At 34.5% G+C, this 121,689-nt stretch overlaps 9 protein-coding genes, 1 long non-coding RNA gene and 1 pseudogene across 11 annotated transcripts; 9 read left to right on the forward strand and 2 right to left on the reverse strand.

Moving 5' to 3' along the window:
* Nucleotides 1-8,794: 8,794 nt before the first annotated feature.
* LOC132924728 (general transcription factor II-I repeat domain-containing protein 2A-like) lies at nucleotides 8,795-10,603 on the forward strand. Its single transcript, XM_060989173.1, has one exon. The coding sequence runs from the start codon at nucleotides 8,795-8,797 to the stop codon at nucleotides 10,601-10,603; it is 1,809 nt and encodes a 602-aa protein (XP_060845156.1).
* A 3,516-nt stretch (nucleotides 10,604-14,119) lies between these two features.
* LOC132924729 (uncharacterized) lies at nucleotides 14,120-15,163 on the reverse strand. Its single transcript, XM_060989174.1, is given in 3 exon segments — nucleotides 14,120-14,533; nucleotides 14,535-14,659; nucleotides 14,662-15,163. Coding segments are annotated over 3 exon segments (1,041 nt in total).
* Nucleotides 15,164-22,642: 7,479 nt separating this feature from the next.
* LOC132924730 (uncharacterized) lies at nucleotides 22,643-24,778 on the forward strand. The gene has a single exon (XM_060989175.1). The coding sequence runs from the start codon at nucleotides 22,682-22,684 to the stop codon at nucleotides 24,776-24,778; it is 2,097 nt and encodes a 698-aa protein (XP_060845158.1). The 5' UTR covers nucleotides 22,643-22,681.
* Nucleotides 24,779-24,921: 143 nt separating this feature from the next.
* On the forward strand, nucleotides 24,922-28,154 carry LOC132927204 (uncharacterized). Its single transcript, XM_060991689.1, has 8 exons — nucleotides 24,922-25,326; nucleotides 25,483-25,680; nucleotides 25,752-25,811; nucleotides 26,145-26,321; nucleotides 26,421-26,582; nucleotides 26,667-26,911; nucleotides 27,029-27,188; nucleotides 27,925-28,154. The coding sequence occupies exons 1-8, from the start codon at nucleotides 25,146-25,148 to the stop codon at nucleotides 28,062-28,064; spliced, it is 1,323 nt and encodes a 440-aa protein (XP_060847672.1). The 5' UTR covers nucleotides 24,922-25,145; the 3' UTR covers nucleotides 28,065-28,154.
* A 1,426-nt stretch (nucleotides 28,155-29,580) lies between these two features.
* Nucleotides 29,581-31,324, forward strand: LOC132924731 (uncharacterized). Its single transcript, XM_060989176.1, has 3 exons — nucleotides 29,581-29,757; nucleotides 29,894-30,030; nucleotides 31,209-31,324. Exons 1-3 carry the CDS (start codon nucleotides 29,591-29,593, stop codon nucleotides 31,322-31,324), a joined length of 420 nt encoding a protein of 139 aa, XP_060845159.1. The 5' UTR covers nucleotides 29,581-29,590.
* Nucleotides 31,325-31,340: 16 nt separating this feature from the next.
* On the forward strand, nucleotides 31,341-31,823 carry LOC132924732 (SCAN domain-containing protein 3-like). Its single transcript, XM_060989177.1, has one exon. The coding sequence runs from the start codon at nucleotides 31,341-31,343 to the stop codon at nucleotides 31,821-31,823; it is 483 nt and encodes a 160-aa protein (XP_060845160.1).
* A 3,042-nt stretch (nucleotides 31,824-34,865) lies between these two features.
* Nucleotides 34,866-36,027, forward strand: LOC132927205 (uncharacterized). The gene is made up of 4 exons (XR_009661670.1): nucleotides 34,866-35,147; nucleotides 35,260-35,476; nucleotides 35,543-35,794; nucleotides 35,862-36,027. It is a non-coding gene; the product is annotated as an uncharacterized LOC132927205 (long non-coding RNA).
* A 2,335-nt stretch (nucleotides 36,028-38,362) lies between these two features.
* Nucleotides 38,363-40,461, forward strand: LOC132924733 (uncharacterized). The gene is made up of 3 exons (XM_060989179.1): nucleotides 38,363-38,435; nucleotides 38,572-39,453; nucleotides 39,524-40,461. Exons 1-3 carry the CDS (start codon nucleotides 38,363-38,365, stop codon nucleotides 40,459-40,461), a joined length of 1,893 nt encoding a protein of 630 aa, XP_060845162.1.
* Nucleotides 40,462-45,754: 5,293 nt separating this feature from the next.
* LOC132926999 (X-ray repair cross-complementing protein 5-like) lies at nucleotides 45,755-63,856 on the reverse strand. 2 transcript variants are annotated; one of them, XM_060991441.1, is made up of 15 exons: nucleotides 63,453-63,856; nucleotides 60,105-60,218; nucleotides 59,807-60,042; nucleotides 57,820-57,942; nucleotides 55,913-55,976; nucleotides 54,856-54,990; nucleotides 54,139-54,322; nucleotides 53,928-54,058; nucleotides 52,963-53,100; nucleotides 52,685-52,824; nucleotides 52,400-52,621; nucleotides 52,181-52,323; nucleotides 51,786-51,995; nucleotides 50,603-50,733; nucleotides 45,755-46,195 (listed from the first exon to the last, which is right to left on the reverse strand). In XM_060991441.1, the coding sequence occupies exons 1-15, from the start codon at nucleotides 63,471-63,473 to the stop codon at nucleotides 46,178-46,180; spliced, it is 2,010 nt and encodes a 669-aa protein (XP_060847424.1). In that variant the 5' UTR covers nucleotides 63,474-63,856; the 3' UTR covers nucleotides 45,755-46,177. The 2 variants fall into 2 exon arrangements, with proteins under 2 accessions (XP_060847424.1, XP_060847425.1); XM_060991442.1 differs by lacking the exon at nucleotides 57,820-57,942.
* A 6,346-nt stretch (nucleotides 63,857-70,202) lies between these two features.
* LOC132924325 (52 kDa repressor of the inhibitor of the protein kinase-like) lies at nucleotides 70,203-70,805 on the forward strand (annotated as a pseudogene).
* A 10,537-nt stretch (nucleotides 70,806-81,342) lies between these two features.
* Nucleotides 81,343-84,816, forward strand: LOC132924734 (zinc finger MYM-type protein 1-like). Its single transcript, XM_060989180.1, has 6 exons — nucleotides 81,343-81,492; nucleotides 81,646-81,732; nucleotides 82,424-83,486; nucleotides 83,601-84,129; nucleotides 84,297-84,517; nucleotides 84,578-84,816. The coding sequence occupies exons 1-6, from the start codon at nucleotides 81,343-81,345 to the stop codon at nucleotides 84,814-84,816; spliced, it is 2,289 nt and encodes a 762-aa protein (XP_060845163.1).
* Nucleotides 84,817-121,689: the final 36,873 nt, after the last annotated feature.

Below are 121,689 nucleotides of genomic sequence, written 5' to 3' on the forward strand. Positions count from 1 at the left end.
ATGAAAATTGAAATTTTCGAAAAATGAAAATTCTCGTTTACGAAGTGTTTTACGGGAAAACCGTTAGAGATAGGACGAAAGTTGTACGACATAAAAGTGATCCCCATAACCAGCTTCATAAGTTGTATGCTTTTGATTTTTCGAAAAACCGTTATTAAGGATTTTTAAACGTCGTACTTAGGTCGAACGATTTTTGAAAACCCGAAATTTGAAATAACGAGTTTTTGGAAAAATGAAAAACTGATCCTGGTTTGGCGCTACAAGTAGATCATTTTAACTTTTGTGATAAATTGTCGTTGGACGACCAGGTAACCTTGGAAACGCGAATGAAAATTGAAAATTTCGAAAAATGAAAATTCTCGTTTACGAAGTGTTTACGGGAAAACCGTTGAGAGATAGGACGAAAGTTGTGAAACATAAAAGTGATCCCTATAACCAGCTTCATAAGTTGTATGCTTTTGATTTTTCGAAAAACCGTTATTAAGGATTTTTAAACGTCGTACTTAGGTCGAACGATTTTTGAAAAACCAAATTTTGAAATAACGAGTTTTTGGAAAAATGAAAAACTGATTCTGGTTTGGAATTACAAGTAGAATATTTTAACTTCTGTGATAAATTGTCGTTGGACGACCAAGTGACCTAGGAAACGCGAATGAAATTTGAAAATTTCAAAAAATGAAAATTCTCGTTTACGAAGTGTTTTACGGGAAAACCGTTGAGAGATAGGACGAAAGTTGTGAAACATAAAAGTGATCCCTATAACCAGCTTCATAAGTTGTATGCTTTTGATTTTTCGAAAAACCGTTATTAAGGATTTTTAAACGTCGTACTTAGGTCGAACGATTTTTGAAAACCCAAATTTTGAAATAACGAGTTTTTGGAAAAATGAAAAACTGATTCTGGTTTGGAATTACAAGTAGAATATTTTAACTTCTGTGATAAATTGTCGTTGGACGACCAAGTGACCTAGGAAACGCGAATGAAATTTGAAAATTTCGAAAAATGAAAATTCTCGTTTACGAAGTGTTTTACGGGAAAACCGTTGAGACATAGGACGAAAGTTGTGAAACATAAAAGTGATCCCCATAACCAGCTTCATAAGTTGTATTCTTTTGATTTTTCGAAAAACCGTTATTAAGGATTTTTAAACGTCGTACTTAGGTCGAACGATTTTTGAAAACCCAAATTTTGAAATAACGAGTTTTTGGAAAAATGAAAAACTGATTCTGGTTTGGAATTACAAGTAGTATATTTTAACTTCTGTGATAAATTGTCGTTGGACGACCAAGTGACCTAGGAAACGCGAATGAAATTTGAAAATTTCGAAAAATGAAAATTCTCGTTTACGAAGTGTTTTACGGGAAAACCGTTGAGAGATAGGACGAAAGTTGTGAAACATAAAAGTGATCCCTATAACCAGCTTCATAAGTTGTATGCTTTTGATTTTTCGAAAAACCGTTATTAAGGATTTTTAAACGTCGTACTTAGGTCGAACGAATTTTGAAAACCCAAATTTTGAAATAACGAGTTTTTGGAAAAATGAAAAACTGATTCTGGTTTGGAATTACAAGTAGAATATTTTAACTTCTGTGATAAATTGTCGTTGGACGACCAAGTGACCTAGGAAACGCGAATGAAATTTGAAAATTTCGAAAAATGAAAATTCTCGTTTACGAAGTGTTTTACGGGAAAACCGTTGAGACATAGGACGAAAGTTGTGAAACATAAAAGTGATCCCCATAACTAGCTTCATAAGTTGTATTCTTTTGATTTTTCGAAAAACCGTTATTAAGGATTTTTAAACGTCGTACTTAGGTCGAACGATTTTTGAAAACCCAAATTTTGAAATAACGAGTTTTTGGAAAAATGAAAAACTGATTCTGGTTTGGAATTACAAGTAGTATATTTTAACTTCTGTGATAAATTGTCGTTGGACGACCAGGTGACCTAGGAAACGCGAATGAAATTTGAAAATTTCGAAAAATGAAAATTCTCGTTTACGAAGTGTTTTACGGGAAAACCGTGAGAGATAGGACGAAAGTTGTGAGACATAAAAGTGATTCCCATAACCAGCTTCATAAGTTGTATGCTTTTGATTTTTCGAAAAACCGTTATTAAGGATTTTTAAACGTCGTACTTAGGTCGAACGATTTTTGAAAACCCGAAATTTGAAATAACGAGTTTTTGGAAAAATGAAAAACTGATCCTGGTTTGGCGCTACAAGTAGATCATTTTAACTTTTGTGATAAATTGTCGTTGGACGACCAGGTAACCTTGGAAACGCGAATGAAAATTGAAAATTTCGAAAAATGAAAATTCTCGTTTACGAAGTGTTTTACGGGAAAACCGTGAGAGATAGGACGAAAGTTGTGAGACATAAAAGTGATTCCCATAACCAGCTTCATAAGTTGTATGCTTTTGATTTTTCGAAAAACCGTTATTAAGGATTTTTAAACGTCGTACTTAGGTCGAACGATTTTTGAAAACCCGAAATTTGAAATAACGAGTTTTTGGAAAAATGAAAAACTGATCCTGGTTTGGCGCTACAAGTAGATCATTTTAACTTTTGTGATAAATTGTCGTTGGACGACCAGGTAACCTTGGAAACGCGAATGAAAATTGAAAATTTCGAAAAATGAAAATTCTCGTTTACGAAGTGTTTACGGGAAAACCGTTGAGAGATAGGACGAAAGTTGTGAAACATAAAAGTGATCCCTATAACCAGCTTCATAAGTTGTATGCTTTTGATTTTTCGAAAAACCGTTATTAAGGATTTTTAAACGTCGTACTTAGGTCGAACGATTTTTGAAAACCCAAATTTTGAAATAACGAGTTTTTGGAAAAATGAAAAACTGATTCTGGTTTGGAATTACAAGTAGAATATTTTAACTTCTGTGATAAATTGTCGTTGGACGACCAAGTGACCTAGGAAACGCGAATGAAATTTGAAAATTTCGAAAAATGAAAATTCTCGTTTACGAAGTGTTTTACGTGAAAACCGTTGAGACATAGGACGAAAGTTGTGAAACATAAAAGTGATCCCCATAACCAGCTTCATAAGTTGTATTCTTTTGATTTTTCGAAAAACCGTTATTAAGGATTTTTAAACGTCGTACTTAGGTCGAACGATTTTTGAAAACCCAAATTTTGAAATAACGAGTTTTTGGAAAAATGAAAAACTGATTCTGGTTTGGAATTACAAGTAGAATATTTTAACTTCTGTGATAAATTGTCGTTGGACGACCAAGTGACCTAGGAAACGCGAATGAAATTTGAAAATTTCGAAAAATGAAAATTCTCGTTTACGAAGTGTTTTACGTGAAAACCGTTGAGACATAGGACGAAAGTTGTGAAACATAAAAGTGATCCCCATAACCAGCTTCATAAGTTGTATTCTTTTGATTTTTCGAAAAACCGTTATTAAGGATTTTTAAACGTCGTACTTAGGTCGAACGATTTTTGAAAACCCAAAATTTGAAATAACGAGTTTTTGGAAAAATGAAAAACTGATCCTGGTTTGGCGCTACAAGTAGATCATTTTAACTTTTGTGATAAATTGTCGTTGGACGACCAGGTAACCTAGGAAACGTGAATGAAAATTGAAAATTTCGAAAAATGAAAATTCTCGTTTACGAAGTGTTTACGGGAAAACCGTTGAGAGATAGGACGAAAGTTGTGAAACATAAAAGTGATTCCCATAACCAGCTTCATAAGTTGTATGCTTTTGATTTTTCGAAAAAACGTTATTAAGGATTTTTAAACGTCGTACTTAGGTCGAACGATTTTTGAAAACCCGAAATTTGAAATAACGAGTTTTTGGAAAAATGAAAAACTGATCCTGGTTTGGCGCTACAAGTAGATCATTTTAACTTTTGTGATAAATTGTCGTTGGACGACCAGGTAACCTAGGAAACGTGAATGAAAATTGAAAATTTCGAAAAATGAAAATTCTCGTTTACGAAGTGTTTACGGGAAAACCGTTGAGAGATAGGACGAAAGTTGTGAAACATAAAAGTGATCCCTATAACCAGCTTCATAAGTTGTATGCTTTTGACTTTTCGAAAAACCGTTATTAAGGATTTTTAAACGTCGTACTTAGGTCGAACGATTTTTGAAAACCCAAATTTTGAAATAACGAGTTTTTGGAAAAATGAAAAACTGATTCTGGTTTGGCGCTACAAGTAGATCATTTTAACTTTTGTGATAAATTGTCGTTGGACGACCAGGTAACCTAGGAAACGTGAATGAAAATTGAAAATTTCGAAAAATGAAAATTCTCGTTTACGAAGTGTTTACGGGAAAACCGTTGAGAGATAGGACGAAAGTTGTGAAACATAAAAGTGATCCCTATAACCAGCTTCATAAGTTGTATGCTTTTGATTTTTCGAAAAACCGTTATTAAGGATTTTTAAACGTCGTACTTAGGTCGAACGATTTTTGAAAACCCAAATTTTGAAATAACGAGTTTTTGGAAAAATGAAAAACTGATTCTGGTTTGGAATTACAAGTAGAATATTTTAACTTCTGTGATAAATTGTCGTTGGACGACCAAGTGACCTAGGAAACGCGAATGAAATTTGAAAATTTCGAAAAATGAAAATTCTCGTTTACGAAGTGTTTTACGGGAAAACCGTTGAGACATAGGACGAAAGTTGTGAAACATAAAAGTGATCCCCATAACCAGCTTCATAAGTTGTATTCTTTTGATTTTTCGAAAAACCGTTATTAAGGATTTTTAAACGTCGTACTTAGGTCGAACGATTTTTGAGAACCCAAAATTTGAAATAACGATATTTTGGAAAAATGAAAAACTGATTCTGGTTTGGAATTACAAGTAGAACATTTTAACTTCTGTGATAAATAGTCGTTGGACGACCAGGTGACCTAGGAAACGCGAATGAAAATTGATAATTTCGAAAAATGAAAATTCTCGTTTACGAAGTGTTTTACGGGAAAACCGTGAGAGATAGGACGAAAGTTGTGAGACATAAAAGTGATTCCCATAACCAGCTTCATAAGTTGTATGCTTTTGATTTTTCGAAAAAACGTTATTAAGGATTTTTAAACGTCGTACTTAGGTCGAACGATTTTTGAAAACCCGAAATTTGAAATAACGAGTTTTTGGAAAAATGAAAAACTGATCCTGGTTTGGCGCTACAAGTAGATCATTTTAACTTTTGTGATAAATTGTCGTTGGACGACCAGGTAACCTAGGAAACGTGAATGAAAATTGAAAATTTCGAAAAATGAAAATTCTCGTTTACGAAGTGTTTACGGGAAAACCGTTGAGAGATAGGACGAAAGTTGTGAAACATAAAAGTGATCCCTATAACCAGCTTCATAAGTTGTATGCTTTTGATTTTTCGAAAAACCGTTATTAAGGATTTTTAAACGTCGTACTTAGGTCGAACGATTTTTGAAAACCCAAATTTTGAAATAACGAGTTTTTGGAAAAATGAAAAACTGATTCTGGTTTGGAATTACAAGTAGAACATTTTAACTTCTGTGATAAATTGTCGTTGGACGACCAGGTGACCTAGGAAACGCGAATGAAAATTGAAATTTTCGAAAAATGAAAATTCTCGTTTACGAAGTGTTTTACGGGAAAACCGTTAGAGATAGGACGAAAGTTGTACGACATAAAAGTGATCCCCATAACCAGCTTCATAAGTTGTATGCTTTTGATTTTTCGAAAAACCGTTATTAAGGATTTTTAAACGTCGTACTTAGGTCGAACGATTTTTGAAAACCCGAAATTTGAAATAACGAGTTTTTGGAAAAATGAAAAACTGATCCTGGTTTGGCGCTACAAGTAGATCATTTTAACTTTTGTGATAAATTGTCGTTGGACGACCAGGTGACCTAGGAAACGCGAATGAAAATTGAAAATTTCGAAAAATGAAAATTCTCGTTTACGAAGTGTTTTACGGGAAAACCGTTGAGAGATAGGACGAAAGTTGTGACACATAAAAGTGATCCCCATAACCAGCTTCATAAGTTGTAAGCTTTTGATTTTTCGAAAAACCGTTATTAAGGATTTTTAAACGTCGTACTTAGGTCGAACGATTTTTGAAAACCCGAAATTTGAAATAACGAGTTTTTGGAAAAATGAAAAACTGATCCTGGTTTGGCGCTACAAGTGGATCATTTTAACTTTTGTGATAAATTGTCGTTGGACGACCAGGTAACCTAGGAAACGCGAATGAAAATTGAAAATTTCGAAAAATGAAAATTCTCGTTTACGAAGTGTTTACGGGAAAACCGTTGAGAGATAGGACGAAAGTTGTGACACATAAACGTGATCCCTATAACCAGCTTCATAAGTTGTATGCTTTTGATTTTTCGAAAAACCGTTATTAAGGATTTTTAAACGTCGTACTTAGGTCGAACGATTTTTGAAAACCCAAAATTTGAAATAACGAGTTTTTGGAAAAATGAAAAACTGATTCTGGTTTGGAATTACATGTAGAACATTTTAACTTCTGTGATAATTTGTCGTTGGACGACCAGGTGACCTAGGAAACGCGAATGAAAATTGAAAATTTCGAAAAATGAAAATTCTCGTTTACGAAGTGTTTTACGGGAAAACCATTGAGAGATAGGACGAAAGTTGTGAGACATTAAAGTGATCCCCATAACCAACTTCATAAGTTGTATGCTTTTGATTTTTCGAAACACCGTTATTAAGGATTTTTAAACGTCGTACTTAGGTCGAAAGATTTTTGAAAACCCGAAATTTGAAATAACGAGTTTTTGGAAAAATGAAAAACTGATTCTGGTTTGGAATTACAAGTAGAACATTTTAACTTCTGTGATAATTTGTCGTTGAACGACCAGGTGACCTAGGAAACGCGAATGAAAATTGAAAATTTCGAAAAATGAAAATTCTCGTTTACGAAGTGTTTTACGGGAAAACCGTGAGAGATAGGACGAAAGTTGTGAGACATAAAAGTGATCCATTAAAATGAAAATAAAGCATACAACTTATGAAGCTGGTTATGGGGATCACTTTTATGTGTCACAACTTTCGTCCTATCTCTCAACGGTTTTCCCGTAAAACACTTCGTAAACGAGAATTTTCATTTTTCGAAATTTTCAGTTTTCATTCGCGTTTCCTAGGTCACCTGGTCGTCCAACGACAATTTATCACAGATGTTAAAATGTTCTACTTGTAGCTCCAAACCAGGATCAGTTTTTCATTTTTCCAAAAACTCGTTATTTCAAATTTTGGGTTTTCAAAAATCGTTTGACCTAAGTACGACGTTTAAAAATCCTTAATAACGGTTTTTCGAAAAATCAAAAACATACAACTTATGAAGCTGGTTATGGGGATCACGTCATTACTGTCCTTGGACTAAAGGACTTTGGTCTTTTTTATGTGAAAAAGTACCAAAAAATATGACATGGAAGACATGGAATCATATTATAATATTTTAAAAATAACTAAAGTCTTTTTAAAAGCAGACGGGAAACCTAAAACCTCAGGATATTTCAAATGGATGAATGTTGTAAAACCTCTTTATGAACAAATGAAAATTGAAGAAAAACAATTAAACGAGGAAATATTAAAAATTAATAACGCAAAAATTAAAACTCCAAATTCCCGATTAAATTTAAAACAATTTGATAACTTTTTATTTAGTTCAAGCGCTAAACGAAGAAACGTTATTGGTGATTCGAACATAAGAAATGCTTCATTTGATTTTTCTTCTCCTACGAATAGTTCTAAAATTACAGAACCTCCAACAGGTCAGCTATTTAAATTTAGTTTATCGCCAACTACTAAGAAAGGTTCTGGTTTATATAAAGATGTAATACCTCAAACACAATTAGTGTACTATGATGATCCGAATGAATTAGTTACTAGATTTAATCTTATAACATCATCTCAAATTGCTGGTAATACTGGTGTAAATAATGAAATCATATCTATTTTAGAAGAATTACGTGAAAGGAATATAATAGTATAATGTCTACATTAGAGTGTATAGCTAATGAGCTACATCGACCTGCAAGAAAAATATTTCCTAAACGTAGTGTAATAACATGATTTAAGGATGATCTTTGGCAAGCTGATTTAATGGACATGCAATCTCATTCCAATCAAAATCTTGGTTTTAAATACATTTTAGTTGTTATAGAATCTATAAGGCCCGCGATGCTATTAACTGTGGCCCACGTAAGGTTTTACGGAAATCATATATTTTCTTTAAATGCTACCATTGTAAAAAAAGATATTATAAAAGAAAAATACAAAATGCATAATAAAAATATTTATAGGTATATACGAATATATATACTTATAGGTATAAAATATAATATACAAAAACAGTTTAATAATTATTAATTATATTAAAATATTATAACGAACAACTGTTTTGCAAAGATTACGGCATCCAACTGATCCAACTAGTTTTGACTGATAACAATTGTTTTGTTTTGACTGACGGAATAGAGCAAGTTCTATCAGTGATTATATAAAACGATATAAAAACAATTATATAATCGAATAAATTCAAGTTCGAAAAACATTATATAATCTGTGGTTCTATTTCAATAACACACGATTAGTCATGACTAGAATTTACTTAAGACCAAAAGTGTTTTGTGTTGACTATTACTTATCAGTGTGCGGGTTTTATATGTGTTCTATTTTTAATTAGTCATAATAAACTGTCAATTGTCCGTCGCGTCGTCAGCCGCTACGCGCCAGTGTGCTTTGACGTGTTGTTTGTTACGTATCTTAGTTAATTAGTTCATTCTTTGTCTTGATTCCTTAAACTTCAATACAATTATGAGTGTAAAACGTAAAATTGACATTGAGAACAGGAGTTATAAAGAAAGTTGGGAAAGTGATTACTTGATTGCTAACAATAATGGAAAGTTGCAGTGTTTAGTGTGCATGAATATTGTTTCTGTGCCTAAAGAATATAATGTGAGAAGACACTACACAACAATGCAAGAAAAGAAGTATGCTACGTATACAAATGAAAGTCGGCGTGCGTTAGTTGCAGATTTGAAGAAAAAGCTTAAACAGCAAACTGGTATGTTTAGTAAAATATTGCGATCTCAAACGCATTCTTTGCATGCATCTTATGCCGTGTCGCTTGAGCTGGCAAAGGCAAAAAAACCTTTCACTGATGCCAATTTAATTAAAAAATGTGCCGTTGAAATGGCCAAAGCTTTTGAAGATTCCAAAATGGCGGAGAAATTTGAATCAGTGCAACTTTCACATCAAACCATACAAAGAAGGGTTGTTGCTATGGGTGAGCAAGTAGAAAACTCTATGCTTAGCCTGGTTAAAAAAAGTTCGTATTTCTCACTTTGTCTGGATGAAAGCACTGATCAATCAGATGTTAGTCAGCTGTTGATATTCGTGCGCACTACTTTTGAAGATTTTACTAGTAAAGAGGAGCTATTTGATATTTGTCCTCTTTATGGAACAACAAAAGGAAAAGACGTCTATGAGGCTCTGAAGAAAACAGTTGACAGAATTGGAGGCTTTAATAAATGTTCAGCCATAGCAACAGACGGGGCCCCATCAATGACTGGTAAAAAAACTGGATTAGTGGGTCTGCTTCGAGAGAATGGTGTTACTTGTCCGACAATACATTGTATTATACATCAGGGAGCTTTATGTGGAAAATCAGTCAAGCAGGATCAAGTTTTTCAGACCGTGATTAAAATTATAAATATGATTAGAGGTGGAAATCGATCCCTTTTACACAGGCAACTTAGGCAGTTTTTAGTGGACACAGAGGCTGAGTATGGAGACTTGCTAATGTACAACCATGTAAGGTGGCTGAGTGCAGGAAAGTGCATGGAACGATTTTTTGCCATAAGAAAGGAAATCCCTCCATTTCTTAATAAATACGTTTCATCCGATACAACTGAACTGGAAGAGAAGTTTCAGGATCCAGAATTCTTAAGACAGTTAGCTTTTATAACAGATCTGACTAATCACCTTAACAGTTTAAACTTGAGTCTTCAAGGAAGAAACCAGACGGTTTCAGATTTGGTCGGAATAATAAACGGATTCCGGAATAAGCTAAACGTGTTTAAACATGCTTTGGAAAAGAACAACCTAACACACTTCCCTAGCTGCCTGAAACTAGCAGAAGAACCCAACAGTGAGAAAAATATTGACTTTTCATGCTGCAGTTCACAAATTCAACAAGTTATTAATGAATTCAATACACGATTTAAAGATATTGAAAGTCTCAAAAACAGTGTACTGCTTTATAATAATCCTCTTGGAGCATCCATTGAAGATCAATCACCTGACTTACAACTTGAGTTATGTGACCTTCAAGCTGACATGTTCCTAATCACCAGACAAGAAAAGGGACCTGAATTTTTTAAATTGCTGTCTAAGGAGAAATTCCCAAACCTGCGAGATTTTGGACTGAAAATGACATCAATGTTCGGAAGCACATTTATATGTGAAAGTGCCTTTTCCTACATGAAATACATTAAAAACCCCAACAGAAGCAACCTTACCGATTCTTCCTTACGTCATCTCATGAGACTGTCTACAACTGAACTGGCAGTGGACATTTCTTCATTGGTGGATGAAGCCGACCGACCACAGTCTTCACATTAGATATATTTTCATTATTATTACAATGTTTGTCTTAGTTCTTTAAAAAACTACCTCTACATTTTCTGTAAGTATAAAAAATTTAGATGTTGAGCAATAAAAGAAATAATACTACTTTTTTGTTTTAATTATTTTTATACCTCTCATTATTTTGTTGTTACTTTAACAAAATTAGTGTATGGCCCGCAACCAGATCACAGGTTTAAGTTTTGGCCCTTGAGGCCTTGCAAGTTGGACACCCCTGTTATAGATACATACACAAAATATGTATGGGTAGAATCATTGAAAAATAAAACAGGAAAAGAATGTACAAAAGGTATGTTTAATATATTAAAACAAGTTAATCCAAAATTATTACAAACAGATAATAGTACAGAATTTTATAATAATCAATTTCAAGATTTAATGAAAAAATATAAAATTAAACATTACAGTTCGTATAGCGTTATCAAGTGTTCAATTGGTGAACGTGTTAAACGAACACTTAAAAATAATATATATATAAACATTTTACTGCAACAGGTACATGGAATTGGTATAATACAATAACAAAAATTATTTATAATTATAATCATACAAAACATAGAACAATTAAGTGTACACCGTATGAAGCTTGAATGAATACAAGTAAAATTAAATCAAATGTACAAATAGATAATAAAACATTTTATAAACCAAAACTTAAAATTAATGATAAAGTAAGAATATCAAAATACAAACATATATTTAGTAAAGGATATACACCGAATTGGACAACGGAAATTTTTACAATAACAAAAGTTTTACATACAAACCCGATAACTTATCAACTAATATAATTCTAGGAGGTTTTTATGAACAAGAAATTAAATTAACTGATTTCCCGAACACCTTTTTAATTGAGCGTATTATAAAAAAAGATTAAATGCTTGTTAAATGGATGGGTTTCGATTCAAGTCATAATTCGTGGATATCGTCAGCAGATATTTTAAAATAAAGATTTTTTTAATGTATGTAATTTATTTATTTATTTATTATTATTATTATTTTTTAATTTTATAATGTCCATACGCTAGTGTCTTAATCCCATCATTCATTATATAACGTTTATCATCGTTAGCACTTAATACAAGTTTATTCATTGTTTTAGAATGGACGATATGTTTATTCGATTGAATAAAATTCATGTTTCTACATGTTTGTTTATCATCAACATTTTTATGGTTTATATATGCATTTAATATTTCTTTATAATGTCTAAATTGCATATGTTTTTCAATTACATATTTTTTCACACCTTTAGATTTTTTTACCTCAATGTCGTCCACAGTTCTGTAAGCGTATAATTTCGGTCTTAATGAAACAAATTCTTTTAAAATTTTTCCTCCCATTTCATCTTTGAAATAACCAGGCTGATTTTTATAAATTTCACTAAAACAATAATGATCGATAAGATAATTTGATGTATCAAAAAACGGTGATAAATCATATCTTATATCATTAAAAAAATTGTGTGTTCGAATAGCATATACCATAGAATCTGTATCCGAGTATAAAGAATTTATTTTGTTACCATATTTTTTTTTCATTACATTATAATGAAAATCATACATAAATGTTTTTGAAACATCTAAAATTGCGAATCCTACATAAATTGCTTTATCAAATTTAATAGTTTCCTTATGTTGATGAATAGCCATAAGATTTTCAGAGTATATAGTTCTATCTTTAAAGTTAGTTTTCATCATTAATTTACTTGCTTTTCTAGTTGACGAAACCAACTTTAAAGAAATTTTAGCACGCACATTTTCCATACATTTACCAAAAACACTATTAATTAATAACTTCCAAAAATTTTTTTCAAAGTTGTTTTTAGCTTTTACTCTCATATTTGTACAGAGTTCAATATATGGGGCCATCCATTTACTCTGTGAAAATCGGATAGCTCGATGAATTTTTTTTAATTTAAGTCCATTAGCAATTGCTTGTTTTAAATTTTTATAGTGTATAATATAATTTTTTTTCGGTGATAACGTAGTAATTAATTTTTTAACTTTTGAATTTGGAGGACATTCGTTTAAAGGTAAAAATGGAAAATCATTATGTTTTTTATGTAAATATTTAGGGTATATAACCAACTTTTGAATCGTTTGTAATTTTTGTAACATCTATATCCAAGTCATCAACCCATTCAAAATCTTTAAAAGGTAGTTCAGTTAACATCGACTTTCCATATAAATTCACGCAATCGAGATACGTTAACCATGTAATTGGTTTATTCGGATTATAGTTCAAACCTTTAATGTTTGGTATGTTTGCTTTAGCATATCTTTTAGTTGATTGAGTTATTCCACCTCGGATCGAATTTTCGAAATACAAAAGCATGTTTAAGTCTTTAAATCTTTCTAATTTAACCTTAATATATTTAAGCATACAATCAAAGCAAATTCTGGAGCAGTCATATAATGAGCAGGATCTAGTTTAAGAGTAGATAAACATAAATCTCTAAAATTTTCAAATACATCCGTTAATATACTTACATCAGTTTTCAAGTAAAGGTCGCTATATTCACCCAAAGTTTTTAAATCAAAAACTCTCCATATTTTTTTAGCATGAGAATAATCATCATCATTAATTTCTTCATCTTTTAAAGAGTTATAAAATACAGATTTCGGAGGCAAACGAGTTTCATTTAATTTACTCCAACTATCAATATATTCATAAGGAAAAACCCCTTTTCGTGTGACTAAATCTAATTTTTTATTAGAAAATATTTTTAGAGTTTCTCTAAACCTTGATTTATCTTCAGACAAATTTTCTGCAAGTTCGCTTAATGAGGAGGCCATAAAACGGAATGTGTCAACAAACTTTATACTAAATCTGGGAGCAATTTCTTTGCTAAAGGATATATATTTTTCTGATGAATTCGGAATAACATGGATATCATTATTATCACAACCAAGTTCTCGAATTATAAAGTGATTATCGTAGGATAAGTTATGAAAAAAAATTGGAACAAATGATGGATTAGTTATTACAAAATTACATTTAAGACAAAGGCATTGTCTATATTTACCAGTAAAATGACAGTGATCTCTAACCTTTAATAAATTATTTTTTTTAAAAGATAATAAACATTTTTCATAAACCTCCGCTCTCTGAAATTGTTTTTCTTCCTTTTCAGTCAATGTAGTCATTGGTATATTAATTTCATATACATCATTTATCTTTTTTCCAATATCGATCATATTTTCCATAAACTTTTTTGCTGCATCTTTACCTCTATACATTATTATCTTTGTTGGAATTTTAAATTGATGCAATAGCTTTTCTGTTTTACTGTCATAGTCAACTTTTACATAAAACGCATAATTCATAATTTCATGTAAATGAGTAATATGGGTTTTAGAAACCTTAGATTTTTTACTACTTTTATTCAACTCTATAGTCTGTTTAGGGTTTAAAATACATTCAAAGTCAGCATAAATAACAAACGGTATTCTATTGGTTTTTTTATAACTTTTAAAATATATGAATTCATCATCTTTTTCCTTCTTCAAACATTATTGGTCTTCCTAATTCATTCTTATCACACATTTGCTTATGTTTAATCAATCCTTCTTCACCCCAAAGTTTACTTTTACACGGTTTATTCCCGAAAGTTGTAAAACATCTCTTACAAATAATTAACTTAGAACAATTTTTAGTTTTCTGACTTCTAATAAATCTTGAGAAATCTTTAATATAACAATAATGTGATGTTTTATCGTTATTGTATAAAAATAGATCAAAATGATTTTTTCTTTCTATTTTACTTATACATAAAGGAAAAATATTACGTTTATTATTTAAACTATAAATATTAACTGAAACATTGTTTAGACGTTCAAATTTTTTTATTTGTTTTATTGGTGTCGGAAAATCAATACATTTAAAATTGAATCCACTTTTTTTTTTCTAGAATATTGAAATACGTTTGGTTAAACCGTGATTTATTCGAACGTTTATCATATTTGCTAAGTATAGAATATTTAAAACAATATTCATCTTTATTTCTAACATTTATAATGGCTTTTTTTTTTTTATAAACATAGGTAAATCAATATATGAACTTCCTTTCAAAGGGTTTACTAAATTAATTCTTAATTGTAACCCATCTATTGATACAAGTGACCAACCTGAACCTTTTGCAATAAATTCTGATTCCTCAGTTAATATTTTATTAAACATTCTGTTCAATAAAATAGTAAAATCAGATGAACTACATGCTAAAATGTTTGAAGTTTTAAAAGCCATATCCTGAATATCATGGGTTACTGGACGTTCGTAAACAGTGTCAACATGTATATTAAATTTTATCGATGTATTTAGACATGATTTTTTCAACTTAGAAATTAGCTTATCTGAAATATAACTAAAAAATGATTTATAGTCTGTATATTTCTTGCTGTTCTTGATGATGAAATTTTTTGAACATTTTTTAAATCTCTCGATTTCAATCAGTCCGGTTCCCGACGTATTCATACGCTGATATTTTGTGATTACTTTTCTTTTCATAGTAAGGCTATAATAAAAAAAAAACATTTTTTTTTTCTCTTTAAATATATATGAATATTTTATTTTTATTAAATAAAAAAAATCATTGAGTAAAATAAATAATATCTAATGTTTCAAGTAATATAAATTTAATTAATAAAATCAATAGGTTCTGTTAGTGCTTTCATGTCGCGTAACAATACATAAAATTTATTGCATAGGTTATGAGTTGAATTATCTCTTTCAAAACTTGTATACGAATAAAGGGCATAATAATTTTTCACAAGCTGTTGTGTTTCCTTTAATTTTTTTATTCTTTCTTTTAAATTTTTTTTCTTTTTCTGTGTCAAATGAGTATGTTTTTGCTAAAAATTTTTCATGTTTTAACATTTTAATGTCTCTTTTAATTAAAATTAGCGCAGTTTTTTTTTCTCTCTGATCTAGTATTTCTTGTTTTTCGTTGTTATCTATTTCATTTTTTAGTCTTTTGATTTCGTTTTTGATATGATCAAATAATGGATGTGCATAATCCATTTCTAAATCCATTTTTTCTATAAAAAAATATTTTTTTGTATTATCATATATTTTATCTAAAAAAATATGAAAACTTTTTTTTTAAATATATTTTACCAAACCAACTATTGACTCGAATAAAACTTAGTTTTTAAATAGTTTCATATGTTATTCCACATTTCCACACCGTTGTAGCCACCGAATTATCGGATTCGGGTCGGTTATAAATGTTAACGAATCGTCTAAGCGACACACAAAACGAGTGTAATGTGGAACTATAAAAGTCACTGGCAGTGTTGAGTCATATCTAGATAAATTTATCTAGATAAATTATCTAGATGAAAATTAAGTATCTTCATCTTATCTAGATGAAAAAATAAATTAGTATCTAATTGGTATCTAAGATTTAAATTATGAAAATCTACATAAATATCTAGATCTTGTGTAATGCATGTGTATTTTTTTCAATAATTGTTTACTCATTTAGCCATTTTACATAAAATATTATGATATTATTATCTACAAGAGTACAAAATAATAATAACATTTGGGTGCTGTTTACTTGTAATAATTTTATTCTATCGTGTTACCATAGTAATTTTTAGATTACAATATTGAATGTTCGATAAGACGAAAACGAATTAAAAATAGCAATAATGTACCCACCCGCCAAACGACCGACCATAACGGTTGTTTATCAATACAAGATATAAATATAACAATATAACACCATGTACCCGACACCTGTCCTGTCTATTGGTAAATAATATGAAATATACTAAAAATAGTTCTCGCACAGCATAGGCATAATAATAATAATGTATATCATATTATTTGTATACATTACTATATTATAATATTTTGTACAATAATTTAATTTTATCAGATAGTAAATAGTCACTACTGCGACTGCCTGCAGACTGCAGAGTAATTTTATTGTTAATTACAACTTCGTATACTCGTGTCGTGTACTTTCTTCATTTCTTGTTTACTGCAAATATTATCAATATGGATAGATTTTTAAGTACAACGTCCAACAAAAGAGTTTGTCTGGAAAAAGTTGATGACCCACCTGCTGTTGACGTTTCGGCACCATTGTCAGAATTTAAATTTCAATATTTATTCGATACGTTTTATAAACTGGTGTCAATAAATGGTGATAAAATCAAAGCTTCTTGTCAAAATTGTCATAAAGTCATTACTGCATATAAAACTTCAAGTGGCAACTTATTAAGTCATATTAAGGTAAGTTTTCATAATATATCTTCTTTAAAAATAATTTTTCACTTTTTTTGTTAAATGAGTAGGTACGTCATTAAAAACAAAAAGAACATCCACATTTTGTATATTAATCAAATTGGATTTATACAATTAAAGTTTTGAAATATGTTTGGTTTATTTTTAGATTAGTTAAGATTTGCTCAATTTTTTTTATACTTATTTTAATGTCTTTTAATATTGATATTTTAGTTTTTGGTTTGAATATTATATAAAAAGTATAAACCAGTTTTCTTAAACTAGAAATATATGTATGTATGTATTTTATACGTATATTCATGACACAAAATAATCCTTCCTGGTTTGCTTTCCTTTATCAACTACTAAACAATGAATCCAATAACATGTCAAGCATTAATAAAAAATTAACTATTGTAAGATAAAAATTTAGATGAAAAAGTTTTATCTACATATTTATCTAGATAAAAATTGAATATTCTATCTTCATATTAATCTAGATATTAATTTAGCTAGTAATCTAATATTTACCTAGATGTTATTTTTGCTATCTGAACTCAACACTGGTCACTGGAGCTTTGCCATCTGTACGCTAGATTCATTGATTCATACAACCGACCACATCTACAGAAGGTCATTTTCTATGAAAATTTTACGAATATATGAACTATTTACAAAAACAATACTTGTCTTATTTCATATCAATAGTTGACGAGTTAAGATTGAAAATTAATGTTAACCAAATGTATTACATGCTATTTATTATGAATGGACAGTATTTTTTTGAAAAACCAAATAAAAAAATAAAAACATAATTATAATATTTAATATTTATTTTATTGTTGATACAAATAGTACTCATTATTCTGTGATTAACTTAAATTTCCGCTTTTTCAAAAAACTTTTTATCTTCATCTTTATAATTATTTATATTAAAACAGTTTCATATCATTAGCAATGATTTTTTTTTGTTTAGGTTCAGTGTATACCTAATATTCTTTATTTTTTGTTAAAGTAAAAAAATTAATTCAGAATGTTGATATATTTATTTTTTTATTTTATAAAAATAACAATTAATAATAGTTTAATCAATAATAACATTAAAATAAAACTAAATTAAATATAGTTAATTGAATAACCAGTGATTTGAAATCGGACGATTATTATAATTTAATATAGAAACAAATTCGCAATTACCATTTTTTAGATCGTCTAGTTGATCATACAAATTTGATAAATTTTTGCGTATGCGTCTATCGCATTGTAAACCAATATAATTAGTATAATTGTACTCGCTTAAAATGTTATTTTTTTCATCTCTTAAATTTATTATTTCTACTAGGTTCGGTATTTTTTTTTTTATATGCCTGACGAATATTTTTATTTATTATTCTAATCTTTTCTTTTTTAATTTCTTCCTCTCTATTTGAAAATTCATCATTTTGCTGTCTTTGATTTAATTTTTCCTCGATTAATGTGTTGACATATTTGATTTGAGATTCCATTGTATTATTCTTTAATTTATAAGTATTTATATTAAATATAAACATAATATATAATATTTATTTAAATATTATTTTTTTATTGTTAAGTATAGATTAGAACTATTACTAGTAAAAAAAAATGGTTAAAATGTTTAATTTATTTCATTAATAGACAATATTTAAATAAAATAGACAGATAGAAAAAAATTTAAAAAAATAAAAAAAACTTGTATTAGATCATTTTTAATATTCTTTTAATGGTTATAATATTATCGATATTTCTTTTATCCTTAATAATAATAATAAAAAAACCAAGTTCATATCACAGTTTAAGAACGAAAATATTGAATTTTATCATATTATTATCGTTTATTTTGTTTTAAATAAAATGTTACCTGACGTATAATATAGGCTACATTACTGAAGCGTTATTATGATAAAAGTTGGTATTATATTCAACTATTTATTTATTTTTTTAAAAATAAATTTTAGATTCATTATAAATAATTTTATATAATAGAATAAAAACTGAAATAATAACAATACGTACTTACATTTAAATTTCTGTAGATGTTTGAAAAAAAATGTTGGTGTTCTGCGTACACTTGTGTTCACAATAAAACTGAATGTTTTTAAAAAAATGTTTCCTTATTATATAGTACTCAATTTTCCATCTATTTAAAAATCTTATAATCAATTGTGTTAATAGAAAGTATACTATTTTTTTTTATGATATTCATATTATGTTTACAGAGTCGGAGGTTATATTTTAATACGATATCCGCATTTCTGTAATTAAGAACCTGTTATTATTGCTAAATGCTAAAATATATTAAATAGGTAAAAAAAACTCTGGGTTTAAAGATTATATCATATAACGATAGTGACGAGGTCGTAGTCGTATAATAAACTTTAAATAAAAACATTGACCAACACGTTTTGAAAATACTGTCAATTCTCAGAACTAATATTAATTTGAAATATTTGTACATTATTTACTAAAAAATATGAAATCTGTATATCTGCAAATAAGAACCTGTTATTATTGTTAAATGTCAAAATATATTAAATAGGTAAAAAAACCTGGGTTTAAAGATTATATAGTGACGAGGTCGTAGTCGTACAATGAACTTTAAATAAAAACAGTCGAACACGTTTCGAAAATACTGGCAATTCTCAGAACTATTATTAATTTGAGTTATTTACATATTATATATTAAACTATGAAATCTGCTTATCTGTAAATAAGAAAAGGTTATTATTGATTAATGTATTAAATAGGTAAAAAAAAAAAGAAATCTGGTTTTGAAGAATGTAATAACGAGGGTGAGGTCGTATAATGAACTCAGACTACTTGTGACCAGGGAGAGAACACATATATAAGGAAGCCTTTTGATATAACTTTTTCAGTCTACTTCAACGAGTCTACAGCAACCCAGATAGCATTTTCGTAATGTTAATATTTTAATAATATCATATCTTCATTAAAAAAATAATATTATAATATAAATAATTATAAATTATCAAATAATGATTTTGTTAAATAATATTAAGAAAATAATAATAGTGTAACGTTATAATGAGAATAATAAAATAATATTCTGAATATGATATCATAACGTTATAATAAATGAATTGTTTAAATGATATTTTAAATATGTTAATAATATAACTATAAAAATGAAATGATATAATAACATTACGAGTATATTATTATTATATTATAAGAAATTTATTGTTTTAAAAATATTTTGAATATGTTATTAATAAGATATCATAAACGAAATTATAAAATAATATTCCGAAAAAAATATTATAATATCATTGAAATTGGATTATTTATATAACACTACGAATTTATACATGTTATTATATATATATTATATTTATATAATTATATTACTATAATATATTATAATACCATATGCATTATTTATATTTAATAATATATAATAACTATTATTATATTGATTATAGTTTTAAATTAATTAGTAGTATACCAAATTAATCCCAATAATAATACGAATAGCACGATAACAATAACAATTATTGTAAAGCAATAATTATAAATTATAATATAAGGATACAATAATTAATTAAATTATTATTAATTTCGGCGTGCTCAAACTGTAGTAAATATTATAACGATAATAAATCGTCATTGCAGTACGTGTAGTACATTTAAATATTTGGAACATAGAATATTAATATTTAATGTTTATAATAATAGAATTAATAGATGTTCTGCAAGTTATGTCTAAATGACATAGTTTATTTCTTCAAATTATCGAGGTTTTCGAGTTATTGAGATTCCTCTATAATTATATACCTATGTTATAAAAATTATGATCAAAAAATATAATACTTATAATATATATGAACCCATGGCCCATACACACATGAAAACATTCAACTATGTTCTTTGGCGTTGAATAATAATAGAAATGCGATAACCAATAATAGTGGTTTTACCCCGACGACTTGGTATTTTCCCAGTAATAATCATCTTTGCGCCGCGCCGTCTCGTCACAACATAAGACAATATTATTACAGTTTATATTTATATTATTATTTATTACTGTTTAGTGCTTATCTTCCACAGACCATAATTTATTAATTATTATAGTGACTGCGACTAGTGCGACTCGGCGTCTCTGCCATTTTTTCATTTGCGCGTTTGTCGGTTGAACGTACCGTTGCCTAACATATTGTTCGGATTTTGTATTTTCGTTTATGCGTTTGTGGTTTGTTGGTTCGTTTGCTTGGTAAGTAATTTTATTTGATTATCTAAAATTTTTAATTTTATGATATGTATATTTAAATAAAATGTATTGTAATTTAGTAAATACTAAAATAAATTGATTAGTACACTGTTATAACTACTTAATGGCTAATTGCAACACGCACTATATCTATGGTGACCAGATAGGTATAATCATTTAAAAAAAAGTACATTTTAAAACTTAGCTCCTTCTCTGTCGTAATTGCCCAATGCGTATACTATTCTACCCGTTGTACCCATATTTCCATAGGTCATCTCCTTTTATAAAAATTGTTTTTTTTTCATCTGATTATTCTATTTATTTTATTATTATTTTCAATTATAAAAACCAATTATTTGAAATTATAATTTCAATTCATTTAGTGTGTGTCTTTATGATGAAAATACTTTGATTTATAGCAAACTTAAACTAAAGTGTAGATTATTTTTTAAAGGTAAAAATACTAAGTGTAAAACTTAAGTATACCTATACGATTTAGTATATATCTTAAATCGTGCTACCAACCAATAAGAATGCTTTAGGTCGAACCATAAAATATAAATTAATAATCAAATTATAAAAAACAGTAAAAACACATAAACATGTATTAGCCCATAATTTTTTTAAAAAAAAGAGTACAATGTGCTTAACACTTATGTTAAAGACACTAGGACACACGTCAAAAAAGAGTACTGTCCTACGAAAAGGAGTATATCTGGTCACCATAACTATATCTAATATTAATCATCAATAAATAAATATGTTAATATGTAGGTACCTACTTACTTTATTTTAATATTAAATATACATAAAATTATAGTAAAGTATATATACCTATCCTAATGTATACATTAATTTACTAAACAGCACATTATGTATAAATATTATAATATATTATAATTTATAACATTTACCTAATAATAGGTATGTTTAAATATTTCATTTGCATTGCTTATATATATTATTATTGTAAATTGGTAGCACATAAATTCTCACAGAATCACCTAAATAGTACATACTTAAATTTGTATTCAATTTTACATTAATTAGAAGTATCTAATATATTATTATGTTAATACAGTATAATCTTGGTGACTATTAAATAAAAAGGACTACAAAATACATAGTTATATATTATATAAAGTTTATATAATTTGAATAAATTATATAAATTTAATTGTATTATTTTATATTATTAACTATGTATGTAGGCTATATCATATTGAATAAGATACCTTCCTGTATCCTGTATATACAATAATTTATTTTTATATAATTCTTGGGTAGGTTAGGTGTCTATAATATAAATGAGAATAATATATATTAATCTACTTGAAAAGTATAATACAATGTATTATATAATTATAATATGAATATTAATAATATTATTTTCTATTTTATTTTTAAACTTCTCAAATTAGTATGACCAAAATGTAGTAGATTGAGATTGAAGATTGAAAAGTATATTATAATTTATAATAATTAATTTTGATATTTATCATATGGCCCATTCAATAGTAGTAATAGTAGGTACTTATTTTGATTTACTTTCATTAATTGTGTAGGTTAGGATGTCTTACAAAAAAAAGTATTGCCTAAGTGACCGGTCAAAAAGAAGAAGGGTGCAAGAGGAGGTAGAAATACCTATGGAATTAATTAATGTTAAAAAAAAATCAACATCAAATTTAGTTTTTGAACCTTGTTTTCCAAAATCAAATAATACTCTTATTACTATTAATGATGTATCAACTTCCTCAACTACAGCCATTGATTCTGTCTTAGCAAATACTGTAATCACAAATGAAAATGAATATTTTAAAGAATTGGATCACTTTTCATCGTCAGCTTTGTCTTCTAATGAAGATAACACAGATAATGAAGATGTAACTTATTTTAATGATGATGTTGATCAGTTATCATTATTTAGTTCTTTAATTGCTCAGTGGGCAGTTTCATTTAACATTTCTCAAAATGCACTTAATGCATTATTAAAATTATTAAAACATCATAAATGTTTTGAAACTTTGCCTATTGATTCACGAACTATATTAAGTACAAACAAATTCACTTCAAATTGTCGTGCTGTGGAACCTGGAAAATATCACCATTTTGGTATATTGAATGGAATTAAACAAAATATCCCTGATTGTTTTGATTATGATATGATTCAGATTGTTGTTGGAATAGATGGATTACCAATTTTTAAAAGTAGTCCTGAACAATTTTGGCCTGTTCTTGCGTATATCCGACCAAATAACAATCAAGTGTTTCCAATTGGGATTTATTGTGGGCAAGTAAAACCCATTGATAGTAATGATTTCCTGAAAGAGTTTGTAGATGAGGCAAAAATATTAAGTGAAAGTGGTATTTATATAAATAATAAAAAGTATAATTTTTCTATAGATGCTTTTTGTTGTGATGCGCCTGCAAAATCTTTTATTTTAAAAACTAAAGGACATTCAGGTTTTTTTTCTTGCTCTAGGTGTGAGCAAGAAGGACAATATTTATCAAATAGAATTTGTTTTCCATACACTTTGCCGTCTAACTGTCCACCCAAGCGAACTCATGATAATTATGTTTTGCAAACTCAAGAGGAATATCATATTGGAAATGTCTCTATTTTAGCAACTTTGCCCAATTTTAATATAACGACTGGATTCTGTCTTGATTATATGCACTTGGTATGTCTAGGAACTGTTCGAAAACTAATACTATTATGGATGAAAGGGCCTCTTGAAGTTCGTTATCCATCTTGGAAGATAAAAGAAATATCTAGTTACATTCAAATTATTAAAAACAAAATGCCTTGTGAATTTGCTAGAAAACCTAGGAATCTAGATGAAATAAATAGGTGGAAAGCAACAGAATTTCGTATGTTCTTACTATATTATGGTATAATAGTCACTAAACCATCATTAAAAGATCAACACTGGAATCATTTTTTTAATTTAAGTATTTCAATGATTATTTTATTAAGTCCTGATCATTTGAAGTACATAGATGTTGCACGTAAATTATTAGACAGTTTTGTGAAAGATTTCGAGATAATTTATGGCCGTTACCTCATTTCGCATAACATTCATGGATTAACACACTTAGGTGATGATTATGAAAAATTTGGGCCATTAGATAATTGTTCAGCTTTCCCCTTTGAAAATTACATGGGTTCCTTAAAGAGAATGCTAAGAAAACCACATAAACCTTTGGAACAAATTATCAAAAGATATAGAGAAATTTGTTTACTAAAGTCTAACATTAAACCTAAAAATTGTGCTCCTTATTTTTCTGGACTTCATACCCGCGGTCCTACATTATCAGGTTCAATAAAAGGAAAACAGTTTACCACATTGATATTAAAAAGCATGACTATTAAAACACATCTAGAAAGAGATTCATACTTCTTGACTCGAGAAAAAAAAATAGTAAAAGTTTTCAACATCATTCAGAAAGAAAATTCAGAAGAAGTGATCCTTATTTGTAAAATATTTGATCAAAAAAATGAGTTATTTATCAAACCTATAAAATCTAGCGAATTAGATATTTATGTTGTTAAAAATTTATCTAATAATCTTCATAAGTATAATATTAAAGATATTAAAAAAAAAATGATTCTTTTACCATCTAATAATAATGACTTAATTGTATTACCAATTATTCATTCATCTTAAAATTAAGGAACCTTGCAAAATTCAGATCATCATTATATTATACTGTATTAAATTATTTTTTAAGTACTTATTATTCTAATTACTATTATATATTTCAAATTGTGTCTATTTTAATATTAATCATAATTTTATTAATGCACCCATGTATATAATTATTATCTATATTTACATAATATGTGTTTATTTTGCTTTCTTTTTATCTGGTTATAATAAAAATAATAAGTAAATATATAGTATATGTCTACTTAATTTTATAGTTTTCATCTAAAATTAACTATTTTCATTTTTTATAAGTGTTCAATATTTAATTAATAATATTCTTATTTATTTTTGGGAATTGTACTTGGTTTCAGTATACCTATTTGAAATGTGGTCAGTGGTAGAATTTATTGACGACCGATCAGTTGAAGTAGTACCGGCCTACTGGCTAAATAAGAATAAATGTGCTTGGCCAAAAAAAAATTCAAAAAAATTTATTCAAAAAAGAGTAAAACCAAATGAAATTGATTTTGACTTTTTAAAGGCTCGTAAATTGGGAAAAGATAGAGGTATACACTATAACTTACTTTTTAACTTTGAATATTATTCATTAATTCATTATATTATAATATGACCTATATTTTCTCTAGTCTTGATGATTATATTATAATATATTTATTTACATAACATTATTTATTTAGAAAAATATATTTATTTTTATTTAGATAATTATACTTTAGCTAGAGAGAAAGCTAAAAAGGCAGAGTATACGTCTGACTTATCAACAAATAATGACACACCATCTAAAATGTCTGAAACTAAAAATATGAAATCTACATTAAATCCTAAAAAAAAGGATAAAATCATGCAACAAAAAGCGAATGATGCTTTATGGAGTCCATCATCTCCAAGTGATTTTTTTGGTTAGTTAATTCATGTTATTGCTAAGTTTATCAAATTTTTCAAGTTTTATTATAACACTATATATTTTTAGTCGATGATGGCAATTTTAACAAGGCAGATAAACTAGCAGATACTGTTCTTGTATTATCTGGTAAGTTGTAATTGACAAAATTAACTACATTAATATGGAATTAAATAACAAAATATAAATAAAATCTGACTAATAATCAGAAAATTTAATCAAATACTAAAAAATTAACTATTCATTTATATCTTATTTATATATTTCAAATGAAATGAAACTTAACTAACTTATATTAGAATTATAAGTATTATTATATGGTATTAATTTATGATGTATATTAAATATTTCTACATAGTATATAAGCATGTAAAAATATGAATCCAATTGTAAGGGAAGAAACTGTTAAAACACTATAATATGTTTATAATAGTATATTATGAAAAAATTATTGTTTTCAAGGCACTCCAAATTCTCCTGCTATAAAGCTTCTTCCAAAAATATTATCTTCAAATAGTTCAAATATATCCAACACTGATCAAACTACTGTGAATGATGTAAAAAAAAAATTAAATTTCAATAAAACATGCCATATGATGAGTCCAATTTCTACACCGGATAAGATAATAGAAATAACTGGTAAGTAATACATTAGGATATATTTTGAATAAAATATCCCAAGTTTATAAACCAATTGCATTAAATTCATGTATTTTTAACTTAATTTATTTTTGTTAGATCTTGATGGGGTTACACGTTTTATTGATGAATCTTTCATTGGTATAGTCAACACATCATCATCACCATTTAAGATTTCTAATGTATCTAAAATAGATTTGCAGCAGTCAGTATCTACTCCAAATGAATCACAACAAATATCTGCACATAATGAAATACTTGGTAAATAATATATAAATTCAATTCAATAATAATGTTAAATTTTTGAATGTATTATGTAGTATAATTTTATTTTAATCAATTTAGAATTTCTTCATAAAATGAATCGAACTATCTGTAATATCAAATATGATATTAATTCATTAAATGAGAAGGTGGATAAAATGTACGATATATTATTAGAACCAAGTCGATTTGAAAATTCATCGTTTGAAAAAAGTACTGAAAATATATTCCAAACGGAACTGTCAAATCTTCCATTGGAATCAGAAGATGAACTAGATGAATTTGAAAGAAAACTTACAACTAATAAAGAATTCAGAATAAAACTGGTAAAAATAAAAATCTGAATATGCTGTCTATGTACAAATATAATACCTATGTATAATAACTATATAATACCTATATAAATTAAAACTAAAGAATAAATTGATGAAAATTCTGTCCAGGTTGCAGAGCTCAAACGTTTTTCACGTAGTACATTACCAAGTACTGTACGTATTATTATGAGACAACTATTTAAAGATGCACTACTTGAGAAATATAGTTACAAAGGTTTGAAGAAAAAGAAAGTATTCTATACCTTGGCTACATGTACAGTCATATTTGGTGAGAATTTTTTTATTAAAATAAATAGAATTTCAAACTATTCTTTCTCTAGTTTAAATAAACGTTTACAAAAATGAATAAACATTTATTTTATAAAAAAAAGTTATTAGCTAATAATATCATATTACAATTAATTTTGTATTTTGTCAATATTAAAAAACTAAATTACTATAGTAAATTGACTTGTGTCTTTATCAAAATGTATTAAACAAATAACTATAACATATTATAGCAATGGTGAGTGGTTGTCCTTATATGATGAGATGTTGAACAACAATATTAAAAATGTAAAATAGTATTCTAGTTAAAGTCGTATAGAGTACATTTAAATACTACTGAATATTTCAATTAAAATTAATGAATCTAGATTTATAAAATTGTAAATATGTAACTTGTCTTTATTGTGTTCACCTATTGATATATATAATTCTATAACTTTCTTGCAGTATTAATTCACTGTGCTACTATTATATGCTAGGCCAAATAATTGAAATGATTAACTGAGTATTTATCAAAATTTGTTTCCACATTGATATTGCTATATAACATGTATATTAATGTTATTACATTGAGGTATTATATATTATGCTAATTATATTATAGTATAGTAACAACATTAATATATAATCTTTATATCAAATTAATAAATAATAAATAAATATATTTAATATATATTGATCAATATTTATATGGTTGTTCATTTCATTTTTTTCCATTTAAATGTCATTATTTTCAGATGCAATAAAACAAATGAAAAAATTCAAATTAAGTGATGCTGTTGACATTGAAACTCCTATAAGGACATTTATTTCTGGAGCTAAATTTAGGGAGCCGAAAAAAAATCTACTGACCCCGTCTAATGAACCATCATTTTAATTATCTAGCTATTGTAACTATTGTAACTATTTATTTATAACTATTGTAGTAAGTAACTACTATATAATGATGAAGTGCTTTTATTTTTGTTTTACACTTAATATTTAAAATTGTAATATTTGTGGTCAAGTGTACCACTAAGTATATTTTTTATTTTATTAATTATATATATAATATAAATTATATTATATAATAAACTGATCAGTGATTTACAATTTGTATTGTCTTAAGTTTTTATTATTTCCTTTCTATAATAACACAATATATTTTTATTATAAATAATCATTGGAATTAATTTAAATACAATAATTATTTATTATTTGAATAATTAATATGGTAGAGGCTATTTCAAAAGAAAAATGTTGGGTGCTGATGAAGCCCTTTAGTCACCTACCTAATCTTAGAATCGAGGATTGTGCACAATTATGAGTAACTTTACTTTCTCCCACCACTATTAACAGCTATATCTACAATAAATAATCAAATGTTTAATAATGTGTTTAACAATATTATCAACAATAAATACATAAGTATTAATTAATTTCATTATTAATGAGTGCCACAAAATTGTAAGTGCTATTTTCAGAATTGGGGTGCTATATTCCCTACTTTAATTGAGCATATATTATATGTATGTTAATATTTTACATAAATATTAAAAAATACATACATATATAATATATTGATAAAATAAAACAAAATATTACTACTATGGAAAAATTATAATATTTAATTAATGTTAAATATATATGATTAATAGTATTTCAGGGAAACAATATTTTTAATATAATACAATTGTATGCTTATATTATCATTTCCTAAATAACAATATATACTGATTTTGTTTTTAATGTTCATTTAATTTCAAACCGGTGGCCAAACAACAATATATAAACATTAATATCATATTATTTAATCAAAATATGATGAAATCCAAATAATTATATAATGTAATCATTATAAAAATAATAATACATAAACGATCAAAAAATGTTATCTTGCTATCTGGGAAGTCCATGTTTTTATACAAATAGTTTTCTATTTTTTTATTAAATTAAAATACTTTTCAAAAAAATAAAATAATGTCGGTCAATTCATTTAGGAGTGATGATGAAGAATCCTTTGCTGTAAGCGATGTAAGTATAAAAAAAAAATATGTCTATATATTTATATAGATATATATTTTATATTTAAATAGAATCAAATATTAAGCCATAGTTGGTAAAGATAAATATAACGTTACTATTACTTTTTTAAATGTTAAAATTATTAAACATTTAATTAAAACTGTGTATAAACTAAAAAACATTAACTAATCGCTTAAATATTGTTATAGGTGGATATGATAGAAGCGCAAGATAGAAAAACTGGAACAAAACCGGGTAGTCAAAAGAGGGTCTGTGAGAAAAAAAATAATGGAAAAAAATCGAAAAAAGTGAGTGATTTTACATAACCCATCAGGTGAACAAAATTATAATTAAATTATTTTTTTAAAGAATGTTTCTTATTGAGATAAAATTGGGAAAATGATGAAAGATCACAAAATTGCACTCGAAGTCAGAAATTCAATGAGCATTCGGCAAGACGATGGGATTTTAATTGTAAAGGCACCTGCTGACGAAAAATCAACTGACTATTGGACGTTGTCGCATTATAAAACAAAAAACATTGAGCATGTTGATTCTAAGGACAGGTGATATACTATATTATTTTACTATCGCGCTTCGAATATAACTAAATAACTATAGTATACATTAATACTATAGTTATTTATTTTTTAAGTAAGATATTATTATAAAAAATAATTTTTGTATGAATATTTTTTACAGATGGAAACATGCTGAGTGTTCGATGAAACTTTCAATAACCGATCAGGCAAAGGACCAAGCGATATCGAGTGAGCTAAACGAATTGGTTCAAACACTTTTCGACCGCTTTATGAAAGATTCAAAGAAAAAAATTACACGTATTTGATATGTAATAAACTATGTTTATAATAGTGGTGGAAATCATTTAATAAATAATAAAACTTTTATTACAATATATTATGTCTATTTTATTTAAATAAAAAAAAATAATACATTCATAGGTTAAAATAAAAAAAAATAATATAAAAATTATTATTAATAGTTAATATATAACTATATAAGCAGTATTAATAAATAATGATATATTTTTTTCGATAGCGAAATATTTTGAAAAAATCATAATTCATAAATATATATATATATTTTTTTTTTTATTACAATATTATTAAATCCTGCAAAATCATGTTTGATAAAGAATTAAAATGAAATTGTAATAGCTCGTACATGAATGAAATATTATCACTTTGTATATTGCTATAGCTGAAATCATAATTTTGAATATTATATTGGTTTGTAAACTCGTTTCGTTGACAAGACAATGGTAACCCGTTTACGTCAGCCTTGATTAACGCGTAAGCTGTATCGAATGTTTTTTGGTATGATTCCAACTTTTTCTGTTTTTCAACTATATACAAGTCTATACAATGTTGTAATTGTTTTAAACGATGAAGCTCAACATGAGATAATGTTATGTAATTATCATTAGAATATAAAACAATAGTTGATTGGTTTACGTTAACAGAGTAGAAAAAGTTGTCTGAAATTCTAACACGTTTACATCGAGTATGTAAATTATTAATAATTGTATTAAAATTGTTTTCACACATTAATGTTCACCACTGTTCTAGATCAAGCGTTACAACTTTTTTAGTTAATTTACATTCTAATAATATAATAATTGAAATCTGTTTATTAACTAGAAGTCCAACCGTCACACTTTTCTTGCTAAAAGGACGGATATCGAACACTGATTTTGATACAACGAGTGATGGATTCATATTATATGTTGATGAGTTCTACCAATGGTGAACACTTTTTGAACAACAATAATTTTCTAAAATATTAAAAAAAAATGTAGTAAAGAGCTATTGTTTTTAAGTATGAATATGATCAGTAGGAAGCTTAGCTTAAACTAGTAATTTTTATTTACTTCTACATATTATATACCAGGGGTGGCCACAACGAGGCTCGCAAGCCACATGCGGCTCTTAAATCAGTTTCGTGCGGCTCTTGAACTAAATTTAGACTAAACTTAATTAATATAAAATTTCGTTAGAAACGTTAGATAGCATTTTTATTGCCGTCGATTTCGTTATAATTACAGTCGTTATTACGACCGCGTCAGACGACGACGATAATTTCCGGCGACAATTTCCGATATCGCGTTGCTGAAGAATATATGAATAAGATGTCAGGCCTTGCTGAAGAAATCAATCGCAGATTTAATAATTTAAGATCACTTAAACCTTCTTTTTCATTCCTGGAAAATCCTTTTGCTGTTGATGTTGTGAGCGATGGCTGTCCTATTTCATCACCAATAACAAAGGATACAGGAGCTGTAGAGTTGGAGTTACTAGAACTGCAAGAAGACGAAGGACTAAAAGGACTTAAACGAAGTGGCGTTTCAACCATAGAATTTTGGAAAAATGTCCCAGAAGAAAAATACCCACAAACAAAAATGTGTGCTATGAAACTTATTTCAATCTTTGGCACTACTTATGTGTGTGAATCATTGTACTCAACGTTAAAATTCGTTAAATCTAAATATCGATCTGAACTAACTGATGAACATTTAAGTGAACTTGTGCGAACTGCGCTTACAAATTATCAGCCCGATTTCACAAAGCTCACAGAAAAAATGAACACTCGAAAAAGCACTTCTCATAAATAAATCAATAATAATGTTAATAACTATGTCAATAATAATAATGTTTTATGTAGTGTAAAAAATAAACGTTCTGTCAAATCAATAATAATGTTAATAACTTTGTCAATAATAATAATGTTTTATGTAATGTAAAAAATAAACGTTCCTTCAATTTGAGTTCATTTTTCAATGTGTCTTCATTTCAAAAACATCGCTTTACAATGTGGCTCACCTCAAATTAGCTTTATAAATTTGCGGCTCCCAAAGTTAAGGTTAGTGGCCACCCCTGTTATATACTAAACCTATGAGGGGGGGGTGGTCTAGACATTTAAAAAAAAAAAAAAAATGTGAACATGTGGCCAAGTCAGATAGCGAGTAAAGGGCTATTATACTTACCTACTTACCTAACCATAGAACCTGAAATTGTATAAACATTAACATATTTAATTTAAACTAGACGCGTTATCCCACTAGGCCACATGTTCACGAGGTATTAAATCATGTATTAACACAATTAAATTATTTATTATAGTAATAAATATTTATTTACCATAGCTTAAAAAAGTTAGAAGTTAGAATCATACAATTTGTCAGCAAACAGTATCATATGACCTAGATTCACAATTACATTCACAAATGTTGTTAATATTACCGTATTTTTTTATCACATTTTCAATAAACTGATTTCCTTTTGATAATAGAACATAATATATACATTTCGGATTCCATCTTGAGTGTTCGATCCATGGATTATCATCTTTTTCCCAATTATGTAAGATAAGTCCACAGCAAAAACATTCAACGATATCTTTTTTTCCTGAATATATAAAACCGCATTCAGCTAATGAGTATTTATCTTGAGATGAAGTTAGTGGAAATAAATTGAATGTTTTCAATCTTGATGAAAATGTAGTATATTGTGGATGTGCAGGATATACATTGTTTCGTACTAAAGTAACAAGTGAGCAAAAATTGTTGCTAAATTTTTGAAAATTCATTTTTTTAAACTGAAAATATTCACTTACAAAAAAAATGTTTAACAGAAAATAACAGAACTTGATCAAACGAAGGTTTATTACTAACTGAACTAAAGTGGATTAAATAAACAATTTATAACTTTTTTTAAAAAGATACAGTGTAACCAATATGTATGATATACAGGGAAAAAAAATAATGGCTTGAGGCGGAAAGTCCCGCTTGATTTTTTAAAATCTCCCTGCTCAAAAGTGCTCAAAACATACATTATGGTTTTTGAAAAACAGTGTTTTTTCGTGTTACAGGGAAAAAAAATAGCTTGAGGGGGATAGTCCCCCTTAAACTTTTAAAATCTCCCTGCCCAAAAGTGCTCAGAACATACAAATACATACTACTTCCATAAGTTTTCCTTCAAGTAACTGTAAAAAAAAATTCCAGCATCAGTATGGAAAAAAATTTAGAGCGTATGAAATTTAATTTTTACGAAATCGCGTAAAATAACGATATATTACAATTTAAATATAGGTAATAATATAATATATCCAACCAATTATCATTGACTAACAAATCATCTCCGTTCAGAATCGTTTTTCGTATACAATGATACCCGTCATTGCATTCAAATTTAACACATCCATTATAGTGATTAGTGACCTAATCTCCATCTCTACTATACAGCAGAGCGATACCCACTTGCCCATTTTTTACAATTAAGTATAATAATATTATATCGGTTACATTATTAATTAATCTATTTTTTTGTAAATTGATTATTTCAGGCCTTTTGCTAACATGCTATTTTAAACTAGTAGTATATAATATTAATATAATTTATATTAATTATTAATATAATATGTGTATATTAAAATATATTATATTATTATTATTATTATTATCGTCTGACCGTCGACTATAATATGCAATCGTTAGTCACAATTTTTATTTCTAAGCATTTAAAGTTCAAATACTGACAAAAATTCGTCAAAAACATGAATATTTTTAACTATTTGGTAGTTAAAACTTTATAAATATTTTACTATCAAAAGCTAAGAATTTAAAATTTAATACTATGCTGTCCATAAGTTCAGCTTAGAATAATTATAAAAAAATTTGAGGATTATTCAATTAAAACAATTTTACGAGAATTTAAAGTTTTAATTTTAATTTCAAATCAAAAATACGAATTTTGTTATTTTTAAAAAATTACCAAACGTAGGATATTGAAACTTTTACTTAAATGTTTGAATTTGTTTCAAATAGAATATATGTCAATATTTAAATATAATATATCCTAGAGTCTAGGACCTAGACTGACAAATCATCTTCGTTCAGAATCGTTCTTCGTAAACAATGATACCTATCATTGCATTCAAATTTAACCTACCATAGTCCGAGGTCCACCCACCCCCTATACAGGGTGATTTTTTTATCGTGAACCAGTAAATATCTCGGTAAATATTAGGAATTTTAAAATAATTTTTTTTTTAAACTTTCTAGGTTTTACTATTTTACACTGTGTTACAAGTTTGATAATTTTAACTTCTTCCCTTATTTGATAAAAAACTATCAACTTTCGATTTTCAAATGGCAATACATATTTTCGATAACGAAAATTTATAAACATACTGAAAAAAATAATTTTAACGTTTATAGAACTTAATTTCAGTAATCCGTTCGCGACTTATTACCGTTTAAATATTCGTTCAATTTACTGCTACCGGGTAGTTTATCAAACCCAACAGTAAAGACCAGAAGTAAAAACGAAATGATATCTTAATTTAACAATACCCATAACGATCATAATCGATAATAAATCTTAGGTAGCAAGATAGATAAACAATACTGTTAGAAAAAAAAATGTCCTATCAACACTCCCACCAGAAAACCGTGGTGTCAGTGAGCGACTAGTCTGCCGCATCGAGGTTGAATCAGTTATAAAGTATAAAAATAACATATTACAATTTACTATCGTGGTTACATAGTACATCACTGGTTACTGATTCTTGGTATAGGACTTATCACGTATTATTTTAACAAAAAAATGATAATAAATGGCGGTTAACTGTTAATGTTAATTTTCCATTATCAAATATCGAATATTAATTATTAATTAATTAATATTCTTTGAACGTTTAACCACAGAATACGTTTTAAGTAAATACTATGTAAATGTGTATTATTTTAAATATAAATTTAAGGTTTAAACCAATTATTTCAATGCATATGTATTTTGTGATAGTGTTTTAATGTTGTATTTTGGTTAAACAATTTGAATTTAATTAAAAGTATACTTCAATCCAATCAGCAATAGTATTATGTGTATGACAATTAGTTTTCATACTTTTCCGACAACTTTTTTTGTATAATTTATTGGTAAGTTCAATCTAAAATTAATAAATTAGAATTTTTTTTTTTATTAAATGATTTATGCATAATATTATTGGCAAATAATAACCATGGTTCAAATATCTTAATTTTATTTCAGTGGCAATTCGTAGAATTGGTGTAATTAATCAAAAATAACAGTGAAATATATGACTAGCTCAATTTGACCAGCAATTAATGCAAATTCATATTGCTTTCTACTGGTACCTATCTGATGACTATAAATTAATAAATAAAATAAAATTGGAATAAAAGAATAAAATATACATATATCTATATTATATTTTAATCTTTTAACAAACTAAACAATCTATTATGTAAGTATGAATTTTTTTATAAAATAAATAATTTGATGTTAATTATAATTTTTGTTCATTTTTTAGGAAATTTATTTTATTTTATTTCAAATTCCAATTGCATTTAATAGTACTAACTTTTAATTCAAATATCTATAACAATATTGGATGAACAAATACAAATTGCTGTTTTGGTTAGCCACAGCATAATACAGTGAAACTTCTAATTAACGGTCACCAAAGGGACCATAAATAATGACCGCTATTTAGAGGTAGCTGTCCTATAGAGGTGACCATTAACGGAAGTTTTACTGTACATCTCACCTGATAACTTAATAAGTATGTATACAATTTTTTTTGTATAGAATCAATTCTATAAATAATTTAATGTTTTTTTTTTTTTTAGTTGCATTCTGATAAAAAAAATAACAGTGCAGCATCAAGACCAACTACTTCTAAATTTGTAAAAATTGTTGATGATCACATTAATAGTTAATTGTATGTTTAAATAATTAGGTTAAGTTATTGGTACATAACATAAGTAGGGCGGCGCTTTCCATTACCGCACAAACATGACCTAATACCGCACAAAGTGTATAACACCGCACACAAAAATAGTACGATACCGCACAGATTTATAAAAAGGTATAGCCTAATTCCGCATACAACAAATGGTACAATACCACATAAATTTATTAAATATAAAAATTTTACATAGAATTAAATAGTTAAAAATAATTTTTAGTCATAATTTGTAGTAGTATTAGTAATAATAGTAACACAAATGTAATAATTTAAACATAAATGTTATTGTAGATACCTATATTGGTTTAAAATGTAAACCAATTTGTACACTGTGAATACAATCTTTTACAGATAAAGTTTAATAATGTCGTTATAGATAATTGTCGATAAGTGACGATAATCGTCCAAAATATAAATGTGCGGCAATGGGATATCCAGTATTTTAAAATCTGTGTGCAGTTTTGTCCCATGCATATTTATAACGGGCGATGCCCAAGTAGGGCTATGGAGTTTTTATTAACCTAAATTGGCAAATTAAAATTTTTTTTTATATCTGAGTGTCATTTTTATGCAATATATTAAAAGATTTTTATATCATAAAATATTAATTAAAAATTAACATCATTTCAAAAATAAGTGTAAAAATCAATAATTTTTTAAAACATCCATAGCCCTAAAAATATGTTGTACTCTATGTATAGAGTAGATAATGTAAAGTATGTTCAATGTTCATTTAATTTGTATTAATTTATCTAGGGTAGTGGACATGTTAAGTGTTAATATTTTTTATTAGGTATGACCTTACCCAAATCCTGCAAAAATTTGCACTACGGAAATTTGTTCATGTTCTAATAAAATTATTAATAACTAATGTGTTTATTGCCTTTGATAATTTAGTATTGAATTAATGTCCATTATTTGGTCTATTCACATACAAGATAGTTTTAATATAAAATGCAAATCATACATTATACGAAAAATATATACTAGTATAACTTATAATTATAAATGGAAAATCGGGTAGGCACGATGTACAACGAGCTCTAGGCCTATAACCTTGTATCAGATTAACAACACAGGACTCATTTTCTCGATGCACAAACCATTGTAATATCAGTCTGATGTAGGTTATTTGTCATGTCACTTAATTTGTGTAATCAAAATAATTTACCTATTCTATTTTTTTTTTAGTATACATAGATTGATTTGTAATTATTTTTATGTTTAATGAAAAGAAAACCTTTAATGGAAGGGGCATTGTAAAAATGTATAATTAAAAAAAAAGAAGAAATGTGTGAATAGACCTTTAACTACTTTAGTCTTAGCTCTATACCCTGAATCCAAGTACATATGGCAACCATATACATTTATATCTGCACATTTATGAATTATTTTTCTAAATACATAGAAATTGTTGATTTACTTTGTTTTAAAATGAAAAAATGTTATCTGTTTAATATAATCATTTACTATAGTAATTAAGATACACCATATTGTTTTTTAAAAAATATTTATTTTGTAATTTACTAATTATAACTCATCAATCTAATATAGAAATATAAATTATATTAAATAAATACATATGTATTTGTATGTATTTGGAGGACATATCTTTATCAAGACGCAAAACTTTAGTTTGGCAGCAGGACGGTGCTCCAGCTCATAATAAAAATATTGTCATAGAGTATTTAAATTGCACTTTTGGTACAAATTGTATGGGAACGTACAGTCCAAAAATATGTTGGCCACCTCGTAGTCCCGATCTGACTTCGCCATATTATTTTCTTTGGGGTTATCTTCAAAGTGTAGTTTACAAAGAAATGCCTGCTAATGTAAATGATCTTAAACAAAAAATTAAAGATGCTTGTTCTAATATCTCAAATTATGTTTTAGTGAAAACTACTACAAATGAATTACTTAAACGACTGGCAATTTGTTTGGAAGTAGATGGTCATCAGTTTGAACATCTATTAAAATAAATTATTAATAAACTTTAATTGACTACTTACAAGTATTGTGTATGTGTTTGTTTGTTTTAATTAAATTTTGAACTTGTGGGTAACTCTCTGCTGTGTAACAGGTGTCGATTGGACCTCAGACATAGAGTAGGTCAAACCACGCATCGCATTTTAAAATCAATACATTCATCATCATCAATCCGTTCAGCATCTATTATGTAGTCCAACTGCGCATTCTGTTGTCCTATTAACAGTACTTGTTGGTGGTTATTAGGATAGGCGAGCTGCTGTGTTATGTGTAACCGATGACCACTTTTTGGAAAACGTGTTGGAAAAATATATACAAATAACAACACACAGAAACAAAACAAAAAATTTCAAATTCAAAAACAGTGAACAGAAAATTTTCAGAAAACAAGGGAAAATGTACCAAGATCTAGTTGACAAGCCCATGCCCTTCAAAATAGTTGAGTGTCATAGGTATAATGAAATGAATGGTAAGATTGTTTTTTATTAATATTACAAGTATAAATAAGGTAATAGCGTAATCAAAGAACAGTTAAAACTTAACTGTCTACTGCAGTGTACAATAATTTATTACATAGTAACATAGTAAGACAGAAAAACTGTCAGAAAAGAAGGTTTTAGAGGAATACATAACTCAACAAGAATTACAAAAATCCAACAGTAATGCAGATGAAGATGGAGAACGGATATGGGACAGAATCAAGACGGCGGTAGTCAATAGTGCTAATAATTGCCTAGGAATAAGAAAACAAGAAAAAAGAAAAGAATGGTTTAATGATAGGTACAAGGAAGCAATAGACAGAAGAAACCGCATACGAGAAAAAACTATCAAGGACCCAAGTGACATAAATATGGAAAGATATAAAAATACTAAAAAAGTAACCAATAAAGTACTAAGATGTGAAAAAAGATTAGTGGAAAAAAGAAAGATTGAGGAAATTGAAGAAAATAAAAATAACTCCAGAAGATTCTTTAGCAAAACTGCCAACATTAAACAGGGATATAAACCGCAGACTAGGATCCTAAGGAATGAACTAGGTGAGTTAGTAACAAAAGAAGAATCTGTAGTAGAAGAATTTAAAAAACATTTCGAAAGATTACTAAATAAAACACCACCAATACCAACACATGAAGATATACCTATGCAATATAGTACAGCGGAACCATATATTAAAACTCCAACAAAACAGGAAATCTATAACATCATAAAAGAACTTAAAAACAACAAATTACCTGGAGAAAACAACATAGTTGCGGAATTATTAAAAAATGGAGGAAATGCGATTAAAGATGAAATTTGGAAAATGATTAAGGAAATTTGGGAAACCGAAGTAATGCCAGGAGATTGGAACACGGCAATACTATGCCCAATATTTAAAAAAGGAGACACTTTAGACCCAAAAAATTACAGAAGAATCTCATTATTGGATACTTGTTACAAGATATTGTCAACGCTCCTTTTGGAAAGAATAACGCCATATGCAGAGGGTATCATCGGAAGATACCAGTGTGGCTTTATAAAGGGGAAATCCACTATCGACCACATTTTTACCTTAAGCCTTTGAGGTTAATTCTGGATTACGACAGGGAGATGCCCTATCCCCAACATTGTTCAATCTGGGACTAGAAAAAGTTATTAGAGAAGCTTATGAAGACAGAAGAATGGAAGTTATTGGTGAAGAAACTATCTTAGCATATGCTGATGATATAGTTCTTTTAGGGAATACGCGAGAAGAAATTTGCCACTCACTCTCTAAACTAATAGAAGCCAGCAAAAACACGGGTTTATGTATCAACGAAGAAAAAACTAAACTTATGATACTATCCAGAAGAAACGTAGATCAATCAAACCTGAAAGTGGGATGTATGAATTTCGAAAAGGTGGATAATTTCAAATACTTGGGTGTTAATATAAACAACAGCAACAACATGCATAAGGAGATAAAGGAAAGAATATTAAATGGAAATAGGTGTTACTTCAGCATAAACAAACTATTGAGATCAAAACTGCTATCAAGAAAGTCTAAAACCACTTTGTACACAAGCTACCTTAGACCAGTAGTAACCTATGGATGTGAGACCTGGTCCACAACAAAAGATGATAATAAAAAACTTGCTATATGGGAAAGAAAAATACTAAAAAATATATATGGACCAGTGTACAACGACAACCTAGGAATATATGAAAAAAGACACAATGAAGAACTGTATAACCTGTATGGAAAACCAAATATACTCACATATATAAGATGTAAACGCCTAGAGTGGTTAGGACATGTATGGAGAGCGGATGGAGATTTATTAAAGAATGTTCTGATACGAAAAATAAATAAAAAACGTCCACTTGGAAGACCAAGAACAAGATGGAAAGACACAGCAGAAAAGGATATGAGACTAATAGATGAGGATGCAACGTTAGACTGGACTTTGAACAGAGAAAAATGGAGAGGCTTACTAGTGGCAGCGCAGGTCCTCAATGGACCGTTAAGCTGTTGATGATGATGAACATAGTAAGACATGCATAATATATAGGTAATATATACTTACCTAATATTATTGAATAACCGGGACTTAATATTTATTATCACTTTTATTTTAACTTAGGTGCAATGGTGATTGCTACGGAAACAATCAACAAAGGCACATACATAATATACCCATTAAGTGGACAACTCTATCCAGTAACTCAAAATTTTATAAAACCTGGCGTTAACGATTTCTCCATAGTGACGTCTTACGTTAACCGAAGGGATTACATGTTCCTAGGTCCCATCAGCTTCATCAACCATGATTGCAAGCCAAACGTCGAATGGCACAGCAGATCAAAAACCGAAACATGTGTCAAAGTAATATCGAATGTCCACAAAGGCCAAGAGCTGAATGCCTTTTATGGTCACCATTACTTTGGCATAAACAACTCCGAATGCCTTTGTCGGACATGTGAACTTAATGAACGTGGTTCGTTCTCAAAAAAGACATGTAAGAATGGTGTTTTGACTATTTCGTTTATATGTATTTTTTTTCCAATTTTGTCCCATTATTAATTACTTATATGGTAAATTAAAATTATGTTTATGTTCATATAATAGTATTATTACCTATACAGCCATTATATATTCCATACATATATTTAATGTTATAAATATATATAACACGTCATATACTATAACATATTGCTTTTTTAACGTTTCCACACATCATGTTAATTTCAAATTATATAACTTCTGGCTTTGTTTTAAATACTTTGATAACTTTAATACATACATTATCACTTTCAGCGTCGACAAGCCATGGAAAACGAAAACAAGAGACTAATGATGATAATGATGTTGATGATGATGATGATGAAGACGATGATGATGTTGATAATGATGATGACGATGATGATGATAATTCAGATGCTAATAAACCTTACAAATGTGACATTTGTCAAAAAAAATTCAAATTTAGATCATGGTTTAATTATCATAAAACGACACATGATGGCATTGGACAATTCCAATGCCAATACTGTCCGGAAATATTATTTAAAGCGACATTTCATAACACATTTTGGTGGAAAAAACTTCGATTGTGAAGAGTGTGGACAATCGTTTTCATTGAAGTTCAATTTAAAACATCACATTGACACACAACACAATGAAAATGCAAAAAAAGTGATTTGTCGGAAATGTGGTACATATCTAAGTGATAGTAGACAATTGAAATACCATGATCCATGACAATAGGACACACACCGGAAAAATGCCATACATTTGTCACTGTAAGATAGCCTTTCATGCACCATATATCAGAAACTGTGCGTAGAATTATGCAAAAGATTTTCTCAGACAAATTTCTTTACAATTATTCGTTCATTGGGTTTAAGGGAAAATCTAAATTATCCAATTTACAAAGCTGTACTATAATATTTGGTAAATACTTTAAAAAAAATTTCTAAGACTATTATTTACTTAAATTAAATATTTTTATATTTATTGTTTGTTATTATTTAGAAGCAGTTCATAAAATGAAAAAATTTCATGATATCCCCTTCAAAGATATTGAAAAACCTATTAAATTGTGGATGGCTCAAGCATCAGAACGTATTAAAAAAAAAAAATGAAAAAAATTCAAAGGACATAATAAGTGTATTATAAATATATAATTAATATCATATATGTCTTACAAATTACGAATTATTTTACATTAAAGTAAAATAAATTTTTTATTTTTATTTTTAAACTATATATGATTATATTTAGCTAGGAAAGCCATATATATTTTTAACTTTTGTATACATTTTTAAAAATTTTTATTATTAACTGATTAGTTATAGCTAAAAGAAACTCATATTTATATTTTTAATAATATATACAACTTCTATGATTATGATACAGCTATAAAAGCCATGTATAATATTTGTATACTATTATATATTTTTTATTTTAAAAATGCTGAAGTAAACAGCCTTATTAAACTATTATTAATTATAATAGTTACATGGTATATTATATTATGTTTGTAAATTATATGTTCTTATTTTATATTTATTTACACTGTTTGTAATTGGATTTTAATAAATATTATTTCAAAACTATTAGACAGTTTTTTCAATTCTCATTCCTGTTTACTAAAAAAATATAAAGCAAATTGTAAGGATCATTTATAAATAAATAAAATATAATATTATATATAACATCTTCACAATATTGGAATTGGTTGTTTTTACAATATAGAAGGATAATATTATCATAATTACCTTCTTATAATATTACTACAACATTAATCTGAATATTTTTACAATCACCATCAATAACATAATAAAAACACTTAAAAACAATATTATGAAAATTATTAACATGTAATGTTCTTGCAACAATCAAAAACAATATTCTCACAAGAAATACATAAATATTTTCTATATATTTTAAAAGATTATTGTGGAAATATTTGATCCTCTGCCAAATAGTGATCTAATAATATTGTGACAATAATCAAAAATATTCTAGCAACTTTCTACGAATATACATAAAATGTTTAAATTTAAGCATGAATATTGTTTAAATATTGTTAAAATATAATTTTGCTGTGTGGGGGGCTGTGTTGCCAATGACGGCAATTCTTCCACTTCCTCTGTTAGTCCTGACATTAGCAGCATATTGTACGGCGGGTAAAGGTACCAAGGACCTCTGCGTACTGGTGACGCTAGGCGTTAAAAACGCTTTTAACTCGCTCCGCTGGCCGGTCATTGACGAGGCCCTGCGGAAGAAGAATGTCCCAGAATACCTCGTCGAGATGTTCCGTTCCTGGCTCACGGACAGGGAGCTCCTAACCGGTGATGAGATGACTTTACGGCCGGTCACGTGCGGGGTGCCGCAGGGGTCGGTCTTGGGCCCGGCGCTGTGAAACGTCACGTACGACTCGCTCCTGTAAATGAACGTCCCGAGAGGGGTTCATCTAGTCAAGTTCGCTGACGATCTCGCCGTGGTCGGAGTGGCCAAAACTGGTCAGCTCCTGGAAGATGCCGTCAATCAGTGGAAGAGGCGCCTACTGGCTTCCGTAGTGGAGAGCCAGCTCCTCTACGCCACTCCCATCTGGTCAGCTGCTGTCTCGGCGTCCGCCAGAGCTACCGGAGGGCTGATACAACCCCAAAGGATTATAGCCCTTGGGTGATAAGGGCGTATCTGACGGTGTCAGACGAGGCTGCCCTCGTACTAGCCTACATGCCGCCAGCGGACCTGATCGCCCAAGAAAGGTTGAGGTTGAGAAGGCGTCGTACAGCCTCCACTTTCAGGAGCCCCGCCGACGTGTTTGGACGCGATGAAGGTGATGGAGAGAGAGGCGACTCTAGTGCTGTGGCAGCAACGGTATGCCTTCTCACCCAAGGGCCAGTGGACGTCAGGAGTTGGGTGCGCAGACTTCTTCCGAGGATACTGCTGACGTTCCGGATAACTCAGGCGCTTTCCGGCCTCGGCTGTTTCCAGTACTACCTGCATCGAATGAGAAGGGCCATCAACCCGCTATGCGTGCAGTGCGGGAGCGCCGTGGACACGGCGGAGCACACCTTGCTCGCTTGCCCTTACTGGGAGCCCTTTAGAGCCGAGCTCGTAGGCCGCGTGGGGCACAGGTTGTCGGTGGCAACCATATGTGGCATTATCTGCGACCCCACTGAAGAAGATCTGCCCCCAGACTCAGACTTGAATGGGTCGATTATCGAAGAAGCCACAGAGTCCATGAGGCTCTTATATAAAATGGTGGAAGGCCTCCTGTCGGCCAAGGAGAAAGAAGAGAGGGTTCGCCAAGCCGACGCAGCGGTCGGGCAGAACGGGCGTTTAGGGCGGCGGGATGCGTCCGGCCAGTGAAGGCAGAAGTATGAGAACTCCACGTATTGTTATAGTTAATGATTTCTTATAATTGCTTTATTATTGCTTTTTGTTTATTATTCTATTGTATTTGTAATTATATATATGTATGTACTAAAACCCATGTAAGAAGGTAAGTCGGGGAGACTGGCCCCGCCTTCCTTCACTTAAACTTGTAGTTATTGTATTAAACAAACGATGGCGGCCGAGTAGAATTAATGCGAAAGTAGTTCCCTCTCGGTCATGGATTAAACCCGAAAAAAAAAAAGGTTAGGTTAGGTTAGATTCCCGTGCGCATGAGCATGCTATCGGGCGCGTCCCCAGGTTGCGGATAGGGGAACGCCCTGTAGAAATGCAGGGTAGCTGCGAAATAAGCCATACATTAGGGATGGACGAATAAGCGGTCGCGGACAAACTCAACACCGGGGTGGCGATCGACCCCCGGTGTCTCGGAAGATCTGGCCAACGGACGGAACACGGACAGACGACGCGAGGCTGGCGTTGTCAGTGGCGGCAAAGCCAAAAAATCTTAAACCATGATGAACGATAACAACAGCACTGAGTCTTGTTGTGAGGCCCTCCTAGACCTCACGGGACGGCAACTGGGAGTGGACTCGCCCCAGGGGTCGTATCAGCAAGCCCGACCCCTAATGAGGGGGTGTCCAGCGTGGCCCTCTCATCCGGCAAAATTACTGCTGAGACAGCCGTGTCTTCAGGCACGGAACGGATCCAGGCCCCAGACGGAGAATTGATTAAAAACAGACTCGTGACGACTGCTGCAATAGCAGATAAAACAAGCGGAGTATCCTCCACACCAATGTCCAAGCTGATGGTGACGTCAAACAGACGTGACCATGGTGAAATTAAAAGGCTGAAGCAGCTGCTGAAGGCACAAACCACAACTATCACCAACCTACTATCAAAAAGGATCACCTTAAGACAGCGAATACGCTTACAAAGTCACCACAAGTGAAAGAAGTTATATCTGCGACAATCAAAACAGCTGACTGACTGGATGGAAATCAAAAGGCCCTTATTGGTGCCTTCAACGATGCCGAAAAAGCGACCAGACATGTCAATAAGCCCACGCCCGAGCAGCGTCATACTATCCTGGGCAACCAAAAGACCATACTAAACCTATGTAGAACCTATGTGGCCCATTCTTCAAATTCACCATTAAAACCGGCCCATAGTTTTACTTTTTTTACTATTGAGTTTGGGTATCAAAATTAAAATTATATTGGTTATTTGTTTTTTTGGAAAAAAAAGTTCTTCAGTAAGCCGTAAGGTACTAAACCACTAAACCTGTACTTTTCCAAAAGCCTATAGTTAATATTTATTATTTATAATATGATAAATATTTACAATTAAAAATCATGGATATTTATTTTTATAGTAGACATAGCTATTAGTTTTATACTGGTAAAATTCTATAATCATAAAATATTTATCTATACTACCTCTGCTGCCCTTATGCGCACATCTATGTAAGATTTTGAGCAATGAGGTTACACCATTTCCTACGTGATAACTCCCAAACGTTTGTTTTAAAAACTAATTGCTAAAAGGCATAGTTTGTAACCTAACTTTTAAAATCACAAAATTGTTTGCCTCCACATTTTTGGAAGAAAAATTTTTACAATTACGTACAACACATTATATATCTCTTCGTAAATTATAATTAAACAATTTTAAAATTATAAACATACATTTTTTGAGTTAAACATAATAAATACTAGTTACAACACACATTTTGATATTTGTATGGTATGTTATGTTAAATTGTACATTAATAAATAGAATTATTTCATCATTTTTAATAAAATAATAATAATATATAATACAATTATAATTATACTTGTTTCCATTTACAAAAACTCTTTCAGCTGAAACAAAAAGAAAACTTAATTAAAATATGTATTTGAATAACTTTCTGTAACTCCACTTGTTGTAAATGTTTGTATCGCACTTACACTAATAATATTGAAAACTTACTATTTTATACTACGCGAGGAATAAAAGTGGAGTCTCTAATGTATCTACGACATTGGTCATAAATATATTAACAGATTTTTAATAGTATAATTATAATATTATAATTAAAGTTGGGTTTAATATAATATGTAGTAGTTTTACCCAATGTTATTTAACAAGTATCAAATATACAAAATCAACACAAACCAAAATATGTATTTATAACATTTAATTTCTTTAATTATTCATAGAATCTATGAAATATATTATATTATTTTTTTCAATATATATGTAAATATGTTTATATACAGGATGTTTCTGACATTGATGAGATCACTAGTATTATATGCGTATTCATTGTGATGGCCCAATGAAGATTTTTTTTGAAATAATTTTTTTATCTTCAAAATCTGGGTAAATTCTGATTATTCTTAGAACATTATCTTAAATGTAAAAAGAAACACTCAAATTATATTTTTGCAAAATTTTTAAACGAATTGAGGAGTCACTTGTATATGCGCTTGACACGCGTTTTTCACGCTTGATTTGCTGACTAAAAAAAAGGGTATGTGATACATCGATTTGTATAAGAACACTCTGAACAGCACAATGGGGGACAAGGAAGAAACCTCTACGCGGTGTCCCCTAGTAACGGTGTTTTCAAACACTGGCTAATACTTCCAAACCCAGGCGCAACCTATCTCTCAGTATACAGTGGATTCCGCTTAATGTGGGCACCGGTTAATATGGGCGTCCGCTCATTGTAGGCAAACAGGTCTGGTCCCAATACAAATGTATATTAACAATGTTAAATAAAGCCACTTAATATGGGCAATTTTATTTTATCATAGCGTTAGAATATACACATATGTATTTAAAAACGACAAATTTAATCGGGTTTCGTCGTATCTATGAGATTGTGTTTATCGAAAGTAATAAAAATCATTACCAATCAAACCTTAATGGGATTTTGATGTTTGTAAATGTTATTAGATGCGATAAAAATAAAGTGGTAGACTATAGACGGAACGCGTTCTGTAACGCGTCAATACCCGCATTTCAGTTTTAACGTGAATTTCAATGTGACAATATGTCACGAAAAGATCTCTCCCTCAAGGAAAAAATCGAGATTTTAGACAAAGTGAAACCGCTACCTCCAGGCACTTCACAACGTAAAATCGCTGAAAAATTATATGTTCCGAAATCAACAGTGGCGAAACTGCTCAAAGAAGAAGTCATTTTACGCGAAAACTTCAATTCAACTGAAACTGGTAATAAAAAACGTAAACGGGAAGGGAAAGATCCCGAAGTTGACGAGGCCTTAAGTGAGTGGTTTTCATTGATAACAAGTCGCGGTGTTCGCGTGTCTGGGCCAATGTTGAAATGTAAAGCCGAAGAATTATCCCAGAAAAATGGTAACAATCAGTTTATTGCTACTGATGGTTGGTTAAGCAGGTGGAAGAATAGACACGATATAAAATTCAAGCGTGTGCATGGTAAAAAAGCAAGTGCTGATGAATACGCCTCTAATGATTGAAAAGCTAACAGGCTAAAAATAATTTTGAACGATTTTTCCCCAGATAACATATTTAATGCAGATGAAACTGGACTGTATTATCGAGCGACACCTGATGGTTCTTTATGTTTCAAAAAGGAAGTTTTAACTGTTTCAAAAAAAGCAATGGAGATGATTACAGATTTATTATGTGTCAATATGACCGGGAGTGATAAAAGAAAGCTGCTAGTAGTGGGGAAAAGCTTAAAACTTCGATGCTTTAAAAATTTGTCTATAAATAAAATGCCAGTGCATTACCACGCGAATAAAAATGCATGGATGACTTCAACCATATTTTCAAACTGGCTGTATGAATGGGATAAAGAATTGCAAGCAAAATCTAGGTCCATACTTCTTCTTATTGATAATTGTGCTGCACATCCAAAAAACGTTCAACTCAAAAACATTACTTTAGAATTTTTGATACCAAATACGACATCTTTAATCCAACCCTTAGATATGGGTATTATCAAAAATCCAAGGTGAGATATAGAATGAAACTGGTTAATTTTTTTTTAGAAATGATAGAGGAAAACTTGTTTGATTCATCTACAACTGCTAATCAAATAAGTGGCAAAATAAACATATTGCAAGCGATACAGTTTGTATCCGAGAGTTGGCGAGAAGTTAGCTGCACAACTGTTATGAATTGTTTCGCTCATTGTAGATTTTCTAATTTTATTGGTCCACAACCTGAGATGACTGAATTGAATGAAGAATTTTTACTTATTCAAAACCATAACGAGTTTGAAAACATTGATGAAAATGCTCCTTGTTTTGATAATAATGAAGACATTTGTGATGTTGCAGTACAGAATGTTCTTAAAAAAAGGAAGTTGGAAAATGAAGAAGAAGATACCGAACCACCAGTTACAGCTAGAGAGGCTAAAAAGTGCATTGATTTGTTGCAGAAGTTCTTCATGCAAGAGGGTAACGAAAATAGTCCGTCTGGTAAGCTTGAAGCATGTGTCCATTTTGTCAACCAGATCCACACTAAACAGCTTAGACAACGAACCATTAAGACGTTTTGTATACCTTCCACATCCAAATATTAATTTAATTTAATTTATTATATTTAGTTTTATTTATATAGAAATTATTTAACATTTTTTTCAATAATATGGCAATAAAACTTTTTATTAGAATTTTTTTTTTTTTAAAACTAATTTCGGTTTTTATGGGCAGCCGCTGAATGTTGGCAAACAGGGCTGGTCCCGACGTGCCCACATTAAGCGGAATCCACTGTAATAACAATGTCTGGCGGTCATAAAAAATCGCACCTAAAACGGCCCTTATCAGCGCCAGCACTGACGATCGTATCGATAAACATCGAAGGTATTACGAGAGTAAAAGAAGAACTTCTATCTACCATTTTCAAATCAACATCATGCGATATAATATACGTCCAAGAGACCCATAGAGACCAGACTATTAATGCACCAAGTATATCTGGAATGAAACTAACAGCGATAAGGCACCATAGAAAACACGGTAGTGCTATCTTCACAAAACCTAACATGACCATCCAGTCAGTTAAAATATACGAACAAAACGACATCGAATTTATCACAGTGCATTTATCGAACATCTCAGTCTCCTCAATCTATAAACCACCAAATTCTCTTTTCATAGCCCCTAATCTTAAATCCGAAGACAGCTTACAACATAAATCTAACATAGTCAAAATAGTAATAAATAAATAAATAAATAAATAAATAAATAGTCATAGGTGATTTCAACAGCCACAGTTCAAGCTGGGACTATACAGAGACAAACGATGATGGCGAAGCAGTAGAAATCTGGGCACAAGGCGAAGATATGGTACTGATTCACGATAACAAATTACCTCCATCAAAAGTTGTTCAATGTAACCCCATCAACTTTGATGCACTTTTCCATACGAAGATGTAATAAACTCCAAGTTTTTCCCAACAAAGTTGGTGTTTGACAAAGGATATCAACTATATTATTATTCTAAAAGCTGTAATTTCAGTGTAATTATACAAATAATTAGTTTCGCTGATCTCTAACTAATGATATTACGGATGAAAGTTGCCATATTTACCTAATACACCAAAAACACATAACATAAATGTATGAAATTAAATTCAATCATTTAAATCTGTTAACCCTAATTTTGTTATTATTTTGCAATTTTTATTAGTTAACAATATAAAACAATGTGTTAATTAATTAAGTATGAAGAATGAAAACAAATAACTATCACTACTGTTCATCTTGTAGTGTTTTCATACAAATCGGTGTGTCACGGTCCCTTTTTTTAAGTCAGCGATTTGATTTATATGAGCATTTTGTAAAAGTACAACTAGTGTTAATTTTTTTTACATTTAAGATAAGATTCTAATAATATTTTGCAGAGAAAAAAATTTCAAAAAAAAACCTTCATTGGGCTATCATTTTAAGTACGTATATACTAATGGCCTCTTCCATATCAGAAGCACTCTATATTAAGATTGAATTAATTCAGGATATCAATTAAAGAAAATAAATAAAAAATGAAAATTTAACTGTAAATATTTCTTTTTATCAATGTACATAATATAATGTCTTACACAACTTGACATTTTGAATAAATAAAAAAAATTCTTAATGTGATGAAAAGAGATGTAAGGTTTTATTTTTATTTAATCATTCAATATCAAACAATAACTATATTGAAAAGTATACAACATGAATTTGGCTGTTAATGATCATTTGTAATTTTTTTAATCACTTTATATTAATAAAAAATAAATTAACTTACTGGATCATCATCATCAATAATGAACTCTGCTGTAACATCTTGTAATACTTCATGTTTCATAAATTGTTCAGATAACTCCTGTGAAATATCACTTATTTCAATCTCTTGATTCGTAATAAGTCCTATTCCACCTTAAATATAAATTTATATTTCATTTCATGTGTACATTAAAAATATAATAATAATATAATAATATAAATTATACACATAATATGTTTGGTTTTAATAATATGAATTTAATGAGAGAGTAATATAGTAGTTAAATACCATATGTTAAGTACTATTAACATCAAAGATGTGTCTAAACTCTAAAGAACATACAGAAGAAATTTTTTTTATAATATTGGTAGTAGTGTCATACTAGTATAGTGACCTACAATTGAAGGTCCTGGCAAATATATTATATATCCCAATTTTTATCTGTTTTTATGACATTCTTATAATAACCATATGGATGTAATGACGTTTATATTACATTATTTTATTTATGAAATAAAAGGACATGAGCCCGTTTTACAAATTAATAATGTAATTTAAGTACAGAAACAATATTAACATACAATACATATAAATAATTTTATAACTATAAATTTACAAAATAATGACATTTAACAATACATAATATCATTCGTTTTATTTTTAATTATATGAAATATTTAAATTCATGTTCATTGTATATTTTTAATTATTGTTTGATTACCCACAAACCCCCTGGTCATAATTAACGTGAATAATCTATGCTCCACTGTATATGATTTAAATCTAATAGAGTATTTACAGTCTAAAATAAGTTTTTATTAAATTTTAGTAATTTAATTAGCTAAAGAATTTGACTTGTTTGGTTTTGAATCAAGATTCTCTTCCAGTAAATATTATCATTGATCACAGTATATACTATATAACATAGAATATTGGTAAGTATTAAAATCATTTATAATATGAAAATGTTCACATTATTACAAGTTCCTTTTCACCAACAAATATTTTTTTTTTTTTTGGTGAACTCCATTAAAAATACTTTATAGGTTTATGCTAAATTAAATACTCCAAAAGATAAATTAAGAAATATTGAAATATTAAAATTAAAAAAATAATTTTATTAGTTTATATAGACTATTTAAACCTTATCAATTGTCATGTATCTATTATATTATTTAATTTATATATTGTACAAGATACTTACTGTCAATGAACTGTGACCACATTCCTTCTTTACCAGATAAAAGAACTGAATCTTTTACAAGATACATCAAAGTATTATACGATTTAACATCATTATTATTTATATAAAATTCTCTTAAAACTTTCAAATTTGATGCTGGTTTCTCTAAGTCTTCCATACTTGTACTAGATTCTATTAGGTCTAAAGTTATGTGTTTCATATTATCACAAACTGCAATAATAATTATTATAAATTAATTAAAAAAAATTTTAACATATAGTATTAAATGTTTATAAAATACCACTCATTTAACATTGAATTTCATTTTCATAATTTCTTAGAATCGTATAGTAAATAAATTAACAAATACAATATATATTTATAACTTAAACTAAATATAGTAAATATATGAATACCTATTACAGGATTTAATCCGTTTTCTAAATGTTTATTAAAATCTTCTATTGGGCTGAATGCTGTAATTACAAATTGTTTCGAACAGTCTACTTCTTCTTCATCACAATCAAATTGTAAAATATTATTATCTTCAACTGAACGTCTATTAAACAGACATAATAAATATAATATTATTTTCAATATTTATTGATTCAATTCTTAGAATTAATATTACCCACTTTTCATAAATTTCTTGTTGAAGTGAAAATACTTTTATAATTTCATAGATCGGTTGTTTAGTCTTTACCATAATTCTTTTAGGGGAGTTAAGTAAACTTTGGATATGCTCTGGTATTGTTTTAGTTAATAATTTGTTTGGATTAATAGCCTTTTGAGTAATACAATCAAACACGTATTGTAATTCAGGGTCGTGTGTATTTTCTGGCACGAACAACTCATTTCTGAAATAATATTAATAAGTAAAATCAACAACAAATTAATTAGTCAATAATATTTTAATTTACCCATCTTTATCTAAATCCATTGCATCTATAAGATTACGGACAGCATTATTTTCTTCATAATTGGGTTTAAATGATTTTAGTGATAGAAGTTTAAACAAGTGTTCATCTTCAGCATATGGTAGATTAACACACACAAAATACTAAAACAATAATGTATATTATAATATACTAGAAAATAATAAATGTGTATACAAACTATGGCATAAAAATATACATAGAATAGTAAGTATATGTTCAAAATTTAACCATAATATAATTTTACATCAAAGCATACATACATTTTCAGCATCTTCTCTTTGAGGAAAGATTGCTCCAATAGTTGGCAAAGAATTATTAGAATAAACTTTTCTAATAATCATTAATTCTTCTCTTTCCACCATAGCATTGAAAATAACTCTAAATGCAATAATATCTTCCTATAATACATAATTAATATTTTAAATTAATTATTATTGTAGGCAAAACAATTATACAGAACTATGGAACAGTAGATCAACATTTTACTGAGTATCTTCATATCATTCCTTTCACCTAAACTTTAAGTACTTATAACTCGTAAGCTTCTTTTCCAAACTTATGATTTCTATGCATTTAAATATTCTAAAAAATATTCTGTTTTGGAATATGAAATTAAAAATGTATGTTATCATTCAAAAAAGTAAAAAATTAAAAAACTAAAACAATAATATGTTAAAAATATATTTTACTTTAAAACATATTTTTTTTGTTTTGACTAGAAATTATTTTTAAAAAAAAATTCAAAAAAATTCAAAAACATTAATACATTTTGAAATAAAGAGTGTGAATTGATAAAATATCACTCAGATACAACTTATGAGATAATTATTCATGTTTTTTTTTTTATTTAACAACGGTATTATCCAACTATTTTTGAAAAGTATATCTTTGTCATATTTGTATTAGAGATCTGTTTTGAGCATATTTGCTGATATCAAGTTATTTATGAATAAAGAGAAATCATTTACTGTTCTTTATATTTTTTTCAAGTTGTATGTTGTATTAACTATTGACATTGCTTTTAGAATTAAGAGAAATTACATTTTAATTTTTAACTACAATTTTCTATTCATAATATAAATAATATTTAATCATAATTAATCAACCGCCGTCGCCGTGTCAATATGTAGTATTTAAATAATATTTTGTCAACTATATATTTGAAATTTATTTTATTATAATCAAAAATAACTCAATAAAGTAGAAAAATTAATTCTTTATTTACTTTGTGAGGTTTAAAAATATATGATCCTCCATCCATTAAAAATGATCTTTGTATATTTTTAGCTTTTGTAAACCCCAATACTTGTAAACATCTTGGACCAGATTTATAACTATATGCATCCGTATCTAAATCTACAAAAAATATAAATATATATTATACATATATACCTACTAATTTAAATAAATTTGAATAGTTTTTATGAAGCACTTACTGGAGACTGGTATAATTGTATCACCAAAGCGAAATCCATCTATTATATTCTCACGATCAACTTCTATTTGTTCACCATTTTCAACATAAAAGTATGTAGTATGTTTCTTCATTGCTGTAACTGAGTCTTCTGTATCATAGTTTTTACATAATAACCACTTAAAGCTTTTAGCAGTCTCATCTATCTGTTATTTATAATTACATTTTTGAATAATTATTGTTTTACGAAGACGTTATATTCACATGTGTTGTTTCTGTCTTTTTAATATACATTGTACATCATAGCAAATTTGCATTTAGCAGAACACATTTTATGTTGTTATCTTTAATATTGGAGCCAATTTACTTATTATCAAACTAAATTGTAACAATATTATCTAGGAAATTGCATAATACATAATATGCTGTTATTGATATTATCATTTTAAACTGAGTTAAGAACATTTTAAAATTGTAATATTTTACATACCTATAACTCGCTAAAAATTTATAATATCAATAAAATCATGACATGACCTAGATAATACTCTTACCTTAAAGTTTGATTATAGGTAAATTTACTCCAATATTAAAGCTAACAACATAAAATATGTTCTGTTGAATTCAAATATGCTATGAAGTACATTAGTAAAGACAACACATGCGGGTATAACATCTTCTTAAGATATTAATCAACAAAATTAAATATCTTGTACACACATAATAGTCAAGTAAATACCTTTTTATAACCGGAAACTCTAATATTAAAAGCATTTCCAAAACTTAAAGGGATATTCCAAGCTCTTGGTGTTACTTCTTTTTGTTTATAATGACTTAATTTAGGTAGAACTGTACCAAAATTAACAGCAGTTGCCTAAGAATAATACAATTAATTACAAAATATATGGTTAGGATTATTTTTTTCTAGTATATAAGTATCTAAGATGTATAAATTATAATAGTATGAAAATGGAAAAAATCATTTAATAAAACTTACTATATTGTTATGTTTTAACAATATCCACAATACTTTAGATAATTACATAACTTCTAAGAAATATTATTGATAATAATAATTCCTAATAAAAGACTTTACAGTTAATAAAACTAATAAAGAAATAACTTGTGGTATTTTAAACATTTCATAGTAAATTAGTTATTTCCTGAATCATAATCATATGTATACAGAGTGTATCACTAAGTTCTGACAAATTAAATAACGTGTTTTATAAATTTTTTTTTTTTATACAAATAATAGACACTTGTACTATACGTGAAATATAAACTTTTTATTTTTTTGTACAGAAAATAAAAAAAATTCAAAACAGCCAATTTATAAATATATATTGATAAAAATAGTTTTAAGTTTACAGTTATTAATTTGTGTAATCCATTAGCGACTTATGAGCGTTAAAATATCTTATATTACTTTCTTATACTTTCTATTACTTTCTTATTTCATCAAAACCAAAAGTAAAAACCAGTAGTCAAAATGAATACGATAACTACATTCTTTATTATCTATGACCATTCTGTCTTATCACCACTAAGGCTTTATCTAAATTTTACATATTATTATCAATATTCAGATATGGTTATCGTTAACTCCAATTAAAAATTTTGTTTTGACTACTGATTTTTACTTTAGACTTTGATTAATACACATTAGCAGAAAGTTGAAGAAATACTTAAACTTTCATAAGTTGTGCTTAGTTTTTTAATTATTTAATTTATCAGAACTTTGTGATACATCCTGTATATGCATGTATGCACTATACATAATATTATTGTATTACCTCAGATTTCAAAACAAATGTTTCTAACTTAGGATTGAGTGATATATCATCAAAATCTTTACCTCTGAAAACATAAAATTGATTTAAATTACAAATAATAATTCCTCAATATGTAAACAGTATTATTCTAAATAGTACATCATTAATTTTTATTTGATGATTTGCAAAAAATATATATAATATTATCTGAATACAAAACATATTTAAATAACCAATCTACAAATCACAATAAAAATATCAACTATGATATTCATGAATTAGTCTAAATATTTTTAAAAAGTTTTTTTTATAGACAATAATAATATATTTAATTGTAAAATATTTTATATCCTTACTATTAATATTTTTAAAATACAGCATAGTTACTAAAACCGTAAGACTTTCAATACCTATAAAAATGTAACCATATTTTTGATATTTTTGAGTATTGCAAAATTAACTAAGAGAACATTGAAGTAAATTTTCAAAATTGTCTTAGTCATTATAAGAATGACATCTTGCAATACATGAGAAATAAAAATAAATTATAAATGTTCATTGAACATAAAAATATAAATATTTATTAAAAATTTTAAATCTGTAACATTAAAAAAAGTGGGCAAATGGGTATCGCTCTGCTGTATAGTAGAGATGGAGAGTCGGCCACTGATCACCATAACGGATGTGTTAAATTTGAATGCAATGACGGGTATCATTGTATACGAAAAACGATTCTGAACGGAGATGATTTGTCAGTCAATGATAATTAGTTGGATATATTATATTGTTATTACTTATATTTAAATTGTAATATATCGTTATTTTACGCGATTTCGTAAAAAATTAAATTTCATACGCTCATAAAATGTTTTCTATATTGACGCTGGAATTTTTTTTTAAAATTACTTAAAGGAAAACTTATGGATAACCTTGTATTGGATTTTTGAACCTTAAGTATAAATCACAAAAATTTTATGAATTTTCAACTTCAAAATTCCTTGCAAATTTTCGCGATTTTGATATATTTCGTAAATATTTGAACTTAAAATGCTTATAAATAAAAATTGTGACTAACGATTTTTGATTTTTTTTTACTACGATAAGTTCAAATTATAATAAACCTTGTATTAAATTTTAAAGATTTTTTGGATAGCCAAATTTTTTTTATCGGCATTTTAAGAAAAAAAACTAAAAAAGGCAAAAATTTCAATTGTCTATAAGTACCTTAAAAAAATTCTAAATATTTTGAAATTTAATCGTAAATATATAACGCTAACATAAACATTTGGTGAAAATTTCAAGTATTTACAATGATTTGTTTTTGAGTTACAGCAAAATCAAAAAATCGATTTTGTCAAAGTGGTTATACGTAAAAATTCCCGTTTTTCCGTAATTTTTTCAGGGTTTTTCCCGACGCGTTTGAAAACTACTGGACATTTTTTACTTTTGACCCCCCCCCCTTCAAGTACCAACTAGACGAATTTTCCTTTTCAAATAGGGGCTGAAGTCAAAAATCGAAGCATTATTACTACTCCAAAACGTGATGACAGACACAACAAAAAAAAAAATAATAAAAAAAAATACACATCATTGTAAAATCAATACATTCATCACTCCGTTCAGAATCTAAAACAAAGAAAAAATTATCGATAAACGGTTTGAATAAATATTTACACGTATTTCAACTTTTACTAGAAATTAACCTCAATAGTGAAGATCAATACATTTTTAATTCTCCAATAGGTGATGGCAAGAAAAATAAACCATAATAACATTGCTTTCATTTCTATTGAAAAGAATATTTGAATGGCATTTTAAATAATAATGGACCATTATTAATGGTAAATGTATTATATAAACACAAAAGAAACTTATTTCAATTTAAAATAGTGTATCTTTTTTAATATTCAAATTTAAAATTAACTTACATTATAGTTAAATTAATATTTTGCCTTTTTATACAGCTTGCAATTATATCTATTTTATCAAATGAAATATCAGTTTCAAGATTTGAAAACATAACAATCTGAAGGTCTTTGAATATTTTGTCTCTATAAAATAAAATAAATATTTTGCTTAAAAAATATAATTAACAATTTATATATTAGAATAATAAATATTATATGTAAACATATAGCAACCAAAACTATCGCTTTTATACCTCAAAATTAAATTAGAATTATAGTATTTGTTATAGTTTAAAGTTTTCTTTTATTATTGCGTGCATTCAATAAAATAATTTGCAATAAAATATTTAGCAATTCGTTATTTAATATTATGTTTTAAATAATTTGAAGAAAAATTGATAACTAGAGCTTGAATATTGTAGGAGATGTATAAATTATTCAAGGTATTATTCTATATGCTCTTGATTTGTATAGTAGACTAAGCTAGAAATCAGAGCTATACATTGGTGAATTAAAAAAAAAAATGTTAATTGCATATTTCATTGATTTTTATATACATATTATGAAAATTTATTATTTTCTAAAAAATGTTTCTATCTTAATCAACCTAATTTAAGTAATATTGAATATAAAATTTAATGTAATTAAACATATCTATTTATTGTCACCGTCATAGTTGAATATCAATCTCACTACAACGGTTAAATGTGAATTTTATTGCTATTGCAATAATTTATGGAATAGGAAAAATGGATTAAAATGTGAAAATATACCTTTAAAAGGATGTTCTACCCACATGTGCTTTATCCGTCTTACTAATGTATACTACAGCAAATTTGAATTCAACAGAATCCATCTTATATTATTTTCTTTGATTGTAGAGTAAATTTACTCATTATTCAATTTAAAAGTAAGAATATTATTTAGGGTATCACGTAGGCTTTTATTGATGTTTTAATTTTAAACTTAGTTATAGTTATGTAAAATACTTAAACTTCAAAATTAAAATACCAATATAAACCCATATGATAATATACCCTAGATAATATTCTTGCCTACCTTTAAGTTTGATAATAGGTCAATTGACTCTAATACTAAAACTAACAACATAAAATGAATTCAGCTGAACGCAAATTTGTTATATTGTATGTTAGTAAAATGGAGACAACACATACGTCTATGATGTCCTCTTAAAAATAAATATTGACAACATTAACCTAGTAGTCATGTACAAACTGATTTTTTAAGCATACTCACCCCATTACTATGCTTAAATTATGCATATATTCAAATTTTGATTTTTATATAGTTTTAAGTTGTTAAAAAACAACGTTTTTATTAAAAAATTATATTTTTAAATAATTTTTATCCTTATATTTTTTTAAGTTTTTACTTTTTTGAATGACAACATAGTTTTAATTTCATATTCCAAAGCAGAAAAATTTTCTGAGTATTTTGATACATTTAGGGCGAGTAGTTTATGAGTTATACTAAGTATTTAAAGTTAAGTTGCGTGGAGTGGTACGGGGTTACCCCACAAAATGTATGTACACTACTCCGCTTGTCTAAACTTTAAATACGTATAACTCATAAACTACTCAGGTTAGGCTAAATTCAATTTTTATGTATTAAAATAATCAGAAAAATATTCTGAATATGAAATTAAAACTATGTTGTCATTCAAAAAAGTAAAAAACTTAAAAAAAATATTTAAAAATATAATTTTTTTTAATAAAAACGTTGTTTTTTAACAACTTGAAACAATGTAAAAAAAAATGTTCAAAAACATGAATACTTTTTGAAATAATGAGTGGTTCATGATAAAAGAATCACTCTGTATACATAATTCAAGCATAAAAATGGGGTAAGCATGTTTAAAAAATCACCTTGAATAGTGACTAGACATTTGTTTTTATCTATTAATATATTATGTGCAAATGAGGATCAGCTTGTTTGAGTCTATTAATTGTGAGTTCAGTAATGAACTACTGTAGTATAATATACTTACTCATTTTCCTTTTTCAACATATCTGCAGCAAGAACAAGGGTATTAAGCCAATCTGAAGGTGTAATATCTGTTGAAGATAAACTGTTAATATGTTTAATTAAATCCCAAGTAACTACACCTAAGCTAGTAACAATTTCTATATTGTGATAACAACATCCCGAGGATGAAAGATGGTTATTTGTACGAGATGATCCAAACAATATTAATGATAAATAATCTTTACTTTCAGCAAATATCTAAAACATAATAAGTAATATTTTTTTACAATTAATTAATAATCATATAGGTTATAAATTACTTTTCTCTTTAAAATCATAGAAGCACAAAATTTAGCTTTTTCAAAAAAGGATTTTCCATCTGAATCTGGCTGCAAAGAATTTTTTCCTACATCAATTGCAAGTATTATTGCTTCCTAGGATACAAAATATTATAATTATAAATAAATAAATAATAATGAAATACACAAATAGGTTAGGTTAGGTTAGGTTATACATTTATACATAATTAAAGACCGGATTTATATGAATTTAAAATTTTTAAATATGCATTTAAAAAGCACAAAATATGTAAAATAATATTTGATTATTTCAACTTATTATTTATTTTAAAGTTATAAAATCAAAATATTCATGATAAAAAGAAGATGATGAAAGAATTTTATAAAGAAGACAATTTTACTGTGCATTGACCGGATAGATTTTTAATATTTACAATTTTTATAAATATAAGTGTGTTTTAATTTAAAATAATTTTGATTATTATTAATCATTAATAACTTATTCAAAAATGTAAATATTAAAAGTCTATCCGGTAAACACACAGGAAATATTCTTCTTTATAAAATATATAATAGGTGCTTTGCCCTAAACTGAACTGGATAGTCGTAATCATAGAAATACGTAATATGTTTGTGGGAGACGGACAGAAAAAACAAACATTGATGAAGCGGCCCCTTCAGCATCTATGAGTAGCAAACCTGAAATTTCAAGCTTTTTAATACTTTCAATAGAAAAATTTGTTTTAGTATAAGTTGAATGTAATATGCAAAAACATTTGTTTTTATGAAAAATATACACTTGTACCCAAAATATGCAAAATAAATTTTATAATATTATTTATTTAGGTATGATTGATGAAAATTAATTTTCTGTATGTAATTGCTTAAAAAATATGAATATGCATTATAATATGCAAAATCCCGTCTTTATAAATAATGATAAACTATTTATATACAAGTTATTGACTAAATAAATAATGGTATATATTATTGAAATAAACATATCAATTAACAGAAAAGTTTTTAAATATATATTCTGTAAGAATTTTTTTAGTAAAATAATGTTTAAACTTACTATCCTGTCTCTAGTCAAACATTTACATCTTACTTTCTTTACATTCCTACAAACTTTTCTTAAATAAATTCCTCTTTACTCCTCGTTACCTTCCACAATATATTATACACTATCAGACCTGTGGCATTCATAATCCTCTTATCATTCTCATTGTAATCAACCTGTCACATTGAAATTAATTTAAGTTCATTTCCCAACAAAAATGTATTATTTTTTAGTTATGTTCAACTATAGTATTATACTTAAGTATTATAATTTAAAGGTATTGTACAATATTTTATTAAAAACTACACATACTTAATGGTTAGATTAGGTTTATTCTCATGTGTTGTCGTTGTCTTACTAACGGATACCTAACCAAAATATGCATTCAACAGTTCCAATTTTGTGTGTTTAGCTTAAGATGACGTTATACCTGCATGTGTAGTGTGCTGTTAGTTTTAATATTAGAGTGAATTGACATATTATAAAATGTAAAAGTAAGATTATTATCTCTTGTGCCCCACAGCCATGTAGGATTTTATTAATATTATTTTTAAGTAAGTTATAACCTTTTGAAACTGTACATTTTAAAATGATCATAACTTACTTAAATAATTTCAATAAAAGGCTATGTGGACCCTAGATAATAATCATACCTTTAAATTTTATAATAGGTCAATTCACTCAAATATCAAAACTAACAACAACTATTGAAACTGGTGAATGAACATTTTCTGTGTCATATGTGTGTAGACGAAGAAAATACATGTAGGTACAACCCCTCTTAAATATTAGAGTGAAATAACCTATTATCAAACTTAACGGTAAGAACAGTATTTGTGTTCTCTCATTTGTTTTTTTATATACTACTTCAATTTTAAAGTTAATTATGATCATTTTTAAATATTAATATATTACATACTCATAACTCACTTAAAAATTAATATACCGTAAAAAAACAAACGAGTTAACACAATATTCTTGTCTTCTAACAATGTGTGTGTAGAATGCTTATTACTATACTGCTATGTGCTCTGACATATCAGATAGTAATATCAATAATAATACGTAATAATAATAATAATAACACTTTTAGACGACTAATAAGTAATAGGTATAACAATATAGCAACGGTTTTTTACTAAAAACCCAAATTATCTCGCAAATAGTGCCAACAAAGTAGTAGGAAAAGTGAAGAGTACAACGACAATGTTAAAAGAAAAAGATAGGTCAATAAAAATATAGAAATACAGAAACCAGCATACCAAAATATACCAGCTCTAAAATATAATAATATTAGTCCCTTGCTAAAACAACAAATCAGCTTAGTTCCTATCAGAACATGCAGTAGTAATATGACAGAGAATACCATACATGGGTGTATGGAAAGTGCTACATCCTGCCACAATCTAATTAGGTCATCGCACATCTGCATGAATCCTAAGCTGTGTGACAACAAATGACGCACATCCGATTGACCAGAAGGGACAAGAGAAGAGTAGAAAGGGGGAAACCGACAATATAAGGGGGACCTGGAGAGGACTCCGACAGATGTGATCTACTAGAGCCAGGCACTTTCACGTCAGTTGACATTATGAAACAGTCCCTGTGACCTAACCTATTTTTCTAATTAAATTACACTTAAAATAATTTACAATTAATTACACTGAATATTTTTCAATAAATTTACACTGAAAATATTTACATCATCTTATTTATTTAAACCACGGCTATACCACCACTACACATCAATTGTTGATTGGCACACTACAATACTATGGCCTTAGAATATTACTATCCCGAATAAAACACATCCATTTCTAAGCATTCCTCACTCATCAACATACTAATGATGGTACACTAACGATCAGCAACTTTCAACGCTATACATAGTACAGGGGTGGCCAACCATTTAATCTCGAGATGAATTTGAGTTGATCGCGACACCCTTTCGAATTTTTTTTTGTAAATTTGTATATCTTTGTATATCCCACGAATATAAAAATTATATTTAGAAAAAAGCAATAAATAACTATGAAAAACGAAATTATACACAGATATTGAATAAAAAGTGTAACAGGCATGTACATATATAATATATTTTTTGTTATCGTGACAACCTAGAAAATCTCAGAGGTCGATCGCAAATCTATTAAAGTTGGCCACCCCTGACATAATATATACATTTTAAGGGAAATAAAACCATTGCAGCAATGTCTTGAAGTCATTTTTTCATTATATCATTATAAGCATTCTAAATTTAGTAATTTATTGCAAAGTAGTTAGTAATTATAATAAATATGAATACAAACCTTTTTAATGATTGCCGCCATTAGATTAGTATTGTAAGTAGTTAATTGTAACACACTAGATATTAATTATATACTTCAGTATATTGTCTTGATATATATACATATATTATATTAAAGATGGTGTAAGTACCATGCAACGACTAATCCAGAAGTATAGTTGTGTAATCATAAAAAATAATACTAATACGATACTAGACTTCGATTCTAAGTCTGTGTGTCATCTACCGAGTAATGGCGACTAAAATAACGAATACAAAATGTAAATATTTAATGCAAAATAGTTGTAAGCAAATATACTGTGAAACGATGTACTGATATACTATATAATTAATAAATATAAAATCCCATCACCGATTTATGCAACAAAAACGTTAAAACAGGCATTTAAAAGAGCAAGCCGCAAGGCATCGTCTCTTATCGTTATCACAATTTCATTATAGTATCTGTGGTGACCTGATCCCGAAGCATGACAAAAAGCAATTCGACAAAACATCACCCGACAAAAGGCCACGACGGTTATTTGTCGTATGGTTTTATGTCGTTTTCTAAATCTAAATTCGACACAAATTCATTCGACATAAAGCCATTATGATATATACCAACACAAAAATATGTACAGTAATTAACAATTATTTAAACGATAAAAGGCACCTAATACCAAATGGTATTATAATGTAATTATTTTTTAAAGTTTTAAAATTTTTTGGATTTTAATTACGTTTTCATTTACGTTTTTTATATACCTACTAGTTTTAATTACAATTTACATTTAACTATTGCTTATTGGTAGTCACAACTGTGATTCCTACTTGAAAAATCACAGTGAAAGTAGCAGTGACTGCTACTTTTTAAATACTAATAAAAACTGCTACTTCATGTGTATCACATAATATACTATAATAATGATTATTATATATTATAAAAGACTGCTACTTCTAATCAGTGGCATGCTCAGCTTTTTTGAAAGGGAAACTTTTTTTTTCATTTAGATAATAAATCATATATATGACACTCTGACCCCTCTCTCCATCAGCACACCACATCTAATGTTAATAATAGTAGTATGTTCTAAAAATAGTACCCATTTTGTACAATATAAATTATTAAATACTAAATACATTATAGACACAAATCTATTTTAAAACATGGATTACAATATAACAATGATATAAATATAGCCAATTATAATTTGTTAACAAATAAATATAAAACTATATAATTCATTTTTATTATAAACCTATTGAAGTTTAGTAGTTCATCTCTCATTTTTATTTTAAATATTGAATTCAATTACAACTAAAAATATAAATTTATAAAAAATGAGTGGTCAAAGAACTAGCAACATTTGCAGAGTCGGACTGGCCCGGACCGCTAGTCCGCAATTGCGGAAGGGGCCCCGGTTTAATTATGGTAATTGGGGGCCCCTAATTTTGTACCTATTTTTATTATTATTATTAATTTAGAGTAAATAGAAATACGAAATAAATATTTTTTCTTTCAAATCAGGAAACGTATTATTGACTACAACCTTGAAAAATTCTCAATAATTATTAAAATAATGACATTGTTATTATCATTCTACGAATTTAATAGGGAGCTGTTTATATACAAATATGTATTCATAGATTATAAATAGTGTAAAATTGATCAATTCTTGTGACTATTAAATAATATTATATTATATTATACAGGCATATGCGTACAACTTGGTATTCATATTACCGCTGAATACTGATTGTTACTGAATTATTATATTTTGGGTAAGTATTGTACTCGTGCACATGAGGCGACAGCCCGCAAGGTTATAAATAACTTGTAAAGTCAATAATATGTTCTTATAATCAAGCCGTTCTAAATTCAGAATTCTTATCTATGATAAATAATTATTAATATTATAATCAAATGATACAAATTACAAGAATAATAATTTATAGTTCAACAACGTTGTATTGTTCATATATTTTGTTTAGAATATGGTTATTTGTTATCATGGCCTTAAAGCTTTAATGGCTTTAAAGATTTGAATACAACATTGTCGGTTGAATGGTTCATTTCAAATTGACATCTTGTACCTAAGTTGTTAGTTATTACTATTGTAGTGTTGTCTGTTAACCGTTAACCGTAATTATTTTAACCGTGAGTCCGTGATTTGTGAATCGTGATATATAAAAGGAAACACAAAGCTGGTTCTGAAAAGAGAAAAGAGATAGAAAAGCAAAATTGCTTAAATGTGCAAATGACAAAAGTAAAAAAAACTTAGTTTTTCTACAAGTGTAAAACCTCTGAAACCTGTGAAAGGTAAGAATATTTTATTTTATTTTGTTATATAGGTTGTTAAAATATAAGACAATAACGCATATTATATTATTAATTATTCTAGTCACTACTCATTATACATAAATAGTATGTAATTAATATAAATAGTCACTATCCAGTATCCATAATATTACTTTACAAGAAATTTGAATTTTAAAATTTATTTTTTGAACTTATAAAGAGTTATATAAATATTAAATCTAACTATCTATGTGTGTTTTCAATTATAATATGCAATTGAAAGTATGGTTTCTACTGAATCGCTGTCGTTTGATATGAACCCAGTCTCAAAATTAGTTATGTCTACTATTACCTCAAGTAATTAATAATTTAAATTTAAATTTTTGAATCTATAAAGTATTCTAAGAATATAAAATCTAACCTTGTGTGATTTTATTAATTAGGTGAAACTGAATGCATTCCTACTAAATTAACATTTGCTGTAGATACAAATTCTAAGTTGGCTAACTCTACATTTCTACAAGTAATTCATATCTTAAACATTATTTTTTGTACCTATAAGATTTGAATATTAAATCTAACTATCTATGTATTTTCAATTATTAGATGAAACTGAAAGTATTTTTGTTGTGGATCCAAATTCAATATCAGCTGAATCTACATTTCTGTGGTTGAGAGACAAAACATGATATGTGGAAAAATTCAATTTTGAGGTTATGTATGATAAAATTTTGTTTTAGTTCTATATTTTATTATGTCAAAATATGGTATCTGTAGCTCAAATATCAAAGACGTTATAACAACAATTATAAATGATATCTTTCATTGAATGACAAATTATTTTGAGGCATTATATGACATTTCACTTATCAAAATTGATGTTTTTTTTTATTTGGTCAAACCCTGATATATGCTGATTTTCGACGAGTATCATCTTTTGTCCATTTCTATTTATAGCTCTTATCATTGTTTGACACTAGCTATTCTTATTATTGTATCATGGTTTTTACAATAATAATATTTATTATTTACCCGTTATTGCTTTGTTTTTGCTCATTTAAAGCGGCAATAAGCAATATCATGTGTGTTTAAAATAAATACTCCTACGAGTCCTACGTATGATAATAAAATTATATTTGTTCATTATTATCAGGCATCAGTATTCATTATTTCAGTTGTTAATATTGTTATAATAATAATATATTATTATTTAACGTAATTATTTATAAAGTGTCAAATATTATTCGTAAGTTTGTGAAAAGACGTGTTTGGTGTTCACTGTTCATGCTGATAACAAAAGTATTATTTTAAATACCTAAAATTTCGAGAAGTAAGAAGTAACTAGCTTTAGCTTTAGCTAAAGATTCACCAAGTTTTCATGCAAACGAAGGTAGGTGTATTATTCTAAAATTTAAAATCATGTTTTTGATTATCAATGGTTTGTTTTATGTGCCATATTATATAGTTTTTATTAATTTAATTTAACATCTTGAAATTAAATACTATTAATTTATTATTCATGTTATAGAATTATTGAAATTGCAGAATAATACTATTCACCAGAAAATAGCAAATAACAGTAATGTCATCGCCATCGATTAATATAACGTTATGAATAAAATATAATTACAATTTAATTTATAGTTATAAATATAATAAATGTACATACAAATTAAACAAATCAATATATTAATCACTACATTCGTTCATATAAATAAATACATACATTATTAATTTTGATGGTTTTAAACCATTTCATGCTACAAATTCGGATAATTATTGTTTTTTTTTTTATGACACTGAAAGTTTATTATTTCCAACGCATCAAATTCTTGATTTTTAATGTACGAGTACCTATAGCTGTGGTTATGAGACCGAAGTATTAAATTATATGGGTAGGTAATGCTAGAAAAAAGTCTTGCCAAAAAGTTTGATACAAAAATGTGTCCACAAGTATAGTTAATATAACTATTGCAACGAAGAATATCCCCATCATTAGCCCCAACACGCCGTAAATCAACCCCATAATTTAAAAAATTTGTCTTCCACCATTTTTCCAAAAATGTTTTTGTCTATCAAATATTTAAATTGAATACCTTGGTATTCTCTGATACTAAACCTAAGAAAATACATTTTATTTTTAAATATATGACCCGGAAATTCATGTATTAAAAATTAGTTAAAAAAGCATGCACTAATACACACTTAAAATCGTCAAAACATGTAGATAATATGTCTTTAATAAATATAGATATCGAATCGAATTAAAAAAAAAAAATACCTTTTAAATAATACGATTTTACTTTCAATTTATGTTTATTTAAAATGCAATATAATAATATAAACATTTGACAATTTTATACTTTTTACCTCGTACATTAAAAAAAAAACTAAACATATTATAGTTGAATAAAAAATGTATAAAATAATATAAATTAATGTACTATATGTATTCATAAATTTATCTCAAATATTAGATACCAATAGACGAAATTGGTGTGTATTTAAAATATATCAAATCCTATTTAAAAAAAAATATTTATTTTTTCATTATCTATCGAAATTTGGTAACAAAAATTTATTGTAATTGCTGAAAAATAGATTACCTATTATATACACTAAACGATAAAATTATTGAAAAATATGCAAAAAATTCAAAATAAAATGTCGTATTACGATTATGTTTGTCGTTTTATTTATTTACAGTTATAAATCTAAGTAGGTATGTACGTGTAAGCAAGTAAACATGAATCACTGTTAGGTATACTAATTTAATTTTGTCACACTTATTTTCTCATTAAATTTTTATTTTATTATGTTTATGTACGTATGAATGTTTTTATTATTTCTAATTTTGTGTCTGTCGTCACGTTTTAGAGTAGTAATAGTGCTTTGATTTTTGACTTCAGTCCCTCTTTGAAAAGGAAATTGAATCTAGTTGGTACTTTGTGGTCAAAAGTAAAATATGCTGCGTAGTAGTTTTCAAAAGCGTCAGAAAAAACCTTGAAAAAGTAACGGAAAAACGGGAATTTTTTTCTTGAAATAACGATAAAACAAATTCGGCTTTCAAAAAATCTTTAAAATTTAATATAAGGTTTATTATAAGTTGTTCTTATGGTAGTAAAAAAAAAAAAAAATCAAAAATCGTTAGTCACATTTTTTGCTTTAATTAAAAGTTCAAATGTTTACAAAATATATCAAAATTGCGAACATTTCCAAGGCATTTTGAAGTTGAAAATTCATAAAATTTTTGTAATAATTTATATCTAAGATTAAAAAAACACAACAAAAAGTTATCCATAACTTTTTCTTCAAATAACTATAAAAAAAATTCCAGCGTCAATATAGAAAAATTTTTATGAGCATATGAAATTAATTTGTTTACGAAATCAAGTAAAATATTGTACATCACAATTATTTAAATATAAGTTATCATATAATATATCCTATACTAATTATCCTATAGACTGACAAATCATCTCCGTACGTAAAATGAATATATTAAAAACAAAAACCGATATCAAAAAAAAAAATCAGAGTTCTTGAATGAGGACATTTTAGCAATTCGTATCCAAAACAGTATTTTTATAAAACACTTTAACTAATTTTTATACAATACTTGCAGACGAAACAACTGATATTTCTTAAATTGAACAATTCTCATTATGTATTCGTTATGTTGACGAGCAGGTTTTTTTAATTCGAGAAGATTTTCTTACATTCGTTCCGGTATATGATACATCTGGTGAAGGTTTGGCTAACACGATTAAAGAAACATTAAAAAAAATTGGTTTTGATTTGAATAAAATGCGAGGTCAGGGTTACGACGGGGCTGCAGCAATGCGTAGTCGTTTTAGAGGTGTTCAGGCAATTATTAAAGATATGTACCCAAAGGCATTATACACACATTGTGTATCACACTCACTTAATCTTTGTTTATCGGATGCGAAAAAATCTCAAGATATTCGAAATGCTTTTGGTATAATAAGTGAATGCTGTTCTTTTTTTAACAGTTCGGCAAAACGAACTACAGTCCTCAAAAATAAAATAAAAGAAATTAAACCAAATTCACAATCTACAAAATTGAAATCTTTATGTGAAACTCGCTGGGTGTTGCGCCATGAAGCTGTTATGCTTTTTAAAGAATTTGTAGAACCCGTTGTTGCTGCATTAGAAGAAGTGCAAAATGAATGTTCTGGGACCGATTCTTCAAAAAGAGCTAATAGTCTTTTACATTGTATTTGCAACTTTAATTTTTTAATATCTATTTGTGTGTCTAGTAAATTATTAAGTTATACTTATAATTTATCGAAATATTTATAAAGCAAAAATATTGATTTATTTAATGCTCTTAATCAAGTTTCCGATGTAATTTCTGTGTTTCATTCCATAAGAGAAAACGTTGATTTAAAATTTAACAATATTTATAAAGAAGCCAAAGATGTTGCTGAAAAGCTAAATATTGAACCAAAAATGCCTCGTATTTGTAACAGTCAAAGAAATAGAAGCAATGTACCATCTAACAACATTGAATAATATTACAAAATATCTATTTTTATACCGTACTTGGACGATTTGATGATGGCATTAAATGAAAGATTTATACCTCACAATGAAACTATAACTTCATTACAATAGGTCTTACCAAGTATTGTAGTTGAAAAACCATTTTCTTATTTAAAAAAAGCTGTTGAATTTTATGAAAAAGATTTACCGCGGCTAAATGACGTTATAGAAGCAGAGTACGAAATTTGGCAAGCTAAGTGGAAGAATATTGAAGAAAACTTAAGGCCCACAACTGCTATAGAAGCTTTGAGTGTCTGTGATAATGTAATGTATCCAAACATGTATGAATTACTAAAAATACTAGCTATAATACCAGTATCCACCGCTACAGCTGAACGCAGCTTTTCGACGTTGAGAAGATTCAAAACGTATTTAAGAAATACAACTTCAGAATCCAGACTAGTGGGACTTGCCCTTTTAGCTATTCATAGAGACATTGACATACCAGATGACATTTTATTAGATAAATTTGCTAACAGTGGCAAAGAAAGAAATTTAAATTTGATTTGATTTGTTATATTATTATTATTATTATATATATTATTTCATTATTAATATTTTGAAAACATTAAAAATCATAACAAAAATTAAAATTGTGTATTAATTTTCTAACTCTTATTTTTAATGGATGAATTGGGGAATTTCAGTTGGAGAAAATACCATAGCCCCCCCCCCCCCCCAAAAAAAAAAAAAAAAAAATATCTAAATACGCCCCTGGTACAAAGATAAGATATTACCTGCAACATTTATTATTACAACAGTCGCGCTTTATAATAAGTACGTATTAAATTATTGGATTTTCCTCTCAGTCTGCGGGTCGGTTAAAATGCATTCGCGGGCCGCCATTTGGTGACCCCCTGCTCTAGGTAATGTACAATTTTAACATGGTTCAAGATTATAAACAGTACAATTATTAACTAATTAAATATTTTATATCAACAGATACAATTTATTTCACTAACCAACCATCTACATCATATCAAGTAGCAGGTATGATTGAAAACAATCCCAACAGCTTATTATTACAATTACAAAGCAATGAGTCAACTGCAAACAACCAAAATATTATACATGATGATGGTGATGAAATTGGCCATGTTGTATGAAGTAAGAATAATTGATACAAAAAAGGTAAACGTAATTTTATGAGTAACTGTAAATATCTTGGTCAAGAATATGAAGACAGAAATGGGAAACAGAAACCAAAAAAAATATTTAGGACAATCAAATTGTGTTGTAAAAAGAATTGTTTTAATCTTTGCCCTGAAGATTTCCAAAATTAATATTTGAAGAGTTCTACGGATTAGGAAATTTAGGAGCACAAGATCAAACATTAATGGATGGCATTCAAATAGAGGAAAAGAAAAGGATAACTACATTTATCAGAAAATCAGCAACTAGAACCACCCATAATAGGCTTATAACTGTCTTGTATAGTCTACAAGTAAATGGTAAAATGTTGAATGTGTGCAAAAAAATGTTCCAAAATGTTTATGGTGTAGGGCGTGGAAGACTAGATGTGATCATTCATAAAAAAAAAAAAAATCTAAAACAGGGATTTCACCTAAATCTGGGAAAGGTAAATCACAAAATTTTCAACAGTAAGAAAGAGTAAAAATTTTGAATCATATTCAAAGTTTTCCTGCTTTTGAAAGCCACTATTCAAGAAAAAATACTAGTCGTTTATATTTATCACATAATTTAAACATTCAAAAAATATTTGATCTCTACAGAGAACAATGTTCTAAAAATGGTGAAAGTTATCCATCAAATTGGCTGTATAGAAGTGTTTTTGCAGAAACAGGACTTAAGTTTAAGTTACCATCTGTTGATACTTGTAAAACTTGAGATGAATACAATATGAAATCAAAACACTCTAATGGTGAAGAACTACAACTTTTAAATACCATGAATCAAAATCACAAATATATGGTAGATGCAGCATATAAAGCAAAACAAGAAGATAAGAAACTTTTAAGTACTATTCCTAATCTTAAAGTTATAATTTTTGATTTACAGCAATGCTTGCCCACTCCAGATTTGAAAACAAATGTAGTTTTCTACAAACGTCAACTTTGGACCTACAATGAAACTATACGAGATATTGGACTTAGAGAAACATATTGTTATATGTGGCACGAAGCGTTGGCTGGACGTGGATCAAACCAAATTGCTTCAATTTTATATAAATACATTTTAGAAAAAATACCCAATTCAATTACTCATTTGGTGACATATTCTGATACTTGTGCTGGACAAAATCGTAACATAAATGTAGCAGTTATGTTTATGTTGGCTATTCAAAATCATCCCTCTTTGGAGATAATTGATCAAAAATTCCTTGTCCCAGGTCATACACATTTAGAATGTGATACCGATCATGCAAGAATAGAAAAAGCTAAAAAATTATCTGATTCTGAAATATCCATACCCATAGACTGGTACAATTTTGTGAGAAATGTGAGAGGCAAAATACCTCTTAAAGTAGTTGAAATGAAATGGACAATTACAAATCATTTTCAGCTATATTATCAAGTACTTTTATTAAAATAAACTTGGATTTCAAAAAAGAAAAAGTTAATTGTTTGAAAATCACATGGTTACGATATGATAAGAATTTTGGCACTATTCAATTCAAAACTACACTTGACCCTGATGCCCCATTCATATATCAAAATCGCAAAAATTTGCAAGGAATTTTTAAGTTAAAAATTCATAAAATTTTTGTGATTTATACTTAAGGTTCAAATATCCAATACAAGGTTATCCATAAGTTTTCCTTTAAGTAATTGTAAAAAAAAATTCCAGCGTCGATAAAGAAAAAGTTTTTTGAGCTTAAGAAATTTAATTTTTTACGAAATCGCGTAAAATAACGATATATTACAATTTAAATATAGGTAATAATATAATATATCCTGTTAATTACCATTTACTGACAAATCATCTCCGTTCAGAGTCGTTTTTCGTATACAATGATATCAGTCGTTGCATTCAAATTTAACACATCCATTATAGTGACCTACTCTCCATCTCTACTAACAACAGAGCGATACACACTTTTGACTTTTGAGCATATATAAATAAATTAATTATTTGTAAAATTATTGATTTATTACTTAATTTAAATCATCTGCAAATTATTAGAAATCTTGGAGAGTTGGAACTCGGAGGGAATGAAAATCGACGATTTTACACCACCGAAAATGCATTGAATGGTAATAACTGTTAAATTTAAATACATACCTAAGACGATCTAGGAGTTATTCCAAATGTAAATAACGAACAAATGCGAGCTATAAATCCCTTGTTGGTTGCTGGTCGAGACATGCAGAAAACCATAATCCAACAATATTTCACATGATATTAACATATTAATCATATTTTAGAATATTTTGTTTTATTACTTCTTAATTTTAGGTAGGTATAATAGAATAGAATAGAAGAAAACATTAAGTATTTATTTATTTAAATGCATAACATTACTATTTAAGTCTTCTGCCAGTTTGCTTTACAAAGCCAAACTTGCAGAATAATATTTTTGATTGTTTTCAATTTCAATTTCTTTCAGTTTCAATTTTCTTTCATAATAACTCTCCTTCAGTTTTACCAATTGTTCGCTAACATTGCCCAAGTGTGTAGTTGCTTCCACCGTTGTGTTTAATATTTGACTTTTATTCGACTTCAATTCACTATTAAAATAATTTATATTAATATAAATTGTGTAAATTTTATTTACTAATTAAATATTATATATGTGCTTACTAAAATCTAATTAATCTTAAGTATTATAATTTGTTATGTAAAAAAAAACCAAAACTAGCGAAGCTTCAAGCTAGCCTATATAATTGTAAAATAGTATTATTATTATTATTATTAACTGCTTATATATAAATTATATTTTTAGCTAAATTATTAAAATATTATACTTTTATTAATCTGTCTATTTTCTTTTCGACGCTAATATCAAATATCGGTGAATTTTTTTCAGTGACGATTGGAATTTCATTAAATAATCTAAAAATAAAAATAAATAAAGAAATTGTGACAGAGAGAAATTTATAGGTATACCTACCTACTTAATGGTACTAATTATTAAACGAAGATGATTAGTGAACAATATGTATCTGTGGAGTATTTAAATTTATGTTAACGGAGTTTATAATTTTTAAATAAATGAAATAAAAATATAATTTCATTCTAACAAAGTTTATTTTGAAAATGTCTCAATTTATATGCTCCACAATTATTCATTTTCGTGATATTATATTAGTGTAGTTGATGGCTAATATAATATAGTTATACCCGATATAACAAAATACTAATTACAAAATAAGAACTCATTTTCTCCTAAAGGCAAATTTATTGTGTTGTCGCTACACTCGTTTAAAAAAGATATTGATGCCTCTGCTTCCATGATACCTTCATGACCGTGAACTGCTGTAGGACCAATCATATTTACAACCGTGTTTTCTATTTCACTAAGGTAATCGCTGTCCGGTTTATCACCATTACCACCTCCCGTTTTATTATATAACGCTATTAACGCCTTAGATGGGACTTTTCCTTTAGTTAACCACTTTATATCATTGTAGCACTAGTAATTAAATAATTTATAATTAAAAAAATGTTGTGTAATAATTATTTAAAAAAATGTATTCTTTACTTTTCTCCAAAGCTGCCATGTTTTAGTTGCGCCAACACATGAATTTAAAATAATGGTCACATTTTCCTAAAGCCGTTGGGAATCTTTTAATGTAAAATTAGCTGAAAACTTTTTTGTGTTTAGCTGTGGATGTTTGACGACCCATTCAACCAAATTTTTTCTTTGCTCCTCGCTTATATTTTTGCCCTTTGGGTGTTTCAGTCACTTTACTCATTAAAATGAAATTGAAAAAAAAATTGAAATTTAAACTTTTATTTATTTTAATTATTCACGTATAGCAAACAAAACAATAATCACGGGCACATATTTTAATGTTAATTAAATAAAAGTAAAAATGTTTTCCATAGATGTATAACGAATTTTTCAACCATCCGTGTATTTTTAAAATAACAGCTGTGATAAAACACTAAACAGTGACGCCAACGTATATTCATAAGTTTTATAACAATATTCATTCGTACACTAACCGTTCGTTCATTTTTATTAGATTATCATTCAAAAATAAGGGTTTTTCATTGATCGAAAATCAGTGAACGAATAATTCGTATACGAGTAATTCGTTCGTTATTTTCGATCAAATTCAAAAATAGACCCCCTGTACTAGAAAAATGACGACTAAGTATTAACAAAATATCTATATGATAAAAAATTCACAATACTTCATAAATTACAAAAAAAAACAATATTAAACACATCTCACTAAAACGAGACACTACGACACATCAGAGCGGCGGACCAATGTTGTCACGTCGATACGGGAAATAAAATAATTAGTATTACTACACTAGAAAATAACTAAACTATTTTTTTTTAAATAACAAAACATATATTATTGTTACAGATTTTTAAATTTTAATAATATGAACTGAATCACCCACAGGAAATTATGCAAAGTAAAAACTTTGAAGGTTTCTGGTTGTTTCACATTTTGGTGAAAAAAGAAGTAGGTAAATTAATAATACTATGGAAATTGTGACACGCATTGCTAATTCAAAACTATATATTTTTTCATACTTCTCACTATTGTCTGATTGTTAAACATTACTTTTAGTAACTATGTTTTTGAATTTATGTTGAATAGTTTTTAACTAAAAATGTACACGGGATTTAAGAAACGTAGGTAACCTAACCTTCCTATCATAGAAAATGATGAATATGATAGTTTTAATTATATAGTAGGTACATTTTTTTCTATATTTGTTAATTTTGTTGTTCCATATTGATATTATTTATTTATCAACCTATACAAGGTCTTGAATAGCGTGACGTTTTATTTATTTTACTATTTGTCTAAATTTGCCTAGCAACCAAATTTAAATAATAGTCAATATTTAATTTTTTATTTCACATAACAGACATTTTAATTTTAAATTTTCGTCGTAAACTACAACCATTGCTGATGGTAAATTTTTGCGAATCTTCTCTACGCCGTGATTGAGTTAAATATCGAGACTGGAATTTCATTCTTTCTTTTGTTTTTACTGGATAGTTAACGTTGTATTTCATCAACTATTGAACAAAATATGACAAAACAAGGAGAATCGACGGTAAAACATGTAGACTAGTAGACTATATTAAAAGTTTAAAAAAAATGTATTTCATACATTTTAGATTTTTGTATCTTCTACGCTTATCCATGTATGCGAATAAACATTCTTCGAATGTAATTTCTTATTTTCAGGTTCCATTATCTGTGTACAATGAAGTAATGGAGAGAGCTTTAAAGGCTGAATCAAAAATGGTGAGTTTGATGGATTTTCTCAGAAATTTGTATATGTATATCCAACTTTCAACATGAGACGCTTTACTATTTGCGTAGCTCCCAATTGCTGATTTTGCACTTTTGGTAGGTGGCCAACCACGAGCTGAGGCTTTATTAAGCCGGAGAATCATAGATTTTTTAGTATGAAAAGATAGGAATAAGACGAGAAATAAATAAATATACAAAATTTAGTAAAATTACGTTAAATTTAATTTTAGGCAGAGAAAACCAAACGGCATAAAACTTGGACTGATATAAAACGTTGGGTAACCTGCAGGTTGTTAACCCTAGTAATATTGCATAATAATAATTATAATAATAATAAAAGAAACCTCGTGAGGACATCTCGATACTCGTAGTTGTAGACGTCAAGGGTACACATTACTATTATAAAATATAATGTAGTGTTTTTAAATATTATTATTATTATGTTTTTTATTATTCTATGTTATCGCCGTGGTCTACACGACGCACGGCGACTTTTTATATAATTCGATCTATTTTTATATTTTATTATTTTGCGTATATATTGTCGGTGTGCGTCGGCCGACGATTCAGACCGACCACGACGACAAATGACAAAAGAAATCGATTAATAATTATATGTTTTTTATGTATGTCTTATGTCTAGCAGTAGTCTGTCTGCACCCTTTCGCCGAGTTGGGCCGGGCGCGCAGAACGATTATAAATATACCATTATTATTTTAATTTTATTGTTTAATTCTTTAAAACATTCTGACAACAAGTGAAGGTGACCACTCTCCTATCAATAATAGAAGAGATATAACGGAAATGTCTTTTTTTCCTTAATATACTATTTTTTTTACATGCCAAACCGAACACTGGGGGTTGTACCGACGCAAGTCATTTCACCTCCCGGTGACCATCGTTTATTGGATATCAATTATCATCAATACAAAAAATACAATAACAAATATAATTATTAACAATAAATGAGAGAGCCTCTAACCTCCTTACTTTGACCTTCGGCCCACAAAACATATACACTTAAATAAGTAGGTTAAACATTGGCGTTGTCGGCTTGACGGCGTCTTTCCTCAGCCTCCTTCTTCGAAAGGACTTCGGATATACATTGGTTGGCAGCCGACCAGTTTTTCTTTAAGCGGAGCAAAGACCAGCATATACCAGTATATTTCTTAATATACTGGGCAGCCGTCGCCAGTAGCGACTATCGTCACGCTAAGGCTTCGCGCCAGTAGCGTGCGGTGGTAAAACCTTACAGGCAAGCGCTAAAATAAGTATACCTACCTACCTAAAATCCAATAAAAATGTACTCATGTTAATATTTTACTGAATATTATTATATTTATTACCAAACAAGTTTATTGTTAAATATAATAAATAAGTATTATAAGTATTGTAAATTTAAATAAAATCAAAATTAAAATTATTTATAAACAAAATCCAGTAAAACTACACATACGTCTGTTTTGATTCTAATTTGGATTTTTAGATAAGAATTAATAAGAATTAAGGCATCGCCGATGACCGGTTCTACCGACTACCACAAACTATGCCATAGTTAAGAACGCGCTGATTTAATATGACGGTGGCGGTGGCGGTGGCTCAGGGGCGGACTGGCCCAGGGTGCTATATACCAAGTAGCACCCCGGGCCCCCATTCGTATTTATGACCCGGGCCCCCGATTACTACTGTCGGGCCCTCTTTAATTTAATTCTTATAGTAATGTAAAATAGAAAGATAAATTATAATAGAAATCTTCAATACTGTTGTTATTATATGTATAATGTTAGATCGCAACGCGTCTACGTTATTAAAACAAATGTAGATAAAATAACTGCATAGAAGTAAAAACTAAAAATATCATTGAATCACGCCATCACGGTTGTACATGTTGATATTATTATGGTCCTACTGCCGCTAAACGCTGTTATGATTGTAATCAATAAAATATGTGGTTTATTTATATATATATATATTTTTTATGCTGGTTTTATTTATAATAATATGTTATAATTATATATTTTATATTTTAATAATTTATAAATACTTGTCATTTTTATTATTACATGAATTAACTAAATATGATAATGGATCATTTATCACATTCGTTTCTTTGAGCTTAGACGTTTTGTATAATTGTATTATTCAAGCTTTGCAATTAAAATTGGTAAGTAGGAAAACATTTAACATTACTTTATTATAATGCGTATGTATTTATTGTGTAAATATAATAAACAATTAGAATATTATTGGATATAGACATCTAGTACCATTTAATATTTTTAAATATTATTTTATTAAATAAAAATTTGATCTATTTTAAGGTATTGATAATTTTAAGGTATGAACGAAATGGTATATAAAGGACAAAGGTTAATAATATTGATACATATTAACATATTCAAAAATAACAACTTCATTTCTAGCTATTTATTATATATAATTAGAGAACGGATTTAAATGCTCTAAAAAACAAGAAAATGCCTTAAAAATACGATTTAATGCACTCGTAACTAACATTTTTTTTAAAAAAATTCTTTTAAAAATAAAAATAAATACTTTTAAGATTGAACAAATTCTTATTCTTATTAATTATTTGTTTAATTGCATACATGTATATAAATACCGAAGTGTCAATAATAATTTCGTTTGTAAAACCGTATTATAGGTGGCGACGCTATTATATATATCTGATCGATAAAAACATAACAAATAATAAAAATAGAAGTACGACACGGCAAAATAAATAATATTTTATTTTATTCTTTTATAATTTTAACTAAATTTTTATAAAATGTTTTATTGTTATTCATTTTTTATATAAAAATGACTTAAAAACATATAAATGTACTAAAAATGTCTAAAAAATAAAAAATAAAAGTTTCATTTTTTTAATTCCTGGATGTATGAAATTAATTTTTTACTTGAAAATGTTTTCGGATATTCAGAAAAAAATGCAATTTACATCCAAATCCGTTCCTTAATTATAATAATAAATATTAAGAATACGTCACAACCTCAACCCACGTCCCACATGTATTGTCTTACAAACGTAAACCATGGCAATTTTTTGTGCAGTATAGGATCAATTTTGTGTGATTAGCTTAAATATTAGAGTGAAATAACCTATTGGCTATTATCAAACTTAAAGGTAAGAACATTATCTGTGTTCTCTCGTCGGCTTGTTACGGTATTTTAATTTTTAAGTGAATTATGATCATTTTTAAATATAAATATTTTACACAACTTACTTAAAAATTAAAATACTGTATTACTGTTATTTCACTTTAATATTTAAGCTAATCACACAACATTGATCATTCTGAACGAAAATGTGTAAAATTATGTTTGTAAGACAAAGCACGAAGGCTGCAGGTATGACTTCCTCTTAAATATAGAAATATGAATAAAAATCTGATTTTACTTGTTGTATTTTTAATCGAATATAATTTATCTAATGCTTTATTAAGAAATATTTCAAAGTTTATTTAGTTTATTACAATATTTTTAATTATAAATAACGATAAATTAAGTCTCATGTCGCACTTGACTTGTTTAGTTGCGGTGCAGGCTCTATGTGTACAAATTCTTTTACTTATATTTTTTTACCAATTAATACGTGTTTACCAATTTCTGACGTGTTTTTCTACCTGTATTAAAAATTGCATAGTCTGTTGATGTGTTGAATAAATCATATTTTACTTGCCTTTAAAATTAAGATTACAGCTTAAATTATCAATTATTTATTAACAAAAAATAGCATTTTTTTATTTTTATTTAAATCACTTTTTAATTTTCATTTATTATAGAGCTATAAAAATTGATTATTTTCACAAATGGATTATTTTGTTATTATTCCAACACATTTATTGCTTATTTAACAGTTAATACATAAACATTTCACCAATATTTTGTCTTTGGATTTATCATTTAAATTCTAAAAAAAAAAAAAAATGGTTACATAACCATTATGTGGCAGTGGCGTCATTTGGGGGGGGGGCAAGGTGGGCATTTGCCCCCCCCTTGTCATCAGCGGGCCGCTGGCGGCCTACTATCGGGTCGGTCGACCCGGCCGGCCCGGGTGGGGTATATGGTGCTAGTTTTGGGCCGCAAGCCCGCAAACATGATTCAAAAATCATAAGCATAACATTCATTTCATTGCTAAATAAAATAAATAACGTAAATAATTATAAGGTATCTGACGTCTGTATTCTGTATGTGCAGATGTGGACAGGACGAGCGGGATACCGGGTTCCCGCCTTCACTGTGGGCCGCTGCTCGTATAAAATATATATTTATTAATATTATTAATTAAAATGTTATCGAATAACTAATAAGTATATAATATTATTCAGCATAAAAACCCAGATTTCTGATTAATTTAAAATGCATGACCGGCTTGTATACGTCCGGTCCGGGCTTGTTGACAACTCATTGTTATAAGTTTAAAAATAGAATTGAAAATAATTATTTTATGTTATCAGAGTGGGTATTTAACAGAGATTAGTAATAATAAGAACCTTCCTTGTTTATTGGTTCACTGTTCGACTAGCCATTCACGCTTGACGTTCTTTTCAATTTTATAATTTATACATTTCCGCATTAATTTTTACAACCTAATAAGATTTTGACTGAAAATGAAGAAATCTCTTGGTGGTGCAGCTAAGGCTAGGGAGAGGAAGAAATTAAAACTGGAACAAGTTGCTCATAATTGTTCACAAAACATTTCTAGCATGTTTAATGCTATAACAAAAAAATCTTCAAAACTTGAACCAGTTGAACCTCAGGTAATATTAATAAATTATAATAGGACAATTGGACATATTGTCCAATCTTATTGATATTATTATAACTTAGAGTACTATTATTATAGAGTAACTAGAGTATAATTAATTTATAATGTAAACTATACATAAAAAAATTTGGAATGTTTTTTATAGGGTAGTAAGTTTACACAACCTAGTCCTAATAGCCAATTGCAGCCAGATGAAGATCATCAAGAATATTTAGTTGATGATCCTAACCCTGTATGTAATGTTAAAAAAAATAATTTGTTTATTATATTATATTTAATAAGACAAATCACTGATCATAAAATTTTAAATTTTTTTATTTAATAGTTCTATATTTAGGTGTACATTTATGCTTAAATAAAAATAAAAATTAAATAAATATATTTAAAACAAATTAAAGAAGCTATCTATTTTAGATTGTACTTGACAGTCTACCAATTTAATTTCCATATTAGCCTGAAATTAAATGAAATCAAATTAAAATTAATATTCATGTTTTTGTGTTTATTTGTTTGAAATACCATAAAAACGATAAGATTGTTCATAAAAGTGATTCAATTATCCGGTACCTAGTGATTCTAATAAAAGGTCAATTTAACATTAGTATAACATACAATTTGGTTTGGGATTTTCATTTTTGATTCTAATAAACGGTTGATTCTATAAACCAGTGATCACATTAAGCGGAGCCCACTGTATTAACTATTGTCTATTACATTTTTTAATTTTCTTATTTACTATTAAAAATCAGATTTAAAAAAAGAGTTGCATTGAATAATTATCTGTTTTAAATGTTCTGTTATAAATCTTCATATATTTGGTACTAATAAATTTTTATTTAAGGAGGTACCTTTACTCTGTATAACCATATTAAATTCTTAACAATAAATAAGTGATCATTTGAAAAATACAATTACTTTTCAAGGTTCAATTACCTTCAAGTATTCTACAAGGACCTGAAAACCCCAAAGACATATCATTAACTAAAAGTGATAAACTAGTACAGCCTGAAATGATATTTCCTGCCATCAATGGTCGAAGGTTTTCTTGTAAATTCTATGAAAAGTACAATTGGATAGAGTATTCAGTATCAAATGATGCGTTATTTTGTTTCCCATGTCGTCACTTTGCTGCTAACCTGTCAGCATCTGGACAAACTACAGCTCAAAAATGTTTTGTCAACTATGGTTCTAAATGCAAAAACTGGAAAGAAATAACGAAATGTTTAGCTAAGCATAGCAGGTATGAAAGGCATATTATTTCTACACAGCGTTGGTGTGATTATCAATTAGTTCAAACAAATAGTAATCATTCGGTAGCAAACCAATTAATTAATTTTAGACAACAAAACATTAATGAAAATAGAAATCATGTCCACTTTTTACTGAAGGCAGCACTTTATTTATCTAAACAAGGTTTAGCCTTTCGTGGCCACATTGAGTCTGTATCATCAAAAAATAAAGGCAATTTTATTGAAATATTAGAAATGTTTGTAAGTGATGAGATGAAGTTACGGTTACAGTCCCGGTATGGTCACTATACTAGTCCATCATATCAAAATGATTTTATTCAAATTATTGCTACATTAACAAGACAACATATACTAGGTTCAATTAATAAATTTGGTTTTTACACTATTATGGTTGATGAAACAAAGGATTTATCCAAAAAAGAACAAATGAGTTTTTTGTTAAGATTTGTGGATAATGACTTTAACATTTGTGAAAAATCAATTGGGTGCTATCACATGAAAAATTCAAATGCTGAGAGTTTAGCAAATGAAATATTTAAAATACTATCAACAAATAAACTAGACAAAATGAATTGTATTGGCCAATGTTATGATGGTGCTTCCGTGATGAGTGGGGAATTTTCAGGGGTTCAAGAAAGAATACGTTCAGAAGTTCCTCATGCCATATATATTCACTGTTATGCCCATCGATTGAACTTATGTTTAGTTCAAACACTTCAAAATATACCTTATATTAGTAATTTTTTTAACACTATACAAGATTTATATAAATTTATAATGAACAGCCAGATAAGGTATGAGCTTTTTGTCAAAGCTCAAAAAGATAAAAATCTTGATGTTATTCATTTAGAAAGATTGATAGACACAAGATGGGCGTATTGGTACACATCAATTAAAAAAATTAATATGCGTTTTTCTGAATTGTTAGAAGTTCTTTCAGTTCTGAGTAATGAAGGTGATCAAACTGCAAGAGCTATTGGAATTTTAAATGAAATGTCTACTTTACCCTTCATATTAACCTCACTCTCCATGGAAGCTCTTTTACAAACAGTCCATTGTGCCTCTCTAGGACTCCAAAATTCCAATGTGATACAATCCGTGGCAGTTAATTTAATAAATAGTACAAAAGAGTCTATTAAACAAATGCACAATGATACTTTTTGGGAAAATATTAATAACTCAGCAAAATTAATTGCTGAAAAAAATGGAATAGCTATAGAAAATAGTAGAAGAAATCGAAGACCACTGACTTTGAATAAAAATCTTAATGACTTTTTTGTGCAATCAACAATAGGACATAATTCTAAACGGTGCATTGATACTGATGAAAATTTACAATCAAACAATCCAAAATATTTGTTTTATACTGCAATTGACAGGTAATTTGTACTTTAAATAATACTTTATATTTAATAAGCATAAACTTTTAACACATTCAACCGTATCAACATTTTTATAATTTTAACTGTTTCAAGTTACTTTAAACTAAAATTACACAGTAATGTATGGCAGTTAGTGATAATTTTGTACTTATTTTTGTTTTTAGATTTGTAAATGAGTTGAGTCAACGCTTCAGTGACTGTAATAATGCTATTGTTTTAACTTGTTCCGTTTTTCTTTCCTCTAGTCCTAATTACTTTAATCACAATTGTTCTTTTTTAAATACCTTCCTTAAACACTATCAACATTTTAACATTAATAGCCTCTTGCTTGAATCTGAATTTCAATCTGCTAAAGCCCTTATACAAAATTCTAATACAAACCAAAGTAACAACGATATTTTTTCTATTTCCAAAATTTTAAACAAAATTCCTAATGCTTTTCCAGAAACTTTAAAAATCATAACTATCCTCTTAACTTTACCCGTTTCAACTGCTTCAAATGAACGTTTCTTTTCTTCGCTTAAGCTTGTTAAAACGCATTTAAGATTGACAATGGGCGATGAACGACTGAGTGATTTATTAGTGATAGCCGTGGAGAAGGAAACAGCTTCACTGATAAATTTAAATCAAGCTGTTGATATGTTTGGAGCTATGAAAACAAGAAGATATCCTGTCACTGCCTAGCATTTAAATTTTAAGCAACTTTTAAAAAACTATAATTAATGATAAATATATAATAATGTATTGTATCTGTATGTTTTGTTTTATTTTTTGTTAACACCATTTAACCCACATTTGGTGCAAATAGGACATAAATTGGGGTAAAATTCCCCTTAAAATATGTCATCATATAGTAGTTAATAGCATTGAGTATACCTATATTGTTTACTCAATGCTTAATAGTTAATACTAAATACTTATAGGTAATATTGGGTATCCCTCTACATATTATATTTTATATACCTATGTATTAATTACAGTCATTGTTATCTTTCAAAAATGTGTGCTATTTATGCCTAGAGTAACCACAGTTATCTCAGATAACCAACTTGTATGTATAATGTATATAAATACAAGTAATATAACTATGTAAGAAGGCTGTTTGTATTGAGATAAAAATGTAATTGTTAGTGAGCGGTTTTTTTTTTTTAATTATGGGCCGGTCAAAACTTTGCCCCCCTTTCAAAACCTGAAATGACGCCACTGTTATGTGGGCTTTGCTAAGATTCAAATATTTGTGAATTTTATTTTGTAAATTAGTATATCTTGTATTAAAAATTAATTTTCTACTTATCTATATTTATTATACATTTTCAAGTTGAAGTATTCTATTAGATACCTATATGGGCATATGGTCATGTATAAATACCTACTAAATCAAAATAAAGTTAACCATCTCATAACATTGCAAATTGTTATTCAGAAGAATTAATTTTACTTTGTTATTTTTAATAATAAAGTGAAATGACTTTGTATCAGATTTAATTCAAACATCTTTATTTGTTAGTTCATTATGTAACATATTTTTTATTAAACTAATCATGTAGGTTCATAAATACAAATATAAAACAGGTATTAATTTCAATGTTTGACAAAATTGAATTCTTTATTAATATTATTAAAATTTTAATTAGGAATACAAATTATTAATTATTAGTATTAAGAAAACAAATTCATTATTAATTAGTTAATAACTTAAGAGTTAAGGGCAACATAAGAATAGAAAATTACCTAATAGCTATTGTTGCTTATATGTTATATTATAGAAATAGGGCAGGTATATATGTTTTTATACTTCATGAAGTAGAGCTATACTAATGAATTTGCTATCTGTTGGTATATGTATAGACACTTATTTTTTAAACAGTCCAAAAAGTCAATTAATTTAGTATAATTATAAATATTGTTGTTAATATAAAACGATCTTATTAAACAAATTTAAATAATATTTTGATACATAACACAATAATTTAATGGAGTTACAATAAAATGTATTTGCTTATTTAAATTTTTAATAATTTTGTTAACTTAAACTATTTGATTGTTTTTGAAATTAAATATTTTCCCCGAATATTTTTGAACTTACTGATAACTGATATATTATATGTACTTAGATACTTAAATAGTTAGATATACTACTATAGTAGATACCATATTAAAAAAGTAAAGAACATTTTATGAACTCAGAATAACTACAATTTTTTTTCGCTTAGTTTTGTTTCAAATTTGACATGGAAGGCAAAAAAAAATCATCATACCAACACATTAGTAGCAACGCTAAAAGGAAAATGCGTGAAAAAAAAGAACTTGAAAAAGTAAAAAATAATCCTAAGCAGTGTAAACTTAATTTTAACCTAACAATAGAAAAACCACAAAATGTTTCTGTTTCTCCAACTACTAACTTAAGTACTTCCGAATCATCTTCAAAATCGCTCCCCTATTCTGAAACTAAACCTTCATCAAATTTATTACCACATATTACTACGTTAGAATCAAATTCAAAAAGTAACTCAACTTTTATTTCGTCACCAGCAAAGATGTTACCACCTCAAATTTACACATTAGAGCCATTGCCTAAAATAAAAGCATTTGATATAACTTTTCATGTAGAGTCAACAATATTAACAGAATCCATACACACGACATTTCAGTTCAAACTTATATACAAGCGTCGTCAAAAACTGGTATTCGAGATTTACTAAATACCGAAAGGCGTACAAATGTGGCAAAAAATCGGGAAATAGTCAAAAGAGTAATTGATGTAATTTTATTTTTAGCAAAACAAAGCCTTGCTTTTCGAGGAAAACGAAATGAAAGTTCCTTAAATTTTAACATGGAACATTTAAAAGATTTAGACATTACAACAGGAATAAACATTAATAGAGGAAATTTTATTGAACTTATAAGATTATTATCAAAATACGACCTTGTCTTACAAAATCACCTGGAAAGTGCTGAGAAAAAAAGTAAAAAACAGAAATTAGAAAACAATTTTAAAACTGGAAGAGGAAGTCGCATAACTTTTTTATCAAAAAATACAGTAAACAAATTACTTTTACTAATGAGTTCAAAAGTGAAAGAAACCATTTCGACTCAACTATCTTCAGTGAAACATTTTTCTCTGGAAATTGATTCTACTCAAGATGTAGCAGTGATAGATCAGTTATGTATTTGTTTGAGGTATGTATTTAACGGTAAAGCTGAGGAACGTGTTTTAGCATTAATACCACTAGATTCAGGAACAGGTGTTCACCAATTCACAAAAGTAAAGGAAGTGTTAGTAAATAATAATATTGATATTCAACATTTAATAAGTGTATCATTTGATGGAGCGGCTAATATGAGTGGCCACTATAATGGCGTTAGAGCATTTATCCAAGAAGAAATCCCACAAACAGTATACACACATTGTCATGCACATGCTTTAAATTTGGTGATATCAGATGCTTCTAAATGCTGTATCCAAGTACAAGATCTATTTTCCCTTTTAAAACTTACTACTGCATTCATAAGCCGGTCATATAAAAGAACAAATTTATGGAAAGGATTGTTATCTACTAAAATTGGACCAGAAAGACTTCGAAAATTACAGAAAGTTGGAGATACCCGTTGGAATAGTAAAGATGCAGCTTTACAAGCAATATTCCATGGTTTTTATGAAGATCACAATAAAAGAGACAGATTTGCCATACTTCTTGAAGTTTTACACACACTGGGTTATGATACTTCAACTGACAGTGATACTCGATCGGAAGCCCGAGATTTGCTAGTTAAATGGTGTTCTTTTGAAACTATTATGACAGTTTGGATATTCCTGAATATATTCTGTATTACAACGCCAATTTCCAAGTATCTTCAGTCAAAAGGTTTAAATTATTTGTCAGCTTGGAATCAAATTGTAGCTTTTAAAAAAGAGTTGAAAAAGATATCGACAAATGAATATTTTCAGAGTATTTTTACGAAGGTTAAAAAGTTTATCAATATTATGGTTAAAAAAACAAACCATTTAAAACACGTGTCGATTGAAGAAGATTTTAAAATAAAAATAAAAAGAAAGATTAAAATGATGCCAGGAGAAAAATCAAAAGACGAAACATCAAATTTTGACAGTAAAGATAAATATCGTATAGAAGTGTTTCGAAATATTATGGATACAATTTTGATGGCCATAGATTTAAGATATACCGAAAAAAAAATCAAAACATTTTAATAGGGCTTTCTCTGATTTGTCCAGGACCTATCTATTTTGAAAACATATATAATCGTGTCGAAACATTTGGAAACAATCTAGAAGTTTTTGCATTAATGGCTAACGTTGAAGTTACTGAAGTTTTAGAAGAACTAATAGCTTTTGCTACATCGTATAAGACCATGATACCTCTTTGTAATTTAAATGACAATATGTCAGTTGAAGAAAAACAAGAATTGAGTGAATATGAATCTGGAGATGATGACTACAGCATAGTAAATTAAGGTAAATTTCCAAGTTCTATATAATAAAAAACATAAATGTAATTTTTGTATTACATTTTTATTTCAGGTAATTGTAAAAATAATGGCTGGTGCATTCCATGCGCATTTTCTATATTACACAAATATTATTACATGGGATCCTCGCCTTCAGCATTCAAGAACCTATATAAAATATATGTAGTTGCTATGACATTAGCTTGCACACAAGTCAACTGCAAGAGGGCCTTCTCTAAATTAAAAATTATTAAAACCCGTTTAAGAGCAGCAATCAATCAAGAGTATCTTGAAGCTTTAATGCTGTTATCCATTGAAAGTGATCTTATTCCAAGTAGCGATGAAACTATAAATTTATTGGGTGAAAGTTCTAATGAACTAAGTAGATTACTTTTATTTTAAAGTATTTAATTTTAATATTTAAAATATGATTATTATATTTGTATTATTTACTCATTCATTTAAATCTTTAGTAATTATATAAAGATACATTATACCCGTATATAGGTTATAGGTACGTAAGCTATATTATATTTTTAATGTTGTATAGTATATTTTAATTAATAATGTATGTTTAAAATAATTTTAAATATTAAAGTTTACTTATTAAACTATGAAGATGTATGAATAGAAAACATTTGTTTTTATTCATAACATTATATGGGTACCTAGTTTTTATGTCAAAATGTCAAATTTAAAACTATACATTTTGTTAATAATTGAGTATTCAATAAAATAAACGTATTCCTTTGAGTGAGTTGAAATCGAATAAAGGTCTAAGAATGCATTTACTCTAAACTACTTAATTTAAGTAGAATTGCAAAAAAATGTACGGGCCACTAATTATTTTGCACCCTGGGCCAAAAATTGCCAGTCCGCCCCTGCGGTGGCTAATCAAATGGCGTCAGAAACGTTTCTCTGAGCGCTTTCGAGAACCATGTAAAATCGTCATGACCCCCCTCTACCTTACCCAGTCATTCGAATACTACAGCATAGGTCGAGGCTGGAAAAAACTAAGCGCTTAACTATGTATATTAAGTTCCCTATACAGTAAAACATTTTCTTGATTTTTTTTTTAAAAATTATATTATTGTTTGTATGTATTTATTGTATTTGTTAATTCTTCTTATTAAATCATGAGCAATGACATTTTATATCACCTAACTCTTTCTTTTTACTTGTATCTGGGCATGTGTCGCTTACCTCACTTGCTCTGACTGCACGCCACTGCTTCGCGCTGATAACGGCATCGACGGCGTAAGCGTATGCGCACAATGCGCTAGAAATATAGTTAAGCCTTACTAGATTTCTGATTTATTATTACGGGTTAATGAGCATTGGCGCACCCCCTCTACTGCAATTGATACTGCTTCAAAGTACATGGTAAGATAACAAATAGGAAACATATCTACAATTATCAGGCTATTTTACTACTGATAGCAGAATTTATTGTTTGTTTACTTAGTTGAGTGTTTATTTGAAATAATTCAAATTTAATATTCAATATTTCAAAAGATTTTTTTTGTGGCGATTCACTAGATATTTTTATTTTTATTAATCATTAGTTAGTGAGTGATTAACAAAATAATTTAGATCAAATTCCCTGGTGTTGGCACGAAGTTCTGTCCGCTGTTTCCGATGTCTGAGATAGAGACCGCTGATTTCCGAGGATTAAAGTCGTTTTATAAATTCAAAAAATATTATGAGTTAGGTACTTACAAAACTATGTTTCACAATCACAAAAAATGCACTTTTCTACAAATTCACTGCATTAATTATTATGTGTATATAATACTGCATTTTTAAAAAAATTGGATAACTATGGCATCTGAGTACATATTACTATTACTATTACTTATTAGCATAAATCTAATGTTGTTATTTTTAGGAGTCAAGTAATACATTCAAATGGTTCGTAACAGCCCGTTCTGCTATTGAAGAATTTGAAGACAGACATTTTCGTAAGATAAGAATTGATGTACCAAAAGAAATAAATAATATATTTGAAAAGAGGCGATTAAGAAGACAGATGAAATGGCAACATATCTTAGAAGAAAAATGCGAAGAATATGATGTTCAAAAACTATTACACAGGCTAGAAAAAAATAAAATGCTTAAAGATGAATTTTGTATACGAATTTCCGTTGCCTATTGCATGTTATCAAGAATAATCCATAACGCAGTGTTAACACCAGGTTCTGGTCAAATAAGTTTTAGTTTTCTCACATCGGACGAAGAGGTGAATAAAGCAATACGAATTTTCATGCAAGGGTTTGAAATGAAAGATCAGATTATTGAAACAATTTAATGAAACTTAGTAAAATTATATTAAGATCAATATTTATTAATTTTCATTTAAAATTTATAGACATATTCTAGGCGACCGTTGACCATGAAACATCGTCCACAGCTATTTTGTTCCTTAATTATTTTATTATATATAAAATGTTACTGATTTTTTTATTTAAAAACGTATTTCTCGCTAAAAATCGAAATGTGCACAAAATACCAAACCCAATATCATCAAACTTAATCTAACTGAAGCTGCTCCTGTCATCTCTGGTAACATAAAAAATTAAATACTTACAGAATTTTGTTATTTACTTGGAAGTCTGTCTCACTGTTCTATCCTATCGAACGTGCGATAACATCGCAAACTGTCTCGATAAGATCTCGCAAAAATCTAAATTTGTCGTACTTACGTTAACCTTTCCTAACTTGTGTATATAGAGCGTGCCAAATCACACATTAATATTTTTGTTATATTTGTTTATTTTATTTTAATATTTTAATATTGTGATTTGTGACTTGTAAGTCTCAAAATCTTAAGATTACGACGAAGCGCTATCAGCCATCTCGTCCGTTTTGTCTTTCTTTGTCCGTCGTTGTGTAAGGCCGTCGCGAATAATATTATTATACTTACGCGAATCATCATATTTTATATTCTACTGTCTGCTCTTCACCGACCTGTCTGTCGTATGTACGTTTCTTACGTAAAGTTATGCTTATATTAACGAGCGCTCGAGGACTCGATCTCAGTGTGTAATATTAATACTAAAGATCAGGGTTACCTTATTTAAGTAAAGCACATAAGTATAAATAGTATAACGTATATTATTAGTATAACAGGCAATTATTAGATGTATCAAGGGATATTGTATGATGGATTTGTATTAGATATATATAAATATGAATAGGGTTATTAACCCGAGTAGATGTGGACGTGCCGCGAGTGTGGATATTCAATATTGGTCGTACTGGCCGTCATGGAGTCGTCTACGCTGTCATGTTCCTCTCCGTGTCACACACTCCCGTCAAACACACATCGGTCATAATTATATATATCGCCGGGTGCCCCAAAACCCTTGGTCAGCAGTAAGCCCTGCTCGCCATTTTCATGCTCGGCATATTAGCAGCGCGTGCCCTACTTAAGAAATAATATACGATGTCGATAAAAAGCAAACGGCGAAAAACTTTTCACGGAATCATGCGGCAACAATATTTAATATACCTAATATCAGGGGCGGACTGGGCCGGTCTATGTATTTATTATTTGGGTATTTTTATTATTGGATATATTATGGAAGTGGTGAAAGATAAAAAAACAGCATGCTTATTGTGGTATTTAGTACAGATTATGGAAAAATTACTAGACAAGAGCATTAGGCTTATAGAGGATTACAATATTATATATTTTGATAAATAATAAGGTTATGTTATGTTAGCTTAGGTTAGGTTCCCCCCCGACGGAACCCACCTTGTCGTGGTGGGGGGGCTCACGGGCCATTCACTTGGTCCATGCTAAGAGGTTCCACCTATAGCACCGACACTTGCCTTAGGTGGCTGGTGTCGGATGGTCTGGCCCGCCTGCCATACAACGGCAAACGGACCGAGCCGACTCAGACCTAACACGTTGGGGCTGGCAGGACTGGTTCTCCTGCTACCTACAGCAAATGGACTCAGAATGAAAACTGTAAACCCACCAGCAGATCTGGCCCATACCTAACCCGTTGGGGCCGGAAGGCCTGGTCCACCTACTACCATAAGCAACCGGACCCAGAAGGAAACTGGAAAACCACCTCGTGTCGGGTCAGACACCCCTGGGGGGCAGGTACACACTCGCGGTAGTGACGCAGCTTAAAAATGTTAGGAATGCAGAACCCCGCAGACAGGTTCGTCCAGGAAATGCGGGGTAGGTTAGGTTAGGTTACAACTCCTCTGCAGTTCCAGTACGTTCGCGGGAATGTATTCCAGTGTCCTGCTCCACACTGGTGCCCCGTACAGAAGCACCGAGTGTACTACACTGCACAGGAGCTTCCTCCGAGCCTGTCTAGGGCCGCCAAGGTTTGGCATCAGTCTTCCGAGGGAAGTCATTATGCCCTGTGCCCTCGCAGCTGCATGCTTCATGTGCTCCTTGTACAGCATGGACCGTTCGATAATGAGTCCTAAGTACTTCGTCTAAGGCGAGTCGGAGGGGCATGTCCCTCTAACGAACCAACAACGTTGTAATGTTATGATTTAATAAATTATGTGGCACGGGAGGAAGTATTGCTCATAGCTTTTCCTTCCCGTGTTGCGATTAATAATAATAATAATAAAAAAAAAAAAGGTTAGGTTAGGTTAGGTTCAGTCGTGTACGGTCGTCAGTCAGTCGTGTACGGTCGTCAGTCGTGTACGGTCGTCAGTTGCTTACGGTCGTCTAGTTGCGTACTTAAGTGCTCCGCTATTATCTTAGTTGATAATATCTTAAAGCGTTATCGGTCTCCGACCTGATAGTGATACAATCCTGGTCACCCAGCGGTTCGGTCAGTTTTTTTCGTGATATCTCGGCCGGGTTTGCTCGGAGAGCCTCGGGAGCAAAAATTTGCCCCCCCGACATCCCAAGATCAACACCGATACGTCAAAGAAAATCCGAACACTCTAGCCCTATCCAGGGCTGAGCTTTAGGGCTCGAAACCGGCAAGAGCCAGGGCTCTTGCACACAAAGTCCCGCCAATACAGGGCCGCCCCGCGGTCATAGCCCCACTCGCGGACATATCCACCTAGTCGCGCAAGGGACATTCAAGCGAAAAACCCTTCCACAGAGGATATCTCGGCCGGGTTTGATCTGAGAGCTTCGGGAGCAAAAATTTGCCCTGCCCAAACCGTCTGACCTACCACGGACAGTACCGATACGTCAAAGAAAACCCGAACCCTCTAGCCCTATCCAGGGCTGAGATACAGGGCCCAGAAACCGGCAATCCGCCAACAAACGGAAAACAAAAACACAGAGACAGAGGGGACGCCCAAGATGTCGGACCAAGAATGGGACGACAGTCCGGAGGAGATCACGGACGTAGAGATGATGTCCCCCACCAGTCGTTACTTAGTGACGGGAAAACTCGACCCTTCAATAGAAATGCTCGGCAAAAGGAAGGGCGGAGTGAGTCCACCGGAAAAGTCTACCAAGGGCCCCGCTGATCTAGTGGCTAGCCTGAACCTAATGAAGGAGACCCTCAACTCAGCGGTAACGGTCACAAGGATAGAATCCTCCAAGTCAGATGTACCCCCAGGGATGCACAGGCTTGCGACGATCCTGGCTGACCTCTCTGCGGTACTCGATGGCATTTTGGCGGACAAGGGGAACCTCGTCTCCTATTCGACGTTGCCGTCTAAGAAGAAGTCAAAAACCACAGCAGCCGAGCAATCGGCCCGAAAGCCTGTCATGGCTGACGCGTCCACGGACACCATTTTGACGCCCAGCTGGTGGGACAGCGACAGCGTCATAGAGGCTAGGGTGGCCTCCAAACGCAAGAAAGCGGCGAAACACGGAGGAACGGGCATGCAAAAGCCAAGGGATACAGAGGCAGAGTCTGCTATGGAAACGGACGCGGAAAACTGGTCCACGGTAGTAAAAAACAAACAACCGAGAAAGAGAGCTTCGCCGGCCGTCGAGCCAGGCGCTGACCTTTCCACCCTGCTGGAAAAAAGCCCGCCTGGTACTCATCAGGAAAGGAGCAGATAAACCTCCCGACGCTCCATCTAGCTACAGACCGATCTGTATGCTAGATACTCCGGGAAAGTTGCTGGAGAGACTACTGTTGCAACGTCTCGAGGGTCACCTGGACGCTCACGGCGGTCGTAGAAGGGCGGCGAACCAATACGGGTTCCGAAAAGGAGTTTCAACGGAGTCGGCCGTTGAAAGAGTACTGTCCATAGCTGCAAACGCCGCGTCGAAGGCGAGGAACAAGGACCTCTGTGTCCTGGTGACGCTCGACGTTAAAAACGCGTTCAACTCTCTCCGCTGGCCGGTCATTGACGAGGCTCTTAGAAAAAAGAAGGTGCCGGAATACTTGGTGGAGATGTTTCGCTCCTGGCTCACAGACAGAAAGCTCCTGACGGGCGAAGACATGAACCCACGGCCTGTAACGTGCGGTGTGCCGCAAGGATCGGTGTTGGGCCCTGCGCTGTGGAACGTGGCGTACGACTCTTTGTTGGAGATGAACGTCCCGAGTGGAGTTCATCTGGTCGGCTTTGCCGACGATTTCGCCGTGGTGGGCGTGGCCAGTACGGGTCAGCTTTTGGAGGACGCCGTCAACCCCGTCCTCCGGGCGATCGACTTATGGATGAGAAGTAAGGGCTTGGAGCTGGCCCATCACAAGACCGAGGCAGTCATCCTGTCCAGGAGGCGAGCCTTCGTACCCCCTAGATTAGAGGTAGGCGGTCATGCGATCGAGTTGGTCAAGGACCTTAGATACCTCGGGGTGAGGGTGAGGTTGGACAGCAAGATGTCGTTCAATGAACATATCGCTTTCGTGGCAAAAAATGCGACGGTTTCGGCGACGGCCCTGGCGAGGCTTATGCCAAACATAAGCGGTCCCGGACAGTTGAAGAGGCGCCTACTGGCTTCGGTTGTAGAGAGCCAGCTACTGTACGCGGCCCCTGTGTGGTCATCCACAGTGTCGGCTTCTCGCAAAGCTACTCGAGGGTTGATACGGCCCCAAAGGGCGGTAGCGCTGAGAGTGATCAGGGCGTACAGGACGGTGTCGGACGAGGTCGCCCTCTTACTGGCTCAAATGCCGCCAGCGGACTTGTTGGCCCAAGAAAGGGCGAGGTTAAAGAAGCGTCGCGAGCAGCCCGCACCACCAGAAGGTCCGGTGATGTCGTTGGACGGTATGAAGTTTGCTGAGAGACAGACGACTCTGGAGTTGTGGCAGCGACGGTGGGCCTTTTCACCGAAGGGACAGTGGACGAGAAGACTGATCCCGAACGTGAAAAGGTGGGTGTGCAAGGTACTACCGCAGATTCCGCTTACGTTCAGAATGACACAGGCGCTGTCCGGTCACGGTTGTTTTCAACACTACCTAAACCGGATGGGAAGGGCTGTGAACCCGGTATGCTTGCAGTGCGGGTACGCAGTGGACACGGCCGAGCACACGTTGCTGGCGTGCCCTCACTGGGAGCCGTTCAGAGCCAAGCTCGTGGACCGATTGGGTCACAGGCTATCGGTGGAAGCGTTGTAGAGAATAATCTGTGGCCCGGCAGAATAGGATCTGCCCCCAGACCCGGAGACGCGTGGGTCGGCAATCGACGAGGCCGTAGAGTCGCTGAGATTGCTTTACAGAATGGTTGAAGGTCTGCTATCGGCAAAGGAGGATGAAGAAAGAGCTAGACAAGCCGCCGAAGAGGTGGGTCAGAACGCGGGTCCAGGGCGGCGGGCTTAGCCGGTCCGAGAAGTGGCACTAAAGAGCGAATGGATGCTGCGGATGCTGAAAGCAGTAAAATAGTGTTAAATTATGCTTCTTGTTGATATAGTTATTGTTTACATTTTGATATTTTTTTTTGCCGTATTATTAAGTGATATTGTTAATATTTTTGTAAGGAGGTAAGTCGGGGAGATTGGCCTCGGCTAACTCCAAAAATAGCTGTATTTATTTATTTAAATAAACGATGGCGGCCGGGAGGAAGTAATGCGAAAGCGGTTCCCTCTCGGTCGTCGATTTAAACCCGGAAAAAAAAAAAAAAAAGGTTAGGTTAGGTTAGTCCGGCTCCGACCGCCATACCGATAGCACGCACCCGTGTACCGCTCCCGAGCAGTTTTTTGTTTTCGACGAAAAATCTTAACCGATCTTCAGAGTTCAGCGGTGGCTGTTGTGGCGAACAGACGTACCCGCGTGTCGCTCCTGAGTGTGTTTGGTTTTTACCTGGAAATACACCACCGTTTTTCGCGCTATAAGTGTGAATCGTCGCGTTAGTTCGCTCTGCGTCGACCGCCACAGACCGCGTAAAATTCGGCTGCTTTTTCACGGAGAAATTCCAATTTTAGTGCTTTTCACGTGCATTCTGCTACCGTGTTACGCGTATCACGATATTTCGTTAAAAAGTTCGCGATCGGGCCGGTGTCGGTGTTGAGTCGGCCTGAATAAAACACACCACACCCTACCGAAGGGTTCGCGGCATCGCGCGTCTCTCTCGGACCCCTGGGGGCCGAGAAAACCCGCAACCTAAGCTACAGCGCCGCCCGGAGCTTTTTGGCCCAAGTGTTTGTGACATGTTCGCGCGCGGTGGCTAGAAAGGTGCGGCTCTAGCAGACCTTTCCACGGACACCTCGTCCGACAAATTCCGACAGTCCGCTGGTGAGTAATTTAAAGTTTTACTTTTCCCCTATCCTTTTACACGGCCGCCCAAAGCCGCCCGGGCGAAAACGGAATTCCCGGAGTATCAGATGATTGTCGGGAAGATCTGATACCTGGAGGTAAAGTTTAGTGTAGGAGAACAGAAGACGTCGCGAGAACGACTGTCGTTGAATATCTGTCGGTACAAATAGTTCCCCGGCGGGAAAGTCGAATTCACCTCCACTACGGAGGTAAACGTTTTCGACTTGTAGCGAAGAAATCATAAGTCGGAGAGGACTGGGGTAAACGGTACCGACGTCTCCAGGGGGCATCGCTTATATTCCCCCCATCGGGAACATAAACCCCCCCCCCCCATTTCGGTTTTTCGCCGATATCTCGGCCGGGTTTGGTCTGAGAGCTTCAGGAAAAAAATTTTGCCTCCCAAGACCCTCTGACCTACCACGAGCGTAACGAATAGAAGCCCGCAAACCCGGACCCTCTACCCCCCCCAGGGGCGGAGATATACGGACGAAGGTACACGGCGCGACTGATACCTACGGATTCGGTCCACCGTAGCGCTCCCATGCAGAAAGGCGGAGAAGAGCTGAGGGGGCGAGGGTCAACGGACCTCCCCCTTGCCATGGACTCCTCGGGTGGGCCCACGTCTGCGACCCACGCGGGAACCCAGCAGGATGTCTCCGATTGCACGGAGAGTGGCAGGATCACCCTAGCCGACAGGCTAATTGCCAGTGGCAATAGCGTCCAGGCGTCGCTGTTAGACAAGGCAAAGTTGGATATGATGTCGGAGGAGCAACTCCGCGAAACCCTAGAAAGGACCGATCGAATTGAAAGGGATTGGTTCGACAGAGTTGGCAGAAGGCTTAACTCCATGCTCGAAGCTGTAAGAGATGCCAAGAATGTGGCAAAAGCGGTGCAAACAGAAATCGCCGAGGCAATAAAAGCCTTTAAACAAGCCATGAGCGCACGCAAACAGCGCCAGATTGTGGCAGATAAGCTGAAGGAAATACCAGACGGCGGACGGACAGGCGTGGCAAAGAGCACTGTGGACATGGTTGCTGAACCTTCAAACGTAGGCTCTACAAAATCACTTCTCGAGGATATTGTCTTAGAAATGAAGGCCTTGAGGCATGATGTTAACGACATCCGTTCGGCCCAAAGTCTTGGTGGCGGCGACGCCGTTAAAGGCGGAACCTGGGTTGAGGTTGTGAAGAAGGGGAATGCCAGCAAGGTCAAGGGCCCAGCCACAGCCCAACCGACTAAAGCGCCCGAGGCGACGAAACGGCCTTCCAGACCCACCGTCAGGCAACGCCCACCGGCTATTCTGATTAACACTTGTACCTCGGACTTCCCGGAATTATTGAAAAAGATTCGCGGTGGTGCGAACCGCGAGGTCATAGGCGAACACGTTGTTGGGATGAGGAAGACAAAATCAGGTAGCTTGTTGATGGAACTGAAAGGCGACCAACAGCAGATTGAAGCAGTTCGCGCCGAGGTCTCGAGATCAGCTGGCGCAAATGTTGAAGTAAAATCTCTGCAGCAGAAGACTATGGTGGAAATAAGGGACCTGGACCAATGGTCCGACGGCGAGGAGGTTGCTTGCGCCGTTGCGGCATATACCAGCGTCAGTCGCGACACGCTGAAGGTCGTCAGTGTTACTAAACGGTTCGGCGGTACACAGGCGGCTCTGGTGATGGTGCCTACGGCAGCGTGCCAGAAGTTGCTAGCGCACGGCCGCATACGGGTCGGCCTAGTCAATTGCAGGGTCAGGCAGGGCCAGATGAGGGTTCGGTGCTTCCGCTGTCTCTCTTTCGGACACATGTCCAAGGAATGCGTTGGTCCAGACAGGAGCGCATGCTGTAGACGCTGCGGCACCTCCGGCCACAGAGTAGCGGGTTGCGAAGCCACAAGCCAGGAGGCGAAGGCTTTCGAGGCAACGCTGGCCGCCATCGATACCAGCCCTGTCAGAGTTTTGGAGGCAACCGCCGCGGGGAGTTTGAGCGACGCCCCGTCCAAATGATCAGCTTTTTACAAGTTAATGTGGGAGTTGGCCGGGCTGCGCAGGACCTGGTCTTAGCGACGGCGGCAAAGTTAAATGCCGACTTCTTGCTCCTGAGTGAGCAGAACCGGAGTGGAACGGAGCCTGATGGTTGGTTCCCCGACAGCCAGGAAAGGTCGGCCATCGTGGTCAGGGGCCAAATCCCTATAAACCAGGTCGGCCCTCGCGAAAGCGGCTTCCGCTGGACTGAAGTGCCCGGCCTTCGCGTCTACAGCTGCTATTGGTCCCCTAATTGCAGTTTCGCAGAGTTTGAAGACTTTTTACTCCGTCTGGAGCTGAGCATCAGGGCAGCAGCTCTTCCCTGCGTGGTGGCGGGCGATTTCAATGCCAAGTCGAGGCTTTGGGGAAGCCCGAATGATGACAGGCGAGGCAAAATTCTCGCAGATTTGATGTCCGCCCTGGATCTTTACGCCTGCAACAGTAGTGACTCCCCCACGTTCGTACGCGGTCAGTCGGAGTCGCACATTGACGTCACTTTTGTATCGAGTACCATTAGGGGCAGAGTGGTAGACTGGAAGGTGCTGGACACTGAGTCACTTAGCCTGCACAAATTCATCAGCTTCACGCTTCAATCGACGCTCCCCCGGCGGCTGATGGTAGACCGGAATCCAACTGGCTGGGCCACCCGGTCACTAAAACCGGAGCTACTGATGACTTCGTTGGCTGTCACCCATCTTCCGCCGCACGAACAGCTTGAAACAGCAGAGCTGGAAGCAGGTTCTCTTGTGACTTGGATAAAGCAGGCGGTGGACAAATGCATGAAGAAGAGCACTGCGTTCCCCGGGAAAAAACCGGTGCACTGGTGGAACCGCGAAATAGGTCAGATCCGTGGAGAATGTAACAAAGCGAGGCGTGTTTATCAAAGGACACGCAAGAGATTCGGAGAGGACGGCAGCCGCGTATCTCTCGAACTGTGGAAGGAGCTGCGGCGGTCCCTCGCGACCGAAATAAAGTCAGCCAAGGAGAAATGCTGGTCCGACTTAATCGCCATGGTTGACAGCGACGTATGGGGGAGACCGAACAAGATTGTCACGAGGAGGCTGCGGAGACCCAGGCCCATCCAGGGCATCGAACTGCCAGGCAGGCTGGAAGGCATAGTCAGCGGTCTCTTCCCCACGGTACCTCTGCGTGGATACGTTATCACCTACCCACGAACTTCTACCGACCAGGAACCTTTTTGTACAGCAGCGGATGTTGCCTCAGCTGCAGGATCTCTGCCCAATAATAAGGCCCCGGGGCCCGACGGTATTAGTAATGAGATTTTGAAGGTTGCCGTCAATGCGTGCCCGGAGAGCTTCGCGCACACCTACAACAGGTGCTTCGCCGAAGGCCGCTTTCCCCCAAGTTGGAAGACTGGCAAACTGGTCCTCATCCCTAAGCCGGGGAAGCCCCCCGATTGCCCGTCAGCGTATCGACCTATATGCTTACTGGACAGTTGTGGTAAACTGCTTGAGAAACTTATTGTAGCCAAGATAAGAGAGCACCTCGTTGGCGACAACGAGACCAGCGATAACCAGTTCGGATTTAGGAGCGGCAGATCAACCATCGGGGCCCTGGAGCGTCTGAAGTCGCACGTCCAGGCGGCGACGTCTGGGCATTCTGCCCATCACAAGCTGGTCGGTATGCTCGCGCTGGACGTACGTAATGCGTTTAATTCCGCACCATGGGAGGCCATCCTTGAGGCAGCCAGGTCAAAGGCAGTCCCACCCGGGCTCCTCGGAATCCTAGAGAACTACCTGTCTGACCGGGCGGTACTCGTATCAAGCCCCTCGGGCAGCTGCAGCTACACACACAGCATGTCTTGCGGAGTCCCACAGGGGTCTGTGCTTGGCCCAGACCTCTGGAACTTGTTATACGACGACCTACTGAGGATTAGGTTGCCGGAGGGAGTCCACCTTCTCGCTTTTGCCGACGACGTAGCAGTCCTGGCCACTCACCAGGTCCCGTTCGTACTGGAGGAGATGTTGGAGGAGGCGTTCAACTTAATTGAGTCCTGGATGACAGAGCACGGCCTACAGCTGGCCGCAGAAAAAACCGAGGCCATTGTCTTTACCAACAAGAGAGTGCGTAACGAGATCAGGGTCAAGTGCGGAGGATTCACAATAGAGTCCAAACCCGATATTAAGTACCTGGGGGTGCAGGTCGACAAGAGAATGACCTTCACGAAACATGCGGAGCTGGTGGCAGATAGGGCAGCGACAGCGGCCAAACATCTGGGATATCTTATGCCAAACATGGGGGGTCCTAGAGAGAAGTCTCGCCGCCTCCTGACTAGCGTCACGACCTCGAGACTTTTATACGCGGCACCGTTCTGGGTCAAAACTATGAGCGCGTATGGATGGAAGAAACTAGCTGCCGTCCACAGACGCTCCCAGCTTAGAGTGGCCTGTAGCTACAGGACGGTGTCTTATGAGGCAGCGGCAGTGATATCGGGGATTCCGCCCATCTCCCTCCTGGCGAAAGAACGAGCCGAGATATTCAGAGGCCGCGACAAGGCGGAAGCAAGAAGGGATCTGATCGCCAAGTGGCAAGTAGAGTGGGACAACGGCGAGAACGGAAAGGGCAGATGGACGCACAGGTTGATAGGTCGGTTGGACGAGTGGCTGTCCAGGAAGGCTGGACAAGTGACCTACCACCTTACTCAAGTGCTGTCTGGACACGGCTGTTTCGGGCCGTACCTGCACAGATTCCACCTGCTGGATTCCGATGCATGCGCACAATGTGGCCACGTACCAGACGACCCGGAACACGCTATTTTTAAGTACGACGCGTGGGCGTACTGGCGGCACCAGACATGTGGCGAGTTGGATGTGGAGGAGCTTCGGGTGGACAATCTCATCCATTTGATGACCTCGTCCCCAGAGAGGTGGTCGCAGATAAGTAAGTTGGTGACCAGGATCATGTTGACAAGGGAGAGTGAAGAGAGACGGCGCCAACTTCAATAGTTCTTTAAAAGTTAGTAGTTAAGTTACCTTTTTATAGTCGTAATGACAATTTTGAGAGGATAGAGCCTCTCATTTTCTTGTAATTTGAAAATAATTCGTTGTAAAGGTTGTGGGTAGGGGACTGTCCTAGGCCACAACCTACATTTTTGTGTAAACTTGGTTTTTTTTTCCAATAAACGATGGCGGCGCTCCTCCTACCCCCGAAGTAATTCCAGCGGAAAGTTCCGGGGGTAGTAGTTGCTCGGCCGATTATTAATAAAAAAAAAAAAAAAAAAAAAAAGGTTTAGGTTAGGTTAGGTTAGGTTAGGTTAGGTTAGGTTAGTCCGGTGCCGAACACCACACCGACAAGACGTACCCGCGTACAGCTCCCGAGCAGTTTTTTATTTTCACCGAAAATTCTCTACCGATCAGAGCGAAACTGATACCCACCGATCCGTCTCGTCACCGTTGTCAGCCCAAGACTTCGCGCGCCGAAATCGGCTAAGTTGCGACCGAGAAATCGCGAAAACAGTGAATCGCAATCCGCCGCCATCGCTGAAAATAAGTTTGTTTTCTTAGTGACTCCGATCTGTTCGCTCGAAGTCTCAATCGCTTCAGCTTCGGCTAACTAAGAAAAAGAGACATCGCGCGCGAGTGTAGGTTCAAAACCCTGTGCGCAACGACGAGTTAAGTGCTCCGTGTCCGGCCACCCGCTCGCACGGCCACCAAAAATCCGCTGATCTCAGGCAAACCAGACTTAACAAACCCGTTCGACACACCAAAAAATCCGCGACAACAGCACGGATCGATTGGTGCGCTCAGCGGGCCCGTAAGTCCAACAGAAAAATTTTCCGACTAGGGTAAGTGTTTTTAAACTCATACCCTCTAAATAACACGGCCGCCCGGTTTTTGACACCGCCATCGCGTCGGTCGCGCGCTCGCAGCGATACCCGCGGCAGCCGCAACAGCCGCCACCGCGATCGCGACCATCGCTAAAAATCGGATTTCAAATCGAAATAACGCGACAACCAGCGCTCCATTCGAGTAGCGGAAAAAGCGCACGGGCTGGAGGCAGCGGCCTCCACCTCCACGCGGATTTCCCCCTCACCCCGTTTCAGGCAAACACCGATATCTCCGGCGGAATCGAACCCACGACCCTCAGCTTCGAACACAAGGCACAGCGGCACCTCCCGGATAAGGTCCCCCCAACAGATTTTTTTTTTTTTTTTTTTTTTTTTTTTTTTTTTTTTTTTTTTTTCTCTCCCCGTCCTCGACCCCGTTTTTTCAGACTAGGTAGCCATGCCGTCAAGCGTCCCAGACAGCTGGGACATGGAAAACGACCCGACCAACAATCCACAGTTCAAGAGGAAAGGAGACGACACTCCTACATCTAATAAAGCTGGGAAAAAAAGGGCACTCAAAATCCCGGAAGTACCAACTACAACAGACACCGATGTCGCGCTCAGCACGGCTACCAGGGCGACCGAATATGCCTGCCAACTCGTCGAAGCCCTCGCATACGATTACGTCACAGAAGACCACATTGGGCCTGCTCTGTCAAAGGTTGCGAAGGCACTCGAAAACGTGTGCAAAGCCCTCTCCCTCCTCGCAACGGATCGATCTGGCAAACCTGCAGCTCAGCAGCGCAAGAAAACAGACGCTACCACCAACACAGAGAACGACCTACCTCCCAACTCGAAGTCTGATAACCGTTCCAAAGCCCAGGAACCAACTAACGGCAACGGTCGTCGAAGGAGGAATAAAAAATCCAAGCTGGACACAAGGACCCCCACGGCCAACCCCCTCGCGCAGGCCAAAACGACGCAGCCTTCCGAGGCAAACTCCCAACCGGAAAAAACTCAACCCGAGCCCGAAGCGGCCTTCACGCTGGTGACGAACCCGAAGAAGAACACAAACGGATCCAGACCTCAGTCGACCAGGAAAACGACACAGAGACCCGCAGCCGTCCTGATCAAGGTCGGCGAAGGCCGGACCTACGCGGACACGCTGCGACAAGTCAGGGGTACACCGATAGACTTCGAAGGCCTCGGCACCCACGTCACCTCCATGAGGAAAACCATGAAAGGCGATCTACTGGTCGAACTGACAAAGGGCACCAAGGCAATAGCAGCCACCTCAAAAATCCGAGACCGGCTCGCCGAAGCGATCACAGGATCCGTGGTTACTAGGCTCCGGCACTCCGCAGAAGTGGAGATAACGGACCTCGACGAGGTTGCCACCAAGGAGGAAGTCCTTGCCGCGATCCGAAAGGCCATGATCAATGACGATCCCCTCTCCGAAGAGGAAATCAAGGTCACCGGCTTGTGGGCCACTCGGGAAGGCCGACAAATGGCCACCGCCACCGTCCCGATCAAGTTCAGCCAAAGCTTAACCTCCGTCCGCGTGGGCTGGACCCAGTGCCGCGTCCGCCCGCGGAGACCCGAACCGGCGCGCTGCTACAGGTGCCACGGGTTCGGCCACTCGACCCGCCAGTGCACCGGCCCGGACCTCACTGCAGCCTGCAGGCGATGCGGCGCCCACGGCCACATGCAGTCTAGCTGCACCGAGGGCGATGACAAATGCGTGGCGTGCGATCGACTCAAGGCCACACGAGTCCCGCACAAGCCTGGCTCCGGGGCTTGCGCCGCACGAAGAAATGCCATCTCTGAGATGAACGCTACTAGACAAAAATGATTAGGTTTCTTCAGATAAACCTCCACCGGAGCTCCACGGCGCAGAGCTTGCTCCAGCAGACCGCCGCCGTTACCGGCGCTCAAGTACTACTCGTATCAGAATATAACTGGCGTCCACACAGCGACAGATGGGTAGTTAGCGATGACCTCTCCTGCGCAGTCGCTCTCACGGCATCGGCTGACTTTACCCCCGGGTCGACGGGGTCCGGTCGAGGCTATGCGTGGATCCAGACCCAAGGCCTCAGGATATATAGCTGTTATACCTCTCGAAACGACTCCGAACAAAACTTCCGAGCCTTCCTCTTGGACATCCAAGATTCCGTCCGCTCGGCCGACCCACTGCTCACCGTAGTGGTAGGGGGCGACTTCAACGCCTGGTCCCAAGAGTGGGGGTCGGCTCGAAACGATGACAGAGGCGACCGATTGGCAGACCTGGCAGCCAGCCTGGATCTCCTCGTCGCTAACGTGGGCACAACTCCCACCTACTGCAGAGTAAATGCCGAATCGATAATCGACGTCACATTCTCCCGCCTCATCGCACCGGGTGCCATTCGCGACTGGAAGGTGCTCGACGAGGTTTATTCCGCCAGCGACCACCGCTACGTCGCTTTCATCCTAGATAGGGTGACGGAAGGCGAAGAAATCGTTGGCCCCGCTTCCAGAGGCTGGTCTTACCGCCAGCTAAACCCCGGCGCCCTGGCTGCATACCTGGCCAATACCGCTGAACCCATCGTAAGCGTCGAAACCACCGCATCAGATGCAGCCGACTCGCTGATCAAGTACCTCGAGGGTGCCTGCGACTCCTGCATGCCCCCAAGAAAACTCCACAGATCGGGCAGAAGCGAAGTCCACTGGTGGTCGAACGAATTGACCGCGCTCCGAAACTCGACCATCAAGCTGCGCAGAGCGCACCAACGGTCCTCGCGCAGACACGATCCCCAACATACCATAGACGCTCATCGCGAGGCCTACAAATCGAAACGGAAGGAGCTCCGCAACGCCATCCGGGACGCTCAGTCAAACAGTTGGGCAGAACTCTGCAAAGCCGTCGACGAAGACCCTTGGGGACTACCATACAAGGTGGTCACCAAGAAGGTAGGCCGAAGCCGACCAGGGATTGAAGCTCGCGGGAGAGAAGAGGCCATAGCCGATCACCTGTTCCCGGACCCCCCGCCAACAACCTGGTCCCTCGAGCCTCCATTGACTGACGACGAACAACAACAACAACGCCAAGAGTTCACCATGGTCGAAATCCTCATGGCCTGTAAAAGACTACCGGCTGGCAAGGCAACGGGGCCCGACGGCATACCCAACGAGGTCCTGCTACACGTATCGCGACTCCGTCCACAGGTCTTACTAAACACCTTTAACGCGTGCCTGGCCCGCAGAGAGTTTCCTGCACGTTGGAAGACGGCCAGACTGGTGCTCCTCCACAAAGGATCCGGCAAGCCAATTGACGAACCATCGAGTTTCAGGCCGCTGTGCATGCTCGACTCGGCCGGCAAGTTACTAGAGCGCCTGCTGCTCGGCAGGCTCAATCAGCATCTCGACGAAACAGGTCAGCGGTCCGAAAACCAGTTTGGCTTCCGCAATGGCAGGTCGACCGTCGACGCGATTGAGCGAGTGCTCCAAGCCGCTCACGGCGCGGCCACGGGCGCCGTTCAGCATCGGGACATTTGCGTGGCCGTCTCGTTGGACGTTAAAAACGCATTTAATACCGCGCCATGGAGGAAAATCGATGCCGCGTTACGAGCAAGTCATACCCCCCCATATCTGAACAACTTCATACGATCGTACTTGGACGGCAGAAAACTCCAGGTCGGCCAGCTGCTGCTAAGCAGGAATGTCACGTGCGGCGTCCCCCAGGGCTCGGTTCTCGGACCAGCCCTTTGGAACGTCTTCTACGACAAACTGCTGGACCTGGAGATGCCGTCGGGCGTCCAACTAGTGGCATTCGCCGACGACGTGTGCGTCCTAGGCATCGCCCGCAACGGAGAGGCAGCAGCAACCCTGCTCAATCCAGTGCTGGAAAAGGTTTCAGACTGGATGACAGACAACGGATTGAAGCTAGCCCCTGCTAAAACCGAGGCCGTCGTCCTAACCAGGAAGAACTTATACGCCAACCTCGAGCTGTTCGTCGAAGGCCACGCGATCCCAATCAAACCGTCCATGCGGTATCTCGGCGTCGAGCTCGACACACGGTTGTCGTTCACGAAGCACGTGCATCAAGCCTCCCTGAAGGCTTGCCAATCGGCGCTCGCCATAGGCAGACTAATGCCCAACATCGGCGGGCCGTCTCACAGCAAGAGAGCGTTACTCGGGTCAGTGACAAACAGCAAGATGCTATACGCCTCCCCTGCCTGGGCCGTCCGAGGGACGAAAACCGCCAAAAACCGCCTGGCAATGGCTAGGGCGCAGAGGACAGTCGCACTCCGCACTATACGCGCGTATTGCACCGTCTCCGCAGAAGCCTCGTCCATCCTCGCCTCGATGCTACCAGCCGATCTGCTAGCCACCGAAAGGACTAGGATCAGATCACGAATGGACGATCAGACGGACGAAACGCCTACCAACACCCTTAAGAACCAGGAAAGATTACTGAGCATCGCAGCTTGGCAAGCTCGGTGGGATCGGTCGAAGAACGCGAGGTGGACGCACAGGCTCATTCCTGACGTCAGTCGATGGCTAGCCAAGCCAACGCTGAACCTCACATACCGACTGACTCAGGCGCTCTCCGGTCATGGTTGCTTTAAAAGCTATCTGCTTAGGATGAACCGGGCAGATGATAGCAACTGTGTCTACTGCGGGTACCCCGACGACACCGCAGAACACACCCTCTTCGAATGTCCAAGGTGGACTGACGACCGCTCACGGGTTGCAGAGATCCTCAGGCGTCCTCCCAACGCTAGCGACGTCGAGGAAATCCTATGCGGACCTCCGACAGACGGCATGCCTGAAGACGCTGATGCACGACACAGACTCATAACACAGGCGGCCGTCAACCGGCGTGAGCTAATCGGCATGGTTGAGTCGATATTGTCAAGAAAGGAAATCGACGAAAGGGAAACAGAGGCTGGAATCAGGCTCGAAGCAATCTGAAGACAGAGCGCGACGAGTCCTTTCTTAAAACTACGGGCAAAGATGAAGAACGGCGGTCATTGACGAAGGAAGGCAACATGCATACCATTGTCAACCGTTGAACGTCGGAGGCGTCACCGACCACCGCTCTTCTTCATCTCCAACGATGACACCACGGGAGGGAAGGACGATCACTGCATACGTGGAAGGACGGACAGGGCGGCAGACGCCCACAGGACGACAGGAACAATACTTATACTAGCATCATAATTATTATTTTATTGTAAGGGGGTTAGTTGGGGAAGTGTCCCATCAACCCCCATTGTACGATGTTTTGTTTTATCAATAAACGATGGCGGCCGGGAGGAAGTAATGCGCAAGCAGTCCCCTCCCGGTCGTCGGTTCAAACTGAAAAAAAAAAAAAAAAAGGTTAGGTTAGGTGAAGCTTGATGCCCAGCAAAAGGCTATCGACGCGATAGCAAAGGTAAAGCAGTGGTCGCCAGCTGCGGAGGCACGTGCCCCGGAAAGGAAGCCTAATGCCCCTAACAGGAGGCAAAACGCTGCCACCAAGATGTCAAGAGCTACCAGCAACAGACCATCTGTCGCACCTGTGACCCACCCAGGTCCTCCACAGCCACCGTCCCCTAACGGGGGCGCAACCGGAGCGCAAACGGCACAAGAAGGGAATTCTGGCAACCTACGCCCTGATGATAACCGCCACAAGGCCAACACCCAAGAAAGGTTGACCGAAGTTGCGAGGAAGGAAAGGAAGCGAAAAACCCAGCCTTCCAGCCAAACTCAGCCACAATGGACAGAGTTTCGGAGAAAGAGTCCCAAGTCCAAGGTGGCTAACAAGGAGGCAACGCGGGTAACGTCCACCAAGAAAACTGACGTGGAGGCAACAGTGAGGAGGCGTATCCCCAAGACTGAAGCGGTGACAATTGCCGAACCCGCAGAGGGGGAAACATATGCCAGCGTAATGAGGCTCGTAACCAGCTGCATCGACCCCCAAGAGCTCGGGATTCAAATTGGGAAGGTGCGCCGCACCAAAGCCGGAGCGATCTTTATGGAGGTCAACGGAAAGGAAGCGGCCGACAAGCTAGCCTCCCACCTAAGGGAAACCATTGGCCAGAGAGCCAAAGTTAACAGATCCAGGAGAATGACCCCGGTCCTGATCATTAACATCCCGGACTGGGTGGACGATGATAAGGTGAAGAACGCGGTTGCGGCGGCAGACCCTAGCCTCGAAATTGCAGGAATCAGCATAAGGGAGAATGCTGGGGGTGGCAAGGTTGCCAAACTCATGGTCGACATGGAGGCAGCCCTGAAACTATCAGCTCTAAAAGGCATCAGCATCGGATGGAACTTATGCCGCGTCAAGCTCCTGGAAGCGAAGGCACCCACCTGCTATAAGTGCCAGGCGAGAGGCCATGTCGCGGTAGCATGCCAAGCTGCAGAAGCGCAACCGAAAAAGTGCTACCGATGCCAAGGAACAGGCCACCTTGCAGCAGCGTGCCAGGGAGTAAAGCCCCTGCAGAAGGGGAGCGGGGCTTCGGGACCCGCAGAAAGAGTCGGAGATGATTAAGTTCATCCAAGTCAACCTGAACCACTGCAAGGCGGCTCAGGACCTGCTTCGGCAACACGTGGCCGAGCAGTGCGTGGAGGTCGCGGTAATAACCGACCCACATTCTATTCCCGAAGGATCTTCTTCATGGCTTTCCAGTGCCGGAACCAAGAGAGCAGTGATTTGGCTCTCAGGCAGAGGAGTCACCGCAGCGGAAGTCTACAGAGACCCAGAATTTGTGTCTGCCCGCCTCAATGGTGTCCAGACGTTCAGCTGCTATGCATCGCCTAATAAGTCGCGGGCTGATTTCGAAGACTTCCTCCAGAGGCTGGAGAACAAGGTCAGGGCCGTTGAGCCTGGGGTCCCAATACTTATCACAGGAGACTTCAACGCCCGATCATCGGCGTGGGGTGACTGGTGCCGCGACACCCGAGGGGACGATTTGACCGCCCTGTTTAACTCTCTTGGACTCCAGATCCTTAACGAGGGGTCAAAGCTAACATTCGTTGGTATAGGAAGAGGTTCCATCGTGGACCTTACAGTGGCATCTGAGTCTCTCGCCAGGCGAGTCTCAGGCTGGCGTGTGTGCGACGAAGTGGAAAGCATGTCTGACCATCAGTACATCGCTTTCTCACTGGAGGTCACCAGAAACAGAGCGCCAGCAAATGCAGAGGATTCGAGGGGCTGGAAGACAGATGGCGTCATTAGCGCCGAAGATATTGAAATTGGGCTGCTCCTGGCGAAATGGACCGGTGACCGCGCACTGTTCGCAGCATCCGCCAACGCCCACCAGCGAGCGCGTGCCGTCCAAGAGTCCGTATCCGCGGCCTGCGATTTTGCCCTCAGGCGTATCGCTCCCACCCCCCGGGGGAAACCTCCGGCCCACTGGTGGAACGCCGAAATCGCTGCTAAGCGAAGCGAGTGTGTGGCGGCAAAACGAGCTAAAGCAAGGTGCGCTGCGAAACTCCACCGCTGCCGTGCCTGCGGCCGAAATTCAACGATCGAAGAGGAAGCCTCAGTCGCAGCTAACACCACTTACAAAGAAGCCAGGAAAGAGCTTAAAATAGCTATCGCGCAAAGCAAGAAGAGGTGCTGGAATGAACTGCTCGAAACCATCAACAACGACCCCTGGGGAAAGCCCTATAAGCTTGTTGCTCGGAAGCTTCATGGTCCCCCTCCAACCAGCATGATGGATTGTGAATCGGTGCGGCGAATCACTGACGCGCTCTTTCCCCTCCACCCACTGATGGGGATGCAGGCTTTCCACAGCAACGAGACGCCTCCCCTCTTCTCAGCCGAGGAGGTAAGCAGAGCGGTGGCGAGAGCCGCGAGGAAAAACACAGCCCCAGGTATGGACAACATAAACGGCAAGATTATACAAGTTGTCCACCAGGTATGGCCGTCGATGCTACTGGGACTGTTCAACCAGTGCATCAAGGAAGGGGTGATCCCAGCAGGCTGGAAGAGAGCCCGTGTCATCCTACTGAAGAAAGGCAACCGCCCAGAAGGGGACCCATCCTCGTACAGGCCGATCTGTCTCCTGGACGTTGTCGGGAAAATTTTCGAGTCCCTGTTGGTGGCAAGATTGGACGAGCACATAGCCAACGCCGGTGGCCTGTCACAAAACCAATTTGGCTTCTCCAAACAGAAATCCACGGATGATGCGGTGCAGAAGCTGATGGGAACGATCTTTTCGGAAATAAACTTTCCATCGAGCAAGTTCTGCGTGGCGACCAGCCTGGATATCAAGAATGCGTTCAATTCCATTGGATGGAACGAGATTATGTTGGCGTTGGACCACGCGCAGATCCCAGTGTACCTGAAAAACATTTTACAAGAATACTTTTCAGGGAGGTCGGCCGAAACATTAGCCGGTGACCAAACGGTGGAAATACAGGTGTCATGCTGCGTCCCGCAAGGCTCGGTTGTCGGTTCCCTCCTTTGGAATCTAACGTACGACCAGGTTCTCCGACTCCAGCTTCCATCTGGGACAAAGATCATCGGCTTTGCGGACGACACCTTGATCATCAGCTCGGCGAAATCCATATCAGAGCTTGAAGTCGTGGCCAACGAGTCTCTGAGGCTGGTCTCCGATGAGATAAAGAAGCTAGGACTGTCACTGGCGGTGAACAAAACAGAAGCGGTTCTGTTCACCAACAAGTACAAGTTTGACATCCCTAGGCTGGTACTCGACGGTCAAGTCATTCAGCTGAAGGACGACATGAAATACCTAGGGATGGTAATCGAGCGCAGTCTTCTTTTTAAAGCCCATATAAACGAGGCGGCATCCAAGGCAGAGAAAATGGCAAGCGCACTAGGAAGACTCATGCCAAACATTGGAGGACCAAAAGAGGCAAGGAGGAAATTGCTAGTAGCAGTGACAATGTCCATCCTTCTATACGGAGCGCCCTCCTGGGCGCAAACATTGCCGCTGGTTCCGAGGAACAAGGCTATCGTCAATGGAACTCAGCGAAAAGCGCTCCTTAGAAGCGTGTGCGGCTATCGCACGGTGTCGGAGACGGCTACTAACATCCTGTCCGGCATTCCACCGGCGGACCTTGTGGCCGAAGAACGCAGGGCCACGTTCAACGCGAAGAGATTAGGCCCACGCAGAGAGCTCTCCCCACGCAGAGAGCTCTCCCCTCGCGCTTCCACTATGAGGGCGTGGAAAGCCCGCATAGCTGAATCTGATAATGGCAGCTGGACTAAACGATTAATCCCGGACGTTGAGGCATGGTGCTTAGTAAAGAAAGACCTAGACTACCACACCACCCAAATCCTTTCTGGTCACGGCTGTTTCGGGGTCTACCTACACAGGATTAAGAAGGAGGACTCGGACATGTGCCACCACTGCGACATGGGCCCAGACAGTGCGGAACACACGCTTGTTGAATGCCCGGCCTGGGTCGAGGAAAGACTACAACTCCGTGGGGCTACCGGTGTCGCGATCACCGTGGACAACTTAGTACCCACCATGTTGCTGTCCGCAGCCAACTGGCAGGCTACCAGACTTTGCCAGGGCAGTGATGTCAAAGAAAGAGGCGGACGAGAGAGGCAGAGAACTCCAAGGAGGTCCAAGGGCAAGGAGATAGAGAACCTGCAATGAAGAAATGAAGTTAACCTAGTTAAGTTTACCTCTGTAGGCCGAAGGCCAATATCTTGGGCGGTTAGAGGCCCCCACATTGTTGTACCTAATTTGTTGATGACAATATCTGTAAATATTTTGTACTTGTTTATGTATTTTGTACTTTGTTTGCAGAATAAACGATGCCGCCGGGGAAGTAGCAATGCTCACGTGGTTCCTTCCCCGTTGGCGATACCGTAAAAAAAAAAAAAAGGTTAGGTTAGGTTAGGTTAGGTTAGGTTAGGTTAGGTTAGGTTAGGTTAGGTTAGGTTAGGTTAGAATGCTCAAGGCGGAGGTCGAGTCCCTCAAGGATATGGCCAAATGCACACAGGTGAAGGGACTCAAGGAGAGCGTAGATCGGGTGTGCAGCATCATTGGCTCCATCGAGTCCAATAGCATCGAGCTGAAAGCGGCAAGGAGGCAGCAAGTAGGCAGTAACTTGATGGTTGTCGATGCAAAAAAGGTTGTGACGATTCTCACACAGAATATAAATTCGGCAGTGGTATCGTCCAATAAGGTTGTACTGGACGCCATCGCAGGCGTAGGTGCAAAGGTGACCGGAGAACACGAGGACGACTACTCTGGCAGATCTGGCGGTAACAACAGCACTGAAGTGAAGGCGGCAGTAGCTAACCTACATGCACTGATCGAAGCGCAGGGCGCCAAGATCGAGGAGATAGCAGAGCTGGGGAAACAGTCAAGCTGGACGGAAGTGGTCAAAAAGAACAAGAGAAAAGACAAAGGCGACAAACCAGTTGAAAAACCAGATGTGCCAGTGATGACTCAGTGGTGGGGAACCCGCCCCCCGGCAATTCTGGTGGATGTTAGCAGGGAGGACTTCCCCGAGCTAGCAAAAAAAAATCCGCGGCGGAGCGTGCCGTGACATTATCGGGAACCGAGTGGTGGGGATGAGACAAGCAAGGTCCGGTGGCCTCCTCATCGAGGTGCGTGGCAACGCGGACGAGGTATCTGCAGTGAGGGCAGAGATCTCGAGGTCTGCGGGGGCCGAAATCGGGGTCAGGACCCTGCAACAGAGGGAGCTGTTGGAGGTTAGGGACCTGGACCAATGGTCAGACGGACCTGAGGTCCTCGAAGCCATAGCCCTGGCCTCGGGGTGCGACACTGCTTCACTAAGGCTTGTCAGTCTGCGGAAGCGCTTCGGCGGAGCGCAACTTGCTCTGGTCTCCGCCCCCAAGGACGCAGCACAGGCGATCATCCGACAAGGCAGACTCAGGGTAGGCATGGTCAGCTGCAGCGTCAGGCGCTGCGACGCGAAAATGAGATGCTTTCGGTGCCTGTCGCATGGACACGAAGCCAAGTCTTGCCAAGGCCCGGACAGGACTAAGTGCTGTAGGCGTTGTGGACAGGATGGGCACTACGCCAAAACACGTACAGCAACCCAGGAGGAAGCTTTGTCCTTTACGAAGGCTCTGGCGACAACCAACAAGGCTGTCAGCAACGACGGAAAGGAGGTCGATAACACCTCACAATGATAAGAGTCCTACAGATAAACGTGGGAGTCTGCAGGGCGGCGCAGGACCTGGCACTGGCCACTGCATCTAATATGGGCACGGATGTGATTGTCATGAGTGAACCGCACCGCTGTGGGCTCGAGGAGGACGGATGGTACAGCGACACCGGTGGAAAGGCGACCATCGTTCTGTCCAACCCCAGGCTGCAAGTACAAGCCGTCGGCCCAAAAGACAGTGCGGGGTTCAGATGGGTAAAAGTCGACGACCTCACGGTGTACACCTGTTACTGGTCCCCCAACACCGTCTTTACCCTATTTGTGGATTTCCTTGACAGGCTTGAGGGAAGTATAAGGCAACAGACAGGGACTGTCATTGTTGCCGGTGACTTCAACGTGAAGTCACCGGTATGGGGAGATCACAACGAGGACCCCAAAGGGCGTGCACTAGTTGACATGACCGCCAGCCTGGGCTTCATCGCGTGCAACATTGGCGATAAACCAACATTCTCCAGAGTTTACGCGGGAGGGATTTCGAGATCCCACATCGACATTACGTTTGTCAACGACAGCAGCAGCTCCCAAGTGCAGGACTGGAAGGTACTAGACCTATACAGCGCATCCCTGCACAGATACATTGCCTTCAACATCACCGGAAAACCCAGCCTAGATCGTCGCCCGCCCGAGGAGAGATGGTCATGGAGGAAATACGATGACTCTAAGCTACGGGAATTTATAAATTCGACCATCATCGATACCAGCGAAGATGCGCTATCAGCAACGGAGACATTAGATATGTACCTTAAACAAGCGTGCGATAGTTGTATGCCTAAGGGTAGGTACTCAGGAGGAAAGAAACCTGTTTTCTGGTGGTCGCAGGAAATAGATAGGCTACGCGAAGAGTGCAACAAAACGAGACGCCGGGTTAAGAGAAGACGCCTGCAATCGGACCAGGAACAAAGACTGGAGGAGTTCAGAAGGGCCAGGAAAGAGCTCAAGGTGGCCATCAGAAATAGCAAAAAGAACAGCTGGAACGATTTATGTAAACAGGTTGAAACAGATCCTTGGGGTCTACCATACAAGCTGGTGACCAAAAAACTAATCGGTAGAAGACCCATTCCTGGACTTTCCGCACCAGGAAGAGTGGAAGCAATTGTCAACGCTTTATTCCCGAGAAAGGCAGCCGCCGTTTGGCCACCACGTACTGGAAACCACGATTTCCCAGCGGTCACCAGCACAGAAGTAATAGAACTCAGCAATAGGATCCCGCGAGGAAAGGCACCGGGACCTGATGGCGTACCTGACATGATCATCAGGAACGTTGCTAGGTACAAACCTGAGATAATGCGAGATATCTTCAACATGTGCCTAAAGAGGAGCGTCTTCCCGCACTCCTGGAAGATAGCGAAGCTCGTCCTACTAAGGAAAGGGGACAAACCTCTCGAGGACCCCTCGTCCTATAGACCAATATGTCTTCTGAACTCAATCGGCAAATTTTTTGAGAGACTGATCAAGACTCGTATCGAGAAGCGGCTAGAGGAAACCGGCGAACTCGATGACCGTCAATACGGGTTCAGAAAGGGGCGATCGACGGTAGACGCTATAAGACGTGTGCTCGACGTCGTAGAATCAGCTGGATCTGGGCAGCTCTACAATAGGAAGCTGTGCGCAGTCGTGGCGCTAGACGTGGCGAACGCCTTTAATTCGGCGAAATGGTTGAGAATAGTAGAATCCATGAAGGATAAGGGAATGCCCCCCTATCTTGTTGGAATAATTGAGAGCTACCTAAGTGATCGGACGGTGGTACACGGAGAGAACTCCACACCTACCACGTGCGGTGTCCCACAAGGTTCCGTACTTGGGCCGCTCTTGTGGAATATTATGTATGACAACCTCCTAAAAGTGGACACGGGAGGAAACGTACGCGGAATGTCGTCCACGGAACTGGTGGCCTTCGCGGACGACGTGGCCGTAGTGGCAACCGGCCACACAACATGGATCCTGGAGACGGTAACAAACCAGGCTCTGAATAAAGTAGCCGAGTGGATGAGTGGAGCCGGTCTATCGCTGTCGGTGAGGAAGACTGAGGCAGTAGTTCTGACGACGAAGAGGGGATACCGCAAGCCGAACTTCTCTATTTTAGACAGTCACGTTGAACTCAAGGAGAGTATAAGGTACCTAGGAGTCGAACTCCACAGGGTACTCGGCTTTAGGGCGCACGTGGAATCGGCGGCGGCCAGTGCACAGATCACGTCAACTGCACTATCCAGGCTTATGCCCAACATAGGAGGCCCCAGGCAAAAGAAGAGATCCCTCCTGGCAACAGTAGTGACTAGTAAGTTACTGTACGCGGCGCCGATATGGGGTGCAGCGATGGCGTTTAAGTGCAACGTCACGTCGTTAGATAGACCCCAGAGGACAATCGCTATACGGACCATAATGGCGTACAGAACCGTATCAACCGCAGCGGTACTGGTGATCGCAGGAATGATACCGGCTCACCTTCTAGCCTGGGAGAGGTATGAGAGGTATATTCGGAGACACGAGCCAGACGCCTCAAGGACATCATCGGAGCTCCGCGCTGAGACGTTGAGGAAATGGCAAGCGGAGTGGGCCGAAGAAAACAACGGGGGATGGACAAGGAGGTTGATTCAAGACATTAGCGCATGGAGGGGCAGGAAGCATGGACTAGTTGACTTCCACATGACCCAGCTACTATCAAACCATGGATGTTTCGCGGAATACCTCCATAGGATCGGTAAATCGAACGCGGCAACGTGTGTGGACTGTCAGGGGCCAGTCGACGATGCAGAGCACGTCTTCTTCGTTTGTGGAAGATGGTGGAAGCAACGGCGAGCGCTAGAGGTGGAGCTGCAAGTGGACTTGTCCCCAGACAACATTGTGTCAACCATGTTGAAGAAGAGAAGTAATTGGGAAGCGGTTAGTAGGTTCGTCAACCTGGTGCAGTCCACGAGGGAAGACGAGGAAAGGATGCGTCAACGACCCAGGTTAGGTTAGGGTTAGGTCAGGTTAGGTTAGGCCATTTGTGTGCCGAAGGCAGAATTTAGAGGAGTAGAGGCCTCTCTTTTTTGTGGAGCAAAGCTCATAATTGTTTATAAATTGTATGATAAGTTGAATTGCATGTAATTTTCTTTGTGCAATAAACGATACGGATGCGGGGAGAAGGACGGCCCTCACGGGTGAAGTGCCTCTTCGCAGCGCCGTGATTCAAAACACAAAAAAAAAAAAAAAAAGGTTAGGTTAGGTTAGGTTAGGTAGGCGGCGTCGCGGAAGTAATGCGCAAGCAGTCCCCGCGGCGTCGTCGGTTGAAACATGAAAAAAAAAAAAAAAAAAAAAAAAAAAAGGTTAGGTTAGGTTAGGTTAGGTTAGTCCGGTGCTGAACACCAAACTGAACACACGCACCTGCGTATCGCTCCGTCGAGTTTTTTCGTTTTCGCCGAAAATTCTAATCCGATTTGATCGTACTTTGCACCGAAACCTCCGTCTCGACCCCGCCGACACGCCCAAACTTCACGCGCGCAAATCCGACAACTTGCGGCCGAGAAACCGGGAAAATAGTGCGCCGCCTTCGTGCGACATCCGCCGCTCGGACCCGATTTCTATCCGGTCCGGAAACCGTGTCCGATTTCCGTGCGTGCGGCATCGTTACCTCCGTTATACCCGCCCGAACCGTTAGAGCCATCGCGCGGGACTGTGTCGCGAAAACCCAGTGCGCTACGTCGTCCCGACTGCTACGCTAAAGTGCGACTTTCCGAAGTTCCACACGCGAGCAACAACTGCCGGCGACCAGACAATCGGCCACACCCGCTGACCACACCAGCACTTCGGCCTCAACCTGACGCAACCTTCGACGCATCGTGCGGCTCCATACGTTGAAGATTGAGGAATTCCGACGTAGGTAAGTGAAAAACACTTTTCATACGCGAAATTCACACGGCCGCCCGGATTCCGACACCGCGATCGCGTCGGTCGTGCACAACCGCGATACCAGCGGCAGCCGCGGCAGCCGCCACCGCGATCGCGTCGGTCGCGGATTAATCCGATTTTCAAATCCGCAAATATCCGCAACCAGCGCTCCCACCGAGTGGAGGAAAACGCCTACGGGGCTAGGGCAACCGCCTCCACCTCTGTGCGGAACTTTCCCCCTCCACCCCGCTCACGGAAACCGCGATAACCTCGGCAAAAAAGCTCCGACAAACTCGCCCTTCGGGCACAAGGCTCAGCCGCACCATCCGCAAAGGTTCCCCTCCAAACGGGAAAAATTGGAGACACCCCCCCCGAAAAAATTTTTTTTTTTTTCCCCTACCTTCGCGACCCCGTTTTTTCAGGTTAGGTACTCGCCATGCAGTCATCCACTCCTGACTCTTGGGACATGGAGGCAGATCAGACAAACAACCCTCAAATCAAAAGGAAGGAAGCATCCTCTCCGACCCCAGGGCACACCAAGAAGAAGACTCCCAGATCCACAACGGACGCGGACCAACAAGACGCTGGAGATGCACTGACCACCGCTACGAAGTCTGTCGAGTACGCTAGTGAGCTCGCTCAGTCCCTCGCCTTGGAATACTACCACGAAGAGCACATCGGCCCCTGCCTAAGCAAAGTTGCTAAGGCACTGGACTCGGTGAGCAGGGCTCTATCACAGCTGTTTAAAGAGCGTAACTCGGCACCTGCTGCAGTACACACGTCCAAACGCGATGCATCCACCAACACCGACCCAACGGATAACGCAGTCCACCAGAATTCCGCCCAGGAGCCCGCGCCGACAGTACCGGCGACCAAAACAAAAACAGGTTCGAGAGGAAAGAATCGCCAATCCATGGTCGACTCCAGAACTCCCAACTACAGCGCCGCAACGGCAGCGAACTCCGCGCCGACGATCGCACTCCAACCACCCGCCGACACGGATCAGGCCAATCCCCCAGAAGCTCCGTTCACCTTAGTCAAGAGGCAAACAAAAAAGTTCACGGCCCCAACAACTCAGCCATTCAAGAGAGTCAGCACTAGACCGGCAGCAGTTCTCGTCAAAAGTAGGCGACGGTCGGTCCTATGCTGACACACTGCGCGACGTCAGAGGAACTCAGATCGACTTTGAGGCCATGGGCACCCATGTCACCGCTATCAGGAAGACGCTCAAGGGCGATCTCCTGGTTGAGCTGACCAAAGGAACCAAGGCAGTAGCAGCCACATTGAACATTCAAAACGAACTATTAAAGAAGTTACCCAGGACTATCGTCACTAGGCTCCGACACTCCGCAGAAGTGGAGATCACAGACCTGGACGAGGTCACCACGAAAGAGGAAGTCCTGGCGGCCATACTCAAAGCCATTCCCGGTGACGACCTCCCTCCCGAAGAGGTTAAGGTCAACGGACTATTGGCCACTCGCGGCGGACGCCAAATGGCAACCGCGACCGTCCCTCTCGCCATCAGCCAAAATCTGACTTACATACGGGTCGGCTGGACCCAGTGTCGAGTCCGACCCCGTAGACCAGATCCGCCTAGGTGCTACAAATGCCACGGCTTCGGCCACTCCTCGCGCCAGTGCTCGGGACCGGATCTTACACTCGCCTGTAGGAGATGCGGCGCTAACGGTCACCGGCAAGACACATGCACGGCGGGCGAAGACCACTGCGTGGCGTGTGACCGCCTTAAGTCACCAAGAGTACCACATAAACCTGGATCCGGGTCCTGTTCAGCTAGAAGGATTGCCATCGCCGAGATGAACGCCACAAGAACCCAATCATGATCAACTTTCTGCAGATCAACTTATACCGGAGCTTCACAGCGCAGAGCCTCATGCAGCAGACATCGGCCGAAAGGGGAACCCACGTGCTCATCGTGTCAGAACCCAACTGGATCCCTGCAAACGATGACAGGTGGGTCAGCAGCAGTGACGGTACCTGCGCTGTAGCTCTGACCTCTAGAGCTGATTTTGTCTCTGAGGCAAATGGCTCCGGACGCGGCTTCGCCTGGACCCAGGCACGAGGAATCCGGATCTATAGTTGTTACAACTCTCGTAATGATACTGACGAAAACTTCGCCGCCTTTTTGGACGACCTTCACCAGTCCGTGTTCAACTGTAACGCACGAACTCACGTCCTGATCGGGGGCGACTTCAACTCCTGGTCGTCAGACTGGGGCTCCGCTCGCAACGACCTCAGGGGCGAGCAACTCTCGGATCTTGCAGCCAGCCTCAATCTCACCATCGAAAACTCCGGCTCCACAGCCACCTATCGGCGTATCAACGCCGAGTCCATCATCGACGTTACCTTCTCCCGCATGCTAACACCAGCCGCCATAATCGGTTGGAAGGTTCTGAACGACGTGGAGTCCGCCAGCGATCACCGACATCTTGAATTTTCTCTAGAACTGACTCCGGACAGCGATGAATTTGTTGGAAACCTTACAAGAGGCTGGTCATATCGGCAGCTCGACTCCGAAGCACTCTCAGCACACCTGTCGAGCACGGCTCAACCCATCGTTCACAACGATACCACCGCTTCGCAGGCAGCCGATCAACTCATTGACTACCTGGAAGCAGCGTGCGACGCCTGCATGCCACCCAGGTCCTCTTGGAGAGACAGCAGGAAACAAGTACACTGGTGGTCCAAAGGTTCGGCCGAACTTCGCCAATCAACTACTCACTTGCGCAGAGTGCACCTACGATCGGCACGGAGGCGCGAGGACCGGAACGTCACTAAAGCCCACCGCGAGGCCTATACCGCGAAACGGAAGGAGCTCCGCGTCGCCACTTGCGCCGCGCAGGCCAAGAGCTGGGCCGAGCTACGCGCAGCCGTCGACTCCGACCCATGGGGTCTGCCCTACAAAGTTGTTACTAAGAGCATAGGCCGTCGACGACCGGGAGTGGAAGCTCGCGGCAGAGAAATGGAGATTGCGAACTACCTTTTCCCAAACCCTCCACCAACCGACTGGACGTTAACCCCTCTGACGACCGAGAACGACGACAACGAAGATCCATTACCTCTGGAGTTCACCCTAGCTGAACTCACTGAAGCCTGCAGGAGACTCCCTCCTGGCAAGGCAACAGGACCGGATGGTATCCCAAATGAGCTGGTCCATAAAGTCTTTAACACCAGGCCTCGCACACTCCTCAACGCCTTCAACGCGTGTCTTAAGAACACCACTTTTCCCCGAAGATGGAAACTGGCAAGACTGGTGCTACTGCACAAAGGCCCAGGCAAACCCCTAGCAGACCCGTCGAGCTACAGGCCTTTGTGCATGCTAGATTCCACCGCCAAGCTGCTAGAAAGACTGCTCCTCTCCAGGCTCGACGAACACCTCGACCGCACCGCCCGCCGTTCACCGAACCAGTACGGTTTTCGACGAGGCAGATCAACCGAAGACGCGATTGGACGTCTATTGGAGGCCGCGCAAGGAGCAGCAATTGGCGCCGTCCAACACCGCGACATATGCGTCGCCATATCGCTGGATGTCCGAAATGCCTTCAATACTGCTCCATGGCCCCTCATAGACACTGCACTGCGGGACAAAAAAGTTCCCCGATATTTGATTGAAATGATCAGGT

Source organism: Rhopalosiphum padi, chromosome 3, assembly GCF_020882245.1.
Source record: "Rhopalosiphum padi isolate XX-2018 chromosome 3, ASM2088224v1, whole genome shotgun sequence".
Lineage (NCBI taxonomy): Eukaryota > Metazoa > Arthropoda > Insecta > Hemiptera > Aphididae > Rhopalosiphum > Rhopalosiphum padi.

Excerpts from the sequence above, each read along its gene's own strand:
- LOC132924728 (XM_060989173.1), top strand. The coding sequence starts at position 8,795 with ATGAGTGTAAAACGTAAAATTGACATTGAGAACAGGAGTTATAAAGAA.
- LOC132924730 (XM_060989175.1), top strand. The coding sequence starts at position 22,682 with ATGTCTTACAAAAAAAAGTATTGCCTAAGTGACCGGTCAAAAAGAAGA.
- LOC132927204 (XM_060991689.1), top strand. The coding sequence starts at position 25,146 with ATGTGGTCAGTGGTAGAATTTATTGACGACCGATCAGTTGAAGTAGTA. Across the intron at positions 25,327-25,482 it reads TAAATTGGGAAAAGATAGAG|ATAATTATACTTTAGCTAGA; the intron begins GTATACACTATA and ends ATTTTTATTTAG. Across the intron at positions 26,322-26,420 it reads TAAGATAATAGAAATAACTG|ATCTTGATGGGGTTACACGT; the intron begins GTAAGTAATACA and ends TATTTTTGTTAG.
- LOC132924731 (XM_060989176.1), top strand. The coding sequence starts at position 29,591 with ATGATGAAAGATCACAAAATTGCACTCGAAGTCAGAAATTCAATGAGC. Across the intron at positions 29,758-29,893 it reads CATGTTGATTCTAAGGACAG|ATGGAAACATGCTGAGTGTT; the intron begins GTGATATACTAT and ends TATTTTTTACAG. Across the intron at positions 30,031-31,208 it reads TTCAAAGAAAAAAATTACAC|AAACGTTAGATAGCATTTTT; the intron begins GTATTTGATATG and ends AAATTTCGTTAG.
- LOC132924732 (XM_060989177.1), top strand. The coding sequence starts at position 31,341 with ATGTCAGGCCTTGCTGAAGAAATCAATCGCAGATTTAATAATTTAAGA.
- LOC132924733 (XM_060989179.1), top strand. The coding sequence starts at position 38,363 with ATGTACCAAGATCTAGTTGACAAGCCCATGCCCTTCAAAATAGTTGAG. Across the intron at positions 38,436-38,571 it reads TAGGTATAATGAAATGAATG|AAAAGAAGGTTTTAGAGGAA; the intron begins GTAAGATTGTTT and ends AAAAACTGTCAG. Across the intron at positions 39,454-39,523 it reads AATAACGCCATATGCAGAGG|CCTTTGAGGTTAATTCTGGA; the intron begins GTATCATCGGAA and ends TTTTACCTTAAG.
- LOC132926999 (XM_060991441.1), bottom strand. The coding sequence starts at position 63,473 with ATGGCGGCAATCATTAAAAAG. Across the intron at positions 54,991-55,912 it reads CATTTGTTTTGAAATCTGAG|GCAACTGCTGTTAATTTTGG; the intron begins GTAATACAATAA and ends TATTATTCTTAG. Across the intron at positions 52,825-52,962 it reads AAAGAGAAGATGCTGAAAAT|TATTTTGTGTGTGTTAATCT; the intron begins GTATGTATGCTT and ends TTATTGTTTTAG.
- LOC132924734 (XM_060989180.1), top strand. The coding sequence starts at position 81,343 with ATGAAGAAATCTCTTGGTGGTGCAGCTAAGGCTAGGGAGAGGAAGAAA. Across the intron at positions 81,493-81,645 it reads TTGAACCAGTTGAACCTCAG|GGTAGTAAGTTTACACAACC; the intron begins GTAATATTAATA and ends TGTTTTTTATAG. Across the intron at positions 84,130-84,296 it reads TTTTATACTGCAATTGACAG|ATTTGTAAATGAGTTGAGTC; the intron begins GTAATTTGTACT and ends TTTTGTTTTTAG.